General features: G+C 34.3%; 1 protein-coding gene across 1 annotated transcript; it reads left to right on the top strand.

Moving 5' to 3' along the window:
- Positions 1–4422: 4422 nt before the first annotated feature.
- Positions 4423–120506, top strand: LOC134275877 (RILP-like protein 1; the record flags this gene model as incomplete). The annotated part of the gene is made up of 6 exons (XM_062758162.1): positions 4423–4541; positions 6080–6307; positions 48423–48715; positions 53827–53865; positions 72441–72539; positions 119973–120506. Coding segments are annotated over 6 exons (839 nt in total), but the record flags the coding sequence as incomplete, so codon positions are not given.
- Between the last annotated feature and the right edge of the window lie 4423 nt (positions 120507–124929).

The raw sequence follows: 124929 nt of genomic DNA, 5'->3' as shown, positions 1-124929 counted from the left end.
AATGTTTTTTCATAAGTCTGGAAATCTCCAAGGTCAAGGTCAATGTCAAGGTTATGTATCCAATAAATGCTCTTGCCACAAAGAATACATATGTGAAGTATGGAAGCTCTAGCCCAAACCATTCAAAAGTTAAGGCCAAGGTTAAAAAAAACTTAAAAGTAGGTCAAACTCTAAGGTCAAGGTCAAAGGTCTTGATATAAATGAAAGGTCTTGTCACAAGGATAAGAAAAGCTGAAACTTATGTTGAAGCATCCTGGGGTAGTGCAGATTCTAAATTGTTCAAATCATGACCCCCCGGGGGTTGGGCGGGGCCGCAATAGGAAATCAAAGTTTTACATAAATATATATAGGAAAAGTCTTTTAAAATCTACTTCTCAAGAACCGGCCAGAAAAGCTGAAACTTATGTGGAAGCATCCTGGGGTAGTGTAGATTTTAAATTGTTCAAATCATGACCCCCGGGGGTTGGGCGGGGCCACTATAGGGAATCAAAGTTTTACGTAGAAATATATAGGAAAATCTTTAAAAATCTTCTTCTCAAGAACCACTGGGCCAGAAAAGCTGAAACTTATGTTGAAGCATCCTGGGGTAATGTAGATTCTAATTGTTCAAATCATGGGCATAACTACTAAAATCAATGCAATCTTTTAAAATCTTCTTCTTTACTTCTAGACATCAAGAAGTCACACTGTTGGTATGATTGTAATCAGCATTATCCTGTCTCTGATAAAAATCTTGAAATTCCATTGGTCAAGAAGAATACTGTATTTCACCATATTATGCTGTCTACCCACATCATATTGTTAATGTGCCCCCTCCAAGTGACCTACCCACATCAATATGCCCCCTCAACATGCCATACTGCCCAAAACATTTTCAATGTGTTGTTTTCATTTGAACAAACGAGGAACCTAATAACTGACGTCACAAAAGCATAAAATGAGTCACAATGAAAACAGTTATTACAGAACGGTTTGCTGATCTCAAAGAAAATGAATTTTATTTAAAAATCTTCGACAGGATAAATTCATTAATATGTAGACACTGAGGGGTAATACGGATATATATGGGGTCCTTGAAATATGCATAGTGGGCTTGGCTTACGCTTCGCCCAATATGTATTTTTTCAAGGACCTCATATATGTCTGTATTACCCCTCTAAGTGTCTACATAAATAATATTGAGTCCTCTACCAAAATTTTGAAATTTTCATGGCCCCAAGGTCAGGGGTTCTAGTGCTAGGGCGGGGGCTAAATAGATTTTATAGTGAAAATGCATTATTTATTTGAAGTTTTGTAGCTTCTGGGCATTATATAAACTAACCAAGCTAGTGCATATTTATGTTGAACAAGACTGCCTCTTCCAAAATTGTGAATTTCATGGCCCCAGGGTCAGGAGTTCTAGGGACGGGGCTCAATATATATTATAAAGTGAAAAGTGAAAAAGAATTGTTTCTTTTAAAATCTTCTTTTCTGCTCCTGGGTATTAAATGAATTAAATAAGTACATAGTTATGTTAAATAAGGCTACCTCTTCCAAAATTTTGAATTTCATGGCCCCAGGGTCTGAGGTTCTAGGGCTCTATTGATTTATAATGTAGTGAAAATACATTAATTCATCTAAAATTTTGTTCTCTGCTCCCAGGTAATAAATAAACTAACCAAGTACATAATAATGATGAGCAAGAGAATCTCTTCCAAAATTTTGAATTTCATGGCCCCTTGGTCGAGAGTTCTAGGGTTAGGGCGGGGTTCTATTGATAATATACTGTATACTGGGTTATTTTCACCCCGTGTTATTTTCGCCCTTTTGCACTTCCAAATAATTTTGCCCCGTTTTGAATTCGCCCAGTCATAGTTCTGTTAAACAAATTATGCTGTATTATTTTAATTTGCCCCGTTTTAAATTTGCCCAATCAAGAAGAGGACGAAAGGGGCGAAAATAAAAACGGGGGCGAAAATTTCCATGTATACAATAGTGAAAATACATTAATACATTAATTCTTTACAAATCTTCTTTTTTTGCTCCTGGGTATTAAATAAACTAATCAAGTACATAGTTATTATGCCCCCCTTCGAAGAAGGGAGGGCATATTGCTTTGCTGCTGTCTGTCGGTCCACTTAGTTTCCATTCATTTTCCCATAACCGTTGCACATTCTGAAATGAAATTTGGTATACAGATATGTCAGTTGAATATCTAGGCTAAGTTCTGTTTTGGATGCCCCTTGTACTTAGAAAAATTCCAATTATTTGCAGTTTCCGTTCATTTTCTTTGCTACCATTGCACATACTGAAATGAACTTTTGTATACAAATATATTAGATGAATATCTAGGTCAAGTTCTGTTTTGGGTACAATCGAACCATTTTTGACAGAGTTACTTCCCTTGGACTGAGAAAAATTCCAATTATTTGCAGTTTCCATTTCATTTTCTTTGCAAAGGTTGCTCATACTGAAATGAAATTTAGTATACAGATTTATCAGATGAATATCTAGGCCAAGTTCTGTTTTGGGTACAAAAGCACCATTTTTGACAGAGTTATTCCCTTGTAATTAGAAAAATTCCAATTATTTGCAGTTTCCTTTCATTTTCTTTGCAGATGTTGCTCATACTGAAATGAAATTTACTATACAGGTTTGTCAGATGAATATCTAGGCCAAGTTCTGTTTTGGGTACAATCGCACCATTTTTGACAGAGTTACTTCCCTTGGACATAGAAAAATTCCAATTATATGCAGTTTCCGTTCATTTTCTTTGCAGAGGTTGCACATACTAGAATGAAATTTAGTATACAGATATATCAGATAAATATCTAGGTCAAGTTCTGTTTTGGGTACGATTGCACCATTTTTGACAGAGTTACTTCCCTTGGACATAGAAAAATTCCAATTATATGCAGTTTCCGTTCATTTTCTTTGCAGAGGTTGCACATACTAGAATGAAATTTAGTATACAGATATATCAGATAAATATCTAGGTCAAGTTCTGTTTTGGGTACGATTGCACCAGTTTTGACAGAGTTATGCCCCTTGGACTTAGAAAAATTCCAATGTGTGTGTGTTTGGGGGGGGGAGGTGGGCATAATTGTTTTACAAACATCTCTTGTTCTAATTTGTTTCCTGATCCTGCGGTTGGTTTATTCCATAAATGGACTAGTCCAATAATAATAATAATCAATGCAGTTCAAGTCATCATATCCAGATGCATGATCTATTAGATTCTCTGATCAGATGCACACAGAAAATATGAAAGGCTAAATACTTAATTTACTTATTTCATTCTCATTATGATAGTGTCACTATAGGTCTAAGGGGAAAAGAGTTAAGAAAAAAATGATGAACACACAGCACATAACTTCTGTTTACTTCAGAGGAGGAAATACACTCCAACAAAATGTGTATTTAATTATATCCATCTTTTAAAATTTTTACAATGCATGATTTGATAAATTTTATAATACCCGGTAGGTGTTACAATATAGCTTAAAATCAATTTAGATCCAAGATCACTCCACTTGTAGACCCCTAAAGTTAGGATATGTTTTAAAATGGGGATGGCAATCAAATACAGAATTGCCAATCGGTTACCCGCAAGACGTTCCTACCGATTAATCAGTTAATCATATCAAAAATTCTCTTAATTTTAAGCTCTCCTAAGATAAACAAGGCCAAGAGGATGTTACATGCAGAAATACTATGTTCATATTTTATCAGTTTATATTTTATTTCAATTTAAAGAAACAAAGAAAAATAAAAGAAATCAAAACAGGACATGTGCAAGTCTCAGATACATTTAAAAAAAATCAGAAGAGATGTTACACAAGCTCATCCGTATTAACACAGTAATCAAATTGAAGTCTAAACTCTTGCTTAAGGTATGTCACTATGCGATTTTGAGTCACACTATATGAGTACTTATCCAAAATATACTTCTCAAAAAAATCCTTGAATTAACAAATTTCACAAGTGACATACCTTAACAGTAAAGTTTACACTAAAAAGAGAGAATGAACTTGTTTGAACAATCCGGGATTGGGTTTAGTTCACAATCATCTTGGTGAAGTTGGTGATGTTGAAGAAATTTATCCCACAAAAGATTCTATTGACCTAAACTTCTTGGTAATCCATTTCACAAATTGTTGCCATTGATTGTTTTGGAATTCTGTTTCACATACTTGTCTACAGAGTTTTAATAAACAACTTTCTTTTGACATTGACCGATGACTTGTTAAAAAAAAGTTTTTGTGTCATTATAAATGCCGGTTCATTATCTGTTCATAAACAAGCCTTAATGAATCTGTTCACTTTTCAAGCAAACACTATATTAAGTGAGCTTTGCATCTATCGACGACATTTCATGAATCTTCATAAACCTTATATATTCATGAGTTCCATATCTTTTATTAGTTTTTTTTTTTATTGTAGAAACTGAAGAGAAAGAGATTGAAGTATTAACCAAACTAAAAAAAACAGTTGACAAACAAAGAGAAGAATTGAGGAAGTTAAAGACAGATGCTAAACACAGAATGTCTGATTGTGAGGCTGTAAGTTTTAGTTATGTAGTTAAATGCAGGACAGACTGGACACAACCTAACACCAGAGTGAACCCGAAGCAGACCCAGGGTTCACTCGGGGTCCGTTCGGGTTCGCTTTCAGAAATTTTGGTGCGCTTCGGGATCGCATTATGCACTGATGCGTGAAGCGGACCTCGCTTTAATCTCGCTGCCAGTATGCCAGGCCCCTTGTATATTCCAATACAGTAAGGGAATTGTGGAATCGATCATTGTTGTTTTGGTGGCGATCGATACATGTATACTGTACATGTATACAGTGACATTATGGAGAACATTGATAAATTTTCAAAAATTCAACTGTACATTCGAGGTAGATTTATAATTGATTTCTTTGAGAAATTCCAAGTTATTTAACAGCAGGCTATTAGGCATTTATTTTTATTTATTTATAACGTGAAAACAAAAACAGAAGAGAAAGAAAAAGGTGTTGAATTGATTTTCAATGTATCGAATGGTATACAAGTTAAACTGACTTGCCAGTGACCTTCGGATTTTTACAATGAAAAAAATAGTTTTGGTGGGTGATTTAAAATACGGGTAACCGTAAACAAACATATTTTTTTAATTACGCCTAATTTTGAAAATATTACACTAACAGGTATTTATTGGCTTAGAATCATCAAACTTAGTTGATGCATCTTGGGCCCTCGGAGAATGACAAGTGATAAGTAGGTCACCATGACCTTCTTTCAGGTGTTAATTAAAAATATAACAAAAGTTTAAGAGGGAAAAAGATTTCTGACAAAGTTTGGTTATAAAATGTGCACTTAGAGGTAAATTGTATGACAATGATTTCAGCTGTATCAAATCAGGAGTTATCTTGAAAATTTTGAATTGTATCAATGTATATTCTTTTAAAGAAAAAAAATAATAAATATTATAAAAAAAAAAATCTTCAACAACCTGAACAAGACAGATTTTGTGTTGGAATAGACAGAATGTTGGATTTCACTATGTAAAAAACATGAAAATGCTAAAATGGGAATGAAAATCAAGGTAGGAATCCACAGCGAAACAAATTGCACAGGTGTCAGACTTGACAGTTTTCACTGTGCTCGCAACCAGCAGGCATAGATATATGCTTCAAATATTGTTATTTTCTGAAATACTGAGGTATTTACTACTGTATACAGGGTTATTTTTGCCCCGTATTATTTTTGCCCTTCCACACTTGCAAACAATTTAGCCCAGTTTTAAATTTGCCCTGTCAGAGCTTTTTTAAGAAATTTACTGTATAATTTGAATTCGCACCATTTTATGTTCGCCCAAATGAGGGAAGAGCGAAAATAAAATGGGGGCGAAATTTTCTCTGTATACAGTATACAATTATTTTTAAAGACTATTAAAACTCATTTAGTACGAACACAGATATTGCACATTCACGCATATCGCGGAGTTTTCTTGGATCACGAGCTACTCACATGTATTTGATTCAACGAATTCCATACACACATTTTTTACATAGCTTTAACAATTAAAGTCTTTATCATTCACTATCATTTTCACAGCTTCAGAGCCAACTGGATCAGATTGTGAAGGTCAATGCTGACCTGAGGAGGAGTAACAGTATACAGAAGAAGCAGGCCCACACCTTACTGGAGGAGAAAAGTGACCTGGAGGCACAGCTGGCCGACAAGGAGCAACAGATCACCAAAATCACTCAGATGATTCAAGAACAGGAACAAATTCAAACACAGCAATCAACTGCCAAACCTCCTCACCCCTCCCTAGAAGTAGTAAGACTGTAAATTATCTCTAAACTTTGTTGTTCATTTAAAGTAACTTTCCATACCATGTAGAATGGCACACTTTATGAATTGCTTTTTTTTTTAGCTCACCTGAGCTGAAGGCTCAAGTGAGCTTTTCTGATTACATTTTGTCCGGCATCCATCTGTCTGTCTAGCTGTCTGTCTGTTTGTCTGTCAGTAAACTTTTCACATTTTCGACTTCTTCTCAAGAACCACTTGGCCAATTTCAACCAAACTTGCCACATTGCATTCTTGGGTGAGGGGGATTCAAGTTTGTTCAAATGAAGGGCCACGCCCTCATTCAAGGGGAGATAATTGGGAATTAGTGAAAATTTGGTGGCGTGTTTTAAAAATCTTCATCTCAAGAACCACTGTGCCAGGTAAGATGAAACTTTTTGGGAAACATCCTCAGGTAGTGTAGATTCAAATTTGTTCAAATCATGACCCCTGGGCATATATGCCAACTTTCCTGATTTTTTCGGGAGTCTACCGATTTTGAACCCTGTTTACCGCTTGTCTACCACTTTATTTTTTTCACCCCATATCTAACGATTTTTCGAAAATCTGAATTTTTTACCCATTCCCTTTGAATAATACAGTATTTCCGTGTGCAGAAAACATGGCTGATTCAATGTTTATCGGTAGGATATCTGACAATCTGTTTATTGCCGCTGATAACAGGTAATCAACAAGGTGTCAACTGTGTTATCAGTCATTACAGTGGTTTTAATTGCTCATGAACCTCATTAACAGTGTATTTTAACCTAGACAATTACGCCAGATGTTGAAATTTTAGAAATACACACGACAGGATACAAACTGACAAACTTGTGAGAGTTCACACTTTACAGCAAAATTTGACAATATACGTATAAATCTTTTATAAAAGGTATCAAGTTTTGGAAATATGGCATTAATTCTTAGTAAATTATCTACTTCATGGAAAAGACACTGCCAAAATCCAACTGTTACGAAAAGATTTGCCTGCAACTGCAAGTACAAACCATTAGGAGTGATTGGGAAAAAGAACATGCCTTTGCAGACTTTGAACGAAAATGTTAAAAACTAATTCTTAATATTCCCTTTGAATTAATAAAAATATGTCTGTGAAAGTAGCCTTATAAACCTTGTAATTTACCAACAGACAGTGAACAGTAACCTGGGACATTGTAACTGCAGCATAAACTTAACTTATTTGTAAAATTTAACATCCTTATTCATGTAATAATCTGTTTTTGTATCACATTCTTTAAGGCATGGGGTTTGTTTACCTTAAGTGAATATTAACATATTAAATGATTTTGAATAAAATTGTCTTTTTTAAATTTCAAATGATATTGTTTTTGTGCTTTTGTTGAAGTTGATAGAGAAGAAAACACTTTTAAGCTCACCTGAGCCGAAGGCTCAAGTGAGCTTTTCTGATCACATTTTGTCCGGCGTCCATCTGTCCGTCTGTCTGTCTAGCTGTCTGTATGTCCGTGAACTTTTCACATTTTCGACTTCTTCTCAAGAACCGCTGTTCCAATTTCAACCAAACTTGCCACAAAGCATCCTTGGGTAAAGGGGATTCAAGTTTGTTCAAATGAAGGGCCACGCCCTCACTCAAGGGGAGATAATTGAGAATTAGTGAAAATTTGGTGGTATGTTTTAAAAATCTTCTTCTCAAGAACCACTGTGCCAGGAAAGATGAAACTTATGGGGAAACATCCTCAGTTAGTGTAGATTCAAGTTTGTTCAAATCATGTCCCCCGGGGGTAGGGCGGGGCCAAAATGGCCGACCAAAGTTTTACATAGAAATATATAGGAAAATTCTTTAAAAATCTTCTTCTCAAGAATGACAAAGCCATAATTCATCATATTTATATGGAAGCATGCTCAGGTAGTGTAGATTCAAGTTTATTCAAATCATGACCCCCCGGGGGTAGGGCGGGGCCAAAATGGCCGACCAAAGTTTTACATAGAAATATATAGGAAAATTCTTTAATAATCTTCTTCTCAAGAATGACAAAGCCATAATTCATCATATTTATATGGAAGCATGCTCAGGTAGTGTAGATTCAAGTTTGTTCAAATCATGACCCCCCCGGGGTAGGGCGGGGCCAAAATGGCCGACCAAAGTTTTACATAGAAATATATAGGAAAATTCTTTAAAAATCTTCTTCTCAAGAATGACAAAGCCATAATTCATCATATTTATATGGAAGCATCCTACGGTAGTGTAGATTCAAGTTTGTTCAAATCATGACCCCTGGGGGTAGGGTGGGGCCAAAATGGCCGAAGTTTTACATAGAAACATATAGGAAAATTCTAAAAAAATCAATCTTCTTCTCAAGAATGACAAAGCCATAATTCATCATATTTATATGGAAGCATGCTCAGGTAGTGTAGATTCAATTTTGTTCAAATCATGACCCCCGGGGGTAGGGTGGGGCCAAAATGGTCGAAGTTTTACATAGAAATATATAGGAAAATTCTTTAAAAATCTTCTTCTCAAGAATGACAAAGCCATAATTCATCATATTTATATGGAAGCATGCTCAGGTAGTGTAGATTCAAGTTTGTTCAAATCATGACCGCGGGGGTAGGGTGGGGCCAAAATGGCCGACCAAAGTTTTACATAGAAACATATAGGAAAATTCTTTAAACATCTTCTTCTCAAGAATGTCAAAGCCATAATTCATCATATTTATATGGAAGCATGCTCAAGTAGTGTAGATTCAAATTTGTTCAAATCATGACCCCCCGGGGTAGGGCGGGGCCAAAATGGCCGACCAAAGTTTTTAAAGATATATATAGGAAAATTCTTTAAAAATCATTTTCTAAAAATTAGCAAATCCATGATTGGTCATGGGACTACTTTTGTATTTAAACTTTACAATAAAAAGCCATTTTCTACTTTTTCCTACCCTTAGTGCTCAGGTGAGCGATGTGGCCCATGGGCCTCTTGTTGAAGTAGTGATAATATATGATACAAGGTAGTAGATTGATATTTAAAAATAAAATCCTACAAATAGTTATAATTCACGACAAAATGCCGTGAATTAGGAACTTCAAAAAATGTCGTTACGCGCAATCTACCCCAAGAAAATTTTTAAAAGTTGGCATGTATGCCTGGGGGTAGGGCGGGGCGACAATGGCCGATCAAAGTTTTACATAGAAATATATAGGAAAATTCTTTAATAATCTTATTCTCAAGAATAACAAAGCCATGACTGATCCTATTTATATAGAAGCATCCTCAGGTTGTATAGATTCAAGTTTGTTCAAATCATGACCCCCTGGGTTAAGGCAGGGCCACAATGGCCGACCAAAGTTTTACATATAAATATATGGGAAATTTCTTTAAAAATCTTCTTCTCAAGAATAACAAAGCCAAAATTAATCATATTTATATGGAAGCATTCTCAGGTAATGTAGATCCAAATTTGTTCAAATCATGACCCCCGGGGGTAGGGTGGGGCCAAAATGGCCGATCAAATTTTTGCATAGGAATAAATAGGAAAAATCTTTAAAAATCTTCTCCTCAAGAACCACTGGGCCAGGAAAGATGAAACTCATGTGGAATCATCCTCAGGTAGTGTAGATTCAAGTTTGTTCAAATCATAACCCCCAGGGGTAGGGTGGGGCAAAAATGGCCGATCAAAGTTTTACATAGGAATATATAGGGAAAATCTTTTAAAATCTTCTTCTCAAGAACCACTGGGCCAGGAAAGATGAAACTCATGTGGAATCATCTTCAGGTAGTGTAGATTCAAGTTTCTTCAAATTATGACCCCCAGGGGTAGGGTTGGGCCAAAATGGCCGATCAAAGTTTTACATAGGAATATATAGGGAAAATTTTTTAAAATCTTCTTCTCACGATCCATAGAAACAGGGAAGATGAAACTCATGTGGAAGCATCCTCAGGTAGTGTACTTTCAAGTTTTTTTCAAATCATGACCCCTGGGGGTAGGGTGGGGCAAAAATGGCCGTTAAAAATTTTACCTAGGAATATATAGGAAAAATCTTTTAAAATCTTCTTCTCAAGAACCACTGGGCCAGGAAAGATGAAATTCATGTGGAATCATCCTCAGGTAGTGTAGATTCAAGTTTGTTCAAATCATGACCCCCAGGGGTAGGGTGGGGCCAAAATGGCCAATCAAAGTTTTACATAGGAATATGTAGGAAAAATCTTTTAAAATCTTCTTCTCACGATCCATAGGAACAGGAAAGTTGAAACTCATGTGGAAGCATCCTCAGGTAGTGAAGATTCAAGTTTGTTCAAATCATCACCTCTGGGGCTAGGGTGGGGTCATAATGGCCTTAAAAGTTATAGGAAAGATAAAACTCGTGTGAAATTAACCTCAGGTAGTGTAGATTCAAGTTTGTTCAAATCATGACCCCTGGGGGTAGGGTGGGGCCAAAATAGCTGACCAAAGTTTTACATAGGAATATATAAGGAAACCATTTAAAAACTTCTTTTCAAGTACTTCAAAGCCATGATTAGTAATATTTATATGGAATCATCCTCAAGTAATGTAGTATGGAATCATCCTCAAGTAATGTAGATTCTAATTCGTTCAAATCATGATCCCCTGGGGGCTAAAATTCAAGCCCACCGCCCCTCTTCCAACCTCAGTAAACTTTCAGTGCTGATCTGACATGTGCTTTTTCCTAGCCGATGTGCTCAGGTGAGCGCTGTGGCCCCTTGGCCACTTGTAGTAATTGAGAGAATCAATTTGTAATAATTACATCTTTCGAAAAATGTTTTAATTTACATGTATGGATTAACCCTCATCCAGAACAAGGAGAAGATGAGTATATAGAAGGTCTCTCAGACTCTTTTTAGCTCACCTGAGCCAAAGGCTCAAGTGAGCTTTTCTGATCACAATTTGTCCGTTGTCTGTCGTTGTCGGTTTTGTCGGCGTTGTCGTCGTTGTCGTTGTAAACTTTTCAAATTTTCATCTTCTTCTCAAGAACCACTGGGCCAATTTCAACCAAAGCCACAAAGCATCCTTGGGTAAAGAGGATTCAAGTTTGTTCAAATGAAGGGCCACGCCCTTTTCCAAGGGGAGATAATTATGAATTACAGAAAAATTAATGGCATCTTGAAAAAATCTTCTTCTCAAGAACCACTGGGCCAGGAAAGATGAAACTCATGTGGAATCATCCTCAGGTAGTGTAGATTCAAATTTGTTCAAATCATGACCCCTGGGGCTAGGGTGGGGCCAAAATGGCCGACCCAAGTTTAACATAGGAATATATAGGAAAAATCTTTTAAAATCTTCTTCTCAAGAATCACTGGGCCAGGAAAGATGAAACTCATGTGGAATCATCCTCAGGTAGTGTAGATTCAAGTTTGTTCAAATCATGACCCCCGGGGCTAGGGTGGGGCCAAAATGGCCGACCCAAGTTTTACATAGGAATATATAGGAAAAATCTTTAAAAATCTTCTTCTCAAGAACCACTGGGCCAGGAGAGATGAAACTCATGTGGAATCATCCTCAGGTAGTGTGAATTCAAGTTTGTTCAAATCATGACCCCGGGGACTAGGGTGGGGCCAAAATGGCCGACACAAGTTTAACATAGGAATATATAGGAAAAATCTTTAAAAATCTTCTTCTCAAGAACCACTGGGCCAGGAGAGATGAAACTCATGTTGAATCATCCTCAGGTAGTGTAGATTCAAGTTTGTTCAAATCATGACCCCCGGGGCTAGGGTGGGGCCAAAATGGCCGACCCAAGTTTTACATAGGAATATATAGGAAAAATCTTTAAAAATCTTCTTCTCAAGAACCACTGGGCCAGGAAAGATGAAACTCATGTGGAATCATCCTCAGGTAGTGTAGATTCAAGTTTGTTTACATCATGATCCCTTGGAGTATATAGGGCAGGGCCACAATGACTAATCAAAATTTTACATAGGAATATATATAGGAAATTTTTTTTAAAAATCTTCTTCTCCAGAACCATTGGGCCAGGAAAGATGAACTCATCTGGAAGAATCCTCAGGTAGTGTAGATTCAAGTTTGTTCAAATCGTGACCTCCGGGAGTACAGCCGGGCCACAATGGCTGATCAAAGTTTAACATAGGAATATATAGGATAATCTTTAAAAAAATCTTCTCCAGATTAATTGGGCTAGGAAAGATGAAACTCATATGGAAGCATCCTCAGGTAGTGAAGATTCAAGTTTGTTCAAATCATGACCCCCAGGGGTAGGGGTACCATAATGGCTGATCAAAGTTTTACATAGGAATATATAGGGAAAATCTTTTAAAATCTTCTTCTCCAGGATTATTGGGCCATAAAAGATGAAACTCATGTGGAAGCATCTTCAAGTAGTGTAGTTTCAAGTTTGTTCAAATCATGACCCCCGGGCGTATATAGGGCAGGGCCACGTTATGGCTGATCAAAATTTTACATAGGAATATATATAGGAAAATTTTTAAAAAATCTTCTCCAGAACCATTGGGCCAGGAAAGATGAAACTCATCTGGAAGAATCCTCAGGTAGTGTAGATTCAAGTTTGTTCAAATCATGAACATTCTTTAAAAATCATCTTCTCAAGAATAGCAAAGCCATGATTGGTCATGGTACTACTTTTGGATTTAAACTTTTCAATAATAAACAAATTTCTACTTTTTCCTAGCCACAATGCTTCAGGTGAGCGACGTTGCCCATGGTCTTCTTGTTTGCAGAATTCTGTAGCTTTGTAGAATTTCAGAAGAAAATGAAGAAAACCTTGATTAAAAACAGTTCTGAAAATACAATACAGATGTAACATTAGAAACTATCATTCACCAGGGATCAATCTAGCACAAATTTACTACATGTTAATACCCATTCTCTACTTTCGTGGCATGCATAGTCACAGATTTTTTTCAAATTTGTCTGGAAAGTTCCACCTCATAAACTACTTCAAAAAATGTAATTAGATCATATGAATGTTGAGTAGTTACCATGGAAACGGTGTCTAAATTTGATTTTTTCTGAAAAAATGCAATATTTGGGAAAGTTTTTTAATGAAATGCGGCTACTTCAATTCGTGTTACTCGCAGAAGTAAGAAATATAACGTCTAATTTTAAAAGGCATATTAAAACCTTGTTGGTATTCTCTCTATAAATATGAGAAATCTTTGATTAAAGCTGACATGAACTCTTAAAAAGGCATCAGTTTTCATCTTTGTACGACTTACTACATTCCTGTACGCCCTTGTCAGACATCAATTCCGCCATATTTAATCGAAGATTTTTGGCCACCTGTACCTGCTATATATAGCCTTGTAGAACTGTTTCACTCGAGTGATTTTCTAGCCTGGCTGTCGACGTGTACACATCTCCGATAGCATTGTTTTTAGAAGTCCATAAACTGACCAAATACATGTTTAAAAAGTGAGAATTCAACCAAAAAAATAGAACTATACCGAGAATTAAATTATTTTTGAATGCATTTGCTGCAATATACAAAATACACTAACACGGAATATATTCATGTACAGCAAAAATCCATGCAGGTCGAGAAAACGCAGTGATAAAACATTTACCTGAATACTGCTATCGTTACAGGGATGTGCACATGTCGAAAGAATTATCCTGTTTTACTTTTATTGAAAAATGCACCTCAGAAGTCATGAAATCCATTGCTAACTCAACAGTAAAAGATGCTTGGACACACGTGGCCCATGCCGATCATTTTATTTGGTCAGGGAAAATATCAAAAGTTGAAAGCTCAGTGGGGTTGATTGAAAAAAAATGCAAGTAATTTTTTTTTTCAAAAATAAACATTACTCTTGTCTGTAAATGTTGTAAATAAAATTTATGATTACATGGTTTAGCTTCATTAAATTTATAATAAAGCATGCATTATTACGAATCATTCACTTTTTGAAGATATTTTCCTGTGATAGGAGGGGGGGAGTGTAATAAAACATGCATATTAACACTCTCTTGGCTTTATTAGACCTAATATAATTTGATTTAAAGTTATTTATGAATTTAAGCACAATGAAAGAAAAAGTGAGCAAATTCACATACCCCACGCTCCCCAAAATGTCGAAGTGCTGAAATTCCCAGAAAAAAATAAAGGAATCGTAATTTCCTTGTAATATGCACATCCTGTATACAAATTGTGTCCTAAATATCTGCAAAGTTTGACGAAATTGTGTGCAGCGGTTTATGAGGAATTGCGCTGACAAACTGCGAATCTCTATATTCAAGATATGACCAAAATCTAAATGTAAAATTGCGGAAATTCCCGAAAAAATAATGAAATCGGAATTTCCTGGTGATGTGCAAATTTAAACACACATTGTCTCCTATAAATATCTGCAAAGTTCGACAAAACTCTGTGCAGTGGTTTATGAGAAGTTACGCTGACCAAAAAATAAGGGATTGACTGACGGATGAAAAACATTATACCTCACGCAACTTGTTGCGAGGGGTATTATAAACGAGTTTGATTCTGTGGTACAATGATAATGAAAATAGAATTTAATGTGAATTAAATTTCTAGACATAAATAATTAATGATTATTAGAAAAAACATATATATAGAGAGAGAGAGCAAATACCCCGTGAGAATTCATCATTCTACCTACAATTATCTTTTTAAAAATTCTCTTGTCTGTTGTCCAGGTCCAGGTTCGACAACTACGTTTGAGCATAGGCGTCAGAACCGGGGGTGTGTGGCTTTTTTTTTTTTTTTTTTTTTTTTAAAAATAAATACTTAGTATAGACATTGACCATTGCTGCGTAGGTTTAGCCCCCCCCCCACTTTCCACAGACAAGTCGTAGCAGTTACTGAAGTTCAACCCCCCTCCATTCGTGTTTTGGAAAAGGACATTTCCATTCCTTATTTTTTTAGCTTGTCAGATTTCTTTGCACTTAGTCCCCCACCCCCCCCCCCCCCACTTTCAATTTGCTTCCGACGCCAATGCGTTTGAGAAGATAGTTCCCAATGTTCCTATTCCTGTGATGTATATTTTACGTTTATTATATCCGCGGGTTGAAAAGTGGGAGGGTATATAGTTATCGCTATGTCTGTCCGCCTGTCTGTTACGCTTTGGGGTACCCATCTCTTATCCGCAAATCCTCTTATACCACTTTGTGAAATTTAATGAAACTTTCTCAGAATCTTAGGTTTATTACATATTACCATTGTGTACCTCCTATTTTACTTTTTGATCCGAATCGTATTTTGGGTTTAGCGACAACAGCAAAATATGGGCTTTGCCATTATAACCATATTGGAGGCGGGGTATGATTTAGTGAGCTCTTTGCTCACAATACCTCTAGTTTCTCTTTCATTTGGGCGTTTGGGTTAAATTCTTGTCCAAATTAGAATTATAATTCAATTTATGAAGTTTCGACATCCCGCCTGAAAAAAATCCTTGATCTGTTCTAAGGCTTAATAAATGGTACAGCACAAAGTGCGTAGGATTTATACCTATAATTGCCCCAACGGGTGGTTAGAGAGAGAGAGAGAGAGAGAGAGAGAGAGAGAGAGTTCAATATACAAAAGAAAAAAATAAAAATTATCCGTATTCAACCAGTGTCAAGTATCCCTATCCTAGCTTTTAAAATTATCTCCCAAATACTCCTAAAGAAATTATTTTTATATTAAAAAAAAATAGCTAGACTATCAGGCAGGGATACTGAAATCTCGAAAGACTCTATATAACAACATAATTATAAAACAGTTACATTCCTCAAAATGCACATACTTTATGGTCGGTGTGTCACATTTGAAAAAAATCTCAAAATTGAATTCGGCAGAAATGTCTGTCTTCCAAAAATATTTAGATAAGGGTCATGTCAATTATTTTTGCATGCCCCACCCCCTCGCCTAAAAAAATCAAATTAACAGGGGATGGCCTTTCTCCGTGTGTTTGTGTGTTAAAGAACGTATAGATGTACACATAAAAATTTGTATTCTGGTTAATTGCTTTTAAGATTTGAAGTAAATAATTACCGTACACCATATTACTTGGTTTAGATTTGAGATTAGTACTAAAAAATAATCAGTAATTATTACTGACAAATGAATTTTGCGACGCAAACCAACTGCAGACTATATGCATGACTTTGTATAGAATGTATATTAGAACTACATATAGATAGACAATTCACAATTATAGCTTATGAATAGCATTTATAATACCCTCACCCCACCCCTTTCAGCCGCGCAAATACCAAATAACTTCTCTTTCCACTTGTGATATTTTCCCTGACCAAAATCTGGTCAGCACGGACTTGTATCGACGTGCTAGTCTGTACGGAGTAATGACAGTGTGTTTACTATTGAGCTTTTACGGAGTTTATTTCTTTTTTGTGATGCATATTTCAATAAATGGAATTCAGGGTGTATATCACTTGACTTGTGCACATCTTCGAACCGATGCAGAACCTTATTACCAGGTATGGGTACGTTTACAATGTTCGAGGCGTTTTCTCGATATGCATCAATTGCACAGGAGCTGCAAATCAAACATGTTGGTTGTTTTGTTCCATTCAAATGATATAATTTCAAAATGTGTTTGCAGATTTTACTGCTTTTTATTTCAAGTTTATTCTGCATAAATTGGCGCTCTGTAAAAATACGTGCTCGTGCATCTAAATTTCTCTTCCAAACTTGCATTTTTTTTTTTGTTGATTCAAATCAATAATTATTCAGAAATATGATTATTATGTTGTTTATTGTGGTTTTGAAATGTCTTGATCACCTCATGCATGTGTTCTCATATGCTTTACCATCGGAGATGTGCACAAGTCGATACCTAAACCAAAAAATCATTCAAGTGTAACGAGCGCATTGGGGTATATATCGTTACAATGAGACAATGTATCTGAAAGAAATATGGCGGAATACGGCTATAGTTAGTATGAAACAAGTCGTACATTGATGAAAATGTTGCGTTTTTAAGAATTCATGTCAGCTTTAAAATAGCAGACATTAACTTTGAAATTGAATTATCTCCCTTTTATAATTGTGAGCTCTTCAGTGAGAAAGATAAAAAAAAAAATCATTGTACAAAAATGACTGGAAGTTGTTTACAAATTGTCAGCATACAGCTCTGTATATCCTGGAATTCAAGTAAAATCAACTGCTTTTTCCTGTTTATATAATGTGCATACAAATTTTAGCCTCTATATATTTCCTACATGCAAAAGAATAATTTTGATATGCTAGAAATGGTGAAATGTACAAGACTACATAGTACAGGAAATCAGCTCTGTACATAAGCATTAGCCTCAAGGTCTAAGGAGTTTCAAATCGGGATTCAAGATAAACTCGAAATATCAGAATTACTAGTATTATGAATTTGGTTTTTTAAAAAGAATTACTGTGTCTCACGATCAGTCAGAGTGATATACTGGAGGACTGCAATGAATACGGCGTTAGAAAGCAAATGATTTTTTAAACTTAATGTGACTATAGACACTAATAATCTTTCCAAACTGAATAATATGTCCTTGGCTAAAAGAAAAAAAATAACCTTTACTGAATAATAGCTACAATTCCCATCCACAGGTCGTTATTTCAGTAATAATTTTTGAAACCCATAGCATAATACGTATTATATATGGGTTAAAAAATTGTTACCGATTTAAGTCCTCCCCCTTCCCTCATTTTATTTATTATTATTGTTTTTTTCTTTGCTCTTCAGACTTTTTTCTGTGAAGAAGAAAATTAATAATTTTCCCTAAAGATCATTTTGGCAATAAATAATATGTCCTGCCATGAAAATAAACCTAACTTGAAAAAAATCTTCCCCCTTCTGAATCAAAGGTGGTCCCCTAACCCATAGTAAATGCAGTCATATTAGGGTGAATTCACCATGCATCGGATACCCTTGTACTTCAACAAGTTCTAGCGATATCGCTACCGACGGAACATTATCAAAATGGAGTTTAACATTTAGTTTGTGATTAAAATTACAATTTAGGACACAATTATATGCCGTTTATTGAGAAATTATCCCCAAAAATCGAGTTTTTAGATAAAACAGAAAATTCACCATGGATCGGACATTGTTCACCATGCATCGGACAGATGGTATGGAGACCGGAAAAATATCATAACTTTATCACAATGCTTTAAAATCCTTGATATGGATATATTTTCATCTTTTATCTAAGAAATAACCCTCAACTGTAATTTAATCGACGATATTATTGCACAAATGTAGAACGATTCTAGAGACCTCACTCTGCCTTAGAAATGCTTTAAAATGCTTATAATGCCGTAATTCGCGCCTTTTTCTCATGGTTTATCATACTCTGGTTTGTAGAAATAAATAGAGTAAAATTCCAGACGTCATATATCGATAACTTGTATTTTGACTGAAAATATAGAGTTTTTATTTTCTTTTCCCGCAAAAAACAGCTGTCAGCTGGGTTCTGTATGAAAATGGTAGTACTTACCTTTGCATCGAAAAGTGTCCGATGCATGGTTAATTTGTGTCCGATGTACGGTGAAAATAGCATACTAGTAAAAACCAGCTCTAATAAGAATTAAACAAACATTGAAGTGAAATTTAATTATAATTTATGTAAAATTACCAATCCCTGACAAAATTCATCAAAGTCCGACTCGTTCCGTGAAAGTCGAATTTAAAAGAACGATAACTCTAAAAATTGCAAAATCATAAATTTCGGGTTATTCCCCTTTGATGATGTAAAATATGACGTAACTTCAAGGCCATTTGCGGGGTATTTTTATCACAACATGATAAACACAATCGGTATCATTAAAAAAATTAAATCTTGGTCTTTATGACAGAAACAAATAAATACACAGAACTCATAAGTTGAAAGAGAGTTTATTGCCTAAAGTTGTCCGAAGCAAGGTATGTGTCCGATGCATGGTGAACTCACCCTACATAGTTTTTAAAAATGTTTTGTTAACCTATGCTATGTTTTGTCAAAAATATACTTTTGATGATTGGGGGAGTTGCATAGAAATACAAATTGTCTGTGAATCAAATTTAAAGTTAACGATTTATCATTTCTCTGGACTAAGATACATTATGATTTAACCTTATAGCAGTACAATTAATATTAAATCTGTCTAGCAGTATTTCATTAATAAAGAAAATAATTTTCTGACCCCCCCCCCTCCCCCCCAAAAAAAACCCCAATTAATTAAAGCACAAAAGCAGATTATTTGAACACATCCAGCAGATTTTTAAAACAGATTATTATTGATTAAACTTTGGAAATAGCATGATTAAACTTTAGAAATAGCAGATCTTTTGCGTAGATCCCAGCTTATTTGAGTTGAAATATTTACCATCAACATCTCTAAAATCTCAATTTTTTAAGAATGATATTGCAAAGTAAATTAGATTTTTCCGTCAACTTCTCTGAAAAAACGTCACTGGAAAACACATTTTGACTGTCACTTGAAAAGTTTGGATTGTTAAATATGGTTTAAAAAATGTACATTTAGGAGCAAGGAATTAGTTTACTAAAACAACAAAAGAGTGTCTTTACATGCTTGTAGCACAATACATTATATTTCTATTACGGAACTCTTCAGAATTAGAGGCGCTTTTAGTCGTCTGACTGGGCGTTGAGGCAGGTTGCGGATAATACAAAACATGCAAATATCATCAATCCAGTTTTAAAAGTTAAATTTATTATACCTCTGTGAATTTGTTCAATATAAAAACATGACGAATAAACATGCTATCTTTTCCAAACAGCCCCTACTGTGAAATAGTTTTTGTGCTATCTGCCCATGGTGAAATAGTCATCAAACTATTCACCGGCAGCATTCTGTTTCCCTCGCTTTTCATCTCGGAAAACTTCTGGTTTTATACGGATTGTGACGCGTATGTATTATGACGTAACAAAAGTTAAGTCAGCATCGGTATAATATGGAATATCATAATTGTGTGTACCCTGGACTCCCAAAAGTTAACAAAAGTTAAGTCAGCATCGGTATAATAAAACACCTATTTACTGGCTATGAGGACAGTAGCAAGTTTGTCGTCCCCCTCGACAGCAAACTATTTCCCTCGGCTGCGCCTCGGGAAATAGTTTGCTGTCTTGGGGAACAATAAACTTGCTATTGTCCTCATAGCCAGTAAATAGGTGTATAGTATTTGTCATTCCGATTAAAGAATATAGATAAACTAATAGACATATGTAAGAGAGCGAGAACCCTGAATTCATAATCCATTAATAAAAATACTACATTTCCAAGGCACTTGCATTGGATTAAGATGATAAACAGATACATACGATAAACAATACTTAAAGAATTGATATTGTTGTCGTTTCTACTCTTGATGCATATGAAGTCCACAACAATAAAATGGTCATTTGATTTTTGTTAGGATTTGTTCACCGACATCAAACATATTGTTTAGGGCCTATATGTTTATGTTACGATTGTCCCAGAAATCCAGCGAGATGTGTACATTTTGTGATTTTTTCACAAAAGAGCGCACTAAGAACTTTAACTCTTCCTTAGTGGAAATAGGACGTATTCTCTACGTACAAGAAGTCTTGCTCTCAATATGGAAATGGTATAGTCGTTCAATATTCTTAATTGCCTACCTTTATATAAAAAAAACCCTGAAAACCGTACTTATTAGCATTTCCACATTAGGCTGTTCAAAGTTAATTCTACGTTTAACGTCACATCTAAAGTTCAAAACCTACGAGGGAGGGAGGAAAAAAAATAAAAACAAAAATTTCAAACAATTGTGAATTTATTCAAATAAACCATTTCAGTACATTAACTAGAATTGAGTAATAAGAGTATTGGATGTGACACCTAAGTTTAATTTCCCTGGCAGAGTTTTTCCTTATGGCCGGGTGCGTATCTCAGATTTAAACCTACAATCAGTGAATCCAGGTTTAAATCCAAGTTTTCGCGTTGCACGCATGTAAGGATTGGCTGAGTACGGCTCAGAATTACGGTAAATTCTGAACCTGGTGTACGGGTGGTTTAAACCCAGCTTTAAAACGTTTCCATGGATTTTTGGGTAGAATATTTCGATATTTTGAAATTTTCGATGTTGCAGAAATGTTTTATGGTAATGATGATTGCATTGATAGATTTTGCAGCATTAAAAAGCTATTCTAAAGAAATTTTTATGGCCATATTGCATAGGGATTTTTCTTTTTGCACAACTCTTCAACAGCTGTTCAATGTGCCGTTTTAACACTGACGTAGCTGTAGTATAAAGTTTTGGAAGATACTTTTAAAATACATATAAATGTACATAAACAGGAATTTTATAGAAACTTTCTAATATACCAAATTTAAATCAGATTACGCATTTTATACAAAAAGTCTTTCAGTTATCTGATTAATCAGGCTATCTACATGGCCTTAGGAACTGGGCCGGGGGAGGGAGGGCATGTTCGTCCCCTATAATTTTGCCGCTGTATAAAATTCTGTAGAAAACATAGCTAATAAGTGTTTTCTAAAAAATAATGTTCCAAGTTTTATTCATTTGATTTTAAATTGAAAATCTAAATTTATACATTGTTCCTTTATTATTTACCTATATATTGTGTTTTAATATTATTTTTCAATTACTTATCCCATCCCTGTTTTCTTTTCTTCAGTCTTTTGCAAAAGATTTATTCTGTTTGCGATTTTATATTTTCTTATGGTTTGAGTTTCGATGAAAGATGCCGTGATTTGAATTAAGTTGTATTGCATTTTTTCGGCATTTTTAATTTACAATTTAACATCAATATATATCTTTGTTTTTAAATATATCCTTTTAATTTTCAACCATTTACTAGTATTAAAACTTGTTTTGAAGTGTTGTAATATTGGGAAACCTATTATCCTTCAATATCTTATATGAGTAAGTCAAGATTAGGTAAACCTTACTCAGTTTTATAGCGTGCAACGGAAATGTGACTCAGGTAAACCCGACTCAACTACGGTTTAAACCCGGCTTACGTGATCCAAGGATCAACCACTGAGCTGTACTTATCTGAGCCATAGATACGCAACAGCCATTAGAATGTTAATTGGTTTGAGTCCTGTTGTGAGCAAACAATGTAGACTGAATGTGCAGGAAAGTTGCTTCATGTCCTTTGGATTTATATTGCCTCACATCCATGGTACCCTGTAAGGAAATGCTTCTTCTTGTGGGAATAGTTGATCAATATCTACAATAAAGATTATGATGACAATATTTAATACATTCTTATATTGAAATATCTTGAAATTGAATTATGTTGTATTTTTTCTCACAGTACTAGATCTATTAGAATTTAGATTTGAAAGTGTATTACATGTAGTTTATTCTAAATACCTTCAGGCCAGCATTTTTTTATTTTTAGGTTTACAAACCCGCCGCTCAAGTTTTTGAATTTTCAGAAAAAAAATAAAATTGAGAAAAACAGAATTTTTTCTTTCCGATGTCAAATTTGAGTCGGGATCGAGATTTCAAATTTACGAACTCGTACTTCCGGTTTTAAATGAACATGGCGGTAATGAAGGGAGATTTGTGTCAAGTCCATAACAGCACTAAAGCTTGGTTTAATGTAAATGTTTATCGATAGGAGTGCCATTCAGAACGTTTCACCCGTTCAGAGAACAATAAAATGCTGACGACTTTGTTGGTGAGATAGTTATGTATTCGAATGTCAGACTGCTCGGCCCAACGACACCTCGGCCCAACGATACCTCGGCCCATTGACACCTCGGCTCCGACGGCTCGGCCCAAATTTAAAGACACATCGGCTCACATAAAAGACTGCTCGGCCCAAACAAAAATATATCATTTTAATGAAAAATATTTATTATTTATGCTGTTATATATCTATGAAATGCAAAAGAAAATTAATTTGATACATTTGCAATCTTCCAAGACGGCAATATTTGACGGTAATTAAAGAAAGACAATGCATTAGTAACTTGATTATATAAATGCTAATCATTAAACAAACAAGAACTGAAGAAGACGCAGTGCAACACCTTTGGTGCAATACCTTTAAAGTCTCGATCGCTTGTCATAGGGGAGTGTTAACTGTGGGGAGTTAATTACGAGAAGCCGTTAATGAAAAGTTCCTGTAAGAAACCATTGTTGATATTTTATTGAATTGATTTGAAAAAATACGAGTTTTTAAATTAAACAGTAAAATATATGTATATATCAAAAATAAACAAACAATAAATCTTGTGGACCAGGACATAAACTTCTGTGTAGACCTATTGGTTTACACATAATTATCAGTAAATTCAATGGTACAATGCACTGCAGTAGACAATATTTTAGTCAGTCAGTCGGGAGAGGGCAACCAAAACTTTTTAAAAATGGCTAATAACTATTAATAATGTATAATGTTGCATTGTAATAAACAACAAAGTCAATAAATAAATAGACCTTTTACCTCCCAATCAACGGATTGTAATTTGATGTTGTGCTGTGGTTTGTTAGAAAATACTGAAATACTGAAATTATCGTATAGTAAACGTATAGTGATTATATATATACATAGTATATATACATTTACATTACCATAGGAAATACAAAAAATAAAAATAAAAAATTAAACTAATTAAACAAACTAAATTTTAATTTTATTCCTTGGGCCGAGCAGTCTTCAGTATGAGCCGAGGTGTCAATGATTTTGAGCCGACCTGTCAGGGCCGAGGTGTCAACCAGCACGGGCCGAGTAGTCTGTCTACCATGTATTCGACCCGTATTCGAAAGTAACTATCTGTAATTGTAAATTATTTTCCTCCCACAGGTTTAAAACTGCCCATGGTAGCTATTGTCAGAGACATTGTTTAGGTTTCTGTCAAAGCTTACAGTCTTAGAATCATTCTTCAGAAAAGGGTCGCTTATGCATCAGACGTAATGAATAAAACTATGGGAGAAGTTAAGTCCATTTGAGGAAGAAATATACAATAGCGTAAAGAAATAAAATATTTCAACTATTTAAAAACAAGAATATACAAATATATACAGGTATATAGTATCGTTTATGGCAGCCAGAAAAATTATTTTACACTTAATTGAAAAAAATTCCACTCTACTCCTCAATACTCCTTGGGAATACTCCCTGTCTGTTTTATGAAAGAAATTATTACTTTTATAGGTCTCAAGTATATTAATATTTTAGAATAATTTCTACCTAACACACATTAAAAACAAAAATGAAGATATATTAAAAGAGATTTTAAAAATTGATTTTTTAAAAAAAATCTGTATTTTGTCCAACATCAAAAGATTTATATCACTGCCCCCAACAGGTAATGATGAAATAAACAATTAAAGGTTGTATTTTCCCCTTTGTAACCCTTATGCGTCCAGTGGCAAGAAGCCTGTTAGGAGAGCATAAAAAAAGAAGAAAAAATTAATGTAGAAAAGTCGATAATGTATCCAAAATATTTTTTTTTTTTTTATTTCCTCCTCCTACGGGACTTTTTCATTCTGATGTTCGTAAACCTAAAAATAAAAAAATGCTGGCCTCAGTTTCACACACAGGACATGGTTCTTCACTTCTTAAAATACCCAACCACTTTCCTTACTCTCCTTCACTTGAAAGGCTTATCTTCTGTAAGCTTCTCCCTGCTCAAATGGCAAAGACTAGTATTATCTTTCCAAAAACATGTAGGTATTTATACTAGGTACGTACTTGAATTATGAAGAAATCAATCTTACTCATTACTGTTCCTTTAAATTCTTACAAGTATTTAATATGAAAGTATTTGATAAAATTTAAATGATGCATCTCACTGTATATAATTTTTTTTACACATCGTACACTCAGTTAAAAGCTCTGCGATTCTCTCCAAAATACGATGAAAAGTTCAGCCAAAATAATCACGATCTGAGTCTGTCATTGTCACAATCTGTACACATGGTACATATGATTCGAAGACTGACAAAAAAAAATCAACAAACTAGACTTTGTCATTAACTTCAATCATAAAAACATCAATTTTTTTACTTACATTTATGATCCCATACTGTTTAATTCACTCCTTTTCATTTAATAAACACAAACACCATCTACTGAGGTATCAAAGCACATTTTCTGCCACTACGGGATGCAGAATTGAGTCGCTAAATGTAGAACCAAACCGGAACGGAAATACGGAATTCCGAATTGTTTGTTTTTTTCAAAGACGATTTTCTCCAAAACCTACGCGCGCGGGTGATGTAAACATAGAATTAATCTTAAACAGCCTTATGCATCAAGCTAAAGGGAGAATATAATACCAGTTTCAATAAAATACCTTTACAGACCCTAAACCGTGCTACTACACCACTTGCACAGTACGGTTCGGTACGCTTTGTGAACGGAACGGCTCGCTTTGTGCACGGAACGGTATGCTTTGTGCACGGAACGGTACGCTTTGTGGACGGTACGGTTCGCTTTGTGCACGGAACGGTACGCTTTGTGGACGGTACGGTTCGCTTTATGCATGGAATGGTACGCTTTGGGAAACGATATGCAAATGAAGTGGGCGGAGCCTGTTAGCTTTGGTCCTTGATTGGCTGCTAAAAAGTAGTCCATTTTAAAAGTATTTTGAAGTACTTTATGCTTGTGTACAATTTTACAATTTTATTTCCGTTATAAAAGAATGTAATATATTTATTATTCATATCAAATGAAGTATCAACGAGTTTCTATTTATTAGACAAGTTTAAATGTTTTATTACATGTATGTTATTGTGTTTATCATAGTCTTGTATGCTATGTCTCGGTTTCAATTTTAAATATTAGTTTAAACTGCAGCAGTGATGGAGGAAATAAGAAAAAAAAATGAAATAAAAAAAAACAAAACATCGTCCCACTGATCTTTTTGGCATTTGTAAATATATTGATATATAGAAGGTAAATATTTCCTTACGTATTTTTTACGTATGCCGAGGCTGCGTTTTAAATAGAAGAAATATACCGTAATTTACGGAATATAGGTCGATACTTTTTTTCTCAGAACCGCTGGGGTCGCCCAATATTCAGAATTCGACCTATTTAAGGCTCAAGTTTACGAAAAATGCCCCTAAATCATAATGAAATCAGTAAAATTTTGGTCAATTTCAAAGCAAATTTGTGCCACTTTCGTAACTTTTTTGATTATTTTTCGCAAAAAAAAATTAATGCCCCGGTAAACAATAAAATATTTATTCTATAACTTTCTTACAAAATAAATTCCATTAATAATCCGTTGATGTCAAAGGAAAACAACATTGCTTCATCTATTAAATAATTCCTCAATGTATTATCCATTAACATCATGTGGTATCCATCTTGTGAAGATAGTAGGTCTCGATCATGTACTAAAAGTAAAACCGCAAACATATCAAAATTGAAAATACGGAATTTTTTCATGATCACAACTGTAGTGTTTTAACCATTTATTAGTAGCGATAAATTGAAATAGTATATTAAATATTTTTATTGTCTTATGCTTATTTAAATGTAAAATGGGTGAAATAATTTGTTGCCATTCAATTCCTAAATTTAATTACCAAAAAAAAAAAATCCGCGAGTCATTGCTGTGTTTTTTAAAAATTTTAATTAATTATAATTATTATTAAGGTGGCTCATTACATCCACAGTTCATTTTAGATTTCAATACAGCACCACTTATTATGTAGATGTCAAATATCCAGATGGGGTATTGATATCACAAATATTTTTTATAGAATTTTTTAGTTTTTGTCTAATTTTAGTGAAATGTTTTATTTCAAGTTCATCATTACCATAATTTGAGAACTTTCAGTGTCAAATGATGGGCATCTTCTAAATACAAGTACACACAGTGAAAATACCTCATAATACCTAATATTGATTTTATTAGAAAAAATAATTTTATCCTAAAAAACAATTAATGTCATTATCTTTTAAATCTATGCATAAAACATTAAGAAAAGGAGTTATGAAGACACAAGGAATGTATTTCAATGAATTACATGTGTCAAATTGAATGAAGAATGTTTAAACGAAATGAAAAATCCAATTTAAAAAATATTTGGTATAAAAAGTCCACTTTCAAGAGTTATCTTTCCTATTTACCCAAGACTCAAAACACTAAGGAACGTTTGACATTACATCTAAAATTCAGAAGAAAGCTTTAAATTGCCAGTGTATACATTAAAATCAATAAAGAAATATATAAATTAACACCAACACAGTAAATAGTGCAAGTAAATAACTTTTTAATTTCAACAAGGTTGTAGATTTTAACTCGAATTTCCTCCATACAAACATTGATAGAGTTCAGTGCATGCTGCATTGCATTGCTATGAAATTGACATTACTTGTTTGACGAAGATTTGACTGTTGTTTTCTTTTGCTTCTGCTTAAAAGCAATTCTTCTTGGTTTATGCATAATGCTACGTTCCCACTGTTGTGCGGTCAGTTACGCTCGGCAAGATAGATCAATCGTAGTTGATCGCGGAGTTTTTATTGAATTTTATGCCAAGATACGAAGAGATGCGTATAGATGCGTTTTCATACGTTTTGTTACGTTTTATGCGCTATGCCCCCGATGGATAAATTTCATGTGATGCGATCTCTGATGATCTGACTACCGTTCGGATAAGATGAATTACGTTTCAATAGGATTATCAAGATTTAGTCGAAAAAGGACCTCGATCTGTCACGAATATCACGATTCGAGTTCTCGATTAGAAAGGATCTCCTACGTTTTAATACGTACTCATACGATATAATACGTTCATTGCGCTCTCTTGTACGATAGAATAACACGTTCATTGCAATGTTTTTCACGATCAGGATCAAGATAGAACACGCTTTGAGCTACGACTGTACCCCGACAGACATATAAAAATCTGGTTATACTGAGTCCATTATATTTTATATCTTGAATTTAAACAAAACATAAACATACAATCAATAATAATAGCAGAAGTAAAGGTTGATGACAACTTCATAAACGTGGTGTTTGTAGTGTAACTATGGTCATATGTTATTGCTGTCAAAGTAGAGTAAAAAAGCAGTATAACTATCTCTTATCTTTTTTTCACTGATGTTGCCTCTGATCGAACGGGGTCAAGTTCAAAAGAAGATAGGAACTCCCATCTTTCTATTTTGTACCTGTTTTATGTGGCATCTTTAAAATATTTTTCCAAAACTCAGACATTTTTTTTTCAATCGGGAAAGAAACGCGTTCAATTTTCCCGTTATTTTTGCAAACTTTAGTACTCGTAATATAGCCTGATTGTCCGCAACAAAGCGTTAACACTCGTGTCTAATGGCGTTTACTCTCATATGTCCGTATCAAATCGTCTTTGAGCGGGAAAGAACCGTGTCAGCACGTGAGCAGATGGCCACGCAAAGCGTCACAGATAGTGACAGAACGTGAGATATCGCAACGAATCGCCATTCAGAGGGATATCTGTCCTTTCCGAGATTGATCCCGATGATCACAATATACAAGCCAGATTAGTTACGTTTATATACGATGCAGCTGAGGTTAGTTACGATGTAATGCGATTTGCTGCGATGATAACGATTAAAATCTAATTGTGTTAATCGTAGAAAAATTTTAGACAGTCACAAAAAATTTCACGATCAACACGATAGTCACGAGTGAACACAAGATTTGTTTCGGTTTGATACGAGAACTACGATTTGTCCACGTTCGAGTCCCCGATCTCAATCGTGGCGCCAATCGTGATAGTGGGAACATAGCATTAGGAATCCGTTACTTTGTTTTCATAGTAACTGTTTATAACACCGCATGCATGTTTCATCTGATCTATTTTTGAAGCGCTTTAAAGGTCAGGGTCATATTATAGAGGTACCTTGTACAATTCGTCCCCAGAGCAAACCGGTCGACACAATGGCGGTTTGTTTTTTTGTGTAGTACGTCATCAAAAATTGGTGTAATGAGCCTCCTTAAAAGCTTCATACACAAGAAATACATTGAATTACCGGTAAACAAAGATTGGCTTCTAACAGAATTTTAATTGTCTGACAGATAAAGGGATTTACAATGTATGCATAGGTGTTGGTTCAAATGCCTGCGGGGCATGATTAACAAACCCACGTGCCGTGATAGGGTATTAGTGTTACACATCATTGAAAAAACAAAGCCGTGAAATTCATGTTGACAGTTAAATTGTGAATGTACTCTCAATTAAATTTATAAATTAAACTTATAGAGTGTTAATTGATTTCAATTCTTTACAGTACTGTTGCTTGATATATACATTCAATGTTCATTTGCGTATTTTAGCAAATCCCTGGAGAAGAAAAATAAAAATGGCTGCCATCAAAGTAATTGTCGTCCATCGGTAAATAATGTCTGAATAAAATTTATTAGGAATGTGTCCAAGTTGTTCTGAAATCGGAATTACTATTCTTTGGTCTTGGGTATTTCCCAAATTATAGCTGTAAAATAATAACGTGTTTACTTGTTATTTATGCCTCCGATTTAACAACAGTGTGAAACTACGGAGGCATTGAACAGGCAAGTTGGAGAAAAATAAGTAGTAACACAATTCAAAGAAGTTTTAACTACATTTTTTTTAAAAACTTTATCTAAATGCTGTACTCATTAAAATACCCGTTTATTTTCTTGATACGTTCATGTCACGGAATAACCCCGGTAATTTTAGGGTTTACCTGATCTGATACGTTGTATCTGCGTAACAATCATTAGATAACGGGAAACAAAGCCTCGTCCTATATAGTAAGTTCGACCTGTCTTAGGATTTTTCAAAAATTAAGGCTGAAAATGAGCCTTTCGACCTATATACCCCATCGACCTATAATCCAGAAATTACGGTATACATCTATACAATAATTTTTCATTTTAAAATAAAGCTTTAACAGAATTAAATATATACTCGTTCAGTTATTTTTAATTAATTGATCTATAGAAAAAATATGACTATTCGCACTTATATTTTTATTCTTAGTAATAAGAAATGTTAGTACATTGTTTCTTATTTTAAAATTGTAGATCTGTCATTTAAATGTCTGCCTTTGACGAGAAATATCAGTAAACAAAAAATAAATTAATAAAAAATCTAAAGAAAAATAATATAAAAAAATAACTTACAGGGCATAGAAGACTTGTTTATTTGGTTTTTTTTTTCTTTTTTCTTATGTAAATCTTTAATTATTCTGAAAATCTTTAATTGTTCTGAATTTAGATACAAAAATCAGCAGCAGAAACTCGGAATCAATAAAATGACTTCCGGGCGTATTTCTCGTAACAGAAAACATTTCTTTTCATAAACTAGTATTATGTTGTCAAAAATCCTTTCAGTTTAAGTAATTAGGTCTTTCCACCTTTCTCTGGAAAGACCTCTTGAAATGCTTATGTTTTTTATTTTATTTCTGACCTTAGCTTTTGAGACCGTAAGACTTATTGAAAAACTATTTAGTTCATGATACTGGAAATCTAAAGTTATTCCGAAAAACGACCCCCTATGTTTGAACTTCGATCTCTACTGCAGTTATTGCCCCTTTCACTGTTTAGCTTGTTATCGCTACTCCTTCAAAACCGTTAAACGTAGAAATGCAAAACCTTCACCAACGTCTTCGACTAATTTAGGAGACTTTTCAGTCTAATCATTGTGAAAGTTCTTTGACCCCTTCAATGACTTATTGCCCCTGAAAATTTATAAATTTCACAAAAAATTAAAGATTGTTAAAACCAGAAGTCGTAGAGACATGAAACTAACTGCATAAGATTCATTGACCTTTGACCTTAAAATTCATATAAAGGTCAAAGGTCAAGGTCATTCCAAAACTGAGAAATTTAGCTTTTTTTATATCTCTTTTGTCTTTTAACATATATTAAATGTCTGTGCATCATTAATATGTACTCTTGAAACTGTTTCAAAGATTTCATTCTTGTCCTATTCCCCATTTTCAAAAGTGAGTTATTTCCCCTCAAAATCGGAACTCTTCTACACCAGCCTAACTTCCGCGGACTACGCAATACGATAATCCAACAAAATAGTGATCAACTTGCACGCTGTATTTAAAAATTTTAAAAGAAGAAAACGGTTTGCATTTTTTTTTAGATAATAAATTATTTTATAAAGGGTCTGTTAGCCCCCCCCCCCTTTCAAGAAAGCTATATGAATTAGCCAGGCACGTAGAATCGTCTTAAAAATTGGGGGGGGGGGGGTAGCCAAAGAAATATTTATTTCTTACCTAGAAAAGTTGACAAGCAAATAAAAACCTTGCCCAAAGTTGAAAAAGCTACTTATTTCAGTACCAGTTTCTTGGCTTACAATACTACATTTCCCTTATATAACTTTACCGTAGTATTATCTGTGTGTGCGTGTGTGTGTGTGTGTGTGTGGGGGGGGGGGGGGGGGGGGGCAACCTGTCTATCAATGAACATTTTCAATAGAAAAAGTAATATTGGGATAAAAGTGGGGGTGGGGCTAAGCCCCTGGGGATAAAAGTGGGGGTGGGGCTAAGCCCCTTGATCCCCCCCTTTTATTGGGATAAAAGTGGGGGTGGGGCTAAGCCCCTTGATCCAGGCACAGAGAACGAATATGAAAATGGGTTGAACAGTTGAATATGAACCATAGTTGTGAAAATTAAAAATTATTAGAATTATTAACTGTGAATTCAATAAAATTATGGTACATGTATTTTTTCACAGATGCACATGCATGTATGTCAGTTACACATGGTTACATGAGTCTCTCTCTCTCTCTGATATTGTTTTTTACAAACTTTGCAAAAAAAATAATAACAAAATAAATACATGTACTTACACTGGAAATTAAGGATTAAAAAAAAAAACACTTGAGAAAAGAATGTTTTCCGTTAATTAACGAGAAATACGCTAGGAAATTATTGTATCAATTTCGTGTTTCTGCTCTCCATTCTCTGATCTTAAACAAAATGTGTATTTTACTCAGGAATATGCATGTACATATGCTTAGATCCTACACTAAAACTTTGATTAAATGCAGCTCAGACTTTATACGACATATGTAACACGAATTCAGGTCAATGCTATTTTAATTAGTCTTTCTTCGTTACATGAGGACATGAGATTAAATTATTCATTTAGAATTCCATTCAAAGTTTATATACTATATAGTGAATCAATTATTTTACAAATAAAAAATTCAAGAAACACTGTTAATTCAAATGAAATAGGCCTTTAATTGTCACCAAATATGTTCTTGTAAGTAAAAGTTCTATGTTATGACATACAATCGAGCAAAAACGCAGTTTCTAGGTATCGGTCGCGGAAGACGAACTACTGCTGTATATGCCGCAATTTCAGAGGTAAAACTGTAGATGGACATGTCATTAGTCTCCAAAAATTTTTTAGAGATACAAAGAAAATATGGCTGCAGCAGGCTAGATTAATTCGTAAAAAACTTTATAACTAAAAATTTGTTCCGCACATTTTGTAAATAATGACGATCCGTCTGCAGAACATCCACTACCGAAAATTAGCTTATTAGCTTTTTTTAAATAGACCTATTCGAATATGTATCAGCATTTTATCAGTAATTTGTTTCGTTTTTTTTTTTTTTTTTTTTTTTTTGTAAGGGGGGGGGGGGGGGTCACACAGCACCTTATTATAGTACTACACAGATTAATACAAATCCAGAAAGAGACTGTGAGTGGGCAATTAAAAAAAAAATACGAATCAGTTAAGATTTCTTTTTATTCACAAACAGAATAACATTTTTCCATATGACTGAGGCATAACACCATAAACATGTTTACATCAAGAACGTCCGCGGAAGTGACTTTATTTATAGCGCATGCGTATTAAACACAGTAAAAGAGTTCCCTTCAAGGGAAATAACTCACCTTTTGAAAATGGGGAATAAGATTAACCCCTTTAAAAGTTATTGCCCCTTGTGCAAAAAAACCTTGTTATCGCTACTCCTCCGAAACCATAGACCATAGAGACACCAAACCTTCACTAATGTCTTAAGGGTCTTCAGGCCTAACTTCACTGAAAAGTGCGAAAGGATCTGATGACCCCTTATACGAGTTATTGCCCTTTAACTTCTTTGTACTTACTATTAAACCTTATAACTTGAAATTTATAAAGGATAGAAGCATGGGGTCAATTGCATTGTGACCCTTGACCTTTGACCTTTAATATTTCTTCAAGGTCAAAGGTCAAGGTCATTCATTTTTTTTTTTTTTAAATTTTCATTTTTTTCTATGCTTTAAGAGAGTTCTGGTTTCTTTTTAATGGAATTTAATTGTTAGGAGTCAGGTATAAAACGATTTTAAAATTCAAAGAAGGTGGAAAGACCTCTTATTGTTCTGTGAACAATAAGTCTCCTAGTTATTTTAAGTTTTTCTTTATTTTAATAAGCTATTCTTTTCTTGTAAAGTGTGTAAACACATGTACAATGTTGTGAATGAGAGAGAGAAAGAGAGAGAGAGATAACCCCTTGTTTCGTAATCTAAAAAAATGTATTTATTCTCATTCTCCGTTTTATTTACATTGCCAAAGTCACATTTAATCAGTCTATGATGCTATTTAATTTCCACAATTTTGGTTCAAACTGAACCTATTTAAAACTATTGCCCAATGCATTCCTTCTCTGCACATGCACGAAATCCTTGTGCATCACCTGTTCGTCAAAATCGCAAAATTTGTAAACTTACGGTGAATTTCTCTTGTGATTTGAAACATTCTTCAGTTCAGAGCACATTATTTAGTTTAAGTGTATATGCATTTTTAAAACTCAAAAGACATAAATTCGCCGTGATGAGTTTCAACACACCTTTCAAATTATTGCTATTTCCCCATTTTTAAAAAATCAATCTTTTTTCTTGGCCCCTTTTGCAGACACAAAAAGCTGTATCCTGGTTTGACCAAATTTAGTAAATTTTGCTTTCTCAAAACTATAACCTTTTCAGACAAATGGGGGTACAGATTATAATCTTAATTATTTTTTTTTTGTAACCAAAATTATGATCACAATGAGTAAAAATCTATCCGTTCAGTTGCTATTTGACATAATTAGTATTGCCAGTGTAAACAAGAAATTAATGTGGCTAAAAAAATTAGTAAAATTGATCTTCAAAGCACTGTAAAATGATGTATTTTGGCAAAAAGGTAAAGTCATTTTAATAGCTTGTTCCATTAAAGACTTTTAAAAAGTCAAAAAAAGGATCATTTTTCATCAAAATTTAGCGATTTTTAGGCCATGAAAAATGTATGTTGGTTGCCATGGTAACCATGGACCATAGCAACCATTTTATTTACGTTATGAATATTAGTTACATACATCAATATAGAATATTTTTCAACAATACAACAAATATTTTTTTTAAATGAATGTATGCCAAGTTTCATAAAAATCCAAGACCAAGTGTGCCACACTCCCTATATAAGAGTTTAAGGACAGACGAGACGTTCCTTAAAAATAATTTTTCGTAAGAGTTTGTCATTGAAGTATTGCTACTTAAACATGTTTACTCACAAAAAATTGAGGTAACATTAAGGAGATAAGAAGTTGTGTAGATAAGAGGAGTGGGGGGGGGGGGGGGGTCGGTCCTTACCAGGCATTTAAAAATGCTGTATTTGGTTTTCTGCAAGATACTTTTGGAATAGGTAGTTTTTCTTATATAATCCTTTTGGGAAGAAAAATAATTTTCCAATTCCAAATGTTTAAGTGTTTGGATTTTAATTTTTAAAAATGTCTAGAAACTGGTTTAGAAATCAGAATGTTAAGAAAATTTTGAATATTTTTCATACATTACGAAGGGTGTCTTTTGAGCCTAAATTGATTTGGAGGCATACAAAACAGATTTTGAGGAACGCAGCTCGTCTGTACCTTAAAAAGAGTCATTTCTGTCGCTGTAAAGAATTATTTTGATGCAAAGACCATTTATACTAAGATTAGGGGTGGGACCCTAGAAAAAAGTTGGAAATGAATATTTTTCATACATTTACACGAAGATATACAAAACAGATTTTGAAAAATTTATGGCCAAAAATGTCTCGTCTGACCTTAAGAGTCATTCTCTGTAAGAATCAAAGAATTTAGAAAAAAGTTTGAAAAGGTACATCACAGATTTGGCTGATTTTTTGCATGCTATGTAGAAACACCATGTATAGAACATTTTTGGGGCTTTGTTTCAATTTTTAGCTCACCTGAGCCCTTACGAATTCATATATTTTTGACATCAAGTGAGCTTTTCTGAAGTGTTTGAATCAAAAAATTTAGAAACTTTTGAATGTCGACAAAATGTCCGTTTTGTATTTTATAGCTATACAGTGGACCATACGAAGATATACAAAACAGATTTTGAGGAACGTCTCGTCTGACCTTAAGAGTCATTCTCTGTAAGAATCAAAAAGAGTTTAAAAAAAGTTGGGACTTTCAAACCAATGTATGAATTTTTTCATACATTACGAAAAATACATAACAGGCTTTTCCGTCCGTCCGTCCATGTCTAGTTGTCTAGCTGTCCGTCTGTCCTTCTGTTAACTTTTCACATTTTTGACTTCTTCTCAAGAACCACTGACCCAATTTTGATCAAACTTGGTACAAAGCTTTTTTAGGTGAAGGGAAATTTAAATTGTTAAAATGAAGGGCCAAGTCCTCTCCCAAGGGGAGATAATCAAGAAAAGACAAAAATAGAGTGGGGTCATTAAAAAATCTTCTTCTCAAGAACCACTGGGCCAGAAAAGCTGAAACTTATTTGGAAGCAAGTGGGATGGTGTAGATTCTAAATTGTTCAAATCATGACCCCTGGGGGTTGGGCGGGGCCACAATAGGGAATCTAAGTTTTACATAGAAATAAATAGGAAAAATCTTTTAAAATCTTTTTCTCAAAAACTACATGGCCAGAAAGCTGAAACTTATGTGGTAGCATCCTTGAATAGTGTAGATTCTAAATTGTTCAAATCATGACCCCCGGGGGTTGGGTGGGGCCACAATAGGGAATCAAAATTTTACATAGAAATATATAGGAAAAATCTTTAAAAATCTTCTTCTCAAAAACTACTGGGCCAGAATAGCTGAAACTTATGTGGAAGGATCCTTGAATAGTGTAGATTCTAAATTGTTCAAATCATGACCCCCGGGGGTTGGGCGGGGCCACAATAGGGAATCAATGTTTTATATAGAAATATATAGGAAGACTCTTTAAAAATCTCTTCTCAAGAACCACTGGGTCAGGATTGCTGAAACTTATATGGAAGCATCCTTGGGTAGTTTAAATTCTAAATTGTTCAAATGATGACCCCCGGGGGTTTGGCGGGGCCACAATAGGGAATGAAATGTATAGGAAAAATCTTCTTCTCAAGAACGACTGGGCCAGAATAGCTGAAACTTATGTGGAATAAGGCCGTCACGGGTACCCGAAATGACCTGGAACCGCGGAACAATAAATTCGGGTCGGGTACGGTTCCGTTTTTCCAGAATTCGGTTCGGTTCCGATTTATATAGTAGAGAAGTTTTTACTATAAAAATGGTGTCAAAAACGAGAGATTTGTTAGTACATTACCATTATAAGATGATTTAAATAATTTGGTACAATTGTTTTCTAGTCAGGAAACTACTTTAAACTTCTTATGATGTTGCTATTTTTAAGATTAAATAAAAATATTCTTTTTGTTGTTGAAAATAATACAAATCATGAGCTTTTATTCCATTACCTACCCGAACCGAAAAACCGAAACCGAAACTTAAAAAATCAGAACCGACCCGACCCGAAAAATTCTGGAACCGTGACAGCCCTAATGTGGAAGCATCCTTGGGTAGTGTAGATTCTAAATTGTTCAAATCATGACCCCCAGGGGTTGGGCGGGACCACAATAGGGAATTTGAATTGTCCAAATTAAGACCCTTGGGGTACGATAGGGTCATAATAGGTATTACAAGGGGGAAATCTGGTTAAGAATCACATGGTCAAAGCTTCTCAGGTGAGAGATGTGGCCCATGGGCCTCTTGTTTATTTTGAGTCCCAGTTGCCATGGTAACCAAAACCACCATTTTGTGGCCAAAAATACAGAGCAACCTACTGAAAGTATACCATCTTCATCATAAATTTCTATTTTCTGCATATTATTTACAGAACTAATTGTTGCCTACTCTGATAGAATATTTTTAGGAGTAACTACCACAACTGATGAAATTATTCAGTAGCTGGTCATAAAAGAGTTGTCTTTCAGTGAAAAGTGTGAATTTTTCATATTTTAACAAATTTGAAAAAATGCCAATTTTTGGCATTTTCTAAGCATAGTAGCAAGAAAACGCAGGCAAATCATAAAAAACAATTACCATCACTGAAAAGGTCATTCCTTACTCAACAAAATAAAAAATTTCTATAGAGGTATTATTTCTTAAAATAAAATAAAACGAAAACGAAATCGGTTGCTATGGAGATTTTGGATTAATTTGTAGATTCAACATTTGACTCCTTTTTGTACATTATAGCTTTTAAAAAATCAAAAGTAAAATAAATCACACTACTAAACCTCATAATTTTAAAATATTATGATAAAAATGTAAGTTCATAAATTAAACAAAAATCATGGGTTACTATAGCAACCAAAAAGTCAGGAAAATCACTATAGCTATTGACGTTATCATTATGCAAAATCTGTGGCCTCAGCATGCTTAGTGCATGATTTAATTTCTTCAATAAATAGATAACACTTATTATTTTTGTTATTTCACTTATGTACATTTAAAAAAAAATGAATAAAAATTCAAGCGTCTAAAATCACGTTGCTATGGTAACCAAATAGTTTTTGAACACTTCCTTATAATGGTTGCTATCACAATTTTTGTGATACTGACAAGTACACAACGGATAATACAAAAGTTTCATTCATGATTTTTTTCTCTTTTTCAATAAAATAAATTGAATTTATTTGTATTTCACTAAATATCAAAACAGTAATTCATAATTTATTTTTAAAAATGGTTGCTATGGCAGTCAATATCAGGAAAATCCTTTTCATTGATATGTTTAATAAACAAAATCTACTGCTTTATTGTATGATTATATGTCTTCTTCAGTGAAATAAATTCCATAAACCATGTAAACCTTGTCATTTCACTAACATGCAAATAGAAATTCACAATTTAAAAAGACCCAGTTGCTATGATAACCAAATTATTCAGGAATGATCGAAATAATTATTGATGTACCAGTATACAAAACTCATAGCATTGCCACCAATGTTTGATTCTACTTCTAATTAATTTATTTACCGGGACAAAAACAGATGAGCTCAAACTTAAACTGATTACATATACTACCTAGTATCTGAATTACTGCAGCAGGGTTTGTTTCCATGGAAACAATAAATACCTACATAAAATTATGACCAAACTTTTGGAAGCAACTTGCTTTATTAATTGAAACATATGAGCCTCGTCGGATAGAAATCGACCTTATCAGTAAATTTTATGATTTTTAGATCTAAGTATATTCCAACTGCCGTGGCTGTAAGTAACTGAAATCAAAAAACAGAATATTGATATCTTAAAAAATAACAAAGATATTCAAGTTTAAACATCACATGTTTGAAGAAAAATCTTGATAGTTTAGCGATTCTTTGTGACGTCACAATACAGACTGAGTTAAATATTTCACAATTCAATACTACATGTACTTCATTCAAAACAGAAAATCTCTGCAAAAAAGGATAAAATTTAAACTTTATTCGTATGTACATGTCAATTTACATTGTTAAGCATCGATCAGAAACCAGAAATTGAATCACTCCTCGTCTGGAGCCGGACATGTAAAGTCTTTGTACGGCGCTTTTACGTAAGCTCTGATCTCATTGAAAAGGTAATTTCTTCTTTCAACTGAGAGTCCAGCTGGAGCGATCACCTCTGGAAATCCACTGACGACTTTATCCATGTTCACCTTCTCTTTTAAAAGATTTATTCGTGCTTCAGGGCCTTCAAGCGTATTTCTGGCATAAACAACACCTGGTTCTTCGGCAGAAAAGCGGAAGTGATGGAATTTTCCGATGCCTTTTAAAGGTTTAAAGTAGGTGTTGAAGAAAGCATCCCATCCAAACCATTGTAATCCGTTTACTTGTCCTCTATATCGAGCCACATATTGTGAAAAGTCAAACGTGTATCCAATGGACATTGGTGAAGGGCATGGAACAGGGCAGCAGGAATTTTCCATGAGGTTTTTCAACATGTTTCAGTTTTCTGTACATAGTTTGTAAAAATCACGTTTTGTTTTCTCGCCTCTTCTACATGAAGTAGAAGGCATTGTGTCAATTGTAATTTGACTTCTTTTTCTGAAAAGGCACCACATGATATGTCTTCCTTCTCCAAAGAGATCGTGGCAAGTCTTACATAGGTCAGTTTTTGGCTTGATAAACTGTATGTACGGAACACAGGAGTTCTGTAGGTAAGCCTGTTCTTTAAATGAGGAAATTTTATCAAAACACTCCCCAGAGTACCCGCAACTGCTTTCAAAAATTCTTTTTTATTCTATTTCAAATAATGTACTTCCTCTCCTCGTTGGTTTCATCACTTTGGTCTGGGGATGACATGACAGACTGTTCAGTGCAGTATTCACTTACTCTGTATCGAATGTTCTCTTCGGTAACTTCTGTTGCGTCTTCATTGCTGTCATCTTCAAAGCGATTTGCTGTTGACGGAATTTGAGAACTAGGGACATATTCATGAAAGAATTGCGCAGCTTCCTCTTCAAACTCATTGATACCAGGGCCAGGATTCTCAGCGGAAATCTCATCCATGTTGCTCACTGAATTTATTAAAAAGTAAAAAAAATGTTCATATACTTTCTTATGTTGAATTCCTATAAATTATTATTATTTTATATTCTATTTATTTATAATTATTTTTGGAGTGGGTAGGAATATGATTGATTTGCCTTTGTGCGATCCCAGAATTTTTTGCACACAAGAGATCACGAGCTTACTTCCTGCGTGACAATCTATTTTACATTTGAATGTTTGGTTTATTTTCATAGGCGTCGGAACCGCGAGGGGGGGGGGCTTAGCCCCCCCCCCCCCCCTAAGCCCCCCAATGTTTTATTTTTGCAAACATAAACATAATTTAGGCATGGAAAATTGGGGTTTGCCTTGTTTTGTTGAATTAGCCCCCTTACTTTCAATTAGCCTCCCACCCACTTTCAATTTCCTTCCAACGCCTATGATATTTTAGTCTATTTATACAAATATTTAATATATATAAAATTAAAAAGTATCTATATATTATTACGCATTTCCAAAATTTGGGAAGAAAAACAATTCAGTTTCCAAGAAAAAAAGAATTTGATTTTGAAAATGAATGAAATTTTCATCATATTTCATACATATACGGCTTTTTCTCGACAAAATTTCATGTGAAACCACAACAATGTTTGTTTGCAGTATTTGGTATCTTTTATGCACATAAACATAAATATTTTTTCAGTCAGATATAGGGATAAAGGGACACGTAACTAAAGAACGGAAACTCAGTGATAAACAAAAGTACGGGGAAGGGGGGTGGTGGTAATACGCTATTCGTATTTCTGTTATTGTTTACACAACCGTAAATAAGAAAGAGGGTCTACATGAAGAATATTTAATTTGCTTCATACACTTATCGAATATGACTTGTGATTTGTTCTTAAGCTGCGTTTATATTTATTCATTTAAAATCAACTATTAGTTGTCAACATACATCATAAGTAGGTTTTAAAAGTTTTGATCTCTCTCTCTCTCTCTCTCTCTCTCTCTCTCAGAAACATCAAGTGGTGAAGTATTCCTAGACCGTACTAGAGAAAAAATTGAAGGACCGACATTGAAAAATAAGATAAAATAAATAAATAAGAAACGATCAGAAAATACTTATCACGCACATGCAAAAGAAACAAACACAAACACCGGGAAAGTTAATTTCATCACATAGATGAACATATATATGTGCGTTACGCAATACTGTTTCTACTCTTTTTTCAGAGTGAATAAATAATTGACAGATCTTAGAAGAATATACATTTTTAACAACATCAATAATAAGCATCAATGCTACAGGAGTAAATGTGTCATGCTAGTAAATAAAGCTTGACACATTTACTCGTGAGTCTTGTAGTTCGACAACGTTCTGGTGTTCATTCCGTAATGGGACTAAACAAAGCATTAAAAGAAATATTCGAACAATTAAAGATAATATAATCTTAATTTTACTTACCTTGTCTGTAAATTTCTTGCTTTATTTCTTATTTTTTGTTTGTTTTTTGCTCGTACATGTTTATCTTCTGCTACGTTATTTAACATCGGATTCGGTATTCCAGTTGTCTCTGTTTACATACATCCATAGAAACAGCTTTACTGTAGAGGCTCAACACGGGGTTATAATATAATATGATAGTTAGCATAGATTTGATGACATTCGACCTTCATTTTAAAAAAAAATTATTATGAAAAATATGTTTGATTAATGTGAAATTAATTTACACGTGTTTTACTTTTCATAACAATGTGGAAAAAAATTACGGTAAAAAATGTACTTTTTGTTTCTTCGTTTTTCTCATTATGATGTAACATGAGATAAGGTCGATTTCTATCCAACGAGGCTCATATATACACTTGTTTTAACATGTACATGCACTTCTTAGTTTAAGTAGGACAAGCACATAGTCAAGAGTGCCCCCCCCCCTCCTCAATTCAACTTGTTTTTGCTGTTGTTGAAATGATCTTTTGCTGTTACTTTCGTAAGGAATTACTATACCACTGCTACGAAGGAGAGGGGGTATACTGATTTACCTTTGTGTGTCGGTCCGTCCGTCTGTCTGTCTGTTTGTCTGCCTGTGTGTCTATACATAGCAAATGTTTGGTTGCAGTTTTCTCAGTAACTATTCATTGAAGATGCTTGAAATTTTAGCACAGTATTTGCTAAGGCATGCCATATGCATGGTGGGTAACAATTGAGTTTAAATCTGATGTCAACTTCCTGTTTATCCGTGTGTCTGTCCGTACCATACATAAAAAAATTTGTTGAAGTTTTCCCTGCAGAGATAAGTGTCCTACACATAAGAATGACACTCAAAATTCAGTATGTAATTTAAAGATTTTGTGATTTTGTTCTTCCTCATTAAGGCACAGAGGTTAAAATAAGTATTAGGGAAAGTACAATTAGATGGAAAGCATATAATAATACAAACCACCGCCGCTCTTATTAGGTCCAAAACACTGTCCGTAGGAGCTATGCCAGTGAACTCCCTATAAGCTTTTGAAATTCAATTAATCAACAGAGAACCTCATTTTGACTCAAAGTGAGTGTAATATTAATACCTCTAAGTATACATCGATATATGACAGGAAAAATATAATTATCTGAAATAATTTTCTGGAGGGTTAAAGTGAGGGGGCAATAAAAGTTACCACCTCCTCCTCCAATATGTTAGAAAGGGGGGCTTGATTTATTTGTAATGTTTTTTTTTTTCAAGTTAAATAACTTCTTGTCCCCCGCTTGAAAAGTGGGGGATAATAATTTGGGTCTGTCCATCCATCCGTCTTTCTGTCTGTCTGTAATGCTTTCGTTTCCACACAATATCTCGAGAACCCTTTGAGCTTATGTGATGAAATTTTGCAAGACAACTCTCTATGAACTAAAGAAGAGCCCTATTGATTTTGAGGTCAAAAGGTCAAAGGTCAAGGTTATAAATTCAAAAATTCTGTTTGTTAAAACACTTTCGTTTCCACACGATATATCAGAACCCTTTGAGCTTTTGCAATGAAATTTTACATAACAACTTCCCATGGCCTAAGGAAGAATCATATTGATTTTGAGGTCAAAAGGTCAAAGTTCAAGGTTGTATATTTATACATTCTGTCTGTGTGTAACACTATCCTTTCCGGGCGATATTTCAAGAAGATTTTGAGCTTTTGCAATGTAATTTTTTACCAAAACTTCCTGGGACCTCTCTCACCCCTCTCAAAGTGTCCTTCCCCATTTGTTTTATTAGTATTTATTGTATTATATGTCACTATTTTTAGCACAGGGGCATGAGGAGAGTTATTACGTATAAAACAGGTTCTCGATGGCTTTATATTCTTATTACATCTTATTAGAACTGTTTAATCAAGGTTAAATTAGACACCATGCATTGTGTAAAATTTTGACAATATCGAACGTAAATACATACATGTATCTGACTTCATCTTTGCATATAATTTTCGCCGGTTTAAAGGGGTTCCGTGGTGTAGTGGTATGTCTCTCATTTTTACATGTGAGAGGTCCCGGGTTCGAAACCCGGACGATCCATTTTCTTTTTTTTCGAAATACTTTTTTTTTACTAAGTGATAGTATTCAGCATGTGAAATGAGATATTTATGAGGTCTGGATTGTACAAACTCATAAAATCATCATTACAGTGTGATAAATATTCCATATAAAAAGAATCTTCTATACACATACCGTGGTAATAAAGAATAAGTAATCAAATCTTTATATCCATATTGGCATATTTTACTTGCTTCAGTATAAATGTATACATTTAATAATTCTACAAATTCAGTCAGGGGGATCCAATCCCCCCCTCCCCCGAACTGTGCATGGTTTACTTTTTCCTTAAGCGGGGGACACAAATTCTCTAAATTAGCTTGTTATTATACCCCCCGCTTGAAAAGTGGGGGTACATAGTAATCGGTATTTCCGTCCGTCCGTCCGTCTGTCCGTCCGTCTGTTACGCTTTGGGGTACCCATCTCTTATCCGCAACTCCTCTCATACCACCGAATGAAATTTGATGAAACTTTCACAGAATCTTTATTACATATTGCCATTGTGCACCTCTTATTTTACTTTTTGATCAGACAGATATTTTGGGTTTCCCGGCCACAGGAAAAGATGGACTATTTCACCAGTTATAACCATATGGGAGGCGGGGGGTATCATTTAGTGAGCTCATCGCTCACAGTACCTCTAGTTTTTATCTAAAACTATTTGGAAAGCTTCTTAGAAATATTTTCCAGAACATAAAGTCTGTGATAAATGGAATACTGAGATGTCCTCATAAAATGTGACAAAATCAAATATATCTTTCTTTCTCAGCTGTAATTTGGGCACATAAATCTATGATTTCAACAACGACCATTTTACATTTCCCCAATTTGACTGCATGTACGTAAAAGGAACTCCTCTCCACTGGAAATTGCCATATTTCCCTATAAATCTTTAATGTATTCCTTCATTATATATTGTTTCAGTAAAGTGTACACATTGTATTATAAATTTGGCTTAAATTCAACTGTGACAGTGTTTGCTATGACAAAGAAATCTTAATAATTAAATAATTTTTTTCTTTGTTGCAATAAAATAATCATATATTAAAGAAACTAGAGGTACTGTGAGCAATGAGCTCACTAAATGATACCCCCCGCCCCCCATATGAAAATAATGGCAGTGTCCATGTTTTGCTCTGGAAAATCAAAAATACATGTCAGATCAAAAAGTAAAATAGGAGGTGCACAATGGCAATATGTAATTAAGAATCTGTGAAAGTTTCATTAAATTTCCTTCCATGGTATGAGAGGAGTTGCGGATAAGAGATGGGTACCCCAAAGCATAACAGACGGACGGACGGAAATCGACAGATGCTGAGATGGTTTACCGGTATATAATTTTCATCAACATCTGATTTTATATAAGATTGATAATATGCCTATACTATTAATATTGATATAATTAGAATCATGTCATTATTTATGCTTTGGGTACTTCAATGTTATTTTTACAATAAATAATCATGCCCTTTTATTAATGAACTCATACAAAATATGTGCAACTTTCAATGTACGTGGTAAATATTTCATTGGTACTTGCCTAGTGATCTTCTTATTGCCATATATATTTCTTCATCACAACCTTATTATCCCACTCTTAGCTTTGAAGTCCATTTAACTGACGATACTTTGTTTTTAAACACTTTTTTTGGAATGATACTGCACTTGTTGTCACAAAGCAGGAATTTCATAGGATGGAATCCATTTTTAAGTTTATCACATCTACACACAAACATGTATATCTCTCAGACACAGTAAAGCCTGATCAATCATTTAACAGTTTAACTATGGGTAAAGTTAAACATGCGTGGATCTAGAGGGGGGTCAGGGGGTCGGGGGGGGTCAGGACCCCCCCTGGAATTTACCAGGTTAAAAAATTTATATACTAAAACAACAAAAAATTTACCATGGACCCCCCCTGGAAAACGCTGACCCCCCCCCCCCCCCCCTGGTAAATGCGAATATGTGTGAAATGGGTATGAAAAGTGAAAGATTTGAGGCAATGGAAGTCCCCCCCCCCCCCCCCCCCCCCCCCCCCCCCCCCCCCCATGAAATAGGTTTTTGACGCTTGGGGAGTTTAGGTTTTTTTTTTTTTTTTTTTTTGCTTGTCAACAAATTTCTGTGATTGGATTTTTTTTTGACTGGGGTGGACCCCCCTGGAAAAAATTTCTGGATCCGCACCTGTTAAATACTTCACAAGTTGGATTAAAACCCCTGAAAATATCCAAAACAGACAGTATTTACTTCTTAAAGTCATTTTCTGCTGTGTACTTTCACTTTCATTTTCATTGATTTAAGCAAAAGATTTCCGAAAGGGGAAGTAACTCTTCACAAAAATCTGTGTAAATATAGAGATTTTTATTACAAACTTTACAATCAATTTATTTTCTTAAGGTCTTCAATCCCTAATGGGAAGAAATTCAATGAAATTGAAAACATAACAGATATGTAGGCATTGAATACTGAAGTTTATTTAGACATACTTCCCATTTATTAATGTAAGTATGTTTAGTGGGATGTGTCCTAATTCATGACCTTGGATTTTGGTAAGAGTTATCTCCCCTTTTTTAATTAATAAAAAAAAATCATTTAAAAAAATTTAGCTGGTAAAAAAATTGTTTTCAATTATCATTCTATTTTTAATATTTCAATGCATCTTTCCACCACAGGATTTATTGATATTCAAATTATTTGAATTTTTATTTTGAAAAAACGCTTTTCCCCATAGACTTCAATGCAATCTTTGTTAATTGACTACTGCTTAATTAATGAACTTTTTGAAAATTTCTCGTGGGCAATCCTTTTCCACTATAAAATGCTTTAATATAATATCAGAGTATTGTGTACTTGACGGACATTTAAGGGTAGAGAATTTGGTCCCATTAGGGATTGAAATCCTTAAAGTAAATATTACCTCTCCAGTTTTTTCATATGTTCTTCATAAATGTATAAGGTGAAATTGACAGAGCATCAGAATATTCCACCAGTGCCTGCGTTTTTATGTACATCGTTATGTTTAACCCCCCTTTTTTAAAGCAATTTTTTATGTTATTTGGCATTTAACGGCAGGTCCAAAAAAAATTTTTCATCTTTTTTGTATAGAAAATACAATTAACAATATTTGGAAAAATAATAATAATCACCTTTATTTGATTAAATGTACATTAATGGGAAGAAATATCATTTTAGGTATTTATCACCTATGTGCAAAAACAGGTAACCTAGTTGCCATGGAAACAAGACCAATTGATCACTTTTAATAATATTTTTGTAAATAGGGCTTATAATGTAATTATTTCACCAAGTTTCAGCAAAATCCATGAGAATCAATTTCCAGCCCATTTTGATGCTAACAGAGAATGACTCTTAAATGCTTACAGAGAATGGCTATTAACTTAATACTGTGATGAAAAAGAGGGAGATTCAGACCTCAAAAGAGGTAGCATTGCACGGGTTGTTTTAAGTATGGATTAACAAAGATGTGTAAATATGGCCTTACAATTTCTTAAAGAACTACGAACTCTAACTCTGATTACTGCCTACATTTTGCACCCATTAAATTCAATATTAATGGCAATTTGGCCATTAAATCTTTGTTTAATACAAAGAACAGTTCTATGGTAATTGATTAATCATTTTAATTCCAGCACTAGATAGTAAATTATCATTAATTTGAGCTTTTGAAAAAAGGGGGTAGACGATATTTTCTAGTGAAATCGGACTTTCAAGAACCACCATATTTTGAAATAGTCTTAAATATGATAAAATGTATCTCATATCTTTTCTTATGTTTTATGCAAATAAACAAAACATATATAATTTAATAAAATACAATTATTTAGCTGTAAATAGCTTTAAAATTTGTGAAAAATCAGCATTTTTTTCGTTTTTTGTCTATAAACTTATGTTCCCCCCCCCCGTGAAACACAAAAAGCGTTGGCATAAATTTGTAAAACGACAGTCCATATTACCTGTAAAAAGGAATTTTTGTTTCACGGGGGGGGGGGGGGGGGGGGGGGGGGGGGGGGGGGAAGATGTTTTAAAAATATTTTCCGTTTTCCGTTGATTTCTATAGTGAAAAACACAAGTTTTACCAAAATTATAGAGTTATCTCTCTTTGGTATCCTAAATAAGTAACGTTTTATGAAAATTCATATAAATATCTATAAAAATTTTGAAAATCTTTCGAATATGTTAACTTTTGAGAATTGACTTAGAGGTAGGCGGGAATACAATACTATCGTTCGTAGTTCTTTCAACTGTAAAAAGGTAGATTGAAAGAGTTTTAGTTTGACATGAGTTATAAAACATAAATATTTTTCGAGCTCATCTATTTGATTTGATTAGCTGCTTAACGGCCTTTTGAAGATTTAGAATGATCTTTGCTGATATAGCCTGGAAGCAATAATTCTGATGTTCATTCAGTTGTCAAACACAGTAAATGATGACATTGTTTAAGGAGATTGGCTCCTGTTATCAAAAGTACTGTATACAGGGTTATTTTTCCCTTTTTACACTTACAAATAAATTTGCCTCATTTTAAATTTGCCCAGTTGTAGATCTGCGGTGTTCTTTGAATTCGTCCTGTTTTAAATTTGCCCAATCATGAAAAGGGCGAAAGGGTTGAAAATAAAATGGGAGTGAAAATTTCCCTGTATTCAGTATTGAAATTTTTTGTCAAGTATATTTTTAGAATCCACACACATAGCTTAATAAAAAATCAAAACAAATCCCCTTCACGGATTATAAAGTGTAACTGACCCAAACCAGGTTACATCGATTATTTTGGCCAAGAGTTAGAGTCATTCCTTAAGTATTTCATTTTTGTATGCATGTATGTGGTGGTATTTTCGATATTATGTCCTTTGCTTGATTTGAGGTATAATTGTCAAAGATTATTTTAATATTCTTAAGGAGGATGATGAAGCCCCCATTCCAAACGAAGTTAGTGCCACAATTTCTTCAGAAAAATCCCAGTTTCCTCCTGGGGCCCCACCTGTGGGGGAGGATCCGAGACAGGAGGAGGGTGAAAACATGGGCCACATTGAGCACAGGCTCAGCATGATTGGTAAAATGGTCATTGACATGAAGGATCCTGACCGGCCAAGGTTTACAATGAAGGAACTGAAGACCGTTCTGATGGAGCGGAACGAGCTCAAGTCCAAGCTTTTAGAGGTGGAGGAGGAGCTCACAGCTTATAAGCCAAAGTAAGATAATCATGGATTGTGATGTTACAGCTATCAGCAGGATTTTTGTTTTGGAATCCTTTAATTCATAAATTTCTTATCATTTTGCCAGATTTAACAAGGTTGTTTACAGTTAGATGTCTTGATATTAATCAAAGTACAGTACAGGCCACAAGTTTTCCCTGTCACACGATTGAAAAAACATCATGTGAAATGGGGTGTAGCATGGTGTGTGTGGATTTGAAAATGCACCATGCGGCACCATGTCTAGTAAAATTTTTCAAAAGTTAAGACATTCGAATGATTTTTAGCTCACCTGAGTTGAAGGCTTAAGTTGGCTTTTCTGATTAAAATTTGTCTGTCTTCGTGGTAACGTAGTCGTCGTAAACTTTTCACATTTTTATCTTCTTCCCAAGAACTACTGGGCCAATTTCAACCAAACTTGCCACAAAGTATCCTTAGGTGAAGGGGATTCAAGTTTGTTCAAATGAAGGGTCATGCTCTCTCCCAAGGGGAAATAATTATGAATTACCGGTAGTGAAAAAATAATGATATCTTTAAAAATCTTCTTCTCAAGAACCACTGGGTCAGGAAAGATGAAACTCACATAAAAGCATCCTCAGGCAGTGCAGATTCAAAATACTCTATATGTTAAGAGACAGTTGTGGCAAATTAATATCAAACTTAAATCTAAATACAGTAAGCACAGAGAGCATGTGCATGCATGCATGTTTTCTCACATGCAGTATTGCTAATACTGTATTATTGATGTAATAATATGCACAGTCTATGTAGAAATATGAATGTATAGCCCTTACATTAGCACAAGTATTCTCAAATAAGGTTTGCAAAAGCTTAATATTTGAGTTGCGTCAAGCGAAAAGGGACCTTCGTGACATAAACGTAATTACGTCACAATAGCGCTTCAAAGACGTGACGTCGTGCCGGTGCTTTTGCCGATAAAAAAAATCATACGATAAAGCAAAACATAAATTTATTTGCGTAATACTAATGTTAAAAAAAGACACGCCTATAACTGTCTGAAAAAAAATTTTGTTCCATGTCGTCAATATATAGATTTACTGGTAATTTTTCAAAAATAATTTATTAACTAATTTAATTTTTGATAATTCATGAATAGCCTTATTCAAGAGAAGTGAAAAATGTTTATGAACAAATCCATGTACGTGTTTACCTCAGTAATCTGTGAAGACAATCGCGTCTTTGGCCTTTCCAGCTGAGCACCAGACTCTACAGATAAGTGATCTCCTGCATTTATTTCAATGTTGTTGTTTTTTTTTCGGGTGTGGGGGTGGGGGTTACATATTACATATTCCGGGTTGTTTCTCCGTTAGTCAGATAGGCCCGAGAATTGGCGACTCAAAACCCAAAGTTTGTTATCAGAGATTAAAAGTAATCGAATCAAGTTAACTGATACATTTACTAGCATAGTTGCAATAGCATTTTGTCAATACATAGTAGGAAAAAACATGAATGCAGCTGCTAGGAAACTGCCTGTAGCAATGTCATAAAGAATGAAGCGGCGAAAACCATACGGACTTCTGTATCTCCTATCAACACAATCACCTTTGGCGTAACACTCTGAGGTTTGAACACTGATGTAATAAAATGTGAAGATAATCAACAGTGGTCATTTTCAAAACTAATTGGAGGTCTTGTATTCATTGCCGAAATTTATTGAATTAAATCAAAACTAAACATATTAAATTTGGGTTAAGCTGATTTTGTTAACTTCAAGTCGAAAATTAAGAGCGATGATTTAAGCTAAGACTAATGTACATAAGTTTTATTTTCTGATTTGAAGTTTATTTAAGGCAAATACAGTAATTCAAGATATTTTGTGCTTATAATCTTGCATAATAATGTAAAATTAAACGGTTTGACCCCCCCCCCCCACACACACACACACAAACACACACGCACCTTTTGGGATGTGTGTATGTTCGGTTTATATTACTACGGAAAGGGAAGCTTTTCAAGGATTAATTCCGATTTTTTTTCGTTACTCTCTCTCTTGATTTCCTTCATTTTTTTCTTTTTAATTGATTTATTTTTTGTTTCGATTTTGCTTGTTCGTTTTTGTTTTTACGTATTAATTTACTATTAATATCTTTTTTAGTTTGACCGCAGCCACTTTGGAAATACAATGGTACAACCCCCCCCCCCCCCCTAAAAAACATTGCTCCTATATTTGATCAATTAATTAAGTGCCGGATCATCATTAATTGTATTGTAATTCACATCATGTCAAGTGGTGGTGAATTATTCTGTTTTTCAAACAGTATCTTTATACATAATGTAGTTCGGTTTTCTTTCTCATACACTGTAGCTGTGTTTGCAGAAGATCATGAGAATTTCATATTTGGAAGCTGTGCAACCCCTTTGTTAATGTTGCCATATAGACCTATCTCAGTTTACACTGCGATTTTGAAATCAATGATTTTTTACGCTTGTGCATGCTGTGACCTCTTAATAATATTGTCTGATGACTCCTTTTTTTAATCTCAGACTGTAAAATAACGTACTTTTATAAAGCCCTTTCCCACAAATGAAGATTCTTTCTATATGTGTCTGTTTATTGCATATGATTTTAAAAATATATAAATTTTTTTTCTAATATGTATAAGAGAAATTTTGATCCTGTTACTACCTGACTATAAGAATAAAAAGTTGGATTTGAAAAAAAAAATTACTGCCTTTTGTAAATAACATCCTTTAATCATCATTAATTCGACTTTAATTTTCTTTTTTGCTTTCTTTTTTTTTGGGGGGGGGAGGGGGGTATCACTCGGAGCTCGTTGGAAGGCTCGTATACCTGTTTGAATGGAGTGATGCGGAGTCAGCTGCCGATTACAACTTATGCATAATGATCTAATACTGAGAATAAAAAAGAAATTTTTTTTCGATGCCAGCGTGTATACGTAGATTATATTATTTGGATTTTCAGGGGATGAGACCCATGCATCTTACACCATTTAAACACATGTTTTCTTGTTCTCTTTGATACAGCTGAATATGAATTAAACTGATTATTTACATGAACATGTATGTAACCGTGTATCAAATGTTTACATTGTACAGTTAGAATGTCATCCGGACTTGGTCAATAGAATATTGCATGAATCAACGTACTGACACGTGGATGGGTGGCACAGAAGAAAAGCTTATGTACATGTATTGATTATATATTAACGATTGTAGTATACTCTGAAAGTATGAATTTAACGTCTGACTTTTATTGTTGTCCGACTAATTGTTTTGCATCAAGCCTAGATATCTACATAAATTAGATATTTTTATCGGTATTTTTTAGTGCTGAACAAATTCAATTCCTTTATATTTTTAACTTGAGAATAAAATACAAGATTTTCTCTTTTCTAAATTGTACAACATACGATATTTTGTTTTAACAAAATTTAAACAATCGCAAGCGAAGTAAAATGTCTTTGTTCCATGGCAAGTACTAAGTGCCGGGCTCATTTTTGAAGAAGACCTAACCCCCCTCCCCCGTTTCCCCAATGTACAAAAAACTTTATTTCTTTCAATGATATATAGTTAAGTCATAATTATTGATACAATGTGTGTACCGGTCTATTTTATTTAATTTTAGCATCTTAAATTACTGTCGTATAGGCAAGTAGCATCGTTAGAGGGGGGTGGGGGGTTAAAACAAACACGTTTAATCTAATTTGAATTTGGGAATATGCCACATTTCAATATATTAATTTTCAATTGAAATAAAATAAAATGACATCAATTTTGAACAAAGTGTGAAATAATTGATAAAGTAAAAAAAAAAAAAAGAACGATGCCTAAAAGCTGCACCCCCCTAAAAAACATTTGTTCAGGGAAGTACAACTAAGTCATTTCCAAAAAAAAAAATACATGTACATTTAGGTACTGGGTAAGGGTTTGTTTTTGTGGAGGTAAGTTTGCTGATTATAGCAAAAGGGACATAACAATACTTTGACCGGGACTTATTCTTACGACCTTACTAAATGTACATGACATATCTATTCATTTTAGTCCCTTGCAAGCAATCGTAAATACTCGATCATTTCTGTGAACATAAGTTATTTCTCCCTTGGAAAATATCCGTGTTGTTATGAATGCCCTGCGAGATAACTTCAGAGTAGGAACTTGTTTGGTTTTGTACACATGGTCAGCGGTCTATCCCCTTGTGAAAGATCCTTTCAAATACCATTTTTTCAGAGATTTAAACATGCTTATGTTTATGTTGTAGAAAAAAGATGAAATGGTGTCGTTGAAAATATCCTTTGAAAATGTACAACTTTAATACTTTATTATTTTAATATTGGCCAACATATACATAAAGAAAAAAAATTGTCGGTTTTTTTCCAACAGCCTTATCGATATTTTACAATGTATACGATCATATAAATGCTATAATTTGGAGGAAAAGACATTGAAAAACTTAAATACATGTAGAAAAAATAATTTCTATCTAATACAAAAGGGTTGTTTAGTAACAATAACTTTCCAAATATTAATAACGTTTTGTGATGTTATTTAACATTTTATAGCGTTATCTTTTTAAAATTGCATTGCTTTCATTTTGAGTTTTAATTAGAATTTAGAAGGTATACAATAAAAATTTTGGTATCAAAGTATTCAGAAAAACTAGCTCTTTCAGAATTGGTGAAAAAACGATTTTCGAAAATTTTGTCACGAAGGTCCCTTTTCGCTTGACGCAACTCTTATTATTTATGGATAATATATATATTTATATACAATTTATTTTTGCATTTTGTTAATTCAATTAAACAGTATCCTGTTCATATGTGTGAAAATTAATGATCTTATTTTGTTTTAATTGAAACCAACAATAATTTGCTTGTTGATGCAATGCATTTCAACAGATTAGATGAAAGGTGGGGGGAGTGGGGGGTGGGGGGGGGGGGGGTAGGAGTAGAGGTGGACCAGATGTTTCAAACATGACCTTATTATAGCATTCAGTTATTAAGCACACTCAGCCAAATTTACCTTTTCAGTTGAAGTATTATTGTCAGGCATGATGTATCACCTCATCTATTTTCCTTTCAACATGTTTTATTTTTGTCCGTTATTCTTTGAGTTATTCCCCTTTACAGAGTACCCAGAAAGAACACTAATTCAAGCACAGACAATGAGTAAGTTTTGACCTAATTTTAATTGAACAGACTATATTGTGTTGAATTTCAAAATATTGATAAAATGTGTAAATAAAATATCAATTTCATTTGTAATAAGTGTAAACAGAAATGACACATACATTTACATGCACTGCATTTAATTTGCTCTTACTTTTTTTCACTTATAAATAACTGATACTCATGGTACTCTTGCACTTCTTTTCTGCACAAGCTTACAATAAAATCAGGGTTATAGCAATGTAAATTTTTTATTCCTTGTGGATCCAAATTGTAATAGAAGCATTACGAATCTTCCTTGTGAATCTAAATTGTAATATAAACATTACCGAGCATCCTCGCAAGCCAGGGGTCCTGAGTCAAAACATTGCCATTGGACCCTTGGCATGTTTCATTCAATATTCGCGGGCTGACTTGAGTGAAGTCTTTCGGAAAAATAACAAATCTTGATTGTTTTTAGCTCACCTGAGCCGAAGGCTCAATTGAGCTTTTCTGATCAAAATTTGTCCGTTGTCTGTCGTTGTCCTCATAAACTTTTCACATTTTCACCTTCTTCTCAAGAAACACTTGGCCAATTTCAACCAAACTTGCCAGAAATTATCCTTGGGTGAAAGGGATTCAAATTTGTTCAAATGAAGGGCCATGCCCTCTTCCAAGGGGAGATAATTATGAATTAGTGAAAAATAAATGGCATGTTTTAAAAATCTTCTTCTCAAGAACCACTGGGCCAGGAAAGATGAAACCTCATGTAGAAGCATCCTCAGGTAGTGCAGATTCAAGTTTGTTCAATCATGGCCTCCAGGGGTAGGTTGGGGCCACAATGGGGGGTCAAAGTTTAACATAGGAATATATAGGGGAAGTCTTTAAAAATCTTCTTCTTCTCAAAAATCACTGGTCCAGGAAAGTTAAAACTCATATGGAAGCATCCTCTGGTAGTGTAGATTCAAATTTGTTCAAATCATGACCCCCGGGGGTAGGGCGGGGCCAAAATGGCTGACCAAAGTTTTCATAGAAATGTATAGGAAAATTCTTTAAAAATCTTATTCTCAAGAATAGCAAAGCCATAATTGATCATATTCATATGGAAGCATCCTCAGGTAGTGTATATTCAAGTTTGTTCAAATTATGACCCCCCGGAGGTAGGGGAGGGGGGCAAAATGGCAGATCAAATTTTTACGTAGAAATATATAGGAAAATTCTTTAAAAATCTTCTTCTCAAGATTAGCAAAGCCATGATTGGTCATGGGACTACTTCTGGATTTCAATTTTTAATAATAAACCAATTTCTACTTTTTCCTTTTTCAGGTGAGTGATGTGGCCCATGGGCCTCTTGTTTTTAATTATGCCCGTCATGAATATGGCCGGGGCATATAGTGTTTGTCATGTCCGTCTTCCGTCCTTCCGTCCTTCTGTCTAGCTGTCCTTCCGTCCGTCCTTCTGTCACTCTTTGCGTTTAACTCTGTTCAAAGCTCAGTTTCAAAGAAACTATCCAAGATATTTTAATCAAATGCTGATAGATATTGATGAGAGCTATGCAAATGCATCAACATTTTTTTTATCTTGACCTTTCCTTTGACCTTGACCACACTTTACTTAAATTAGTGTTTAGCTCAGTTTTAAACATACCATTCAAGATGGTGTTATCAAACTTCACATGTTGATACAAACTTGCACGGATGATGCATCTAGAGATGGACACTACCAGACTTGCTTCGGATGCTGGATCTGACCTATATTTTCATTCCCTAGTAACTATAAGTCCTACCTGAACCAATCTTGCATGGATGATGCATCACCAGACTTGCTTCGGATGCTGGATCTGACCTATATTTTCATTCCCAAGTAACTATAAGCCCTGCCTGAACCAAACTTGCACTGATGATGCATCTGGGGATGGACACTACCAGACTTGCTTCGGATGCCGAATCTGACCTATATTTTCATTCCCAAGTAACTATAAGCCGTACCTGAACCAAACTTGCATGGATGATGCATCTGGGGTTATGGATACTACCAGACTTGCTTCGGATGCTGGATCTAACCTACATTTTTATTCCCTATTAACTATAACCCCTACCTGAACCAAACTTGCAAGGATGCTGCATCTAGGGATGGACACTACCAGACTTGCTTTGGATGCTGGATCTGACCTTTATTTTCATTCCCAAGTAACTATAAGTCCTACCTGAACCAAACTTGCATGGGTGATGCATCTGGGGATGGACACTACCAGACTTGCTTCGGATGCTGGATCTGACCTATATTTTCATTCCCAAGTAACTATAAGCCCTGCTTGAACCAAACTTGCGTGGATGATGCTTGTAGGGATGGACACTACCAGACTTGCTTCGGATGCTGGATCTGACTTATATTTTTATTCCCAAGTAACTATAAGCCCTACCTAAACCAAACTTGCATGGCTGATGCTTCTAGGGATGGACACTACCAGACTTGCTTTGGATGCTGGATCTGACCTATATTTTCCAAACAAGCAATTCCGCTGCATCACTTTTCAAGATATTCTGATCAAATTTTATACACATACAAATTTTCATGTTGCTTTACTAATATATCCTCGGCGGGGCGTTCATGTCCTATGGACGTATTTCTAGTTACTGTATGTTGTGAAGTATTTTTCAATACATGTAGTTTATCCTTGACAGAGTTATGTCTATTTACTCTGGGATAAAGGGGGCTCGATCTTTACAACATCACAACATGGCTCATTTCCGATCGAAAAACCATTTTGGTCCAAAATGATCTGATTCTGCCTAAATAAATTCACTTAACACCGATAAATCACCGGGTGTAACACAAAAATACTGCATGCAGTTATTTATGGATTTACATTGTATCACCTTGAGCATGAATTGTTTGTCAACTTATTCAATTTCTACATACTTAATTACTTAAAGAATGAATTTAATCAGCTACCCAATAGTCTAGTCATTCTACTGAAAAACGAGAACTGATTGCAACAGTTCATAATTTAGTGCAGATTTGTAGATAAGCTATTAGTAACTCACATATAAAAAGTTTAGAAAAATTCACTCAGGGGAAAGTTGGGAAATTGAAAGATTAAAATTAGGGATCAATATGAATTTAGAATTACCCATTTGCACACCGTACTTTTTCTATATGAGCTTTCTATGACAGACAGCCTGTAAACAATAGCCAATTAGCATTAAAAGTTGTTGTTTTAACCTATAGTTTGATATGCAGTCAAAACTAAATCAAAAAAATTATACATTTTGATTTTCAAAGAAGTGAAGTTTTGACTTCCACACCGGCCAAATATCATCTACACATGGTTGCATTTACCATTCATGTCAACAAAATGTATGGAACGCTGTTTGTATTCACAATATACATGTATGTGAAATTCCTAAATGTGAAAGTGTTTACTTTCATTTTATTTGTAAACACCTGATGGACATTTATACCTCAGTAGTTTTGGAATTTATAGACAAGAATCAAAAAATGTATGGAACACAGTTTGTATACAAAATGAGTCAAAACAGCCTTTTCTAAAGAATTCTGCAAGGACGTAGCTTATCAGACAAGTACAATGTATATCAGAATTGTAACATGCATCATCACAGAATATATTTTGATTAAAATCTAGAAAATTTATCATTTTGAAATAAAGAGTACGGAATTTATGGAATCACATGAACAGGATTTGATTTGAAGGTCTCTAAGTTTATAAAATCAACTATTTAATTCCATTCAGGCATCTCCGGAACTTAAATTTGAACTGTGTGATTCAAACAATTTTTTTGCTCTCCAGATTTACTGCTTATTGCTTTTGTAAAGAGTAGCGAACCTTATAAAAAAAGCCAATTGATTTTGACCTTTTGATTTCTCTATAAAGACTGCACCATGCATCTATACATGTACAAAAGCTGCATTATGTTTATAGTAATGGAAATAATTCAAATGGAATCGTTTAGACAGAATTGAATGCTTAAATGCTCTTTTCTAAAATTCTTAATGTTACTTTTTAACAAAATATTTTAAACCCCTTTTTAAAAACTTAACTTCTCCTTGTAGATCATATGGTCATTTTTGCAACAGTAAAATGCCTGATCGGCACTTATTGAAGCTCCATTTTATGGGGACGGGTGATAACGGCGTTTCCATGAGCATGCTTTAGAATGTGAACAATCTGGAACACTTTCAAAGTCACTTCTTAATAAGAGCCATCATGAAAAAAGAAAAGTAGATGGACGTGAAACTTTCTACTATTATTGTATATTGTTTAACGTCTCTCTCGAGAATTTTTCATGCATATGGAGACGCCACCACTTGCCGGTGGAGAGCTGCACATTTTGTTCTATACTCAGCACTTAGGGCCATTAAGCAGTGAGGGATCTTTTTCGCGCCAGTGCCTACTGCGACACGGGACCTCGGTTTATACGGTCTTATCCGACCGGTCTCTACATCCCACAGAGGGATTCGAACCCGCGACGTAAGGATCGACTCCTTACTTCGCAACTCTAGAGCAGATGCTCTAACCACTGCACCATGCGGGTGAATTCCTAGATTAAAGCCAAAGTCTTATAACTTCTATTACTGTTAGGATAAAAGTATTGGGGAAAATATACCAAACCATTAATGATACTTTTATAGATGAATTTTAACAAATAAAAATTGACTACCAGGTATCTACCCAGAAAGTTTAACAATTAATTCGTCCTTGAAACAAATACTTGGCTTGTTCTCTTTTTCTTCATTCCATTTATGTAAGTGCTTTAATTTAACCTTAGATTTTTTTATCAATAAGAATAAAATTATCTACTGTATGCTTGCAATTGCCCCCCCCCCCGCACCCTTTTCAAGTAATTACATAGCAACGGTTTAAAATACATTAAGATTTAAGAACGGTAACAATATAATAATTATTAGCTGCGGAGGACCTTTGCGCGCACATTTCACGATATTTTGTACTTATTGCAATTTAATTACTGTTGATTCGGCTACATCTTGGTCAACAATGTTCATTTTCAAGGGATAACAATTTCAGATTTTATCCTAAAACGTGTCTTATCTTCATATTATTGAATGTAGTTGAGGGTTACACTGAAAAAAATCTTGAAATATTTTTTGGAATATCACCATCCATGAAGCAACATTAAATGTTGCTATGTTCTTATCGTACCGGAGGGCGTGGTTTCATTTTATGGAGGGAAAAAAGAAATACACTGATCCACTTGATATGAGTAAGATAGCATTTTTATTAAACTCATGACAAGAAATACCTTGTAGGGTACCCGGGTGTGGGGTGGGTTCAAGTTCTGATCAAGCAAGAACCATCATACTCATTATAGTGTACAAGCATTTTATGATACTGATGTAAACAGAGTATTTTTTTTTATTTTATACAAGTTACCAAGCAATCATATTGCAGGGACTCAAAACTGGTGTCAAAAGTTGAAAGAAAATTTTCTGAAGGGTGGACAACACAACTACAATGTAATCTATGGGGAACAGCTTTGCTGTGCGTAAAAAAATTCAGATTGTAGAATATTTTTTTGACAAAAAAAATTAACAACCTACCTAATCCAGAATAAAAACATAAATCTATTTCGGGGAGGAATGGGGTTCTGTGAGATCTTCCCACAATTTTCTTCATATACGGGGAAAACCTTTCAGTTACAGGAGGGATTCAGGTTTGTTTTTTTTTGGGAGGGGGGGGGGGGCATTTTCTGCTACTTTTTCATAAAAAAAAATTCTTATTGGGGGATGTCCCCAGACCCCTCTAAATCTGCTCCTAATTATTTTCGGATATTACCTTGAATTAAAACATTTTTATTGTTTCTTAACTTTTGGTGATTGAGTATATTCGTGCTATACTTAGCATTGCTGAATACCGAAATTTTTCATGTAAAATTCATTTATAATGTATCCATGGTTACCACCTATTTACATAAATCTTCTAAATAATTTCTTTGAAGCATTTATGGCAAAAGAGTGCATTTTGAGTATGTGTGTAAACTAACGTAGTGACTGTATTCGTGTTTTTAAAGGTTCATTGTTCAAAAGTTGGTGATATTCTTAATTAATACTGTTTCCATGGCAACCAACACATATAGTAACCAAAATTTAATATATTTCCAATTCAGTTTATTCAGTTAAATTTATTTCCCTACTTACATGTTTTTTTAAACCAGTATTGAAGTTTCTACTTTACATTGTTCGTTTAACACTTAATCAGAGTGAACACAATAATTCTCCAATTAGTACCTGAGAGTAGGTCATGTTGACCTACTAATATCACTTGTCATTCTATGAAGACCCATAATGCATCAAATAAGTTTGATGATTCTTATCCAGTTGGTACATAAAATATTTTCAAAATTATAACCATAAAATTTCAAAAGAAGGTCACAGTGACCTAGCTACTTTTCAGTTGACATACTTTGAGGACCCATGATCATCAACTGAGAAAGTTTAATGATTCTTAGTCAATTTGTACCTGATATATTTAAATACAGTCCCTGAATCGTTCTACTTTCCAACTAACTTGAATTGTGAGCGAATGCTGAACCATCGCAGAACAAACGATGTGTGAATGCTGAATGCAACTTGATGAATAATGTATGAATGGTGAACAGTGAGTGAACGCAGAACACGAACGGAGTGCAAACATGAGCGCAAAGTGAATGGTGAACAAATGGTCAGCACAAGATGAATGATTTATTTGGAATGCCTCTGATCTTTCCTTCCATTGAAACTATTCTATTGTATTCTAATGTTGGTGTTTAACAACAAATAAACAATGAATAAATAAATAATTCAAAAAAATAAGTAAATAAATAACTTTTTAGAAAATGCCCCAAAAAGGTGATACAGGCACATTTAGTAAAATTATTAATTTAAGTTTCCCACAATATTTTTCTGCACATATGTGTATGTATGCTGTTAAATCAACTTTTTCATGCTGTGAAACGTGTAATTCCTACCAAACACTTTAGTGTAAAAAATAAAATTATAATTTAGTTGTAAAATAAATATGCTTATCAGAAGATGAAACATGCCCTTTAAGCTTGGTTTAATGGTGGCTTATAGGTCCCTAATGATGGTTTAATGGTTGTCTTTAAGTCACCATTAAGCACCTTTAAGTAATATTTACATGACCATTAAGTTACCATTAAGCCATCTTTCAGGCATGTTTTACGAGCAAAGTAACGGGTGCTTAAATGTAGCTTAGTGGTGACTTACAGGTCCTTAGTGGTAGCTTTTAGATCATCATTAAGCTACCATTAAGCCAAATTTATTGGTACTTAATGTCCAAACTCCATTAAGCTACCATTAAGCCACCATCACGCAGTCAATAATACTCTTTTTATGGGTGAAAAATTATTTGTATAATGATTTATTCATTCTCATTTGTATGAATGTCGAGTTCACACATATATCTTGATTTGGTAAAAATAAGGGATAAAAAACGAAATTCAGAATTTTAAAAAAATTCATTCATCCCAAACCAGGCGTGAACCCATGACCTTTAGACTGGATGGCGAACGCTTGAACCATTAGGCTATCACCGCTCAAGATTATTGTTGAATGTATTTAACCTTTATTTTTCACAAAATTTGTTTGGACTATTTCAATGAACGTTTCGAAAGTCTTGAATTGATTTATTAATCAAAATATAAATAATGATATTTATGGATCTTTTAATTAAATATTAGGCTTTTATATAAGGCTTTCATGATGTAATAGTTAATCTTTGAAAACTAAACATGTTAAAACCGGTAACCCCCCACCCACCCCCCCAACAAGAAGAAAATTGGAGATTTTATTTTTCATGAGAACATGACTCTATATTCCTAAGAATTCTGTAGCGGAACGTTGCTTTCCACACATGAAAGAAAAATACCTTCGTTTTAGTTCTACTGGTCAGAGACCAGAGGAGCGTATGCGATTGTAATGCGTCCGGCGTCCATCCATCCGTCTGTCTGTGCAAACGTGTCCGGTCCATATCTTTCTTATGGATAAACTTGGTAGGTTCTAATTTCACACAAAGATTGCTCATGACCTAAGGGTGTGTCATGACCTTGACCCAAGGTCATTTGGGGAAGTTCAAGGTCACTGGAAGAAAAATTTGAATTTCATAATTTGTGTCCAGTCCATAACTTCTAATGGATAAACTTGGTAAGTTCTCATTTTACTCAAAGATTGCTCATGACCTAAGGGTGTGTCCTGACCTTCGGTCAAGGTCATTTCGGGAAGTTCAAGATCACTGGAAGACAAAATTCATTATGCGTGTCCGGTCCATATCTTTTTTATGGAAAAACTTGAATCTACTACTTCACACAAACATTGCTTGTGACCTGAGGTTGTGTCATGACTTTGAACCAAGGTCATTTATGTAAGTTCAAGGTCACTGACAGAAAAATCAGCCTTCCTTCCTCTTGTTGTTGATTCTCTCTTTCATCACTTAATTTAGATCTAGATATGTTTTGCTTTCCATTTCTTTACTTGTTTTAAGTGTCTCTGTGACGGAAAAGCATTTAACAGATGCCCTATAGCGACGTAAAATTTAGAACTGATAATGGTCATCAGCGAACCCTATTTTAAGTGCCTGGGCCCCATTCCCAAAAGTGAGTGGGAAATCCTCTGACATCAATGACTTAAAAATTTACATTGCAAATGCCATTTTTAGCCCGGCTTATTGCTCAAAGAGCAATTGCCGGCTTATATGATCCTGTTCAAGGCAGGATGTTAACCCAATAGTCGCCATTTTAAAGTTACATGCAAAAATATAGTTCTTACTCTCAACCGCTTTTGAGATAATACAAACGCTAAATAAAGCAACAAAAATAAAACGAAGTTTTATCTATATAAAATAAACATTTGTAGTAATGACTTTGAAATCTTCATAAGTCAAAGAACATAGTTCATTAGCGTAAGGATTTTTGATAATCAGTGTTACCGCAGTTCTCTACACATACGAGGTAAAGCAAATCGGACCGTGGTATTAGGATTGAAAAACTCACTGTCAGTGTCTTATCATTTATATTGATAGTTTTAAAATAATTTTTTCTTCAGAATATAAACATGATTCATGTAAGAAATCCATTCTACTCTGTAAATGAGCCCGGCTCTCTGTACTTCTGAGTACTTTGATTTGAAAAATCCTATCAAACTTGTATGTTTCCAGTCTAGAAAACTAAAATCTGAAAAATGATAATTTCAATGGATTTTTAGCTCACCTTGACGAAGTCGAGATGAGATTATTCTATAACCTCGACTAGTTAAAGTTTTAGGAGCAGGTCCATTCCCAAGTAACTAAAGCCCTACCTTGACCAAACTTTCATGGATGATTCATCTTATGATGGACACTACCAGACTTGCTTCAGATACTGGATCTGACCTACGTTTTCCAGATGAATGACCAGATATAGTTTTGGGAGCAGGTCCATTCTCAAGTAGCTATAAACCCTACTTAGACCAAACTTGCATGGATGATTCATCTTATGATGGACACTACCAGACTTGCTTCAGATACTGGATCTGACCTACATTTTCCAGATGAGTGACCAAGTCAAAGTTTTTGGAGCAGGTCCATTCCCAAGTAACTATAAGACCTATCCAGACCAAACTTGCATGGATGATGCGTCTAGGGATGGACACTATCAGACTACTCCTACAAGTAAGAGCCTCGGTTAACGTCCCTTCGCTCCTTATATACCTCGGACTCTTACATCCGAAGGCCATTTTCTAACGAGCTCATTCCGCCTGAGATTTTGGGCGGAACATATTATGCATGAAATAAACTGTTAACAAGTAATTTTCAGGTACCTACGTGTTTGCATGGGGTATGAAAGTCACAAGAAATAATAAAATCCATTTTATTCAGTGTGCATTATTGTTAATTAATGAAAATTGTCATTATTCCAATTTGTCACCAGAAGTACTTTCGATTTGACTTCACATTAATTTTGCGGATTGCTTGTCAGAAAACGAAATTTTCGTTGCATTACACTGGTTTCGTTTCGTAAGATTTTCTGAATTCCATTTCCGAATTGTAAACAGACGACTTGTTTCAATTTCTGCTTCGATTTAAAAAATAATGGATTTATTGCTAATACGAGAGGTTAGCAGTGTTTAATGCGTAAGTTTTATCGTAAATATTTGAGTATTTTATTATTTTGTACTATTCGTTAATATACAAAGCCTTATTTCTTAATAAAATAATTTTTTTCCACTTGGGGTTTCAGCGGCGAGAATTTTTACAATGGATGCTAGAGGTTACGCGGCGCCAAGTCAAAAGTATCTCGCCGTGAACCTCTAGCATGCTGGAGTACTATCAGACTTGCTTCAGATGCTGGATCTGACCTACATTTTCAAGATAAGTGTCCGGGTTAGAGTTTTTGGAACAGGTCCATTCTCAAGTAACTATAAGCCAAACTTGCATGGATGTTGCATCTAGGAATGGACATTACCAGGCATGCTTTGGATGCTGGATCTGACCTACATTTTCCAGATGAATGACCAGGTTAAAGTTTTTGGAGCAGGTCCATTCTCAAGAAACTATAAACCCAACTTAGACCAAACTTGCATGGATGTTGCATCTAGGGATGGACACTACCAGACTTGCTTCAGATGCTGGATTTGACCTAGTTTTTGGAACAAGTCAATCCCCAATGAACTTTTAGACTTGATTGAATATTGCTGTCAGGATAAATACTAGCTGCAGATCTGTAGCGTTATGGTTTTACATATTTTTCTTTGACCATAACACTACAGATTCCTTAATGCAAAAAAGGTGCAATTTACGGCAGTCAGTCCTTTTTTTTTTGTCAGCGCAACTCCTCATAAACTGCTGCACAGAATTTCGTCAAACTTTGCAGGTATTTAGAACACAATATGTAGATGTGCATATTACCAGGAAATTCCAATTCCTTTATTTTTACCGGGAATTTCCGCACTTTTTAACTTAGGCATTTGGCCATACCTTGAATATAGAGATTAACAGTTTTTCAGCGCAACTCCTCATAAACCGCTGCACAGAATTTTGTCAAACTTTGCAGATATCTAGGACACAATATGTAGATGTGCATATTACTAGGAAATTCCAATTCCTTTATTTTTTCTTAGAATTTCCACACTTTTCAACTTAGATTTTTGGCCATACCTTGAATATACAGATGAACATTTTGTCAGCGCGACCCCTCATAAACTCCTGCACAGAATTTCCTCAGACTTTGCAGATATTTAGGACACAATGTATAGATTTGCATTTTACCAGGAAATTCTGATTCCTTTATTTTTCTGGGAATTTTGGCACTTTACAACTTAGATTTTTGGGGATATCTTGAATATAGCGGTGAACAGTTTGTCAGCGCAACTCCTCATAAACCGCTGCACAGAATTTCATCAAACTTTGCAAATATTTAGGACACAATTTGTAGATGTGCATATTACCGGGAAATTCTGATTCTTTCATTTTTGCTGGGATTTTCAGCACTTAGTTTTGGGGGAGAGTGGGGTATGTGAGCTTGCTCACTTTTTCTTTCATTTTATGATGCTTTTGACTTTTGATCTTCCTTTCTTTATAATATCAACTGTTGCTTGATTATCAGTGAAAAAGAATGCATTTCCTAGGCCAGGCATGACCCCAAAGAAGACAAGCCATAACAATTGGATAGAGCTCAAAGAATGCCATAGATGTTTTCTCTTGAGAAAGGTCAGCAGGAAATTCTCCTTGAAACCATTTGTTTTGATAGAACCCTCCAAAGGCTGTAGGGGTAGCATCTGTGAATAACTGCATATCTGCAGCTTCTGTAACATTATCATCGATGAAAAAAGACACTCCATTCCAAGATTGTAAGAAGTCTGACCACATGGCGAGATCTGCTCTACACATACTGTCCAATCTCACATGGTAATGCAGCTGTTCAACAGTAGTGGACAAGGCTATAAGATGCGAGACGAAGGATCGACCAGGCAGGACAACTCTGCATGCAAAGTTAAGATGTCCTAACAAACTCAGAAATTCTCTTTTTGTGCACGATTTACGCAGCTTAAATGAATTGACAATGTCTAATATCCTCTTTATTTTTTCTTGGGGTAAACGTGCCTCCATCTTAGTAGAATCCAGATATATTCCGAGATATTCCAATTCTGTGCTTGGTCCTTCAGTTTTCTTCTCTGAAAGTGGGATTCCAAGTGTTCTAAAGATCCCAAGAAATTTGTCCATAATTCTATGGGCGTCACAATGTGGAGATATCACCACCAAGAAGTCATCCAAGAGATGGTATGTTGTATCCATGTTCAGCAATCCAACACACAGCTGACGAAAGGGAATCAAAAATTTTTGGACTAGATCTGCTGCCGAATACTAAACATTTAAAGAAGTAATATTGTTTGTTCCATTGAGTTCCGTGATAGGGCCATAAATGGTATGCGATGGGCATAATCTTGAATGCATCAGTGATGTCCGTTTTAATGAGCAATGCTCCTTCTCCGTGGAATTTGATAAGCTGTATAGCATCATCCATAGTTACATAACTAAGAGAAAATTCAGACTTGTCAATGAGCTCAATCAGGCTGGGATTGTCTTCATCATTGTGTGGTGCTGACATATCCACAATAAGATGTTTTTTCTTCGAGTATTTGCTCTCTGCTATGCCAATAGGGTTAATTCGATAGTGTTCAAAGGGAATTTCATCAAATGGCCCATATAAATAACCCAAGGAAAGTTCTTTTTGTTTAAGTTCTGTAACACTGTCTGAATATAATGATGCTGATCTTAAATTCTTACATCATGTCATTTCTTGGGAAGATGCTGAAAACCAGTGTGAAAACCAAGTCTAAGTCCATTGAGTAAATAATCTGTATATTGCCGATCAGGGTGGTCCACCAAAAGAGTTTGTAACATGTCGATGTTCACTGGTGTTGAAATTTTGTCACTGTAGCTTTCTCTTACATCTTCTGTGGATTCTGAGCCCCAGCCATGTGGGGCGCATTCGAGTTTTTTGGGTATGAACAGTTCTGTTTTGAATGTTCTCCTTTACACTCAATGCATAGGTGTGCGTTACGGCATCTGGGTAATTGGCAACCCCTGACCCCATTAAAGTTATTGCAAATTTCTCTTCCATCATGGAATTGCCTTTTCCTTCCATAAGAGTGCATGTCTCCATGTCTTTTATCTCCAGCAGGACCATTTAATGGACAAAATCCAGATAAATGCAGTGTGCTATTGCATGTGGTACAGGTTTGAGCTTTACTGTTGGCAAAAAGGTTGCAGAAAAGCGTGTTGTTTCGTACCGACCAGTCCACTAAAATGTTATTGTATTTCAGGTGTGATGCGGCCATGAGGCTGAATTGCCGATGGTACTCGTAGAACCCCTTTCCTGGATATCTGGTAGCCATATCTATGATATCCCGTTCGTATAAATCTAGCTCTTGTCTTCTCCAGGGGTATGCTTGGCCCATAATGTTTTTATATATCCCGAAAGCCTGGATAAATTCCCCAATAGTAAGAGAATGTAAGAGTCTTTTATCAGGCTTCTTATTCTCATCTGGAGGTGAGTAATAGGGAATCAACAGTGACGCCAGATTGACGTCTTTACCTGCTGTGATTTGTTGACCAATTTGCGGCGAAATCGTTTCCACCAGAGGAAGGGACTCTGCAGCAAATCCATAGTGGGTTCTCCGAAGTTCCGTCATTTGTTCCGCTGAGCTGGCCGCTGATGCCGAAATGCGGGCAAAAGCTGTGTCTAACGTAAATCTGTTTTCTCTGGGGCCGAGGAACCAGTAGTTGCGGACGTTCTTTCTTGGCTAAGTTGGCTCTGGGCATTACTAACGGCATTCGCACTCGTCTGCAGACCAGCTCCTTGTGTCATAGAATTAACCTTCGATGTTAGATTTATGACATTTTGTTGTAAGGACGGTACCGTTGAGGTTAACTTGGAAACTACATCCACCAGCGTGTTGTTTTGACGGTCGCCGCCATTGCTGTTTTGGTCCAGTGCATTGTTGGATCGCAGAGCAGGGTCGCTGTCTCTGTTGAGTTGACCCGTTGCATTGTGGGATCGCACACTTGCTACACTGTCTGTATATAAACGAATCAGCACTGATCTGCACGCATTGGCTGGGAAAGCGATCCTGCGAGAATTTAAAGAGTCCTTCAGTTGTGCGGAAGTCCAATTTTCCAGTAAATCAAGGTTATAACTGTAGGGCATAGATCTTGTATGCTTAGGTTCCATGGCGTCACACGGTCCAGTCACCGAATCAAGATAGAAAATCACAATTATCCCGATATCAAATAAAATTTAGTCCAAAACAGATCCACAAGCTATTTAAATAACCATGTAACAATACAGAGGTATGTATTGCATAGTGTAAATCGGTAGAATATAGGGAAAAACGAACGAAAATAATAGCTGCAAACACAAGCGTCTAGATGCAAATGGAACAGTACAGACTCCCCCTCTAGGCATCAATGCCCCCGGTTACTCTATTCTCATTAGTCAATATCATCTCTCCTATCTGACCAAAAATTCTATAATTAGAAATGCTACCCCACAACAGAATTATGCAGATTTTCATGTTATATAACAAACTTAATAGTATTAACAATAGTTAAACAGGAACAAAGTGGGATAGAAAATACATTGTTTATAAATAATAATTTAAATCTATTAAATTTCAAATAATTTTAATCAAGTGAGTTTATCACTTGTAGAGACAACTATAAAGGGTTGGGAGATGGATTAAATATACAGATAAGTAAAATAATGTGCCTAGAAATAAGGAGTGAAAAACAAGTTAATTGACCGATGCTGGAAAGTGGAGAAATTCTCCCTAAAAGTGCAAAAAAAATATTGCACTGTAAATTGCACCATTTTTGCAATGCAAGATCTGTAGCGTTATTGTCAAAGGCAAATATAAAAACCATAATGCTACAAATCTGCAGCTAGATAAATACTTACTGTTAAGAAATTTATGATTGAGATTTGCATTACTTAAACTGATAACATTCGTTGAGGTGAGCTTTGTAATCTTTGATTACCTATGTTTGACATTGGAATATCAATCACAAGTGTTCAAGACTCGTAATTAAGTACATTTGAAATTATAAAGGAAAAAAGATTACTATAATGATTGAAAGCAGAAAGTGGTTTCAAATTTATTTAGGTCTTTCGTTTCCAACAGAAGACCTTCTACTGATTCTGTTGTTTCTTTTCCACTATTATTAAGGTCTTCCGTCTTCACAGAAGACCTTATAGTGATTGTACTGTTTCTTATTATTATTCTTTTTTTGACAAAAATTTTGTGCACGCGATTTCTCGAAAACTATTCAGCGGTTTCTCATGACACTTTCACAAAATATGTGTCATTATATGAAGTTGTTACATCCGAAGAAAAATTTGGAAAATTTGCTTCTGGTGCCAAGTTATGGACAATTTCCTGATTTTAAAATGCGATTTTGTCGCGCACTTTTATCGAAAATGGCAAATTATATGATATGGAGACTTATTGGAGATGATAGATCATGACTTTCTGGTTTGCAGAAGCACCTTTTCATGCGTCGTCAGTACTTCCGGTCGTTATGAGATGCAAATTTAAAAAAATCGTATTTTCTAACTTTTTTGTTTTTCAGTATTTTTCATTTATTTTTGGTATCTTAATAGAAACCCTCCTTATAATGCTTACTATTTAATTTGTTTGAATGTTGATAAATCTAAACTCTAGATATTAGCAATCAAAAATCTAAAGCGGGTCCAAAATGGCGGCTGTCTTAACCACTCGGTTTTTCCTATTCACACTTGTGTCATACTAAACTAATAAATAATGCAAAAATAAGAAAACGATTTTTTTTTTAAGATCGCTTCATGGAGTTTATTTGAGCATTCTTGTCTCAAAGACCTGATTCAAGTTATTGAGCATAAATGATATCTGATTCCTTGACCGTCATAGGGCGAGCCATATTCTTCGGCGAAACGTTTCAACCTTTTCGATTAACTAATCGGGATAGTTCACTTTGGGGATAAACAGGAAGTTGAAAAAAATTCATAGCCGTTTCACTGCTTTAGTGTTATGTGCATATATACAATATGGAATTTTTAAAATGTGTTAAATATACTTTCTAAACCTCAAATCTTAGGCTATAAGAACGTTCTTTTCTTAATTTCATTGAAGCTATCACCCCCTATTTAATAGAACATTCCAAAGAGAAGGGGCGAAGATTAACTCATGGCGTTTGGCACTAAATTTTGAATAGTGACCCGCCTTTCATAATTTTAAGAGAGAAGAACTGTTTCGTTAATATATAAGTAGATTTAGAGTAGAGGTCCCGATAGCGTTATATTTAGTGTGTTGGAAATTCATGCTGGCGACTTGGGTTCAACCCCCCTTGTGTGGAAATCTTTTTTTTTTACTTTTTCAGCTCGATTTTACTTTTTCTTTCCGGAATCGGACGGAAGACCTCTCGTTGCTCGCAATGAGTTTCACATCTTGTTAAGGTCTTCCGTCTCCAACGGAAGACCTTATTGTTTTCGTTCGGTTTCTTTTTCCCTATTATTATTATTTTTTTTCTTACCGATTTTGTGCACGCGATTTCTCGGAAACGGCTAGACCGATTCTCACCAAATTTTCAGATCTGATAGATATTTATCTGAACCTTGTCGGAAATTTTTCGTAAGTACGTCGTCACTTCCGGTCGTGAGATATGGACGATTTTCTGATTTTTAGAGGGTCAGCTTGTCCTGAGATCTCCTCCTAAACGACTTAAGATATCGACTTGAGATTTTCAGTGAAGGTAGAGGAAGGATAGTAGATGTGACATTTTGCAGATAGAGCTTTCCAGGTAAAAAGGCATCGACGCTCGCCTGGATCGAAAAATAGCCTCATACTCATCGCGCAAAAATTGAAACGTTTTCTTTTATATCTTTTTACCTGTTAATATTTTGTTAAGACATATATAATAAAAAATGTGCAATATAGTGAGACCTTTCATTTGATATCAAGTAAACGGGGTAAGTCCTTCAAATTGGGGGCATAGAGGGGCCAAAAGTCTCTCGTCTTTAACTTTTTTGTTTTTCAATATTTCAAATTATATTAGTGTAGTTGATAGAAACATTTCTTATTAGGCTGAATATATAATTCGTTTGTAAATTTATAAATTCAAACTCGAGATATTAACATTCAAAAATCTGAAGCGGGAACGAAATGGCGGCGGTCTCTGTCAATTCCGACATTTCGCAATAGCGGTTAACAGAGGCAGCCGAGCGTTTGCGTGAACGAAAGTAACATAAGGAGCAATGAAATGTGTAGGGATACTTGGATTGTCACGTCGTAAGTTCGTTGCAATTCTATGTCAAACTACATTCATAATCCAAGGTCTCCTTACAAGTCTTCTTTAGTTGGTTTTGGTTGTTTCTCAAAGTAGAAAAAAGAAAAGAATTAATGTGCAAATTAAGTACGCATTGATGATATTATCTAAATCAAAAGGATTTAATCAAACGAGAAAAGGCATGATTCCATGATGTTTTATTAAAGATCATAGTCAAAGTCATATCTCATCTCATCGAAAATTCGGACGGAAGACCTACTCGTTGCTCGCAACGAGATCGCATCTAGTTATTATTATTTTTTTATTTACCGATTTTGTGCAGACGATTTCTCGAGAACGCCTCAACAGATTTTCATGAAACTTTTCAGCAATGATTGGAAACTATTTGAACTTTAGGCATTTTTTTTTATTTTGCCGTTGTCACTTTCGGTTGCGAGATACTGCCAATTTTCTATTTTTGAAGTGTCATTTTGTCCGAGAGTGTTCTCGAAAACGGTTGGAAATTGAGTCCTGAAACTTTCAGGGATGATAGTTATGACTCGTAGATTTGAGAAGGATATAAAATTTTTGTTGCGGTCACGTCCGTTGTCCACCAGAAGTAGTTTAAAAATATGCAAAATTTTATTTTTTTCTTTTCTAAATGATTCTTATGGAGGCAAATAGAGAGTCTCAAGTTATATTATGTCCACAGGAAGTTATTTTTTCCAAACCGGAAGTAGTCCAAAAAATGAGCATTTTTCCTCGAAATTATCAGGGATGATTCCTTCACACTCAGAGAGGAATAATAAGTCATTTTAAGTACTTCCGGTCACACCGGAAGTGAATTATAAGGACCTGAAGTTGTTTGAAATTTATAGATTTCACTCTTTAATGTGTTCTCACGTATTTTGAATAATTCATATGAACATTTTTTTCATTTGAAGTTGTTTTATGATCTTATCAAAAATCGAACGGAAGACCTACTCGTTGCTCTACTCGTTGCTCGCAACGAAATCTCATCTAGTGTGTATTTATTATTTGATGTCCTGTATATGTAGCACTCAGAATCCTTTTTAAGCATTTTTTGAAAAACAGTGTAAAAAGCTTTGAGATTGGATTTTTGATTGATTTTTTTTTAAATTAGACTGAATAAAGAAGGTCTCAAAATTGAGTAACTGTCAAAATTACCCATTCTATGGTATATAATCCAATTTAAAACAGAAAATGTAATAGGAATTTTTTTTATTTAGCATAAAGATATTAAAAGAGTTTGTAATAAATTTAGATACCAAGGGGAGGATCTACCAGTGGAGGGTCCAATCAACAAAGAACCAGAGGAAAAGGTATATCCAGGACAAAGAAAACCCTCAGGAATTCGGAAATTGTAAGTATATTTGTCAATTCTTTTATAATTAGCAGTTTGCCTATAATTATTGAATCTTGGTCCTGGCATTTTCAACATTTTAAGGTCACCTGAGTGACGCAGGTTACCTAGTTTTTATACCCTGCTCCAAAGGAGAGGAGGTATACTGTTTTACCTTAGTGTCTCTGTCAATCTGTCTGTCTGTGTGTCTGTTCGTAACAAAATTTTGGTCGCAATTTTCTCAGCAACTACTTATTGCAGATACTTGAAATTTAAGCACATTCTTCTTTGAGGCATGCCATGTGATGGGATTCATTATGTTTCCCAAACGAAGTTGGGGAACATATTGTTTTTACTCTGTTTCTTCTTCTTATTATTTTTCTTCCTGGGAAAATTTTGTCCGCGAGTGATCTTTTAAACTACACATCCGGCTTAGGTGAAACCTTTTTAGGGTAAGTAGGCATGTTATGTAGATTTGCGGAATCAAGGTCATTTTGCGCGCACTTCTTGCAAGAGCGCGCACGTGCAAAACATGAAATGACCAATATATAATGGATATAACTGTAACTTTTCTATTTTTTGTCGAAATGTCTTGAAACTCATAATGTAAGGATATATTAGTGGTATGCACAAGATGTCATGGTCAAAATAGCAAGATCTCACGCACATGCACGTGCGCTTCGCTCTGATTGGCTGAAACTAAAGTCTCAATATCTTTCTTGTTTTTTGATAAAATCCTTTGAAATTTTGAACATAGTCATACATTGGGGAGGATCTACAGCATGATATATAAGAATTATCATGAAAGCATGTGCATGCACGTGTGCTTGCAAGAGCTCGCACGTGCAACACGAGAAATGTCCAATATAATTGATACAGACGTAACTATTTAAATTATCGATGAAATGCTTTGAAACTCATATTATAAGTATATATTAGAAGCATAGACAAGATGACATGGTCAAAAAAGCAAGATCTCTGATTGGCTGAAACTAAAGTCTCAATATCTTTCTTGCTTTTCGAAAAAATCCTTTGAAATTTTGAACATGGTTATACGTTATAAAGATCTACAGCACGATATATAAGAATTATCATGGAAAGCATGCGCATGCATGTGTGCTGCAATCTGATTGGCTGAAACTTTAAATGCCTATAACTTTCTTAGTTTTCAAGGGAACGGGATAAAATTTAGAATATGAATATATAGGTATAATGGATTCCTAAATTATGGTACTATCAAAATGAATGCATGAACATGCATAGATGCACGTGCGCATGCAAAATACGCAAAATGGCCAATATATTTGAAAAACAGTAAAATATATTTTGTAAAGATCATCTTGCATATGCATGCGCGTACAATGCGTTAAACGACCTATAGTTGATATCATTGTAGCTTTTATAATTAGCTCTTCTGAGCCAAAGGCTCAAAGAGCTAATGCTATGGCCATTTGTGCGGTGTGCGTCGTGCGGTGTGCGGTGTGCGTTAACTTTTTAGAATATTGGCCATAACCCAAGAACCCCTTGGCCAATTATTGTCAAATTTGTCACAGCGTATCCTTGGCCCATGGGCTACCATTTATACTAAAACTAGGGGTAGGACCCTAAAACAAGGGGAGATAATCACGAAAATAAAACCAAAAGTACTGGTTGCTAAAAAATCTTCTTCTCCAGAACCACCAGGCAGATTTTCACCAAACTTACATACAAGGGTCGGGATATGTTGAAGATTAAAAATTGTTCAAGGCATGACCCTGGGGCAAAGGGCGTGGTCTCAAGGTCACTTCAAAGTTGACCAAAATTTACACTTATTAAAAACGTTGATATTTTGCTTACTATAAAGACTAGGATCATCAAATCTTGTAAGTTGATGCATCTCAGGACTTGACATCATCTTAATGCAAAAGTAGGTCTACTTTTTAAATTTTACGGGCTTTTGTTTTCAAATTGATTTTGATGCATATTTTTGATACTCTAAGGCGTACGATCATCAAGCTTTGTCAGTTGATGCATCTTGGGTCTTCAAAAAAATTCAGCTTAAAAGTAGGTCACCTTGACCTTCTTTTTAACTTTCATGGCTAATCTTTTTCTAGAACATTTAATCTTATTTCAGACACTGAGAGGTTTAGAATTATCAAATCTTGTAAGTTGATGCATCTTTGGGCCTTAAAACATATTTAGGAAAAAGTAGATCATTGTGACCTACTTTTTAAAAAGTTTTGCTGGCATTTGTTTTCAAATTATTTAAAAGGCATATTTTGAATACTATTAGACATATCATCATCAAATTTTGTCAGTTAATGCATCTTTGATCTTCACAAATGTCGACCAAAAAGTAGGTCACTGTGACCTACTTTCGACATTTAATGGCTAGATTTATGTATCTCGGGTACTAATTGGCTTAGAATCATGAAAATTGGTCAGTTGATGCATCTTGGGTTTTTGGAGATTAACGACCAAAAAGTAGGTCACGGTGACCTACTTTTGACATTTTATATCTATATTTAAGTATCTCAGGTATTTGTTGGCTTAGAATCATCAAACTTTGTCAGTAGATGCATCTTGGGTTTTCTTAGTATGTCGACCAAAAAGTAGGTCACGGTGACCTACTTTTGACATTTTATGGCTAGTTTTATATATCTCAGGTACTATCTGGTCTAGAATCATCAAACTTTGTCATTCGATACATCTTAGGTTTTCCAAGCATATTGATCAAAAAGTAGGTCATGGTGACCTACTTTTGAATATCTCAGGTATTGACTGGCTTAGAATCATCAAACTTTGTCAGTAGATGCATCTTGGGTTTTCTGAGAATGTCGACCAAAAGGTAGGTCACGGTGACCTACTTTTGACATTTTATGGCTATATTTAAGTATTTCAGGTACTTATTTGGTTTAGAATCATCAAACTTTCTTATTTGATGCATCTTGGGTTCTCGGAGAATGATGATCAAAAACTAGGTCATGGTGACCTACTTGTGACATTTTATGGCTATATTCGAGTATTCTATGGTACTTATTGGCTTGGAGATTTGTCAAACTTTGTCAGTTGATGCACCTTGGGTTTTCGGAGAATGTTGATCAATAAGTAGGTCACTGTGACCCACTTTTGAATATATCAAGTACTTATTGGCTTATAATCATCAATCTTTGTCAATTATTCCATATTGTGTCCTCAGAAAATTTCAATCAAAAAATAGGTCACCATGACCTGCTTATAGTATTTTATAGTTACATTTAAATATCTTCAGCCCTAACTGGCTAAGAATCATCAAACTTTGCCAGTTGTTGCATCTTAGGTCTTAGGATAGATTGTATGATTTATCAGAAGAGCGATTCGAGGCCCTTGGGCCTCTTGTTCTTTGATGATATACTTCGATAATGATTATACTTTTAAAAATGTCTTACAGGAATTAGACACAAAAAGGGATTTTGGGAGCGTTTGGGGAACATCTGTAATTGTTCACGACAATTAGCAATAGTTTTTGTTTAAATTCAGTATCAACTTCCTGTTTACCTGTATGTCTGTCTGTACCATACACGAAAGCTCAAGTTTGCTTTTCTTATCACATTTTGTCTGTAGTCCATCTGTCTGTAAACTTTTCACATTTTCATCTTCTTCTCAAGAATAACTGGGCTAATTTTAACTTAACTTGCCACAAAGCATCCTCAGGTGAATTGGACTCAAGTTTGTTCTTTTTAAATGAAAGCATTACCATACACTGTATGTACCCTTTAAAAGGAAAATAAAAATAATTTGAAGTTTTTAGTTGCCAATATTAATTACCAAACAATTGCTGTTTTAAATTGTCATGAAACTTAATTATGTCAATAAGGCCAGAAACGTTTTTTTGTGAAATTATAGCTATGAACATGATCAATGAAGCAAGCTATTTTGTTGCCATTCTCTTAAAGTTTATAACCTTTTATGAAAATCACTTCTATGTAAACATAAATTGAGCTGTCCAAAAATAAAACACGTACTTCCATTGCCGCTTAATATATACTCGATTCTCATTATATCGTGGGTTTCGTTGTATCGTGGTATGTCGCAAAAATTTGGATACATAGCCTTTATTCTTTTTATTGTTGGACAATATCTTTATGTTGTCTAAATGTTTACTTTTTTGATGATTAAGAAGTATGGAACATCCGTTTGAAAAAAAATATTTAAAAAAAAACGTAATTTTTCAGATTTCCAGTCACGTTTTTATTACTTTCAACCATTAAATCTATTACCTAGTAAAAATTATATTATAGCTCATCTTTTAAAGGTCTTAAGTTTGTATATTTATTTACTTTTCCTGTAGAATTACATGGTAAATTCAAAAATTAAAATTGAGATATAGACACCAGTATATATATATTTTTTAATTGTTTGGGTCTTAAATACATCCATAACTTTAGAAATTTTTGAACAGTTATTAAAATAATTTAAATGCAAATTTTGCTCTCTTCTAGAAAAATATACTCCTTTTGAGTTGAAACCAAAAACCCAAAAAAGGCCATTAATTAGTAGCTTGACCACAGATGTATCCTTCAGCAAAGAAAATTCGTTTCCTCTTCAAAGTCTTTCTGTTACTCTAGTGAAAATACCAGTACTATATAATATTCAACTCTTCAGACTAACTAAGGAACTGAAAAGTGGCACTCCTTCCTTTACAAAGCACTAGTCACCACTCTCTCCCCTCTACGCCTCTCCCCAAATTCCCCATGAATACCGCTTTCAAAAGAAGCATGTTTTACATCTGCAACTCTCCCCTAAAACTCTCTAAACTCAGTCAAACGCTTCATTATTTATTTTAATTGTTAAGGAAGTGAAAGAAAGAACATGTATATTGACCGGAGTCATTGTTTTGATAAATAAAACAGGTTACGCTTTACTTTGTGCAGGTATTACTCAGGTATGGACTTACCTTGATAATTAATCACTGATAAAAATAAAATAAATGATAAACTTCGAAATAAATCCATGATTTTCTTTATATTAATACAGCTTATTACTCAATCCTTTGCACAAGAAAGTCATGTAATATTAGAATGTTTTCAAACAACGACTGCCATATTGAGTCACTTCCCAAATCCCATCATGCATTGCGACAGGTGACCGAAACTTTACCTGAAAATGCGTAGGGGCACCTTGAGGAGCGGATCAATGATTTTTTTTTTTAATTTGACGCTATGAAAAGACCGCTTTCTCGGCACATCTTGCAAGTGTGTAAATTATATTATCTCGATTAGGCCTAGTACAAACAATTTATTTTAAGCACTTTAAAATTAATTCAGCAGTTTTATAAACACTTAGAAAAGGGGGTGTTAATTATCGGGTAATGGAAACAAGTGCATGAACAATCTTTACCTTAAAACTAAACATATAATGATATATTTGGGAAGAAAAGATAAAAACATATTTTCTGGTTCAAGCATTGAAATAAATGATGAAATTGGACAAAAACTGACCATGCATTTGTTAGCCTGCTGCTAGCGTGTGGTTTTCAATAAAATATATAGAGAACAAAATAAAATTATTTTCACTTTTGGTAGCCTATACATCCTCTCATACTATAGCGATTCTAACACATAGAAAGAATATAATTTGAAATGTGTTAATTACCCAAAGGCATTCATCCCCATTTTATTAATTTATTTCAAAGTTTCTTCTTGAAGTATATAATACAATGTATAATTTGTTAAAATCTACCCACGTGTAATATAAAATAGGCTATGTCTGTATGAACTTTTTTTTTTAAATGCGCGACGCGGATTCTTCAATTTCCGTAAGCTTTTGATATAACAACTGCACGTCGAAAACAATTTGAGGAGACATGCACTAGAAACTTTGACCGAGAGCTCTCTTATCATTTATAATCATACCACTGCTAGACTATAAAAATGAATTTTTTTTTTACGAATATTCTGATGGTCAGAACAGACTCTAGATATGAATATGTTGTAGACGGACGTCATTAAAATACTAGTAAGGTTTATTATTTTCATAACTCAGGAATATGCACACAATTAAAATAAAACGTCTTTATCACACGCTTCCAAATATTTTTATATAAGGTATGTACTTAAATTAACGATTTTCTCCCGAAAGAGGATCAGACTTAGATTCGAAGAATTGAGGGTCTTGTGTAAAAAAAAAACATCTTGTTCTTTTACACCACCCCTCCCTCTACGTATTACATTATGTGTGCATAACAGAAATAAATTAGAGTGAAAAATTCAAAGAAAAAAGTAAAACGTATTTTCTTTCTTTCTTTTTTTTCAGCTGCACAAGCAGCTCCAGCATAAGCTTTGACACCTTAGTTTGTTAATTTTAGTTTTTTTCACCGATATGATCTACATTTTATTTTTATCAATAATCACAACATTTTTAACCCTTGGCCTGATATCTGGATTTCTTCAACATTTTGGCATGTTTAATGAGCCCTTACTTTTTATACATTTTATTTTAAGAGAGTTGTAAAGTAAGGAAATGTATAATTTCCCCTTACTTTTAATTCTAAATTACATTAATAGTATAAAAATAACTAATTAATGAAAAAAAAAAGATTTATATATCTTATATATTCGTTACATTTCAGAGCAACATACATATGCTCCGAATAACTAGCTGCTTCCTGTTGTCCAATCTTGCTAAAAAAAGATCATTGCTATAAAACTTTGATACTTTCATAACTTTTCATAATACGCCGCATTTTCTAAAGAGCATATTCTTTTATTCAAAGAACAAATGCAAGTCTTTCAAATTACCGAACGGAAGCCAGCACTATAAACTTCGGGCCATAATCCTGTTTCGCGGCCCCCGGAGGCTATAAATCGAAAACCCCTGTTTATCCTGAACAGATGTAAAACATAATTATACCGTACCTGCTCCACAGTTTGACGAAAGATAAAGAAAAACAATAATCAATTATGAAAGTCCTCAAGTGAAATGTTTCAGCATGTGTGTGTGTGTAATTATTTTTGCAACATACTTGCTTGAGTGCATGTGAAAGACAATGTAGTTGTTAAACGCCATGAGTTTCAATCGTTCTCACTTACTACTATACACAGATTTATGGAATCACAGGGGACGGAACACCCGCTCTTTGTTCCATATCCCAAGAACTCTTTGACTTAAAAAAAAATTCTATGACATATTCACTTAAGTATTACGAATGAAACATCCAAAATTTAAGCTAAAACTAATTGTAGCCTTATATAATAAGTCATACTTTGTTTTAGTATCAGAGAGTATATGTTTTTATAAAAGGCTAGGTTTAGCTTAAACTTTGGATTTTTCATATGTAATATATTGTGAATATGTCATAAAAATGTTTTATTTAAATGAAGTCAAAGAGCCTCTGGGATACGGAAGACACGGGGTGGGAGTGTCTCGACCATAGGCACCTGTGTATAGCACGAGACTATATAATAAATATATTTTTAAAATTTTAAAACTGGAATTAAGGTCATATGCAATGTAGTTTGAACTTTATTGGGCTCGAGCTCTTTCCTGGGGTTGAAGAGTTACACTAAACGAAGAACCTGTGTGCGATACTTTTAATGTCTATATATGGATTTGTATACCTCTTCCAAAACAGATTTTGATGGAAAAAAATCTGGAACTTATGTTTCGTAATTTTTGTACATAAAATTATGTTTCTTCGAGTAATGTAAAAATGTTCATAATTTTATTTCTTTCAAAAATCTCTGGTAATGCATGCTGATTTTTTGTCTATGAACATCTGATGGCACAACTGCGAACGATAGTATTGTTCTCCCGCCTACCTCAATTTTCAAAAGTTAGGTCAATTTTCAAAAGTTAACATATTCGATGAATTTTTATTATTTTTTATAGATAATTTATTTTATTATATGATTGAACAATTTCCATCTCTCTGATTGGCTGAGATCCAACTATGTTAGAAAAATATTACGTTGTATTGCCCTGCACGTGACATTCCAGGTCAATACAAGGATTTATTTCCTCTACATTGATCTAAAAATAGTGGGAAATTCCAAATTGATACAAATTGTTTTGGAAAGCTATTCAAACGACTATATTTGGGAAATTCCAAATTGATACAAATTGTTTTGTAAAGCTATTCAAACGACTATGATTTTTTTATGTGAATAAATCATATAAGCGAATATATATTTTAGGGTTATGGTGGTAAAAGGGGATTTACTTTTACTGAACAATTTTTTTTTTACTTTTTGGCAATGAGTTTTCCCTGATAATACCCCTTCCTTTCAAAATCTATCCTATAAAAAAAGAGTGACATTATATATTTCTTTCATGGCAACTAAAATTGATTTGAAAAAAGCATTTCAAATTGATACGACTGGTAAGGTTTATTCGCATTTTAATTCTGCTTCTCTCTTGTATTTGGCTAGGACTTAATAAAATGCAAACAAGTAATGAGCTGCATCTATTTTATCAGTGAATCATATAATAAAACAGTTATTGCTGTTTTTTCGGTGAATACAATTTTAGCACCTTCGAAGTTAACATATTCACCTCGCCCTTCGGGCTCGTTGAATATTGTACTCCTCAGATGGCTAAATCATTGTATTGACCTCAAAAAACAGCAATAATTGTATAATATGTATTTTCATAAAACATTACTTATTTGGGAAAACAAAGAGTATGGCACGCCAAATTCACAAAAATGAGAGAGATAACTCTAAATTTTGGTAAAACTAGTGATCAACGGAAAACAGATTTTAAAAAAAATTTTTTTAAAACATCCCCCTCTTACACAAAAATTTCTTTTTTACAGGTAATATGGACTGTTATTTCACAAATTCAAACCACAGCTTTTTTAGTCCGAAAAATCTGACGTTTTCCAGGCTTTTTTAACGATTTTGATAGTTTACATGCCTGGATAACCTGGCACGTAAAATATCAAAATCGTAAAAAAGCCAGGAAAACGTCAGATATTTCGGACTACAGCTTTTTGTGCTTTACCGGGGGGAGGGGGGCATATGTTTAAAGAAAAATAAAAATCTTCTTCTCAAGAACCACTGGGCCAGGAAAAATGAAACTCATGTGGAATCATCCTCAGATAGTGTAGATTCAAGTTTGTACAAATCATGACCCCCGGGGGTAGGGTGGGGCCAAAATGGCCAACCAAAATTTTACATTGAAATATAAAAATCTTCTTCTTAAGAACCATTGAGACAGAAAAGATGAAACTCATGTGAAATTATTCTCAGGTAGTGTAGATTCAAATTTGTTCAAATCATGACCCCCGGGGCTATGGTGGGGCCAAAATGGCTGATCAAAGTTTTACATAGGAGTATATAGGAAATATCTTTAAAAATCTTCTTCTCAAGAACCACTGGGCCAGGACAGATGAAACTCATGTGGAATCATCCTCAGGTAGTGTAGATTCAAGTTTGTTCAAATCATGGGGCCATCCCGGGGTAAATGGCTGATCAATGTTTTACATAGGAATATATAGGATAAATCTTTAAAATCTTCTTCTTAAGAACCATTGAGACAGGAAAGATGAAACTCATGTGAAATAATCTTCAGGTAGTTTAAATTCAGATTTGTTCATATCATGACCCCCGGGCTTAGGGTGGGGCCAAAATGGCCAACCAAAGTTTTACGTAGGAATATATAGAGGGAAAACTTTTAAAATCTTCTTTTCAAGTACTTCAAAGCCATGATTAGTGATATTTATATGGAATCATCCTCAGGTAGTGTAGATTCTAGTTTGTTTAAATCATGACCCCCTGGGGGGTTAAAATTCAAGCCCCCCCCTCAGTAAACTTTCAGTTCTGAGCGGAGATGTGTTTTTTCCGAGCTGATGTGCTCGGGTGAGCGCTGTGGCCCCTGGGCCTCTTGTTTTTATATAATTTATTGCATTTTCAAAAACTTTTTTTACAAAAAAAAAGACATTGAGAGAGAGAGAGGATTAGGAAAATAAATCTGTCAGTGGTGTCCAGCTTTCATCAGAAGATTCTTTTTCATTATTTTTAGCTCTACTGGTCAGAGATAAAAAGAGCTTATGCCATAGTAATGTGTCTGTTGTCCATCCGTCTCATCTGTAAAACAATTTCAACTGAAACTCCTCCTACACCTGGAAATTTAAAAACTGCACACACAAGTAGATACCCCGAGATGCATAAATCAATGCATCAGTTTTTGATTTCGATGAACAGTGTTGCCTGTGGTTAGTAAAAAGAAATTTCTGTGAAATGCTTTCAAAATACTACTTCTCCTACATGTTTTGGCGTGTTATTTAAAATAACTTATCACACAATGTAATCAGTATACTAAGATCTTAATTCTGTTATGACGCATATTAACCTTTTATTAATAATCCGTTGTTAATAAAAATAGAAATTTCTGTCAAATACTTTTAAAATGCTACTTCTACAGTTTTTGTCGGATTTCAATACATGTATAACCTGGCACAAAAGTAGATTACACTAAGATACATAATCTGTGCATCAGTTTTTGATTTCCATGACAATGTTGCTAGGGTTACAAAAAATAGAAATTTCGAAGAAATGCTTTCGAAATGCTACTTCTCCTCTAGTTTTGGTCTGATTTCAGTATAACTTGGTACACAAGTAGACTACTCTAAAATACATATTTTTGTGTATAGATTTTTGATTTCAATAAATGGAGTTGCTGTGGTATTTGAAATAGAAATTTCTATAAAATGATTTAAAAATGCTATTACAAATACAAATGCTTATTAGCATGATATGAAATAAGAAGTGATTTGTGGTGTCTTGCAATGATAGCAAAAGCCTTTTACACTATGTATTATAGAATACATGATGGAAAAAGAAGACAAAAAGTACCAAATAAGGATAAAAATCATAGCAATTTCTCTGAATGTCTTTTGTTATTATTTTTTTCTTGCTAAAATAGACGTAATACGGAGATTTTTTTTCTCATATTTTCAACTATAGAGTAGAGATAACTAGAGGTGCTATAAGCAATGAGCACACTAAAACTTTTCACATTTTCGACTTCTTCTATGAACATAATGGCACTGTCCAAACTTTGTACAAAATCCTTGGGTATATGTCAATTTAAAAAGTTAAAATGAAGGGACATGCACAATGGGGATATGTAATCAAGATTCTGACAAAAATAGTTGGGTCATTAAAAAATTTCTTCAGTGGAATGAGAGGAGTAAAGCTGAAACGTATGTGGACAGACCTGGGGTAGTGTAGATTCTAAATTGTTCAAATCATACCCCTGCTTTTCTAGTGAGGGTATAAAATTATGCGACAATTATTCTAATTGTGAATTCTTATATTCTTTAAACTTTAAAGGTAAAGATTTGATTATTTTAAATGATTATTTTGCAAAGTTTCCACTGACGACGAGACAACCAACAAACTACAAATAACTGGGCAACAAGAGTTTTATATAGCAATATATATAATAAATCTTTAAAATCTTCTTGTACTCAAGAACTTTTGATAAATTTATGTGAAAAATGGTGGAGAAAACAAATATGGATCAATCTTTTGAAATACCAACAGTACATACAAATCTGTTAATCCTAGTGTTGGGATCAGGGCCTTAGGAGGATAATAATTTGACCAACACGGCTAGATCAAAACTTAATATCATTTGTATTCTAGGAAAAACTTTTCTGAAAATCTTTTCTCAAAAAAATACATAAAAGCTGAAACTTTGTGGAGGCATCCTATCTACATAAATCTGCCAAATTCATATTCTAAATTGTTCAAATCATGACCTTTACCAATTTCAGGGAAGATCAACCTTCCACAAATGGGGAACCTAAAGTTTTATATAGAAATATATACAGGAAAAATCTTTGAAAATGGATCTTCGCACGCGCTGTAGAGGTCAATCACTGTGGCCAGAAAAGCTGAAACTTATGTGGAGGCATCCATTTGTTGAGTGTTGTAGGAGAGTTCTAAATTGTTCAAATCATGACCCCAGGGGGAAATTTGTGTTTCTTGGCCACAACCTGGGGACAATCCATTTTTACGTCCATAACGATAATTTGTATCAGAAAACAATTTGGCAATTTCTTTTTCAGCATGGATCTTTCTTTGTAAAATAAAATGGGATGTAATCAGGAGAAATCCCCAAATATAAGACAAATCCAAAGTTTTGTTACAAATAATACATAAGTTAACGTTAATACACAAGGAAAGGTGACCTTATCGTGTGTTTCTTTCGGGAAGGGCAGGGCCATTATACTTGCTGGAATCAATTATTTTTGGAAGTTATTTCAGAAATATATAGGAAAAATCTTTGAAAATCTTCTTCTGTAACTAATTAAGCATGATAAGGATATCCGATCCTCAACCAGGAAGGATAATTCCAAAAATTAATATGAAACATGGAAGGATCATGGGGTAAAATGTAGATTTCAAAATGTCTAAATTATGACAATGCTTACTGGGGTAGGAAGTGATTTGTAGGATTGCATTATGTATAACAAGCCTTTTACATCGTTGTATTAAAGAATACAGAATGGTCAGAGCTTCTCAGGTGAGCGATGTGGCCCATGGGCCTCTTGTTTAACTTAAAATATATTTGTTGATCAATTTACAATTGGAAAATGCATTAATATTGCTTATATTCCAATTCGCCTTTTCTGCAAAAATATTGTTATTTGACAAATTTTCCTATATAATATGATTAACTTTAATTTTTAACGTTAGAAAAATACTGTGGATAAATTTACATGACTTTGTGGATTCAAAGATACTTTTATGAGTATTTTTACGTCACCTGAGTCACTCAGGTGACCTATTGCTATCCGTTTGCGTCCGTCGTCATCCGTCGTGTGTTGTGTGTTAACATTTGAACATTTTCAGCTTCTTCTCTGAAACCACTGAACCAATTTCAACCAAATTTGGTATACAGCATCTATGGGTGAAGGGAAACAAAAATTTTGAATTTTATGGTCCCCGCCCTCCTGGGGCCTGAGGGGTGGGGCCAAAACCACTAAAATTAATGAAATCTTTAAAAATCTTCTTCTTTACTACTGGACATCAAGCAGTCAAACTGTTGGCATGATTGTAATCAGCATTGAGTCCTCTACCAATTCTGTGAAATTCATGGCCCCAGGGTAAGGGGTTCTAGTGCTAGGGCGGGGCTATATAGATTATATAGTGGAAATGCATTATTCCTTTAAAAATCTTCTTCTCTGCTCCTGAGTATTAAATAAACTAACTAAGTACGTAGTTATGATGAGGAAGAATGTCCCTTTCAAAATTGTGAATTTCTTAGCCCCAGGGTCAGGGGTTCTGGTGTAAGGGCGGGGCTCTATTGATTATATAGTGAAAATGCATTAAATCTCTGAAAATCTTCTTCTCTGCTCTGGGGTATTAAATAAACTAACTAAGTAAATAGTTATAATGCACAAGAGTGCCTCTTTCAAATTTGTGAATTTCATGGCCCCAGGGCCAGGAGTTATGGTGTTAGGGCGGGGCTCTATTGATTATACAGTGAAAAGGCATTAAATCTTTAAAAATCTTCTTCTCTGCTCCTGGGTATTAAATACACTAAGTACAAAGTTATGATGAGCAAGAGTACCTCCTCCAAAATTGTGAATTTCTTGGCCCAAGGGTCAGGGGTTCTAGTGCTAGGGCAGGGCTATATAGATTATATAGTGAAAATGCATTATTTTTTCAAAAATTTTCTCCTCTGCTCCTGGGTATTAAATAAACTAAGTACATAGTTATAATGAGCAAGAGTACTCTTCCAAAATTATGATTTTTAAGGCCCCAGGGACAGGCATTCTGGTGTTAGGGTGGGGCTTTATTGATTATACATGTATAGTGAAAATGCATTATTTTTTTCAAAAAGTTTCTCCTCTGCTTCTAGGTATTAAATAAACTAACTTAGTATATAGGTATTAAATAAACTAACTTAGTATATAGGTATTAAATAAACTAACTTAGTATATAGATATAATGACCAAGAGTGCCTCAACCAAATTTGTGAATTTCATGGCCCCTGTGTCAGGGGTTTTTCTATTTGGTTTAAGGGGAGGGGGGGGGGGGCTCTTTTGATTATATAGTGAAAACACATTAATTCTTTGAAAATCTTTTCCTTTGCTCCTGGGTATTATGCCAATGATCTAAGTATATATATTTATGATGAAGAAAGGTGCATCCAGCAAAATGGTTAATTTCATGCCCCCTGGGTCAAGGGTATCGGGTGGGGGGTGGGGGGTACATAGTTTGAAAATAAATTAATGCTTTGAAATCTGCTCATTAGTATTAATTAATGCTTTGAAATCTGCTCATTAGTATTAATTAATCAACCATATTTGATGAAATAACATTAATGATAAAATTTTCAAAATTTTGAAATATGTGGCCCCAGTGTCTGTGGTTCCTGTGGGGTGGGGTGCACAACTGGTTTAGAATGGAAGTGCATTTTCTCTTAGTTACTCTGATCTACCTATGGGTATTAAGTAACTATCTAGTAAGCATTGCTAAGTGTATAATTATGATAAGCAATGGTGCTTTTTTTGAATTGTGAATTTCATGGCCTCAGCTGGTTTAAAACACAAACCAAATACAATTGTTGGAAAGTTGTTACATGATACTCAGGTGACCTATAAGGCACGTGGGCCTCTTGTTGATTACTTAACTGCTAATTTTATAAACCTGAGGATCGGACTACCTTAACATACCCGTGAATGTATGATACTACGCTGTTTACACAGGTCCCGCCAAATTATGACTTTCTCTACTTTCGATTTAAGCAAAAGTGAAACAATTAGTCAACTCATACATTGTTTCATTTAAAAAGAAATACAGTGTCATCATAGTCTGTTGCTTCACAGTTGAATTGGGAATTTTTGGTCACAAAATTGGGAAAAAATAACGTTTTTGGCATTGGGAATGTTACCAGTTATATAAGGAAAAAAAACGCTTTGTCCATTTGTACAGATAATATAATGTTTTATTAGCTCACCTGAGCCGAAGGCTCAAGTGAGCTTTTCTGATCAAAATTTGTCCGTTGTCTGTCGTCGTTGTCGTCGGCGTAAACTTTTCACATTTTCATCTTCTTCTCAAGAACCACTGGGCCAATTTCAACCAAACTTGCCACAAAGTATCCTTGGGTGAAGGGAATTCAAGTTTGTTCAAATGAAGGGCCACGCCCTCATTCAAGGGGAGATAATTGGGAATTAATGAAAATTTAATTGTATGCTTTAAAAATCTTCTTCTAAAGAACCACTGTGCCAGGAAAGATGAAACTTATGGGGAAACATCCTCAGGTAGTGTAGATTCAAGTTTGTTCAAATCATGACCCCCGGGGGTAGGGCCGGGCGACAATGGCCGACCAAAGTTTTACATAGAAATATATAGGAAAATTCTTTAAAAATCTTCTTCGCAAGAATAACAAAGCCATTATTGATCATATTTATATGGAAGCATCCTCAGGTAGTGTAGATTCAAGTTTGTTCAAATCATGACCCCCGGGGGTAGGGCGGGGCGACAATGGCCGACCAAAGTTTTACATAGAAATATATAGGAAAATTCTTTAAAAATCTTCTTCTCAAGAATAACAAAGCCATTATTGATCATATTTATATGGAAGCATCCTACGGTAGTGTAGATTCAAGTTTGTTCAAATCATGACCCCCGGGGGTAGGGCGGGGCGACAATGGCCGACCAAAGTTTTACATAGAAATATATAGGAAAATTCTTTAAAAATCTTCTTCTCAAGAATAACAAAGCCATTATTGATCATATTTATATGGAAGCATCCTACGGTAGTGTAGATTCAAGTTTGTTCAAATCAAGGCCCCCAGGGGTAGGGCGGGGCGACAATGGCCTACCAAAGTTTTGCATAGACATATGTAGGAAAATTCTTTAAAAATCTTCTTCTCAAGAACAGCAAAGCCATAATTGATCATATTTATATGGAAGCATCGTCAGGTAGTGAAGATTCAAGTTTGTTCAGATCAAGGCCCCCAGGGGTAGGGGCGGGGCCACAATGGCCGACCAAAGTTTTACATAGACATAGGAAAATTCTTTAAAAATCATCTTCTCAACAAGAATAGCAAAACCATGATTGGACATGGGACTACTAATGGATTTAAACTTTTCAATAATAAACCAATTTCTACTTTTTCCTATATTGCCACAGTGCTCAGGTGAGCGATGTGGTCATTAAAATGATTAAATATTTAAAAAAGGACTTATGAAAATTTGTTATTACTGGTCAAACAGACCAGAAGAAGCTTATGCGTTATTAATGTGTGAAATCCGTCCGTTTTTCTGTCTGTCTGTAAACAATTTTTCAAAATGTAAGAAAATCTTTTCTACAGTTTTAGTCTGATTTCAATATAACTTGGCACACAAGTAGACTATACTAAGATACATAATTCTATGTATCAGTTTTGATTTTGATGAACGATCTTGCCATGGTAACTAAAATTAGAAATTTATGTTGAATACATTCAAAATGCTACTCCTACAATTTTGGTCTGATTTCAATATAATTTCGCATACAAGTAGACTACACTAAGATACATAATTCTGGATATTGGATTTGGATTTTGATGAACAGTGTTGTTGTGGTTACTAAAAATAGAATTTTTAGGTCACCTGAGTAAACTCAGGTGACCTATTGCTATCTCTTTTCGTCCGTCGTCGTACATAGTCAGTCGTACATCTGTGGTAAACTTTTGAACATTTTTAGCTTCTTCTCTGGAACCACTGAACTAATTTCAACTAAATTTGGTATAAAGGATCTTTGGATGAAGTGGAACAAAAATTGTGAATTTCATGGTCCCTGCCCCCGTGGGGCCAAAACCACTAAAATTAATGCAATCTTTAAAAATCCTCTCCTTTACTCCTGGACATCAAGCAGTCAAATTGTTTGCATGATTGTAATCAGCATTGAGTCCTCTATCAAAATTGTGAATTTCATGGCCCTGGGGTCAGGGGCTCTAGTGCTAGGGCGGGGCTAAATAGATTATACAGTGAAAATGCATTATTTCTTTGAAAATTTTCGTCTTTGCTCCTGGGCATTGAATAAACTAAATAAGTGCATAGTTATGTTGAATAAGGCTGCGTCTTCCAAAATTGTGGATTTCATGGCCCCAGGGTGAGGGGTTCTTAGGTGCTAGGGCGGGGCTATATAAATTATATAGTGAAAATGCATTATTTCTTTGAAAATCTTTTTTTTTTTGCTCCTGGGTACTTAATAAACAAACTGAATACATAGTTATGTTGAATAAAGCTGCCTCTTCCAAAATTGTGAATTTCATGGCCCTGGGGTTAGGGAATCTGGTGTTAGGGCGTTAGGGTTATTAATTATAAAGTGAAAATGCATAAATTCTTTGAAAATTTTCTTCTCCAATCCTGGGTATTAAACAAACTAACCAAGAAGATAGTTATGATGAGCAAGAACATCTCTTCCAAAATTGTGAATTTCATGGCCTCTGGGTCATGGGCTCTTGTTTTAGGGTGGGGCTCCATTGATTATATAGTGAAAATACATTAATTCTTTAAAAAATATCTTCTCTGCTCCTGAGTATAAACCAATGAACTACATACATAATTATGATGAGGAAGGATGCCTCTTCCAAAATGGTTAATTTCAGGGCCCCTGGGTACCTGGGGTGGGGGTTAAATTGTCTGAAAATAAATTAATGCTTTGATATCTGCTTTTTGGTATTAATCAACCATTTATGATGACATAAAATTTATGATAAAATTTCCAGAATTTTGAATCATGTGCGCCCAGGGTATGTGGTTCCTATGGGGTGGGGTGCACAACTGGTTATAAGGTGGAAATGCATTTTCTCTTTGTTACCCTTTTTCAGTGGAAATGCATTTTCTCTTTGTTAGTCTGATCTACCTCTGGGTATTAAGTATCCAGAGTAAGCAAGCTAAGTGTATAGTTATGATAACCAATAGTGCCCCTTTCAAAATTTTGAAATTTTCACGATTTTGATTTAAAATGTCACATATACCAATGGCTTGTTGGAAACTATTACATGAATATTTGGCCCTCGACCTTATAAGCCCTGTTGTAAATTTTCAAAATGTTTTTCCTCATACAGTTTTGGTCTGATTATAGTATAATGTGGCATGCAAATAAACTACACTGAGATACATAAATCTCTCTGGTTTAATTTATTTTAATTAATGATGTTGCCATGGTAACTAAATTTGAAAATTCTTTAAAATTTTATTAAGAGTTACTCCTACTGTTGAAGCCCCGTTGCAATCTTGCCACAAAAGAGTTTTAATCAAGGATCATTATTCTATTCATTGTTGTTTTAAAGTTTCAAGTCCCAACTGCAACCTTTCTCTTCCTTTATTATAACTACAAACCACTTAGAGCCACAGTCTCAACAGAGACTTCTTAGAAATATATAGAAAAAATCTTTTAAAAATCTTATTCTCAAGAACCACTGGGCCAGAAAAGCTGAAACTTATGTGGAAGCACTCTGGGGTAGGGTAGATTCTAAAATGTTCAAATCATTACCTCTGGGGGGTTAGGCAGGGTCACAATAGGGAATCAAGGTTTTACAAAGAAATATATAGGAAAAATCTTTAAATATATTCTTCTCAAGAACCATTTGGCCAGAAAAGCTGAACCTTATGTAGAAGCATCCTGGGATAAGTTGATACTTGAAATTGTATAAATCATGACCCCCCCCCCTCCCCCCACAGGGTTGGGCGGGTTACAATAGGGAATCAAAGTTTTACATAGAAATATATAGAAAAAATCTTTAACAATCTTCCTCTCAAGAACCACTGGGCTAGAAAAGATGAAACTTATATGGGAAGCATCCTGGGGAGTATAGATTCTAAATTATTTAAGTCATGACCCCCAGGGGTTGGGCGGGGCCTGATCTTTCTTCTTGAGAAAGATGTTTATTTTTCTGATCCAATCTAATATTGATGCCTTTAATATAATTATATTCAAGAAAATGTATTTTTATCCCGTATTTCATATATAGGTCATTCAAACTCATAAATGTCACATCTTCATTGAATATATTATCATTTATACATAAAATTTTACAAGAAAACCATCTTTTATAGAAGAATGGCCTTTTATTAAGAATTGATTTTTAGGTCACCTGAGTTAACTCGGGTGACCTATTGCTATCCATTTTTATCCATTGTCGTTCATCATGCGTTAAGATTTGAACATTTTCAGCTTCTTCTCTGAAACCCCTTGATCAATTTCAACCAATTTAGGAATAAAGCATCTATGGGTGAATGGGTACAAAAATTTTGAATTTCATGGTCCCTGCCTCCTTGGGGCCTGAGGGTTGAGCAGTCAAACTGTTAGTATAATTGTAATAAGCATTAAGTCCTCTACCAAATTGTGAAATTTATGGCCTCAGGGTAAGGGGTTCTATAGTGCTAGGGCGGGGCTAAATAGATTATATAGTGAAAATGCATTATTTCTTTGAAATTCTTCTTCTTTACTACTGGGCATGAAATGAACTAACCAAGTGCATAGTTATGTTGAAAGAGACTGTCTCTTCCAAAATTGTGAATTTTATGGCCCAGGGTCAGGGGTTCTAGTGCTAGGTTGGGTCTAAATAGTTTATATAGTGAAAATGCATTATTTCTTTGACACTTCTTTCTCCTGCTTGGGTTTAAAGTAAACTTACCGAGTAAATAGATATGTTGGATAAAGCTGCCATTTCCAAGATTGTAAATTTCATGGCACAAGGGTCAAGGGTTGACAGGTTAGGGCGGGACTATATAGAGTAATTCTGACAGGAGGGTGTGTTCCCGTTTTTGCATAGATTGCAGAATTAGGTATGAACAATAGGTGTGAAGTGTGTTTTGATAGCAATTATAGTCTGATTTTTGGTTTGGATTTACCTGGATTTACCTGTGAATACCTGATTTAGCTTAATGTATTCTTAAGAGGTTTACTACAATTTTAAAAGCATTTTATTAATTTAAAAATTCTATATATATTTATGGGAAAATATTTGATTTTATTGAATAAATTATTAACTATTTAATATTATTTATTAGTTAAGTCCAATTTCTTAAAATAAAAAATACTTTTCAATCTTGATAAAATTCTAAATGAATTAAAGATATAACAAATAATAAAGAAAATAGAGAATAAAAGTTACTTTGAGAAATAAAGCTCAAGCCAAAGATTATCAGATAATTATAAGATCAAAGTGAGGATCCATGATTGCTGCTCATCCAAGCTGGTAAAATTTTAATTATTATAATTTTGTGTCTTTCAATGTTAGTAAATTGTAAATAACTTTGTATTTATTCTCTTATTTTTTCACTATAAGTTAATTCACCTTTCACCTACTTACTAAGTATGGTATAGACTATAGCAATTAAGTAATTATCTCACCTGGTCATGTTTGTTTTGCACACATTTTTTAATTACCTGTAATTCAAATGTGTGCAAAACGGGAACAAACCGTCAGGAGAAAGGGACCGGTAATTTGGAGCATTTCTCTAAAGAATGAATTGTCACATAACCCAGAGGCGTAGTGTGTTTTGATGACACTCTAGCTATTCAAAAGGTGGCAATTATCAGTTTACACTGTACATTAATTAGTGTATCTCATGTGATTTTTTAAAAAAATCTTTTAAATCTATTTTATATAATTTTTTAAAATCAATTCTTATCTGAAATAAGTTTGAAAACTTAAATGTAAGGTAAGTGTGCGTTTGACAGAATAAAATGTGTATGTAAATAGATACAGAAATTATTTATTTAAATAGGTTAACTTTTTAATTCAATTTCATCATTTGCCAAAAGATAAATAAATAAATAAATAACCTAAACAATTTTCCATCATCCATGTCCATTTAAATTTCTTAAAATACTTTTAGGTACATACAAAATAATGCTTTGTAATGCTATGTAATGCCAGCATTACACTGGATTTTATGAAGTAATGCATTACCATTACCATTACATGTAATGCAAATTTTTGGGCATTAAACATTACTAGCATTACCGGGGTACTTTGAGTTCATGTAATGCATTGCAATGCATTACCATTACAATTAGCATTACCCCAAGCCTGATATAGATTATATAGTGAATATGAATTATTTATTTGAAATTCTTTTTCTCTGCTCCTGGGCATTAAATAAACTAACGAAGTAAATAGTTATATTGAATAAGGCTGCCTCTTCCAAAGTTTTGATTTCATAGCCCCAGGGTTCTGGACCCAGGATGGGGCTGATTATACAGTCGTGTACCATAAATGAGTTCGCAAAATGGTAGACTTTGCGTCATAAAATTTCAGTATGTAAAATTTTGGTTTGTATTTTTTTTTAATAAAAATTAAAACCTCGTACCTTACTTGGTCAATACTTTGTGATAAGTCCCCGAGAATGTAATACTGTCCGAATCCTTCTTGGAAGGCTTTGGTATAGGCTACGAATGTAGACCAAAGGGAGATTACTCCAAGTGTCTTAAACAACTCGTTTTAGGTCGTTGGCATTTCCTATCTCATTTGCTCTCCTTTGCACACATAATTTAACACTTTCCATACATTTTCACTAATGTTAAGGTCTGGGCTCTGTGGGGGCCAGGGAAGTGTTACCATATTGTTATTCTGCTTCTATTTATTTGATCTGGCGGACACATGACATGGATCGTTATCCTCTAGAAAAACCCAGCGACAATTTGTAAAATGCCTAGCAACCACGTGCCAACGACCCCATCCAAAACTTTAGTATACTTTTCACTGTTCATGTTTCCATCTACAACTTTCAATGTACCAACTTCATGAAAGGAAATACAGCCCCCAGAACATGACGGATGTTCGACATGTCGTCTCCCTATCACCACGCAAACCAAGGCACTCTGGTTTTAATATTTCATCTGCTTTTCTCCAAACATGTACTTTATTGTTATTTCCTAACACTATCTTCGTTTCATCAATAAAAATGATAGATGCCCACTGATTCGACACTGTCTAGTGTAGTTTTTTGCCTGCAAAAACGACTTCTTTTTTCACGATTCGTCCAAGAGACTGTTGTTTTCTTTGAAACAACGCAACTTTTGTACCCTTCTTCATAAAGTCATCCTTTTACAGTCCTGAAGGACACACTAACTAAGTTCTTGCATTAAATCTACCTGTAATGTCTTTAAGGGTCTGGCCTCTATTCTTTTTCACACTCCGCATCAGACACCTGTCATCGGCGCACCGTCGTTTTTCTTCTTCCACTTCATTGCAAATTTTTAACACTTCCTCGTTCATGCACACGTTTCTCTAAAACTAGGGCCGATATTTGGCCCCGTTCCCAATGCAAAAAAATTACCTTTTTTCCCAAAGGAAAGGTGTAAATTTCCCAATTTCCATAGCAAAATATTAATTAAAAAATGGAAGTCCATGAAACTTAATCGCAAAACAAAATTCCCAAAACAAAACACACTTGCAGATGAAAGTAAAACAAACTAGTTCTATGTACGACTATCAATTAGTTCGCGCCATATGCATTCATAAACTGGTTCGGAGAACCAGGTTAGTGTTATTAAAGAAATCAGTATCTTGTCATGAAAATCGACAAAAACATAATTTTGGTTCCCAAAATAGACATTTCATTTAAAAACATTAGTAAGCTGCACCTAGAAACATGCCTACGATTCAGTCTCGGGCTGAATTGGTAAGCAACGATGACCATGTGATCGAGGAAATTCAGGATTATGTGACTAGTGATTGTCACTCAGAAAGACAAATACATATGTAACCACAATATCATGCAAAGCTAATGTACTTTCATAAATAGCCTACATTGCCATGTTTGTTCTGATTTACTGTTTTATTCAAAACCAGAGTTAAATTGATGACAAAATGCTAGAAAAGTAAAATTTGAAAAATTTTTAATGAAAGATGCTCATCCAACTTTTCCCAAAATGATGATAAATTTTCCAAATTTGAACAGCCCCGGCCCCAGTCCCCAAAAAAGTGGGTGGCGTAGAGCGTCGCTCTGTCCTCAACTCTTTGCCATGAGGCGCCATTTTCGCTTAGCAGACGATTACTGTTTATCAAAGGAAAAATTCAATTTTATTTGCAATTTAAAAAATGATTAAGTCGTACAAGTTTTTATGCCAGAAATCATGTATGGGTATGTTGTAGTTAATTTGTAAAAACGTTTTATTTTAGATTTACTGCATACAAAATTACTAAGTCGGCCATTTTGTGAACTCATTTATGGCACACGACTGTATAGTTAAAATGCATAAATTCAAAAATCTTCTTTTCTGCTCCTGGGTATTAAACCAATAAACTATGTACATAGTTATGATGAGGAATGATGCCTCTTCCAGATTTGTGAAATTCAGGGCCCCTGGGTCGGGGTTCTTGTGTAAGGATCGGGCTCTAATGTTTACATGGTGAAAATGCATGAATTCTTTGAAACTCTTTTCCTTTGCTCCTGGGTATTATGCCAATAATCTAAGTACCGTAATTTTTGGATAATAGGTCGATACTTTTTTTCTCAGAACCGCTGGGGTTGCCCAATATACGAATTCGACCTTTCTAAGGTTCAAGTTTACGAAAAATGCCCCAAAATCAATAAAACTTACGTCAATTTCAAAGCAAATCTGTGCCACTTTCATAACTTTTTTCATTATTTTACGCAGAATAATTAATGCCCAGTTAATCAATGAAATATTTATTCCATAGCTTTCTTACAAAATAAATTCCATTAGTTATCCGTTGATGACAAAGGAAAACAACATTGCTTCATCTATTAAATAATTCCTCAACGAATCATCCATTAACATCATGCGGTATCCATCTTGTGAAGTTAGGAAGTCGCTACCGTTTACTAAAAGTAAAACCGCAACCGTATCAAAATTTAAAATACGGAAAAATTTTCAAGATCACAACTGTAGTGTTTTTATCATTTATTAGTAGCGATAAATTGAAATAGTATATTAAATATCTTTATTGTCTTAAGCAAAGAATTAGCAATAAATACGGGTGACAGAAATATAATTTACATTGAATTACCGGCGTACAAAGATTGGCTTCTTACAGAATTTTAATTGTCTGAAAGATAAAGGGATTTACACTGTGTACACAAAGGTGTAACACCTGTGTTCAGTTGGTTTAAATGCCTGCGGGGCATGATTATAACAAACCCACGTGCCGTTATAGGGTATCAGTGTTTAAACACATCATTGAACAAACAAAGCCGTGAAATTCATGTTGACAGTCAAATTGTGAATGTACTCTCAATTAAATTTATAAATTAAACTTATTAGAGTGTTAATATGATTTCAATTCTTTACTATTGCTTGATATATACATTCAATGGTCATTTGCGTGTTTTAGCGAATCCTTAAAATAAAAATAAAAATGGCGGACATCGAAGTAATTGTCGTCCACCGGTAAATAATGTCTGAATAAAGTTAACAGGAATGTGTCTAAGTTGTTCTGAAATCAGAATTACTAACTATTTTTTAAAAAAAAAAAACTTTATTTAAATTCTGTACTCATTAAAATACCTGTTTAATTTCTTGATACGTTAATGTCACGGAATAACCCCGGTAATTCTAGGGGTTTACCTGTTCTGATACGTTGTATCTGCGTAAGCATCTTTAGAAAATGGGAAACAAAGCTTCTCGTCTATATAGTTAAGTTCGTCCTATCTTAGGATTTTTCAAAAATTAAGGCTGAAAATGAGCCTTTCGACCTATATACCCCATCGACCTATAACCCAAAAATTACGGTACATATGTATGATGAAGAGAGCTGCCACTTCCAAAATGGTTAATTTCAGGGCCCCTGGGTCAGGGGTACTTGGAGAGGGGTGTTACATAGTTTGAAAATGAATTAATGCTTTGAAATCTGCTCTTTGGTATTAATCAACCATTTATTATGAAATAAGATTTAAGATTCAGTGGTTCCTGTGGGATGGGGTACACAGCTGGTTATAAAGTGGAAATGCATTTTCTCTTTGTTAGTCTGATCTACCTCTGGGTATTAAGTAACCAAAGTAAGCATGCTAAGTATATAGTTATGAAAATCAATGGTGCCTCTTTTCAAAATTGTGAATTTCATGGCCTCTGGTTTAAAACAACAAATTCAATTGTTGGAAAATTATTACACGACACTCAGGTGACCTATGAGGCCCGTGGGCCTCTTTTTTGTTGATGGTTCAGTAGGGAATCAATTTGAAAGTTTAACATTGAAATATATATAAAAAATCTGTTAAAATCTTCTCAAAAAATGGATCAGAAAAGTTGAAACTTATATAGTAGCATTCTTGGGTAGTGTAGATTCTAAATTGTTAAAATCATGACCCACTGGGGTAGGACAAGGCCAAAATAGGGAATCTAAGTTTTGCATTAATAAGATATATGGGAAAATATTCAAAACTTTTCAAGGCCAGAAAGCTGAAAATAATGTGGAAGTATGCTGTGGTAGTGTAGATTCTACATTCTCAAAATAATGACTCCTGGGGGTAGGGCAGGGTCATAATAGGTGGGTACAGTCCACTAATTGTTTTCCCATGGGCGACAATGTTAACGTTTTGTCTCATAGCGACGTCCCTAATTTCCATTCAGCAGTGAGTGACCCCTCAAATCAAAGCACATATGGACTTCTATTCTTTGGTTAAAATCTCGAGGTAATATAGGAATTTCCTTTTCCGGCAAAATGCATCTGTCTGCAGGAACCTCTGAAAATGAAAGTGAAAATAAGAAATCCAGGATTCTCAATGGCGGTATAATACACAAATTAAATAATTCAGCTAATGTTCTTGATAAGTTACATTTGCTAATTAAGCTATTTTGTTAGAAGTACTCCTTATAAGAAGTATAGTCAAGCCTGAAAATTAAGGAATTTGTAATTTTTTCTGCACTACTTTCTTTCTATCAATTCTAAAAATAATAAGTGGGATGTAGCAAGGTATTACAAGGGGAAATTTGTAAAGAATAGCATGGCCAAACTTATTTGGGTGAGCAATGTGGCCCATGGGCCTATTGTTGATTATAATTGGTGAAATACATCGTGTTTAACTTAAAAGATATTCTTTTGAATATTTATGCATCAGCAAATTGCTAATTATTTTGTGTTGTGCATGTGTTTTGCAGTTTTACAGAGCTAGTGGAAAAACTCAATTTGCCAGAGGTGGATTTCTGAACAGTAATAGTTTAAAGGTTCTCTAAGTACTTTTTCAGCTGTTGTGTCTGAATTGAAAACCTGCTAGTTGTCTAATTTTTGTTTCAGTTTGCATGAAATGATGGTGCTTAGTTGTCATAGAGTAAACATTTTACTGTTTTCTATGGAATGCCATAACTGCCTTACATGCAGAACTTGCATTAAATGCTGGTACTTTGTCATTATATGATGGTATTTTGTCATTATATGATGGTAATTTGTCATTATATGATGGTAATTTGTCATTATATGATGGTATTTTGTCATTATATGCTATGGAACGCCATCCCTGCAGATGGCAGAACGCAACAATTGCATTGTGTCAACCTTCCATTACATTATGTCAACTCTTTATGACATTTACTCACACTGCTATTGCATTTTGTTAACTTTCCATTACATTTAGTCAACTCTTTATGACATTTACTCACACTACTATAGCATTTTGTCAACTTTCTATTACATTATATCAACTCTTTATGACATTTACTCACACTTCTATTGCATTTTGTCAACTTTCTATTACATAATGTCAATTCTTTATGACATTTACTCACACTTCTATTGCATTTTGTCAACTTTCCATTACATTATGTCAACTCTTTATGACATTTACTCACACTACTATTGCATTGTGTCAACCTTCCATTACATTATGTCAACTCTTCATGACATTTACTCACACTACTATTGCATTGTGTCAACCTTCTATTACATTATGTCAACTATTTATGACATTTACTCACACTACTATTGCATTGTGTCAACCTTCCATTACATTATGTCAACTCTTCATGACATTTACTCACACTACTATTGCATTGTGTCAACCTTCCATTACATTATGTCAACTCTTTATGACATTAACCCACACTACCCTTGCATCGTGTCAACTTTCCTTTACATTATGTCATTTACACATAGTACAATTATATTTCGTCAACTTGCATTTTGTTATGTTTACTGTTCATGACATTTAATTAAACAAAATTACATTGTGTCAACCTTTCATTACATTATGTCAATTCTTTATGATATTAACTCACACTACTATTGAATTGTGTCAACCTTCCTTTACATAATGTCAATTCTTTATGACATTTACACATACTACCATTACATTTGCATCAAGCGTACAGTACAAAATGTCATCTTATGACATTCTAGTTAAAAGCTTTTTACATTGTATAAAAATATAGTTATATTATTTCAACTCATTATTATGTTAGGTTGATTACAAATTGCATTGCCCCAGTTTTCTATTAAACTGCGTCAACTATTTGTGACATTTAGTTAGAAGATTTTTACATGATGTAAAGATATAGTCAAATTTTTTTAACTCAGTATTGCGTTAGATTGATTGATCATTATGTGATGTAAAGATGTGCTATACATAAAGACTAATCTTACTACCTCAAGTCAAAAGGACACAACATTATGTGAAAAGGTTTTTTTAATGTTAACTCATCAATGGCGTTAGGTCCACTATTGAATGTTATCACTGCCCGATCGTACCAAACTATGGATACATTATGTCACTAACCATTACATGATATCAAAAGTTCATACATAGTGTAAATGGCTCTTAACATTTCATCAAATCTTTATTTTATGAAATTCGAAAAAGCCATTAGTTAGATTATCAGATCTTTAAGTATTGTTAATTTTTATTTACATTATGTAAAAAAATCGTACCATTATTTCAACACCAATTTACATGATGTAAATATATTAATATATAATATCAACATTGTATTACATTAGGTAGATGTATTCATACATAATATAGATGCTTTTTATATCGAAGTTGGTAGCACAATTATGTGATGTGAAAATAGTAAATACACTACGTCAATATTTTATAACGTGATATGAATATATGTCTTATATGTCATGCCAATCCTCCATTACATGATATGAAATTATCTTCTCATGCTAAAAAACCATCTTAGTTTTTATTAACTGATGTGAAAAGCTCATGTCATGCGCACTCTTCTACATTATGTCGATTCACTATTACGTTATGCGAACACGGGTCCTCGGTCTTTATATGAGCATAATGTTCTGCAAGCACTAAAATTGGCGGGAGAGAAAACTGTCGTAGAAGAAATTCTCAGAGATTTGGGAATGGCATCTTTACATAAAAACTTTAAGCGACAAATGATTGACAGTCTTGAAACGTGCTTAGCCTTAACACTGCGACTGTGAATTAAAGTCACTTCGAAATTCAATGGCGTTTGCTTTAATCTGATAATTAAATAAATCAAATATTATGAGTCGTGCAGCAGTTTTTTTTTCTTTTTATTTTGAATTGTTTTTTTTTTCTGTTTTTGATAAAAGTCTTAAACTTCAGATCTTACTAAGAACATTGAAAAACACAAGAAAATGCACATGAAAAATTACTAATTCCAGTGACGTACATCTTTTTTGAAAGGGGAGGTCAGCCATAAAAAAAATATTTGCCTGAAAAACTTGACAAGCCAAAAAAAAAAAAAAAAAAAAAAATGTTCACATTGTTATACCTTTTTACACCACGTGAAGCCCGAAAATAAATCCTATTTCGGGCTTTGAGGGGGATTTTTGACTTCATATAATGATAAGTTTAATTATAAAACACCATTTACTTGACCAGTCCTTTTTTCAGATATACTACATTACCCTAACCTAGTAAGTGAACTTATACTTCAACAAAAAAAAATTGTGGGGGTGGGGGCTGCACTTTCAATGAACAAGATTATATTTTACTAAAGGAGACATACATTTACATGTACTGATTTTGGCATATATGTGTGTAAAATTCTGTTGCCTTGGAGCTGTTCTGATCACAATCATCAGTCCATCTGGGTCTGTCCATCTGTCTGTAAACTTTTCACATTTTCAACTTCTTTTCAAGATAATTTTAACAAAACTTGGTACTAAGCACCCTTGGGTAAAGGGAAGTTTGAATTGTTAAAATAAAGGGCCATGTCCCTTCACAAGGGGAGATAATCAAGAAAAGACAAAAATAGGATGGGGTCATTAAAAAATCTTCTTCTCAAGAACCACTGGTCCAGAAAACCTGAAACTTACATGGAAGCATCCTAGGGTAGTGTAGATTCTAAATTGTTCAAATCATGACCCCCTGGGGATTGGGGGGGGCACAATAGGGAATCAAAGTTTTACATAGAAATATGTTTGAAAAAAATTTAAAAATCTTCTTCTCAAGAACCACTGGGCCTGAAAAGCTGAAACTTATATGGAAGCATCCTTGGGTAGTGTAGATTCTAAATTGTTCAAAACATGAGCTAATGGAATCAAAGTCTTTTATAGAAATATATAGGAAAAAACTAAAAATCTTCTTCTCAAGTACTGGGCCAAAAAAGCTAAATGTATTTGGAAGCATATTTGTGTAGTGTAGATTTTAAATTGTTCAACATGATAAAGAGTTAACACAATATAAAGATATTTTTAGATCACATAAGAAAGAGTTGACATAATGTAATTATATATCCACATCACGGAATGGAGTTTTGACTTAATGTAATAAAGTGTTGATATAATATAAAGATATGTTCACATTATGTTATACTCTTTTTACACCACGTGATAAAGCACTGACATAAAGGTAAGATGTGTTCACCTCACATCATGATGCCATCGCCGTAAAATAGAGATAAATCTCATATCACGTAATAATGCTTTGATATAATAGAAATATACACTCTCAAAAAGGAATGGATTTTTGACTTCATATAATGATAAGTTTAATTATAAAACACTATTTACTTGACGTAATGCAATTTTGACCTCACATATTAAAGAAATGAAATGTTATAAAGAAACATTCATTTCACGCAATAAAGTTTTAACACAATGTAAACACATTATAACTTCACATAATGAATTTTTTACTTCAAGTTATGAAGTGCTGACATAATGAAAGGATGTATTTACTTCATGTAATGCAGCATTGACATGATGTTAAGATATTTTTACATCATCTCATAAAAAATTGACATAACGTAAAGATATGTTCACATCACGTAATGATAAATTGACATGATAAATGCATAGTTGTATGCTATAAGGCAGTGACAGCGTTCCATAGTTTTCTATTTTTTGTTTTTTTTCCTTGCATATTTCAGCAATACTGAAGATTATATCTCCTGCTACTAAAGGAGACATACATTTACATGTACTGATTTTGGCATATATGTGTGTAAAATTCTGTTGCCTTGGAGCTGTTCTGATCACAATCATCAGTCCATCTGTCTGTCCATCTGTCTGTAAACTTTTCACATTTTCAACTTCTTTTCAAGAACCACTGGGCCAATTTTAACAAAACTTGGTACTAAGCACCCTTGGGTAAAGGGAAGTTTGAATTGTTAAAATAAAGTGCCATGTCCCTTCACAAGGGGAGATAATCAAGAAAAGACAAAAATAGGATGGGGTCATTAAAAAATCTTCTCAAGAACCACTGGTCCAGAAAACCTGAAACTTACATGGAAGCATCCTAGGGTAGTGTAGATTCTAAATTGTTCAAATCATGACCCCCGGGGGATTAAGGGGGGGGCACAATAGGGAATCAAAGTTTTACATAGAAATATGTTTGAAAAAAATTTTAAAATCTTCTTCTCAAGAACCACTGGGCCTGAAAAGCTGAAACTTATGTGGAAGCATCCTTGGGTAGTGTAGATTCTAAATTGTTCAAAACATGAGCTCCAGGGGTAGGGCGGGGCCACAATAAGGAATCAAAGTCTTTTATAGAAATATATAGGAAAAAACTAAAAATCTTCTTCTCAAGTACTGGGCCAAAAAGCTGAAATGTATTTGGAAGCATATTTGTGTAGTGCAGATTTTAATTTGTTCAAATCACGACCCCCGGGGGTTGGGCGGGGCCACAATAGGAAATCAAAGTTTTACACATAAATATGTTTGAAAAAAATTTAAAAATCTTCTTCTCAAGAACCACTGGGCCTGAAAAACTGAAACTTATGTGGAAGCATCCTGGGGTAGTGTAGATTCTAAATTGTTAAAATCATGACCCCTGGGGGTAGGATGAGGCCACAATAGGGAACACAAGTTTTACCTTAAAATATTATGGAAAATACGTTTAAGATCTTCTCAGGAACTACAGTTATAGCGACCCACTGTTTTTAGCGACTCACTGTCACATGTGACTGTAAAAATTTCCCCCAACGCTTTTCCCTATATATTCTACCTTTATTAAATGACCACCTGCCTAACACGACTAACAACCATGATTTTCCTGACCATATTTACCGTAAAAATCCCTTGTATTGGCCGCACTTTTTTTTTGTCAAAAAATTGTTCAAAAGTAGGGATGCACTCAATACATAGGAACAAAATTCAACCCCCTTTTTTTTCGGGTCACATTCTCAGTGCCGAGGACCATTTTCCTGATCCATTTGTATTGATTACCCTTTGTAACCAATTACGTCAAAGTTAATCTATTTCAGAGAGTTATATACGTAAGCCCTACCTGATGTAGAAATAAACATATGCCCTAAGTGTTGAGAGAAATAAAACCGTTTCAAAAATAAAATTCTGATGAAAAACAATCTTTGTTTAAGTTTTATTTCCTATTCCGCCATTTTGAACTACCGTTGCTTATATCATCAACAAAATTCATGTCGCTTAAGACATAAATGTATTTAATTAATACCTTGAAATGAGTCAACAGCTATAATCTTTTTGATGTTTTAATTCTAAATTCTATAACTTATTTTTATTTTTTAAAATTTTATGTAATTCGAGTCACAAATCATTAGGGATTCTATAGCCGCTCCATTGCTATATTTAACTTCAGTCTATGTTGTCACGTCAATGATTTTTCTGCACTCAATTTAGGTCCGAATATCGGCCCTTTCCCCTCCCAAAAATTACTTATTTTTTCCCAATTTTCAACTGCTTTTTTCCAAAATTCAAGACGTATTATTTTGGTTATATTGAATTTTTTATGTACGACTTATCTAAAATGGAACGCTATTTTTTTGGTCATTGGGACACTTAAAATAATGGCGAAAAAACAGCAGTTTATTTGTGTATTTGCAAGACTTGGAAAAGCACACCGATCATGTCCATGTCAAACGTGTGTCAGTACATGGTAAGAAATTGAATATGCATGTGAATCGGTTAAACATAGCTTTATTTGTAAATTGCAAGTACTAGTAGTTCTGCAACAAGCTTCCTTGATTTCACGAAAATTAAACTGTTTCTTCATCCTGCAGATACTAGCATTGCAGAGAAATACAGCAATATACAGGTCTGGTACAATCACTAGATTTAGCTACGTAGCTTGATTTACCTACATAGCTTTATTTACCTACCTGAGGTAGCTTTATTTAGCAACTATTTCTATTAAAAAGCATTTTTCTCAGGGTGTGCAGACAATATCATTTTGATGCAGCGATCATTTTCAACTTTGAACTCATCTGAAAACAACTCATGAAAAAATCCCTCTTGCAAAAATGTTTTTTTCTGCGCAATTGCAATCAAAGTTCTGAAAGTTTTGGGGCTATGTATGACAGTTAGAACAGTTACTCCTTGAATGAAATGACAAAGAAGTCCAGTTCCTGTTAACACGATAATAGGTCGGTGATTATTCAGCACAATGTGAAGTAATCATACTCACATGACCGCAACCGTATGGTCAGATAACCAAACAATGGAATTACATGTTTTGCTTCATGTATAAACTATCTGCTTTGAATTGTTTTTTATCCCTATTATAAATATCAATAGTCATTTAATTGCAGAGAAAACACCTAAAAATAGCAATATATGCTTAGGTAAATAAATTAGAATTACCTACGTAGCTAAATCTAGTGATTATGATATATGCTTGTAAATTGTGTCTTATTCCAAATGCCAGCAATAAGGAAAAATCGGGAATTATTTTTTCTCAATTATGTCTACCATTATGGCAAAAAAGGAAATATATAACAATCAAAGAACAAAAAATGAAAGAAAATTAAAAATGTAGAACTGTGTCCATTTTGTTTAAAAATTTTGTAGCAAATAAATTTAATAAATGATATTACATTTACTTATATATTTTATTTTACTTGTCAATATGAAGGTTTAAATTACAATTTTATTGTTTTTCCCAATTTGACACAAATGTCGACAATTTTTCCCAATTGAAAAGGCCCAGGCCCCTTTTAAAAATTGTAGAAAAATCACTGCACGTAGGCCATGACCATTGTTTATATAACGATTATCACTTCAACACCTGGGTTATTAAAACACTAGCCAGTGTAAGCACATGTAAATGTATTTGTAAAAACAGTCAATTACATTCAAGAAAATTATCAATAGATACCAAGAACTGTTTAATTCCTAAAAGCCAAATTTTCGGCATTTATATCGCTTGGGTATGACCCAGTTTTGTTTACGTACATACTTACATGCGCTTGGTATATATATATTCTACTGGTAAGAATTAAATTCATAACACGCTTGGCTTGGAATTAAATTAATAAGAAAATAATCAAGTATTATTACCTCTTGTTAGATAACTATTACAAAGATTAAATCAAAATGTTTACACATGCACACTTGAATATGTAAAGTGAAAAAACTGACGTTCTACTTTCGTTTGAGATTCGTAAATTTTCCATTATTTTATTTTAAGTTACTGTACTAGAAAAATAATGTCACATCCAATTTCTGCGTTTTTGGGATGCACTTTTTACATAGGACCAGCGTTTTTTTCAGGATTTTTATCCCCAGAGTTGGGGTGCGTCTTTTACGACATTGCGCTCTATACACGGGATTTTACGGTAGTAATTCCAAGCAATTTTACCTGAATTAAATGACTACATAATTTTGGATTCCTACTTTCAATTTTGGTCGAGCATGCTTCGTTTTTGGTTCAAAACAACTACAGACATGCTTTTATTAGCTCACCTGAGCCATAGGCTCAAGTGAGCTTTTCTGATCACATTTTCTCAGTCGTTCGCCCGTCCGTCCGTCTGTCCCTCTGTCTGTCCATAACCTTATCACATTTTTGACTTCTTCTCAAGAACCAATGGACCAGTTTTAACCAAACTTGGTACAAAGCATCCTTGGGTGAAAAGGAGTTTAAATTATTAAAATAAAGGGCCAAGTCCCCTTACAAGGGGAGATAATCAAGAAAAGACAAAAATAGGGTGGGGTCATTAAAAAATCTTCTTCTCAAGAACCACTGGGCCAGGAAAGCTTAAACATATGTGGAAGCATCCTTGGGCAGTGTAGATATTTTAAAAATTGATAAAATCATGACCCCCGGGGGTAGGGCGGAGCCACAATAGGGAATCCAAGTTTTACATAGAAATATACAGAACAAATCTTTTAAGAATCTTCTTCTCAAAAACAACTGGGCCAGTAAAGCTGAAACTTATGTGGAAGCATCCTGCGTGTGGTAGTGTAGATTCTAAAGTGTTAAAATCATGAAAAGGAAGGGGGTAGGGGGCACGATAGGTATAGCAAAAGGGGAAATCTGGTAAAGAAATGCATCACCCAAGTTACTCAGGTGAGCGATGTGGCCCATGGGCCTATTGTTTCAGTTAATAATTTTATGATGCGAGTTTTACGAATAAAACAACATTTAAAAATGAATATTTTTACTTATGCTTTGATATTTATTGAATAAACATTTTAAAAAATCTAAAACATAAACATCACGTTTTTCTGTCCAGTGATCGAGTACCATTTTGAAAATAGACGTTCGAGGTCGATCCAGATATCATTTCATGCTATAAGGGCCAAATGGATATTCAGCTATAAAACCTGCCTGTTTAACTTTAATTAACAAGTAACTAAATAATAGATGTTTATTTAAGTGCATTGTGTCACCAGTGGGTATGTAAACACACGCTAGGTAGCACTGGTTTGTTTCTGTTTTGCACACATTTGAATTTCAGGCATTGTAAAAATGTGTGCAAAACCTGGAATTTGATCAGGTGAGATAATTAGTTAATTGGTATAGTCTATACCAAAACTTGAATATAGTGGAAAGGAAAACCTATAGGAGAGAATTGAAAAAATAAAACTAAAAATTAAAACAACAAAAAAATTATTATGTGCATTACAAGTTTTCAATAATTTCAATCTTTACTTTTATAACAAAATAGAAATTTATGCTAAATAATTCATTATGATAATGAATATTAATCGGTGTCAATTTCAGAATTATCATCGTTAAAAAAATGTTTCTTTTTCAAGAAATGGCAGTCATATTTTTAATATAATAATTAACATAATTAAATTTAATATTCAATAAATTCATTTTTTGCAATAAATATTCATGTACATTAAATAAATATTTATTCCTCCTCTTAATTATACATAGGTAAAATACAGGTAAGCCCTGGTAAATCCTAACCAGAAATCAGACTATAATTGTTATCAAAACACATTTCACACTTATTGTTCTATACCTAATTAAAACATAGGTAATCAAATGCCCTGTTCACACGACGAGTTTAATTCGCAGTAAATTAATGCGAAGTAAAGTAATGCGAATCAAAATAATGCGAATTAAATTGCGTTCACACGACAGCTAATGCGAAGTAAACTAATGCGAATTAAAATTCTACTTCTACGGCCAGGCGTCAGTAAGGCAATAATGACGTCATTTGCAAATCACGTCACCTTATGCAGGAGCAGATGCATTTGACATAATGCTACAGTGTCTGTACACACATTTTAGTGATTAACACAATTTTCCTTAGTTTTTCACTCAAAAATGGCACAGATACTTCAAGCTGACCACGGACATGTGGCATTTGACCTAATTTTGCCATTACGCATTCCTCAAAATTTAATTCGAATTAGCTTCGCTTAGCGTTCACACGGAGCTAATGCGAAGTAATTTAATGCGCAGTAAACTAATTCGAATTAAACTAATTCGCATTAAATTCTCCGTGTGAACGCTAAGCAAAGCTAATTCGCACTAAACTTACGTTTAATTCGAATTAAACTCTCCGTGTGAACAGGGCAAAAGATTACAAAACTCACCTCGAACGAATGTTATCAGTGTGAGTAATGCAAATCTCAAATCATATTTTCTTAATAGTTGGTATTTATCCCAACAACAATATTCTTGCAAGTTCTGTTTAACCCCTTACATGGCATATACACATTTCTAAGCGTCTAGCTTGAAAAACATGTATTACAGTGTAAACAAATATTCATAACTTTGTTAATACTGCAGATATCTAGGACTTCAAGTTCATTGGGATTGATCTGTTCAAAAAACTTTAACCTGGTGTATTGTTTGGGAAATATAGGTCAGAGCTAGCATCCAAAGCAAGTCTGGTAGTGTCCATCCCTAGATGCATCAATTAAAGTTTGGTCCGGGTAGGGCTTATAGTTACTTGGAAATAAAAATGTAGCTCAGATCCAGCATCCGAAGCAAGTCTGGTAGTGTCCATCCCTAGATGCATCATCCATGAAAGTTTGTTGCCAGTAGGGCTTATGATTCCTTGGGAATGGACCTGCTCCAAAAACTTTAACCTGGTCACTCATCTGAAACACAAGATGAAACACACCCTTTAAGCTTGGTTTAATGGTGGCTTATAGGTCCTTAATGGTGGTTTAATGGTTGTCTTTAAGTCACCATTAAGTCACCATTAAGCAACTTTAAGTAACATTTACACCACCATTAAGTTACCATTAAGCCATCTCAAAGTCCTTAATGGGTGCTTAAATGTAGCTTAATGGTAGCTTAATGGTGGCTTACAGGTCCTTAATGGTAACTTTTAGATCACCATTAAGTCACCATTAAGCTACCATTAAGTTAGACTTACAGGTGCTTAATGTCCAAACTCCATTAAGCTACCATTAAGCCACCATTAAGCACCATTACGCAGGCGATATTACTGTTTTTATGGGTGAAAAATTATTATTATAGTGATTTGTTTTAACAAATTTTTATTATTATTATTCTTATTTTTCTTGCTGGGAAAATTTTGTCCGCGAGTGATCTTGTAAACTACACATCAGACTAAGGTGAAATGTTTTTAGGGTCAGTAGACATGTAATATATTTTCGGATTTATGGTCATTTTAAAACGGCTTATATCGCGCACATTGCAACATTTCTAAATGACCGATTACATTGATTCGGCTTTTAAATTTTTGATGAAATGCTTTAGAACTCATAATATAAGGATACATTAGACGTTAGAAGACATTAAAATAGCAAGAAATCTCAATTAGTTATAGATAAAACACAAAAAATCTTTTTTCTTTTGACAAAATGTTTTGAAATTTTTTTTATAATAATAAAATATTCTACGGATATATATACAATTTTTGTGTCTACAGATTTATGCCGTGCGTGACAATCTCGTTTACGAGCTTAAACTTCATTTTGCAATAACTCATAATTTTGAATTTGTTATATGCTTGCATTAAATTTAAATTTTGTAAAAATAATTGATCATCAAAATCTGTGTACGTTGTGTAACTTTATAACAGTTTCCCTTAGTTTCCACCGGGGACGGTATATATAATGGACTACTAATCAAGGTCTATTGTTTACACCAGTCGGTAATGTACACTGTTAATCTTACCCCTTTTCCCAATGTGTATAAATCTGGTCGGATGTCATGTTTAATCTGATCGGTTGTTCTTCTATGCAAATCGATTTTGAAATAACAATGAAAAATACACTTGAATGACCGTATTTTTATTACTTTTGGATTAAATACTTTAATTTTTAGTTTATTATATATGGATTGAAAAAATAACAAATTGATTTAAATTAAAATTTGATGATGTAAAAGTCAAACTTAAAAACTAAACATTTTTTTAATAACTGTGGCCCCAGCCCGAGAGCACCCTCCAAAAAAAAAGACAGATTTTTTTTCTCATGAGAACATGACTTTATATTCCTGAGAATTATGTAGCAGAATATGTTGTTTTTAACACATGAAATAAAAATACCATCTCTTGAAAAAAAAAAAGTATATTTTGTGTTTATGGATAAAGATAATTTTAAAAACAAATTTATTTTCGGTAGTGAAAATTAAGATATTTCACAGGGGGTTGACCCGGCGTGTAATAATATAATTATTTATTTTTTAAAACAAAAATCTTTTACACAAATAATAAAAACAACGTATGTAATAATTATCTATTGTAAAAAAATCATATGCGGGAATTAATCAAAAAACTTTTTTTATTGATACTGTAAATGATTAAAAAAAATTTCTAAACCGTTGAGCAAGCTGTTTAAATTGTCATGCCCGAGATTTTGCATCTTGACAGAAATTTTATATAAAAATGACGATAAAACACAAAAAATTATTACATAGACAAAATTATAAATCACAAAAAAATACATTTTGCGTAAATGACATTGAAATAACTTAAAAAGTTAGATCAAAGATTTAAATTTTGATATAAAATGCGTAAAACGTGAAAGTTTAATGAGGTTTTTTTTTTAATCCATTAAGTAACCATTAAGCTCGGCTTAAAATAATGGCTTAACAATGGTAACTTAATGAAGTTTTGACATTAAGCACCTGTAAGTTGCAGCTTAATGGTGGCTTAATGGAGTTAACTTCTTTAAGCACCATTAAGTCACCATTAAGCTACATTAAGCGATTGGTTAAAGGTGGTCTTTCGTCTTGTGAAAAATGTAGGTCAGATCCAGCATCCGAAGCCTGTTAGTGTGCATCCCTAGATGCATCATCCATGCAAGTTTGGTCCGGGTAGGGCTTATTGATACTTGGGAATGGACCTAAGCCTGCTCCAAAAACTTTAACCTGCATGGTCATTCATCTGGAAAATGTAGGTCAGATCCAGCATTTGAAGCAAGTCTGGTAGTGTCCATTCCTAGATGCATCATGCATGCAAGTTTGGTTCAGGTAGGGCTTATAGTTACTTGGGAATGAACTTGCTCCTAAAACTTTAACCTGGGACGCTGACACCGACGCCAACGCCGGGGGTATAGCATAAGCTCATTTCGACTTCGTCGAGGTGAGCTAAAAATGTGTGCAAAACGGGAACACTCCATAGCACCCACACCATGTGATAATTGAAGTGTCACAAACAGGCAATTAGACACGGGTAGTTCAGTAATGAAAAAAAAATTAATTAGGTTAAATAAATATTTCAGTCATGAATATAATTTAATTTGATACCAAATGCATAACAAAAATCATGAAACAGTTTTTATTCTTTGTTATATGCAAAACATACGAAGTTATATAGGCTATCATGTTAAAAAAAGAACAACTATTATTAGGGGGAAAAACTTTGCAGCTTTTTTATACTGTATGAAAAAATATTAATGTTTTCAGAGATTCACAATATTTCCCAATATTCAAATGACTCATGCAGATCAAGAAATTTTCATTTCTTAACAGGACAATTGTAAAAGCATTTTAGAGTTGAGCAGTAACTATCAAAAAGTGGAAATAAACATAAGGTGTTATAAAATACATTCAAAATACATGTGTGATATTTTCAGCATTGTACGTATATTTGAACACTGCGGAAAAGAAGCAACCTGTATAAAGAGACCACCTGTCATATGTGACCTTTTTAGCTCACCTGAGCCGAAGGCTCAAGTGAGCTTTTCTGATCACAGGTTTGTCCGTCGTCCGTCCGTCTTTTGTCCGTCTATCCGTCTGTCATCCCTGTCCGTCTGTAAACTTTTCACATTTTCGACTTCTTCTCAAGAACCACTGGGCCAATTTTGACCAAACTTGGTACAAAGTATCCTTGGGTGAAGGGGAATTTAAATTGTTAAAATGAAGGGACATATCCCCTCGCAAGGTGGAGATAATCAAGATTTGTTTCACAAAAATAGGGTTGGGTCATTAAAAAATCTTCTTTCAAAGAACCACTGGGCCAGTAAAGCTGAAACTTATGTATTGTAGCATCCTGGGGTAGTGTAGATTCTAAATTGTTCAAATCATGACCCCCGGGGGAAGGGCGGGGCCAAAATGGGGAATCAAATTTTTATATAGAAATATATAGGAAAAATCTTTGAAAATCTTTTTCTCAAAGAACCACTGGGCCAGAAAATCATGAAACTTAAAAAGTAGCAAAGCCTGGGGTAGTGTAGATTCTAAATTGTTCAAATCATGACCCCCAGGGGAAGGGCGGGGCCACAATGGGGAATTAAAGTTTTATATAGAAATATATAGGAAAAATCTTTGAAAATCTTCTTCTCAAGAACCACTGGGCCAGAAAAGCTGAATTTTTGTGGAAGGACTGTAATAATCCTGGGGTTATGTAGCATTCTAAATTGTTCAACATCATGACCCTCCGGGGGAAGGTATATTTTGTGGGCCAAAATGGGGAATCAAAGTTTTATATAGAAATATATAGGAAAAATCTTTGATTAATCTTCTTCTTTAAGAACCACTGGGCCAGAAAAGCTGAATTTTATGTGGAAGCATCCAGGGGTAGTGTAGATTTTAAATTGTGCAAAAAAATCATGACCCCCGGGGGAAGGGTGGGGCTACAATGGGGAATCAAAGTTTTATATAGAAATATATAGGAAAAATCTTTGAAAATCTACTTCTCAAGAACCACTGGGCCAGAAAAGCTGAAACTTATGTGGAAGCATCCTGGTATAATGTAGATTCTAAATTGTTCAAATAATGACCCCCGGGGGAAAGGCGGCCACAATGGGGTATCAAAGTTTTACATAGAAATATATAGGAAAAATCTTTGAAAATCTTCTTCTCAAGAACCACTGGGCCAGAAAAGCTGAAACTTATGTGGAAGCATCCTGGTGTAGTGTAGATTCTAAATTGTTCAAATCATGACCCCCGTGGGAAGGGCGGGGCCACAATGGGGTATCAAAGTTTTACATAGAAATATATAGGAAAAATCTTTGAAAATCTTCTTCTCAAGAACCACTGGGCCAGAAAAGCTGAAACTTATGTGGAAGCATCCTGGTATACTGTAGATTCTAAATTGTTCAAATAATGACCCCCGGGGGAAGGGTGGGGCCACAATGGTGTATGAAATTTTTACATTGAAATATATAGGAATAATCTTTGAAAATCTTCTTCTCAAGAACCACTGGGCCAGAAAAAGTGTGCTTATGTGGAAGCATTCTGGGGTAGTGTAGATTCTAAATTATAGGAATCTTGACCCCCGGGGGAAGGGCGGTGCCATTATGGGGAATCAAAGTTTTACATAGAAATATATAGGAAAAATCTTTGAAAATCTTCTTCTCATGAACCACTGGGCCAAAAAGCTGAAACATATGTTCCCATGGAAGGATCATGGGGTAGTGTAGATTTCAAAATGTCTAAATTATGATCAGTGGGGTAGGGTTCAGGATGTATTATGTATAACAAGGGGGAAATCTGGTAAAGAACAGAATGGTCAAAGCTTCTCAGGTGAGCGATGTGGCCCATGGGCCTCTTGTTTCCTTTCTCCGTTGGAAGGTCTCTTAATACAGGTTTGACTGTACTGGGCCAGAAAAGTTATGAAACTTATATGGAAGCATCCCGAGGAAGTGTAGATTTTAAATTGTCCAAATTGACCCATAGGTTACAATCTGGTCACAATATGTATTACAAGGGGGAAATTTGGTAAAGAACAGCATGGTCAAAGCTACTCAGGTGAGCGATGTGGCCCATGGGCCTCTTGTTTAGAAATAAATTGATGTTCAAAGAACAACAAGACTACAGTTCATTCCGGTAGGTGAAAAGGTTGTGCATATGTTGCTGACCTTTATGTGCATTTTGGTTATAGGCTTACTGTTGCTCATTTGTTTTGCTTCTTTTTTTGTCCCCTTGATTTCTTTAAAGTTTGAGAACATTTAATATCATTTGTCTGTCAAAGAAACTTAAACCTTGATCATAACTTTTGAATGAAAGAAGCTGGGACGTATATCACAAATGTTTACCTGTCACAAAACCTTACTGAATATACTGTTACTTTGAACTTAATTGATGTTTTATCCTTTTTCTTAAATAGACAGTGTATTAAAAATATTTATGTGCACTTTGACGCAAATGCATTCACATGTGCACACGTACTTTACAAAAATTTAAACCTTGTCCAGTGATTTTGATTGATTGAAGATAGGACTGTCAAAATCCAGTTTTTCATTACTTTTAACAAGACCTTTCTTGTATTATTGTGTTTGACCTCATAATCTTTTCAAAAACTTTACTTTGGCCAGAGCTTTAATTTCTGAAGAGACATCTTTAATATTTTACACATGCATTACTGTGACAAGAGCTTTTCATATTTATTATGATTTATGACCTTGAACTTGAGTTTTAACATTATTTCAAATTTCACCATTGTTGTAGCTTTTACACCTGAAAAGACAGGGCTATAATATTTTTTATGTGCATTACCTCAATTTGCCTTAAAAAGGCTTTCCAAATGTATTGTGATGTTTGACGTCATGACGTTGAAGTGAGACCTACTTTTAAACAATTAACCTTGGCATCATTTTTTAGCTCACCTCAACGAAGTTGGGGGGAGCTTATGTGATACCCTCGGCGTCGGCGTCGGTGTCGGCGTCGGCGTCCCAGGTTAAGGTTAAGTTTTTTGGAGCAGTTTTCTTTTTAATTACTTCTGTGTCCTATACTGATTAGACATGCATGGAAGATGGTTTTAGTGTGTTTTATTGTACCAGACAAAGTTTCAGATGCTGCAATTTCAGCAAAGGAATTACCAGGTTAATGTTTTTGGAGCAGGTTAACATTTTTGGTGCAGTTTTTTGTGTGGGTTTTATTTCCAAGTAACTATAAGCCCTATGTTGACCAAACTTGCATGGATGATACATCTAAGGATGCATACTACCGGGCTAAGGATGCATACTACCGGGCTTGCTTCGGATGCTGAATCTGACCTACATTTTCAGGTTGAGTGAACAGGTTAAAGTTTTCGGTGTAGGTTTCATTTCCAAGTAACTATAAGCCCTATGTTGACCAAACTTGCATGGATGATACATCTAAGGATGCATACTACCGGGCTTGCTTCGGATGCTGAATCTGACCTACATTTTCCGGTTGAGTGAACAGGTTAAAGTTTTTGGTGCAGGTTTCATTTGCAAGTAACTATAAGCCCTATGTTGACCAAACTTGCATGGATGATACATCTAAGGATGCATACTACCGGGCTTGTTTCGGATGCTGAATCTGACCTACATTTTCCAGTTGAGTGAACAGGTTAAAGTTTTTGGTGTAGGTTTCATTTCCAAGTAACTATAAGCCCTATGTTGACCAAACTTGCATGGATGATACATCTAAGGATGCATACTACCGGGCTTGTTTCGGATGCTGAATCTGACCTACATTTTCCAGTTGAGTGAACAGGTTAATGTTTTTGGTGCAGGTTTCATTTGCAAGTAACTATAAGCCCTATGTTGACCAAACTTGCATGGATGATACATCTAAGGATGCACACTACCAGGCTTGCTTCGGATGCTGAATCTGACCTACATTTTCCGATTGAGTGAATAGTTAAAAGTTTTTGGTGCAGGTTTCATTTCCAAGGAACTATGAGTTCTTTAATGACCAGTCTTGCACAGATGATACATCTAAGGACGCATACTTCCAGGCTTGCTTCGGATGCTGAATCTGACCTACTTTTTGTGGATGAGTGAAAATGTTAGTTTTGATGCACGTTTCATTTCCAATAAACTATGAGCCCTATAATGAGCAAACTTGCATGGATGATACATCTAAGGATGCACACTAATGAACTTGCTTGGATGCTGAATTGGACATACATTTTTCAGATAATAGACAAGGTAAAAGTTATGGTTGCAGGTCTATTACCAAAAACTATAAGGCTTATATAACATTGTATAAACCAAACTTGCACAAATGCTGCATCAAGAGATGAAAACTCTCAAATTTGCTTCAGATGCTGGATTTTCATTACATTTTCATGAAGAAGAAGTAGTTTAAATTTTTTATGTAGGTCTATTTCAAAGTATCAGATCAAAATTGCTTTTAAAAATATTTTCATTTTTGGAATGTATACTCTTTGTTGGTTAATTGTGTGACTTTGCCTTACTTAAAGACAACATTCGTTGAGGTGAGCTCTGTAATCTCTGATTACCTATGTTTTTACTAGAGGAGACAGATTTTTTCAAATTTTACAGGTGCAGTACTATAAGTGAAAGGACCTCTCCAAATGCTATGTGATTTTTTTTACCCAATGACCTTGACCAGGAACTGAAATGCTCTTTGATTTTTTATCAAATGACTTTCAAAATTTTTATCACTCGAACTTTTGCACCAGGTCCAGCAAAGATTGAAAGATATTGAATTATCATAGTGTGATGGACAAATAAAGATGATACAATATGTACACCATAGACTAGTGCAATAAGACTCCAAAAGGGGAAGCGGCACCAATTCGCTTGTGTTTTTGGTTTTTATTAAGTATAGAGATTTTTCCCTAATTTATACTGTAAATGTATTTTATTTAGCTTGTAGAATATTTGGCGGAAATTGATTTTTTTAAAAGTTAGCATAGAGTTGAATTTGCACTTTGTGAATGTGCTTTATATGAATATTTGTAAACAAGATATTTATCGATGTACATGTATTTGATTTAGCAGAAAAAGCTTTCTGCGAAAGGCGCTAAATATATTACACAGTCAAATGTAATATGTTTACAATAATTATGTACAGGGCTCTACATTAACTTTTTTTCTTACTTGTCCATTCGGACAAGTCACCAAGATATTTACTTGTCAGAGCTTCAACTTCACTTGTCCGAAATTTTTCAATGAATATCCTATATTCTGTCAACTTGGAAACTATTACTTGAATTAAAAAATTAAATGTGCCAGATTAATCAGTGTCATTATTGATAAATAAGCCAAACACATATAAACGAAATTTTATCTAGACTTCCTGTCCTGACAACAACATAAACGTTCGCAAGTGAATCTGTAATATCAACCAAATATATTCCAAATCTGCAAATGTCGTAAGATCCATGCCATGCAATAGTATGGCTGCAATTAGTGAACATTGATCCTGATCAAGTGTAAACTTTCATAGCAGTTGATATCGGGATCAAAATTCGGGTTTATGTACTGCTTCCATTTTATTCGATAAACTTTTCAATAATTGTTTTTTAGCTCACCTGAGCTGAAAGGTCAAGTGAGCTTTTCTGATCACCCATTGTCCGTCATCAATCCATCCGTCCGTCTGTCTAGCTGTCTGTCCGTCCGTCCGTCTGTAAACTTTTTATGGCGTCGGGCTTGCCCGATTGTCATCTAGCGATCAGTCAGGTTTACGCGACCGCACGTGTCAGTGGATGCATCCGCAATAGAAAATAGCAACAGCTGTAAACCAATTTCTTTTAAAACGTTCACAATGAACAATAGCTTGAATATAAAATTAAATCAGTTGTATCTTCAATTAATACTACTATAAAAAAAACGATATTATGTTTAATTTTTACGCAAGAAAAACGTTATGGTTGTTGCGGATGAATTTCTACTGAGAGGGTGCGTCGAATGACATGAATCACATTTTGGGACCTATTACTGTAATACAAACAATCTTAAATACAGTAAAATAATTACAAAATAAACACGAATACAGCAAGACTATAAAGATTGAATTTCTTAATCTTAGCTTTACTTTTACGATCTTCAACCCAATTTTAGCCGAACAACCTACGATATTGACCAGTAATGCCAGTATTACTGTATTTATCCATTTCCTCCATTTGTTTACCGCGCCTTACCGTAAGTCGATCGTACTTGTAACATTAGAGTCATGGTTGTAGTTAAGATGCAATCACTATACAACAGAACAACACTCTGACATTGGCAATTAATTAAAATAATTTATGAAACCCTTCATATGTCTTCGATTGACTGAAAAGAAATTAGATTGATATAGAGGATGGACATTTCTGACGATGTCTGGTCAATTCGAACCCTGACTCATTCGGACCAGGACACAAGGCTATCAGGCCCTATATTGTATTTGTGTTAAGACTATTTTTTTAAATTTTATTATTATGTTACTGGAGTCAATCACTTGACCTATTTGCAGATCTTTTGAAATTGTTTTTCTTGTTCGACGCCATTGAAGCCTTTCAGGCTTTTGATTTACATTTTCAACTTCTTCTCAAGAACTACTGGGCCAATTTTAACCAAACATGGTACAAAGCATCCTTGGGTGGAGGGGAATTTAAATTGTTTAAATCAAGGGCCAAGTCCCTTTCCAAGGGAAGATAATCAAGAAAATACAAAAATAGGGTGGGGTCATTAAAAAATCTTCATCTCAAGAACCACTGGTCCAGAAAAGCTGAAACTTATGTGGAAGCATCCTGTGGTAGTGTAGATTCTAAATTGTTCAAATCATGACCCCCGTGGGTAAAGCGGGGCCACAATGGGGAATCCAATTTTTACATAGAAATATATAGGGAAAAAACTCTAAAGATCTTCTTCTCAAGAACCACTGGGTCAGGAAAGCTGTAACGTATGTGGAAGCATCCTTGGGTAGTGTAGATTTTAAATTGTTCAAATCATGACCCCTGGGGGTAGTGCGGGGCCACAATAAGGAATCCAAGTTTTACATAGAAATATATAGGAAAAAACTTTTAAAAAATCTTCTCAAGAACCACTTGTCCAGAAAAGCTGAAACTTATGTGGAAGGATCCTGGAATAATGTAGATTCTAAATTGTTAAAATTATGACCTCCGGGGGTAGTGCAGGGCCACAATAGGGAATCCAAGTTTTACATAGAAATATATAGGAAAAAAACTGTAAAAAATCTTCTTCTCAAGAACCACTAGGCCAGAAAAGCTGAAACTTATGTAGAAGCATCCAGGGGTAGAGTAGATTTTATATTGTTCAAATCATGACCCCCGGGGGTAGGGTGGGCCATAATGGGGAATCCAAGTTTTACATTGAAAGATATATGGAAAAATCTTTGAAAATCTTTCTTTTAAGAATCATTGGGCCAGAAAAGCTGAAACTTATGTGAATCTTGGGGTAGTGTAGATTCTAAATTGTTAAAATCATTACCCCTGGGGATAGGGCTTGGTCACAACTGCTATTACAAAGGGGGGAAATCTGATAAAGAACAGCATGGCCAAAGTTTTTCAGGTGAGCGATGTGGCCCATGGGCCTCTTGTTTTAATTATTATTATTATATGAAGACTTCTTTACATAAAAGAAATTACTTGTCCAATCGGACAAGTACCCAGCAATATTCACTTGCCCGTAATTTTTTTTCATTGGTACCGGACAAGCGGACAAGCATTAATATCGAGCCCTGATGTATTGAGCATATATGTAGGTTAAACGTTTTGCTTTCTTCCTTTGTATGCATGTTATGCTTGCTTTTGATGTCATTATGATCATTGTGGCATTTTTTTAAATTTCAGTTTTGATTCACTTTTTGGATCATCTTCCTCAAGAAGTCGTTCCAGCAGTGAGATATGCTGACAGCCAACTGATGTAAATGAAGAATATTTCTGTGATGTAGAACTCAATATGGCAGCCTCATGGTCAGATTTCCTGCATAAAAAACAATCATACCCATGGACTTCTTACAATTAATTTGTTGCCAATGAAATGTTCTGATGCATCATGGGACCAAAACAGAACTAGTATGTTACAGCTGTAGCAATCACCACTAGGCTATATTGTTTTTTTTCTACAGACATTATTCATGCCATTAACCAGTATGATTATAATTTTTAGGAAATTTAGAAACATATATTGTCTATATTTATATTTATAGGGTAAAGAATTTTGAACATTTATATAAATGGTAGTTTTACATAATTAGTTGAAATCTAATCATACAACTACATTTACTTGACTGATGTTGAATAATAATTGTTCCTTGCCTGTCAAGTTTGTATTTAGTTTAACTTTTTCCCCTCAGAAACATACAAATGAATACTTTTTACCTAAATTTTATGAAGATGTATTATTAGGTCTTTCCACCTTTCTGTGGAAAGACCTATTGATTTTCTTCTGTTTCTTCTTTTCCTTTTTTATTTTTTTTCCACCGTGTGATTTTGAGTTTCAAGATTTATCAAAGAGATTTATAGTCCATAAGAATGTACTCCATAAAAGATTATTGCAGTTGACCCTGTGTAAATGAACCTTGACCTTTTTCGAAGTTATTGCCCCTTTCGCAAGAAATGCTTGTTATCGTTACTCCTCCGAAACCATAAGCCGCAGAGGTTCGAAACCTTTACCAATGTCTATGACTACTTGAGAGGACCTTTCAATCTATTCATTATGAAAGGATTCGTAGACCCCTTCAATGAGTTATTGCCCCTGAAAGTTTTTGAATTTTACAAATAATTAAAAATTTTCAAAACGAGAAGTCGTAGAGACATGGGACCAACTGCATGAGATTTATTGACCTTTGATCTTGAAATTTATGCAAAGGTCAAAGGTCAAGGTCATTCCAAACCTGAGAAATTAAGCTTTTTTTATATCTCTTTTGTCTTTGAACATATGAAATTTGTCTTTGCATCATTAAAATGTACTCTTAAAACCATTTCAAAGATTTCATTCTTGTCCCCTAAGATTGACCCTTTTAAAAGTTATTGCCCCTTGTGCCAAAAACCTTGTTATCGCTACTCCGACGAATCCGTAGACCGTAGAGACACCAAACTTTCACTGATTTCTTAGACTTTAGGCATAACTTCACTGTATGTGTGAAAGGAACTGATGACCCGTTGTATGAGTTATTGCCCTTTAATGTCTTTGTACTTACTATTAAACCTTATAACTTGAAAACTATAAGTTGTAGAAGCATGGGGTCAATTGCATTATGACCCTTGACCTTTGACCTTGAAAAAATTTTCAGGGTCAAAGGTCAAGATCATTTCATTTTTTTTTTTTTTTTTTTTTCTATCCTTTAAGACTAATTTGGTTTCTTATTAATGGAATTTAATTTTAAGGAGTCAGATATAAAACAAAATTGAAATTCAGAGAAGGTGGAAAGACCTCTTATTGTTCTGTGAACAATAAGTCTCCTAGTTTAAGCATGATGTTATTATGTGAAATTGAAAAGTTAGATGAATTAATATTTAGATGTGTAATTTATTTAACAATGCTTAAAAAAATTCAGGTGAAAAAATGTTTTTTTTTTCAGTAGTTTACATTTTTCTTGTCAAGTCAAATTTTCTACTGCTTTTCACAATCTATTGTATTTTTAGCTTTAAAATTTGTGTACATATACAAGGAAAGTAAGCAGATTTTAATGTAACAAGTTTATTAGAATATAAAATTACTGCCAATTTATTCCATGGTTTTGTGAGCTTGTTCTCAACTGAGTGTTGATAATCCAGGAACTACTATATTAACATATCAATTTAGCTTTGTTCAACAAATATGTTTTTTTTATTTCAGCTGATGTCTGCTTAAACCACACAATAATCTTCCTTTAAAATTGTGCCAGTTTTTAGCTCTTCTGAGCCAAAGGCTCAAAGAGCTAATGCTATGGCCATTTGTGCGGTGTGCGGTGTATGGTGTGTGTAAACTTTTTAGAATATGGGCCATAACTCAAGAACCCCTTGGCCAATCAGTACCAAATTTGTCACAGGGTATCCTTGGCCCAAGGGCTACCATTTACTGTAAAAGTGATTATGTTGGCTAAAATAAGGGTTTGGGTGCAAAATAAATGAAAATTTAAAAAAATGAGTTATCCCTTACACCTTTACCAATTTCTGGGGAGATAATCAAATAATTATTAAAGGAAAACAAAACCAAAAGTACTAGTTGCTACAAAAATCTTCTTCTCCAGAACCACCAGGCAGATTTTCACCAAATTTACATACAAGGATCAGGATATGTCGAAGATTAAAATTTGCACGGGGAATTACCCTGGGGCAAAGGGCGTGGTCTCAAGGTCACTTCAAAGTTGACCTAAATTTACAATTAATAAAAAACGTGTATATTTTGCTTACTATAAGGACTAGGATCATCAATTCTTGTAAGTTGATGCATCTTACGACTTCACATCATGTTAAATCAAAAGTAGGTCACGGTGACCTACTTTTTAAATTTTGCGGGGATTTGTTTTCAAATTGATTTGAAGGCATATTTTGGACACTTTAAGGCCTATGATCATCAAACTTTGTCATTTGATGCATCTTGGGTCCTCGAACAATGTCAACTTAAAAGTAGGTCACCGTGACCTACTTTTTGAACTTTGTGACTTATCCTTTTAAAAACATTAAATCCCATTATTTCAGACACTGGGAGGTTTAGAATCATCAAATCTTGTACTTTGATGCATCTTGGGACCTTAAAACATATATATGAAAAAGTAGGTCACTGTGACCTACTTTTTGAATTTTGCCGACATTTGTTTTCAAATTGTTTAAAATGCATATTTTGATTACCTTCAGACCTACGAACATCAAACTTGGTCAGTAGATGCATCTTGGGTCTTTGAAAAATGTCGACCTAAATGTAGGTCACGATGACCTACTTTCGACATTTTATGGCTATATTTAAGTATTTTAGGTATTTATTGGCTTAGAATCATCACACTTTGTGAGTGGATGCATATTTGGTTTTCGGAGAGTGACGACCTAAAAGTAGGTCACGGTGACCTACTTTTGACATTTTATGGCTTTATTTAAGTATCTCCGGTACTTATTGGCTTAGAATCATCAAACTTTGTGAGTTGATGCATCTTGGGTTTTCGGAGAGTGACGACCAAAAAGTAGGTCATGGTGACCTACTTTTGACATTTTGTGACTATAATTAAGTATCTCTGGTACTTATTGACCTAAATTGATCAAACTTTGTCAATTGATGCATCTTGGGTTTTCGGAGAACGTCGACCAAAAAGTAGGTCACAGTGACCTACTTTTGAATATCTCAGGTACGTATAAGCTTAGAATCATCAAACTTTGTCAGTTTAGGCACCTTGGGTTTTCGGAGAACGTTGACCAAAAAGTAGGTCACTGTGACCTACTTTTGACATTTTATGGCTATATTTAATTATATCTGGTACTTATTGGCTGGGAATTATCAAACTTTGTCAGTTGAGGCATCTTAGGGTTTCATTGAATGTCCAACAAGAAGTAGGTCATGGTGACCTAATTTTGAATGTCTCAGGTACTTATTGGCTTAGAATCATCAAATCTTGTTAATTTAGGCATTATGGGTTTTTGAATAACGTCTACCAAAAAGTAGGTCACCATGACCTACTTTTGACATTTGATGGCTATATTTAATTATCTCTGGTACTAATTGGCTTAGAATCGTCAAACTTTTTCAGATGATGCATCTTGGGTTTTCAGAGAATGTTGACCAAAAAGTAGGTCATGGTGACCTACTTTTGAATATCTCAGGTACTTATTTAATTAGAATCATCAGTCTTTGTCAAGTAATGTATCTTGAGTCCTCAGAAAATTTCAATCTAAAGGTAGGTCACTGTGACCTACTTATGGTATTTTATAATTATATTATAATATCTTCAGTCTTAACTGGCTAGATATTATCAAACTTTGTAAGTTGATACATTTTGGGTCTTATGATTCTAATAGAGTTGGAGGCTTCTAATAGAAGTGATAAATTGTACAATTTATCAGAAGAGCGATTCAAGGCCCTTGGGCCTCTTGTTTGCTTATGCGATAGTAATGCGTCCGTCTGTCCGTAAACAATTTTTCAAAATGCTACTCCTCCTACACTTTTGGTCTGATTTCAGTATAACTTGGCACACAAGTAGACTACACAAAGATACTCATTTCTGTATATAGGTTTTTGATTTCAATATCAGTGTTGCCATGGTTACTAAAAATAGAAATTTTTGTGAAATACTTTAAAAATGATACTCCTCCTACAGTTTTGGTTTGATTTCAGTATAATTGGCAAACAAGTAGACTACACTAAAGTATATGATTTTTTGTATTGGTTTTTGATTTCAATGAACGTTGTTGCCATGGTTACTAAAAATAGAAATTTCTGTAAAATACTCTCAAAATTGTACTCCAAGAACAGTTTTAGTCTGATAATTATATAATGTGGCATGGAAGGAGACTACACTGAGATATATAATTTTTTTTTTGAATTTTTTTTTGAATTTTGATGAATGATATTGCCATGCAAACTAAAATTGAAAATACATGTACTGTAAAAGTTTATTAAAAGCTATTCCTACAGTTGTTGTCCTATTGCAATATCTTGCCACAAAAAGAGACGCGATCAAGGATCATTATTCTATTTATTGCTGTTGTAAAGTTTCAAGTCCCAACTGCTACTTTTCTCTTCCTTTGTTATAAGTACAAACCAATAGAGCTTCAGTCTCGACAGAGACTTCTGGTTAATACAGGGCTCTCGATTCTCTATAATTGGGGCCGATAT

This window comes from Saccostrea cucullata, unplaced genomic scaffold, assembly GCF_032062105.1.
Source record: "Saccostrea cucullata isolate Sc308-1 unplaced genomic scaffold, CSIRO_AGI_Scuc_v1 ctg6509, whole genome shotgun sequence".
NCBI lineage: Eukaryota > Metazoa > Mollusca > Bivalvia > Ostreida > Ostreidae > Saccostrea > Saccostrea cuccullata.
This window is presented reverse-complemented; position numbering and strand designations above follow the sequence as displayed.